Source organism: Nelusetta ayraudi, unplaced genomic scaffold (genome assembly GCF_046127955.1).
Source record: "Nelusetta ayraudi isolate G7.1 ecotype Tasmania unplaced genomic scaffold, CSIRO-AGI_Nayr_v1 ptg000033l, whole genome shotgun sequence".
NCBI classification, from domain to species: domain Eukaryota; kingdom Metazoa; phylum Chordata; class Actinopteri; order Tetraodontiformes; family Monacanthidae; genus Nelusetta; species Nelusetta ayraudi.
Window position 1 is genome coordinate 574,084 of NW_027466083.1, and position 139,010 is coordinate 713,093.

The 139,010-nt window shown below is 42.9% G+C and overlaps 9 protein-coding genes and 2 long non-coding RNA genes across 26 annotated transcripts in view; 5 read left to right on the forward strand and 6 right to left on the reverse strand.

Moving 5' to 3' along the window:
* LOC142891654 (myosin-7-like) overlaps window positions 1-3,687 on the forward strand; it is an 11,893-nt gene extending 8,206 nt beyond the window's left edge. Inside the window, exons 27-39 of the mRNA XM_076031340.1 lie at window positions 47-173; window positions 253-371; window positions 450-646; window positions 814-997; window positions 1,168-1,333; window positions 1,419-1,543; window positions 1,660-1,968; window positions 2,043-2,246; window positions 2,350-2,646; window positions 2,738-2,842; window positions 2,931-3,026; window positions 3,112-3,246; window positions 3,547-3,687. Coding sequence (XP_075887455.1) covers window positions 47-173; window positions 253-371; window positions 450-646; window positions 814-997; window positions 1,168-1,333; window positions 1,419-1,543; window positions 1,660-1,968; window positions 2,043-2,246; window positions 2,350-2,646; window positions 2,738-2,842; window positions 2,931-3,026; window positions 3,112-3,246; window positions 3,547-3,567 — 2,085 coding nt within the window. The 3' untranslated portion in view covers window positions 3,568-3,687. The remainder of the gene's footprint in view (window positions 1-46; window positions 174-252; window positions 372-449; window positions 647-813; window positions 998-1,167; window positions 1,334-1,418; window positions 1,544-1,659; window positions 1,969-2,042; window positions 2,247-2,349; window positions 2,647-2,737; window positions 2,843-2,930; window positions 3,027-3,111; window positions 3,247-3,546) is intronic.
* Window positions 3,688-7,512: 3,825 nt separating this feature from the next.
* Window positions 7,513-19,478, forward strand: LOC142891655 (myosin-7-like). Its single transcript, XM_076031341.1, has 38 exons — window positions 7,513-7,551; window positions 7,710-7,920; window positions 8,088-8,231; window positions 8,332-8,488; window positions 8,581-8,608; window positions 9,019-9,124; window positions 9,226-9,318; window positions 9,396-9,459; window positions 9,568-9,666; window positions 9,768-9,871; window positions 10,079-10,217; window positions 10,350-10,468; window positions 10,580-10,729; window positions 10,925-11,095; window positions 11,177-11,486; window positions 11,573-11,643; window positions 11,737-11,942; window positions 12,005-12,128; window positions 12,422-12,558; window positions 12,636-12,891; window positions 12,993-13,235; window positions 13,342-13,518; window positions 13,620-13,765; window positions 13,842-13,932; window positions 14,015-14,404; window positions 14,490-14,616; window positions 14,902-15,020; window positions 15,114-15,310; window positions 15,545-15,728; window positions 15,926-16,091; window positions 16,185-16,309; window positions 16,391-16,699; window positions 16,776-16,979; window positions 17,074-17,370; window positions 18,211-18,315; window positions 18,457-18,552; window positions 18,674-18,808; window positions 19,358-19,478. The coding sequence occupies exons 2-38, from the start codon at window positions 7,720-7,722 to the stop codon at window positions 19,376-19,378; spliced, it is 5,811 nt and encodes a 1,936-aa protein (XP_075887456.1). The 5' UTR covers window positions 7,513-7,551; window positions 7,710-7,719; the 3' UTR covers window positions 19,379-19,478.
* Window positions 19,317-37,044, reverse strand: LOC142891658 (uncharacterized). The gene is made up of 6 exons (XR_012927306.1): window positions 36,983-37,044; window positions 36,725-36,880; window positions 22,526-22,582; window positions 21,830-21,914; window positions 21,363-21,518; window positions 19,317-19,453 (listed from the first exon to the last, which is right to left on the reverse strand). It is a non-coding gene; the product is annotated as an uncharacterized LOC142891658 (long non-coding RNA).
* Window positions 24,237-34,459, forward strand: LOC142891656 (myosin-7-like). The gene is made up of 37 exons (XM_076031342.1): window positions 24,237-24,452; window positions 24,529-24,672; window positions 24,789-24,945; window positions 25,029-25,056; window positions 25,142-25,250; window positions 25,355-25,447; window positions 25,524-25,587; window positions 25,686-25,784; window positions 25,867-25,970; window positions 26,048-26,186; window positions 26,297-26,415; window positions 26,534-26,683; window positions 26,898-27,068; window positions 27,154-27,473; window positions 27,571-27,643; window positions 27,722-27,927; window positions 28,041-28,164; window positions 28,478-28,614; window positions 28,858-29,113; window positions 29,204-29,446; window positions 29,529-29,705; window positions 29,781-29,926; window positions 30,030-30,120; window positions 30,200-30,589; window positions 30,715-30,841; window positions 30,939-31,057; window positions 31,150-31,346; window positions 31,438-31,621; window positions 31,732-31,897; window positions 31,975-32,099; window positions 32,217-32,525; window positions 32,594-32,797; window positions 32,893-33,189; window positions 33,293-33,397; window positions 33,507-33,602; window positions 33,904-34,038; window positions 34,339-34,459. Exons 1-37 carry the CDS (start codon window positions 24,252-24,254, stop codon window positions 34,357-34,359), a joined length of 5,826 nt encoding a protein of 1,941 aa, XP_075887457.1. The 5' UTR covers window positions 24,237-24,251; the 3' UTR covers window positions 34,360-34,459.
* Window positions 37,045-39,047: 2,003 nt separating the features above from the next.
* Window positions 39,048-51,015, forward strand: LOC142891657 (myosin-7-like). The gene is made up of 37 exons (XM_076031344.1): window positions 39,048-39,193; window positions 39,581-39,791; window positions 39,868-40,011; window positions 40,129-40,285; window positions 40,369-40,396; window positions 40,482-40,590; window positions 40,700-40,792; window positions 40,869-40,932; window positions 41,030-41,128; window positions 41,211-41,314; window positions 41,392-41,530; window positions 42,585-42,703; window positions 42,793-42,942; window positions 43,039-43,209; window positions 43,337-43,646; window positions 43,767-43,837; window positions 43,911-44,116; window positions 44,974-45,097; window positions 45,192-45,328; window positions 45,560-45,815; window positions 45,906-46,148; window positions 46,231-46,407; window positions 46,483-46,628; window positions 46,732-46,822; window positions 46,902-47,291; window positions 47,417-47,543; window positions 47,641-47,759; window positions 47,852-48,048; window positions 48,140-48,323; window positions 48,434-48,599; window positions 48,677-48,801; window positions 48,890-49,198; window positions 49,289-49,492; window positions 49,588-49,884; window positions 49,979-50,278; window positions 50,482-50,616; window positions 50,893-51,015. The coding sequence occupies exons 2-37, from the start codon at window positions 39,591-39,593 to the stop codon at window positions 50,908-50,910; spliced, it is 5,910 nt and encodes a 1,969-aa protein (XP_075887459.1). The 5' UTR covers window positions 39,048-39,193; window positions 39,581-39,590; the 3' UTR covers window positions 50,911-51,015.
* LOC142891659 (uncharacterized) lies at window positions 43,761-53,221 on the reverse strand. 2 transcript variants are annotated; one of them, XR_012927308.1, is made up of 4 exons: window positions 52,704-53,221; window positions 52,463-52,517; window positions 43,953-44,095; window positions 43,761-43,846 (listed from the first exon to the last, which is right to left on the reverse strand). It is a non-coding gene; the product is annotated as an uncharacterized LOC142891659 (long non-coding RNA). The 2 variants fall into 2 exon arrangements; XR_012927307.1 differs by having other exon boundaries at window positions 52,463-53,214.
* A 3,175-nt stretch (window positions 53,222-56,396) lies between these two features.
* LOC142891660 (alpha-(1,3)-fucosyltransferase 7-like) lies at window positions 56,397-62,948 on the forward strand. Of its 2 annotated transcripts, none has more exons than XM_076031345.1 (2): window positions 56,397-56,507; window positions 61,033-62,948. In XM_076031345.1, exons 1-2 carry the CDS (start codon window positions 56,502-56,504, stop codon window positions 62,119-62,121), a joined length of 1,095 nt encoding a protein of 364 aa, XP_075887460.1. In that variant the 5' UTR covers window positions 56,397-56,501; the 3' UTR covers window positions 62,122-62,948. The 2 variants fall into 2 exon arrangements, with proteins under 2 accessions (XP_075887460.1, XP_075887461.1); XM_076031346.1 differs by having other exon boundaries at window positions 56,422-56,507; window positions 61,156-62,948.
* Window positions 62,949-66,703: 3,755 nt separating this feature from the next.
* Window positions 66,704-72,751, reverse strand: LOC142892099 (alpha-tectorin-like). The gene is made up of 12 exons (XM_076032153.1): window positions 72,715-72,751; window positions 72,477-72,582; window positions 69,735-70,004; window positions 69,452-69,597; window positions 69,266-69,371; window positions 69,108-69,170; window positions 68,783-68,982; window positions 68,169-68,297; window positions 67,732-67,919; window positions 67,481-67,635; window positions 67,063-67,308; window positions 66,704-66,973 (listed from the first exon to the last, which is right to left on the reverse strand). Exons 1-12 carry the CDS (start codon window positions 72,749-72,751, stop codon window positions 66,733-66,735), a joined length of 1,887 nt encoding a protein of 628 aa, XP_075888268.1. The 3' UTR covers window positions 66,704-66,732.
* Window positions 72,752-76,495: 3,744 nt separating this feature from the next.
* LOC142891663 (NACHT, LRR and PYD domains-containing protein 12-like) lies at window positions 76,496-121,335 on the reverse strand. 14 transcript variants are annotated; one of them, XM_076031353.1, is made up of 20 exons: window positions 121,167-121,335; window positions 120,875-121,016; window positions 120,535-120,654; window positions 120,199-120,318; window positions 119,513-119,619; window positions 117,440-119,228; window positions 117,117-117,287; window positions 114,907-115,083; window positions 114,400-114,576; window positions 112,943-113,119; window positions 111,518-111,691; window positions 101,451-101,624; window positions 100,010-100,183; window positions 99,519-99,695; window positions 98,563-98,736; window positions 88,855-89,031; window positions 87,251-87,424; window positions 77,653-77,826; window positions 77,123-77,296; window positions 76,496-76,777 (listed from the first exon to the last, which is right to left on the reverse strand). In XM_076031353.1, exons 2-20 carry the CDS (start codon window positions 120,994-120,996, stop codon window positions 76,696-76,698), a joined length of 4,614 nt encoding a protein of 1,537 aa, XP_075887468.1. In that variant the 5' UTR covers window positions 120,997-121,016; window positions 121,167-121,335; the 3' UTR covers window positions 76,496-76,695. The 14 variants fall into 14 exon arrangements, with proteins under 14 accessions (XP_075887468.1, XP_075887466.1, XP_075887467.1 ...); XM_076031358.1 differs by lacking the exons at window positions 76,496-76,777; window positions 77,123-77,296; window positions 77,653-77,826 and adding exons at window positions 83,395-85,892; window positions 86,799-86,972; XM_076031351.1 differs by lacking the exons at window positions 76,496-76,777; window positions 111,518-111,691 and having other exon boundaries at window positions 76,786-77,296.
* A 211-nt stretch (window positions 121,336-121,546) lies between these two features.
* Window positions 121,547-136,252, reverse strand: ltn1 (listerin E3 ubiquitin protein ligase 1). The gene is made up of 32 exons (XM_076031347.1): window positions 136,093-136,252; window positions 135,631-135,837; window positions 135,154-135,252; window positions 134,508-134,738; window positions 134,366-134,418; window positions 134,094-134,274; window positions 133,440-133,613; window positions 133,071-133,261; window positions 132,824-132,971; window positions 132,467-132,721; window positions 131,758-132,069; window positions 131,369-131,584; window positions 131,252-131,293; window positions 130,967-131,156; window positions 130,621-130,860; window positions 130,210-130,363; window positions 129,951-130,101; window positions 129,646-129,856; window positions 129,008-129,164; window positions 128,688-128,801; window positions 128,474-128,601; window positions 128,242-128,377; window positions 127,495-127,639; window positions 127,087-127,300; window positions 125,830-126,067; window positions 125,668-125,739; window positions 124,908-125,094; window positions 124,327-124,492; window positions 124,015-124,235; window positions 123,089-123,283; window positions 122,727-122,894; window positions 121,547-122,240 (listed from the first exon to the last, which is right to left on the reverse strand). The coding sequence occupies exons 1-32, from the start codon at window positions 136,132-136,134 to the stop codon at window positions 122,178-122,180; spliced, it is 5,301 nt and encodes a 1,766-aa protein (XP_075887462.1). The 5' UTR covers window positions 136,135-136,252; the 3' UTR covers window positions 121,547-122,177.
* A 1,038-nt stretch (window positions 136,253-137,290) lies between these two features.
* The window catches only part of tmem135 (transmembrane protein 135), a 5,233-nt gene continuing 3,513 nt past the window's right edge, over window positions 137,291-139,010 (reverse strand). Inside the window, exons 14-15 of the mRNA XM_076031348.1 lie at window positions 138,835-138,902; window positions 137,291-138,702 (exon numbers count right to left, since the gene is read on the reverse strand). Of these exons, the coding sequence (XP_075887463.1) occupies window positions 138,567-138,702; window positions 138,835-138,902 (204 nt within the window). The 3' untranslated portion in view covers window positions 137,291-138,566. The remainder of the gene's footprint in view (window positions 138,703-138,834; window positions 138,903-139,010) is intronic.

Genomic DNA, 139,010 nt, shown 5'->3' on the forward strand with positions numbered 1-139,010 from the left:
ATGAATAGATGAATGAATGAATGGCTGTTTTATATTTCTTTTGCAGGTCATGTTGGAGAAAACTTGCAGAACATTGGAGGATCAAATGAATGAATACAGGAACAAGTGCAACGAAAACCAGAGGACAATAAATGACTTCACAACCCAGAAGGCGAAGCTTCAAGCTGAAAATGGTCAGTGGGCCTCTGCTCTCAAAGATGCTCTCTGACTTGAGAGTGTGACTGTGAACCACAAACAACTATATCATTTCAGATGAACTGGTTAGACAGGCAGAGGAGAAAGAGTCGCTTGTTTCTCAGCTGACGAGAGGAAAAAATTCCTACAACCAGCAACTTGAGGATCTCAAAAGACAACTTGAGGAGGAAGTCAAGGTATAAGGAATAGCAAAATGGTTATTTGGTGAAGTTATTTTCCCAGGTTCCCAACACCCATTCTTGATTTGAATGCAGGCAAAGAATGCATTGGCCCATGCGGTGCAGTCTGCTCGCCATGACTGCGACATGCTGAGGGAGCAGTATGAAGAGGAGCAGGAGGCCAAGGCCGAACTGCAGCGCGGCATGTCCAAGGCCAACTCTGAGGTGGCTCAGTGGAGAACCAAGTATGAAACTGATGCCATCCAGAGAACTGAGGAACTGGAAGAAGCCAAGTGAGTAATAGAGAGGAAGTAGATTTTTTTTTGGACTGGATTGGAGTATTTCCAGTGTTTCTCTCATTACTACTACTACTACTACGTTGATCAGAGCTAATGAGTTCATAATAATGAACAAGAATAATGCAATTATGAGTAAGAAATAATTTTTATTTATTTTCCAGGAAGAAGCTGGCTCAGCGTCTCCAGGATGCCGAGGAGGCTGTTGAAGCAGTGAACGCCAAGTGTTCCTCTCTGGAGAAGACCAAACACAGGCTGCAGAATGAGATTGAAGATCTCATGGTAGATGTGGAGAGGTCGAATGCTGCTGCTGCTGCTCTGGACAAGAAGCAAAGGAACTTTGACAAGGTTTGTGTGATGAAAGTCTCATCTTATCAGAATGAATCATTACTATTTTTTTTGCCATGATGAATCACCACATGTAGAAGTTACAAAGAGTTCCCACAGTCAATCTGTAAATAATATAACATTCACATTCCCATAAATACATTTTATTGAACCTGAATTTGAAATTGTAGGTCTTGTCTGAGTGGAAGCAAAAGTATGAAGAGTGTCAGTGTGAGTTGGAGAGCTCCCAGAAGGAGGCCAGGTCTCTGAGCACCGAGCTCTTCAAGCTGAAGAACTCCTATGAAGAAACTTTGGACCAGCTGGAGACCGTGAAGCGGGAGAACAAGAATCTTCAGGGTAATATATCGGTTGGAAACTATTTATGGTATATACATATTGCACTGGACGGAAGGTCAATAAACACACCCACTTTTGAACACAGAGGAGATTTCTGACCTTACTGAGCAACTTGGTGAGGGAGGAAAGACCATCCATGAGTTGGAAAAGGTCCGTAAGCAAATAGAGCAGGAAAAGAGTGAGATCCAGGCTGCTCTGGAGGAAGCGGAGGTAAATACAATAAAACATTTCTGCACAGAGTTGTTTCAGAAAAAAAGAATTGTAGGTAATCGTTAATTGATGTAATCAGCAGAGACATACATGGTTTGACAATGCATTCATTCTAGGGCTCTCTGGAGCACGAGGAAGGGAAGATTCTGAGAGCCCAGCTGGAGTTTGCCCAGCTTAAGGCAGAAATGGAACGCAAACTCACTGAGAAAGACGAGGAGATGGAGCAGAGCAAGAGGAACCTGCAGAGGACAATCGACACCCTGCAGAGCTCTCTTGAAACCGAGACCCGCAGTAGGAATGAGGCCCTGCGTCTGAAGAAGAAGATGGAGGGTGACCTCAATGAGATGGAGATCCAACTCAGCCAGGCCAACAGGCAGGCGGCTGAGGCTCAGAAACAACTCAAATCAATTCATGCACATCTGAAGGTAAGAAAGAGACTCAGGTCTTCTGAATCTGAATCTGAATCTGCAGCCTCCAATTGGGCTCATGTTTTCTCCAGGATGCTCAGCTGCAGCTGGATGAGTCTCTCAGGGCCAACGAAGACATGAAGGAAAACGTTGCCATTGTTGAGAGACGCAACAACCTGCTGCAAGCTGAGGTGGAGGAACTGAGAGCTGCTTTGGAGCAAACTGAAAGAGGTCGTAAACTGGCTGAGCAAGAGTTGCTGGATGTTAGTGAGAGGGTGCAACTACTGCACTCACAGGTATGGCCAAGACTAAGACTTTGAACTTGTTTCACCATCTTCTCAAATTTAGCTGTGTAAAATTCACCCATTTGAATGAACCACCTTCTGTGTTGGAAAAAAGAACACGAGCCTGATCAACAACAAGAAGAAGCTCGAGGCTGATGCTTCCCAACTTCAGACTGAAGTGGAGGAAGCAGTGCAGGAGTGCAGAAATGCTGAGGAGAAGGCCAAGAAGGCCATCACTGATGCTGCCATGATGGCAGAGGAGCTGAAGAAGGAGCAGGACACCAGCGCTCACCTGGAGCGCATGAAGAGGAACATGGAGCAAACTATCAAAGATCTGCAGCATCGCCTGGATGAAGCTGAGCAGATCGCCATGAAGGGAGGAAAGAAGCAGGTGCAGAAGCTGGAGGCCAGGGTAAGTGTGTCTTTTGCATTTGCGGTGACGGTATCCCAGCCTACCAAGCGTGTCGAAAACATAACAAAGTAATAATCTAAAAAACAATCAGGTGAGGGAACTTGAAAGCGAGGTGGAGATGGAACAGAAGAAGAGCAGTGAGGCTGTGAAGGGTGTTCGTAAATATGAGCGCCGCATCAAAGAGCTCACCTATCAGGTTTGTCTGACTTTAAATTCATTCAAATGTGTGATAGTAGGTTTTTAACACAAAGTTGACTTTGACGCGGCGTTTTGAAATGCACCAGACTGAGGAGGACCGCAAGAACATCGCCAGGCTCCAGGATCTGGTTGATAAACTTCAGCTGAAAGTGAAGGCCTACAAAAGATCTACTGAGGAAGCGGTAAGTGCGGCAGTGTGGCCTCTGCATTAGGCTTCTTTTGCTCCGTCGCCACTCAACTCTCTTCGTCCGTCCATGGCATCGACAGGAGGAGCATGCAAACGCCCACCTCGGGAAGTTCCGCAAGCTGCAGCATGAGCTGGACGAGGCCGAGGAGAGAGCCGACATCGCTGAGAGTCAGGTCAACAAGCTGCGCATCAAGAGCCGCGATGTGGGGTCGAAGGTCAGTAGCACTCAACACTCTGTGGCAGGCCACACCGCCCTTTGCGTGAACTCGGGTGCTCTGCTCCGTGGTTACAGAGGTTCTGACCCGAGTGGCCTCAGCTTCTGTGTGGTGGAAATGCATCCACCCAGTTCTCGTGCAGGAACGCTGGTGCACGACAACTGGAATGGAATTCCACAGGATTTAGTTGCAGTCCGTCATAAATTGCAAAACCAATTTGTTGTAAAGAGCGACACTAACCGGAGGCTCACAGCTTTTTCTCTTCCTCTCTCTTTCCTCCAACTCCTCTGGCTGCTGCAGAAAGGCTTTGATGAGGAGTGAAACTGTGGAGCCCACAGAAATCCCCCTGGTTGCTGTGTACTGTAGAGCCCCCCCCCCCGCTACCCCTATTCACAACCTGTAGTGATTAATAAAATCTGATTGTGCTGCTGCACTACGTTATTGTTGCGTTGTTCTTTTGGTGCCGTGTTCCTCTTCATTTGGGGGTCTTGTTGCTCTTTCTCAATATTGAACATTGAACATTCATAATGATTAACAACAGTTCCCATTTTACATACATGACGTACATATAAGAAGGTTTAATGGGTTCAACTATGGAAGCCCGTTCTAGTCAGGTGAAACAGTAGAAACACACTATCACTGTATTTTCCCTTTAGGCAACAACAGCTGTGTTTCCATGACAGTTTTTCGCAAAATAAAAGCAATATTTCTCAAATTTCGAAAAAGTACAATTGCGATTTGCAGGTGTTTAATTCTTGTAATTCTCGGCCAGCGAGACCCCACTGTGAGGAAGCCCTTCTCCCTCATTTCCATTTCTAACTCCTTGTATAAAACTGTATTTCAATGTCGTTTGCTGTCATATGATGCTCATTAATTGTACTTTAAATTGTATTTTAAACAAAAACAACAACAACAATAACAACATATAAGACCCAGGTCTATTTGACTAAACCTGGGCTGACTTGATCATGTTGTGTCAGTGCAGTCTGGTAACAGTGGCTGGGGAGATTTAAAAAGAAAAACCAAAAGCAACTGTGGCTAAAATATGTTAATAGTATTCAGTTCTTGAAATAGATTTAAAGGCAGCCTCAGCACCAGGGCCCCAAGGTCAACAATAAAGTGATGCTCAATCTCTGCCCTGCTATAATAACAGGCATAATCACTAGCAGCTGCTCAGTAAAGCCCTGTTTAAGTCTTCCCTGTTCCTCCTAAAGGCAACGGAGAAAAAAACAATCAACGTTTACAGATTCCATGCCTTTATATGTTTTATGTATTTGCACTACAATCTACAATCTACAATACAAGTATTTCTCAATGGTTTATATACAGTATGTTCAGGCAGTGCGGCTGAGTTGAATTTCTTCATTAGCACTGTAAAATATTTTTGACACAATTTATTATTTTTACGCATATTTTCACAGGGGTGTCTTCTCAAATGAGTGAATTGAACAGCATTGTATTTTAGATCAAATGAATCAAAAAACACAGTTGTGAACTAAAAACTAAATGCTTAGCTGTTTGTCTAGAGCTTTGACTTGCTCATGGTGCCAAGTCTAGTCATTGTTCTTGCTGCCAGGAAGAGAAGCCCCCTGTTCCCTTTAAATATAAATTCAAGTCTCTGACTCTCAGAGAAAACAGCAAGTTTTTCCTCACATCATGGAAGCATTTTTACAAATCTGGTCACACCTCTACGCCTAAGCAGGATTGTCGTCACGACCGACAGCATGTCTGATGGAACATGGAACAATTCCGTCCTTCTATATATAGATCACACATACTGTATATAACAGAAGCCAATGGCCTTATCGCGCGAGCTGAAAGGTTTTCACACACGTCAATTGTAAAGCGGTTTTAGATGTAAAAAGAGAGATCAATAAAAGAGGTGTGACGCCTTCATAGACTGATCCAAAATAAGAGATGTTTCATAGCCAGCAGTAGTGTTAACTCCTAAGTGTGCAAGGAACCATATCTGGTCATATCCAGAAGCATGCTATTATGCTTCAGCTTCAGCTTCAAGTCACTTGCATGTGGAAATTCAAGACACATTTTAAAATAGCTCACTGTTTCACTCAATGCAGTGCAAAGCGATAAATATAGTTCCATGAAAGACGGAGATCATTTTAATCAAAATAAAATGTCACATCAAATAGAGTAGGACCATATCTTAGTATATGAATGACAAAATCCAGTTAATGTCATGAATAACTTAATCATTTTGTGAATATTACGGCTTGTGCCAATGGAGGCCCTCTGATGGACACGGCTCCTCTGGGATCAAAACCCACAGAGCAGCTGACAAATACTTCATCATATTTGTTGTGTTTACATGCTGTGACATAAGCAAAGAATTCATATCATATTGAGTTAAGACCACAGCCTTGGCCTGTAAGGTCAGCCCTATCTGCACTTGGTCTTTGCTGGGGCTGGCTGGGCAACATGGAATCTCTCACTTCCAGTGGGCAACTTGACAGTGGCTGTCAGTAACAGTTATCAGGCTGGAAATAATCTCAGCACTTGTCAGCAGTTGTTGACCCCCCCCTGTTATCTTTTAACCTTTGAAGGGGCTGTAAGGGCCTCAGTGAGTAAGTGGCTTTCCATTAGAGGTGCTAATGGAAACATAGAAATAACAGTATGTCATCAGGGAATGCGTCCAATTCTCCGTTATTAAAGAAAACCTTTCTTTCACATTTATTCAACTTGATAAGAGTTGAAGTGAAATGAGGTTTGGCTCAGTACAAAGGCTCCCCGGGCCGTCTTACTGCTGGCTTTACATTTCTGCCCACTGACAGGGGAGCTGTTCTTCTACGATAAGTACAGCGCTGGACTGGCGCAGAGCGAGTCTGTCACTCTGGGTGTATTTATGTGAGCCACAGCCCAGTGAAAGGCCATTCATCTGATGGTTGATCCTCGCCACAGTCACAGGCAGCACCCTGGAAGCCTCGCTGCCTGTTCTTCTCCATCAGTGCAGGCTTCTCAAGCAGGAATTTCACACAGTTATCTTTGTCCCCAAAGACATAATACCGCATCAACTGGGCAGTTACCGAGGAGCCAGGTTTCACCAGAGGCCGTCTGACAATGGGAGAGGGCTTCCGAGCTGACCTCGTGCTGCAGTCTTCTATTGTGTGTCACCATCACTGCCCCCTGGCGAATCTCAGGCCCGTCACCTGTGGCCGATCTCGTCTCCGTGGTTGATGCTTGTCGTCGCTAGTGTTCTTTTTTTAGACGTCTGTTTATGTTGCTGCAGTGTCCATTCTATGACCACTGAGCACAATATGTTGCCAAAGCCTCCAGTTAATCCCTCGGGGTAATTGAGACCCATTCATGACAATGGCTCTCTAAAATATCTCCCCCACCGGCAGCTTCTTCATCTTCCTTTGCTATAGAACAGCACCAGAGGTTTCGATCAACACTGCTCTCTGCATTAGCAACCAATGAATTTCCAACGTGCAAGAGGATTGCATGTAGTATTGGGAATAACCCAAAGAATGTGAATTATTGTTTCCTTTTTGCTTACATCTTTTGACATTTTGCAATGTCTCTTCTTAGACGGCACGAGACATCTTTCTGAGGCAAGTTTGTGTGTGTGTGTGTGTGTGTGTGTGTGTGTGTGTGTGTGTGTGTGTGTGTGTGTGTGTGTGTGTTCAGGTTTTGTTGGCTTGCCCACAAATGCAGAATTTTTGACCTCTCGTGACAACTTGAAGTCGAGCGTCTGTGCGGATTTGCTGTGCGCCTCCTGAAAGCAGGCGCCCGTCGGTGCCAAGTGTTGGCTGAGTGTGAGCAGCGGGGTACAGTAACAGCAGCAGCCTTCCTGCGAGGGATGGGATGATGAGCATGAGATTTATCTCCCTGTCTATTTTAAGGGTTAGTCGCGGTCCCTCCGCTGCTTGAGGATACCTATGATGAATCACCACGCCGCATGAGGCGCCTAATATGGCCTCGTCAGAAGACTCCATCACTGATAAGACACTGAACCACTGTCTTCTATATTGCTCCCTGCCACTCATTAACCCCCGCCCTTCGCACTATGCCGACACCACTCAGACACAATAGCATTCCTGCACACTGGATGGCACACTCCATATTTGGAAAAGGGGCTTTGTTTAAAACGAGAACTGATGGCGAGACCCCCAACAGGTCACCATTCTATCTCAAGGTAAGTTGCGGGAGCATTGTCTTGCACAACAGGAACTGTGCAGGAATTGTATTGACGTGGTAACTGTGTTTCTCTGGACCTTGGATGACAACAATTCTTTTCTTTTGTTCTAGGACCACTGCACCTCAGTCACCTAAGCAGGGATTGATAAGGTAAGTATGCAAAAAAGGGAAATAAATGGAGGGTAGTATTCAGTTAACATACTGAATTGAATATATTACAAAAACACTTTTGGCATATATTGGCTTTGGTTTACCTTCATAAAATAACCCATTTTCTTCCTTTTTTTTAAAAAAAAAAAAATGCAGACACATTGAAAGATGGGCGATGCTGCCATGAGAGAGTTTGGGGCAGCGGCTCCTTACCTTAGGAAGTCAGATAGGGAGCGACTGGAGGCCCAGACTCGTATCTTTGACATGAAGAAGGAGTGCTTTGTTCCTGATGCTGACGAGGAGTATGTGAAAGCTTCCATTGTCAGCCGCGAGGGGGACAAAGTCACTGCTCAGACTGCGAAAGGGAAGGTAGGTGTGCTGGCTGGTGACCTCAGATTCAACTGTTTGCTAACTTAAGAGGAGCAGTAATGCAGCAAAGAAGTCAAACCCCCCTCAGGAACCTACGAGCGGATCATGCACAGAACATGAGATAATTCTGTTAACAGTAATCTCATAACACCATATACTGTTTTCAGACTGTGGTGGTGAAGGATTGTGACGTCCACCCTCAGAACCCGCCAAAGTTTGATAAAATTGAAGACATGGCCATGTTCACCTTCCTTCACGAGCCTGCTGTGCTGTTTAACCTCAAAGAGCGTTACGCAGCATGGATGATCTATGTGAGTAGAGACATCAAAAACCATGACAAGGAGACTTGAGCACATTGTTAGAATCCTGAAAAGGAATTATTTACTTTTTTCCCTTTTCTAATTGCTTCAGACCTACTCGGGGCTCTTCTGTGTGACTGTCAACCCCTACAAGGGGCTGCCCGTCTACAACCAGGAAGTGGTTGTTGCTTACAGGGGGAAGAAGAGGAGTGAAGCTCCTCCTCACATCTTCTCCATCTCTGACAATGCCTACCAGTACATGCTGACTGGTAATTATTTCCACAGAATGTTGGTTGGAGGTTAAGGGGACAGTTTGTTGAGAAGGCCTACTTTAATCACTTGAATCACTCTTGTTTTGCAGATAGAGAAAATCAGTCAATTCTCATCACGTAAGTTATGTTGGTGTTACTCAGCTCAGCTCTGCTTTAGCAACAACATTAGCGACGACGTGAACTCAGAAACATTTCGACCAACACCCGACAGTTAAATACTTACTCCGTGAGGACAATTCCATATTGCATGCCCGTGTTTTGCTTTACTAGAAAAACTACATACAAACAATAAAATGAACTCATAGGTTTAACATCTGACACAACGCAACAATATTAACTTTTTATTCTGCACACAGGTGAAATGCTTTTCATAACAAGATATTTATGCTGGTTGTTTATAGCAATGAAACATATGAGTTACAAAAGCAATAAGAGTAAGTTGTGTTGAGTGAGTTGGCTAAGTCAGTGTGTATTATGCACCATGTTTCTCTTCAGTCAGTCGATCCAAACACTATTTTGTTTTCCAGCGGAGAATCTGGGGCTGGGAAAACTGTCAACACCAAGAGAGTCATCCAGTACTTTGCCAGCATTGCAGCTGCAGGTGGAAAGAAGGATGCAAGCTCCGAGAAAAAGGTTGACAAGGCTCCATTTGCTTAAAAAGGCCCTCACAATAGACAAAACACTTGCTGTCACTGTTGAAGTGTAAGATGTTGAATCTTCTGCTTTGGGTTTAGGGAACCCTGGAGGATCAAATCATCCAGGCTAACCCTGCGCTGGAGGCCTTTGGAAATGCTAAGACAATCAGGAATGACAACTCCTCCAGATTTGTAAGTTTGTTTCTATACATTTGTCTCTTTTATGTATTATGCATATTTAGTTACTCTACTTTGTAATTTATAAATAGGGCAAATTCATCCGAATTCACTTTGCCGCAAGTGGAAAGCTGGCCTCAGCTGATATCGAGACATGTAAGCATTCTTCCTTTATAATTGTGTGTATTGATATATTCTTCACAGTCTCCCCTTTAATTGATTATGCATAATGGATGATTCATTTTATTTTATTTATTTCAACAGATCTACTGGAGAAGTCCCGTGTCACATTTCAGCTTAAAGCTGAGAGAGATTATCACATCTTCTATCAGATTCTGTCACAGAAAAAACCTGAGCTGCTTGGTAAATGACGATGACTGAACTTCGCTGTCCTTACAAATCATCGCCACAGCGTTTTCTATGCTTCTGATATATATTTTTTTACTTTATGCCTTGATTTCCAGAGATGTTGCTCATCACCAACAACCCCTACGACTACGCCTTCATCTCCCAAGGAGAGACGACAGTAGCTTCTATCAATGATGCTGAGGAGCTGATGGCAACTGACGTGAGTTGTGAACAATTCATCCATACATTATTAATAATTGTAATGTGTGCATGTATGTACGGTATGTATATAAGTATGTATGTGTGTAAAGCACAACAATTTTCTTTATTTATTGTACTTTGTGTATTCATATCTAGCTACACGTATCATTTTATGTACAGAAGGGAGATAACAAAAGATAACAAATGTAACTCCACACTTTTCCAGGATGCCTTTGATGTTCTGGGTTTTACTCAAGAGGAGAAGAACGGCATTTACAAGATGATCGGAGCCATCATGCATCACGGCAACATGAAGTTCAAGCAGAAGCAACGAGAAGAGCAGGCAGAAGCTGACGGAACCGAAGGTGAGAGCTGAATTTCAGGGGAAATAAAGGCCAGAACGGAAGTAGCTAGAATTCCAAAAAACAATAAAAACATTTAGAATCTTCGATGTCCTAAATATCTCTACATGTATACATGTACACTTTCGTCTACAGTTGTTGACAAAGTAGCTTATCTGATGGGCCTGAACTCTGCAGACCTTATTAAAGGTCTTTGTCACCCAAGAGTCAAAGTGGGAAATGAATGGGTCACCAAAGGACAAAATGTCCAGCAGGTGGGAATCATTTACATGCTCTTCAGAGTGCAAATGAGAGGCACATTTATGTAGACAGCACAATGATGACACAAGTAATATAAAATTGACCTTATAATTTTTTTTGATTAGGTATACTACGCTATCGGTGCACTTTCTAAGTCAGTGTACGAGAAGATGTTCCTTTGGATGGTGGTGAGAATCAACCACTCCCTGGACACAAAGCAGCCTCGTCAGTACTTCATCGGGGTGTTGGACATCGCTGGATTTGAGATCTTCGACGTGAGCTTCGACTTTGCCAAATCATTGCTATTCCTCAGAAGTCCATCTCAGTTACTTTGTGGTGCATCATAGAAAAAGCTGTTTACCGTAAACATGACCATAGTCAACTTGCAGTTGTGGATCTTGTTCAGCTAGACCTTGAACTTTGCTGCTCACATTTTTATTTTTTTTTTGCTGTTTCATTTCACATTCCAGTTCAACACCTTTGAGCAGATGTGCATCAACTTCACCAATGAAAAACTGCAACAGTTTTTCAACCACCACATGTTTGTGCTGGAGCAGGAAGAATACAAGAAAGAGGGTATTGAGTGGACCTTCATTGATTTTGGTATGGACCTGCAGGCCTGTATTGACCTAATTGAGAAGGTGAGCCAATAACATGTTCATTGATGAAATTGAAAACCAATGAATCAAACAAGAATGTGACACTTTTCTTGGTCTCATCAGCCAATGGGAATCATGTCCATCCTTGAAGAGGAGTGCATGTTCCCCAAAGCTTCTGATGCCACCTTCAAAGCCAAGCTGTATGACAACCATCTGGGCAAATCCAGCAATTTCCAGAAGCCAAGAATTGTCAAAGGGAAACCAGAGGCCCACTTTGCCCTGGTTCACTACGCTGGAACTGTTGATTATAACATCAACAACTGGCTGGTGAAGAACAAAGACCCTCTGAACGAGACGGTTGTTGGACTCTACCAGAAGTCTAACCTAAAGCTGTTATCATTTCTTTTTGCCAACTATGCTGGAGCGGATTCAGGTTTGTATTTTAAAACTATTAATAATGTCTGAAAAGTAATCAGATTAAACATGTACACTTACTCTAAATATTTGACTTATCTCTAGAATCTGGTGGAAAGGGAAAAGGTAGCAAGAAGAAAGGTTCATCCTTCCAAACTGTATCAGCTTTGCACAGGGTAAGACCTCTTGAATTCATATTGTAATAAGGTTGTGGTAGGTCTGACATTGGCCAGTGACAATCAACGGAGACATCTTCACCACATCAACAGGAGAACCTGAACAAACTGATGACCAACTTGAGGTCTACCCATCCTCACTTTGTACGCTGCATCATCCCCAATGAGACCAAGACTCCTGGGGCCATGGAGAATCCTCTGGTGATGCACCAGCTGCGTTGCAACGGTGTGCTGGAAGGTATCAGGATCTGCAGGAAGGGATTCCCCAACAGGATCCTCTATGGAGACTTCAAGCAGAGGTATGCCGTCAAACATTCAAAAATTGTATTGAATATTACTAAGGACATTGTGTCTTTTCCAGATACCGTATCCTGAATCCAAGTGCTATTCCAGAAGGCCAGTTTATTGACAGCAAGAAGGGAGCAGAAAAACTCCTCGGGTCTCTGGATATTGATCACAACCAGTACAAGTTTGGACATACAAAGGTTTGAATGTTGTTATTAATTTCTGCATGTGTTGAGCAGCAGGTAGTTCCAGTCATAGATCAACAACTCCATCTCTCCAAGGACAGGAATCCAGGATTCTATTATTGTTAGTGAATTGATGCTATTGTCTAAAAGAACACATCTTGATTGGCCAAAAGGGCAATTATTGCAAATGTGCCTCTTACATCTATTTAATGAAAGTGCTTTTATTTATATGAAAATTAAACTAAAAAAATAACAACAAGCACACAATTTTTAAGTTGAGAAAAACACTGGCCAAACTTTTTCATCAGGTGTTCTTCAAGGCTGGTCTTCTAGGACAACTGGAGGAAATGAGGGATGACCGTTTGTCACTGATCATCACTGGAATCCAGGCAAGATCCAGAGGTCTGCTGGCAAGAGTGGAATTCCAGAAGATTGTTGAGAGAAGGTTTGACTGAAATCCATCCCAAAAAAATGAAATGTTTTTTTTTGGTGTTGAATAATAGTTTGTTTGGCCTTTGACAGAGATGCACTACTGGTGATCCAGTGGAACATCCGTGCCTTCATGGGGGTCAAGAATTGGCCATGGATGAAGCTTTTCTTCAAGATCAAACCTCTGCTAAGGTCTGCAGAGGCAGAGAAGGAGATGGCCAACATGAAGGAAGAATTCCTAAAGCTGAAAGAGGCTTATGCAAAATCTGAAGCTCGCAGAAAGGAACTAGAGGAGAAAATGGTTTCTCTTCTCCAAGAGAAGAATGACCTGCAACTCCAAGTCCAGGCTGTGAGTAAAATTTTACTTGCAGCTTGAATACGAATGAAACATAATATAATATGCACTCAGGTTTTCGTCTTCAAACAAATTGACTTTTTGGTTTCATATAGGAACAAGATAATCTTGCAGACGCTGAGGAGAGATGTGAGGGGCTGATCAAACACAAAATTCAGACGGAGGCAAAAGCCAAAGAGTTGTCTGAGCGACTGGAAGACGAGGAGGAGATGAATGCTGAGCTAACAGCAAAGAAGAGGAAGCTGGAGGATGAGTGCTCTGAGCTGAAGAAAGACATCGATGACTTAGAGTTGACTCTGGCCAAGGTGGAGAAGGAGAAGCACGCCACTGAGAACAAGGTAGAAAAATGTCACTGCTGTCTCTCTCATTGTAATTTCTGCATGAATGTGTTATACATCCGTACTTGCATACTCACTATAAACAACTTTATTTCTTGCATCACAGGTGAAAAACCTGGTTGAAGAAATGGCTGCTCTTGATGAAATCATCGCCAAGCTGACCAAGGAGAAGAAAGCCTTACAGGAAGCTCATCAGCAAACCCTGGATGACCTGCAGAGTGAAGAGGACAAAGTCAACACTCTGACCAAGGCCAAAACTAAGCTGGAGCAGCAAGTGGACGATGTAAGGATACAAAAATGTTTTGGGTTCATATTAATATACATGCTTTTGCAACTTTTCACACAACTATTGGAAACAAATAATGAGTGTGGACTATTTCTCAGCTTGAAGGGTCACTGGAACAAGAGAAGAAGGTTCGCATGGATCTCGAGAGAGCAAAGAGGAAGCTGGAGGGAGACCTGAAACTGACACATGAGAGCATTATGGACCTGGAGAATGACAAGCAACAACTTGAGGAACATCTGAAAAAGTAAAAACGACACTTCAAAAGCGATACCAACAAATAAGAATTTACTTAACATCTAACAACACTTTTTTTTCCACAGGAAAGATTTTGAAGTCAGTCAGCTCAATAACAGAATAGAAGATGAGCAGGCTGTGACACTTCAGCTTCAAAAGAAACTGAAAGAGCTTCAGGTTGGTGGTTTATTCAGTAAATGGGAAAAGCATCAGTAAAATGTGTAGCCCTATAAACATTGAAATAATTTTGTGTGTCAAGGCTCGCATTGAGGAGCTTGAGGAAGAGCTGGAGGCCGAGCGAGCTGCCAGAGCCAAGGTGGAGAAGCAGAGAGCAGACCTGGCCAGAGAGTTGGAGGAGATCAGTGAGAGACTGGAGGAGGCCGGTGGAGCGACATCTGCCCAGATTGAGATGAACAAGAAAAGAGAGGCTGAGTTTCAAAAACTGCGCAGAGACCTTGAAGAGGCCACTCTGCAGCATGAAACCACTGCTGCCACACTCAGGAAGAAACAAGCCGACAGTGTGGCCGACCTGGGAGAGCAGATTGACAACCTGCAGAGAGTCAAGCAGAAACTGGAGAAGGAGAAGAGTGAGCTCAGACTGGAGCTGGATGATGTCGTCTCTAATATGGAACACATCGTGAAGACAAAGGTTGTTGAAAGGGTTTCCTTCAAATGTTGATGATACTCTGTTGATGCATCGATACTAAAGGCTGCCTTTCTCCCCCTAAATGCAGACAAACCTGGAGAAAACGTGTAGGATGGTGGAAGATCAGATGAATGAATATAAAGCCAAGTTTGAGGAGGCCCAGCGTTGCATCAATGACTTCAATATGCAAAAAGCAAAACTTCAAACAGAAAACGGTATGTGTATTGTTTTTAAAATGTCATCCCGTCAACACAGATAATTTACATGAAGAACATGTTACAGATAAATAGGATAACCATTAATTCATTATGCCACTATACAATTGAAACAATTAGCACTTTATACTTTGCACTTAATCTTATCATGATTAATGTGATAATGCTGACAACCCTACAATTAATAATACATAATATATGCCTCTTAATGGTTAATCCAGCACGATGAGATTGATAAACTTTTGCAAGATTGACAATATATTTCTGCATTGGTTCAAATATTAGGTGAGCTGTCAAGGCAGGTGGAAGAAAAGGATTCTTTAGTGTCCCAACTAACCAGAGGAAAAATGTCTTACACCCAACAAATTGAGGACCTGAAAAGACAATTAGAAGAGGAGACTAAGGTATATCAATCTTCTTTACATAGTTTTATTTCAAGAAATACGACAGTATTGATTTACCTACATAATTTTGTTTAAAAAAAAAAAAAAAAAAAGGCCAAGAGTGCCCTGGCCCATGCAGTGCAGTCTTCTCGCCATGACTGCGACCTGCTGAGGGAGCAGTATGAAGAGGAGCAGGAGGCCAAGGCCGAACTGCAGCGCGGCATGTCCAAGGCCAACTCTGAGGTGGCTCAGTGGAGAACCAAGTATGAAACTGATGCCATCCAGAGAACTGAGGAACTGGAAGAAGCCAAGTAAGATTGTGGATCCAATTCTTCTTTAGTTGAGATATCCTAAAGAAAGAGTTTTACTTCGTCTAGCAGATCAGCTTTTTGTTTGTGTTATGTTCCTGTTAAAATGTAAGACAAACAAAAAGTTTGTCTGTTAGTTGAAAGAGCAGCTAGTTTGCTTTTTGTTGACTTTGGACTATTATGTATAATTAACTCAACTTGAAATGACTGAATTTGCTAAATCATTGATTACTTTAGAAAGAAGCTGGCTCAGCGTCTCCAGGATGCCGAGGAGGCTGTTGAAGCAGTGAACGCCAAGTGTTCCTCTCTGGAGAAGACCAAACACAGGCTGCAGAATGAGATTGAAGATCTCATGGTAGATGTGGAGAGGTCGAATGCTGCTGCTGCTGCCCTGGACAAGAAGCAAAGGAACTTTGACAAGGTAATGCTCTATTAAAGTAACTGATGGAGAGTATTGTTGGTTTTGTAGTCTTACAAGCCTTTGCAATGACAGAAAAGTCATTTTGATTTAAACTTTTGATTAATGGCGCAAAATTGATGGTGGTTGACGGGTTATGTCTAATGCCTTAAACATATTTGTTTGCAATCAACAATATTATAAATGGTCTTTCTCTATAGGTCTTGTCTGAGTGGAAACAGAAGTTTGAGGAGTCTCAGTGTGAGCTGGAGAGCTCCCAGAAGGAGGCCAGGTCTCTGAGCACTGAGCTCTTCAAGCTGAAGAACTCCTATGAGGAGTCTTTGGATCACCTGGAAACAATGAAGAGAGAGAATAAGAACCTACAGGGTGAGAACTAGATTTGAGAACAAGATCTGAGATGTGATTTTACACGATTCAACGTGCACAGTTATCTCAAACAAATCCTTCAACATTTGGCAGAGGAGATTTCTGACCTGACTGAGCAACTCGGTGAGGGTGGAAAGAGCATCCACGAACTGGAGAAACTGAGGAAACAACTGGAGCAGGAAAAGACTGAGATCCAATCTGCCCTGGAGGAGGCTGAGGTATTAACCCTCTTTCAATCAATCTCTTTGAAGCACAGTTGCCCGATGTTGGGTTTACCGTTTCGACCTTCTTCCCTCTAGGCCTCTCTGGAGCACGAAGAGGGTAAAATTCTGAGAGCCCAGCTTGAGTTCAACCAGGTCAAGGCTGAAATTGAACGCAAACTGGCTGAGAAAGACGAGGAGATGGAGCAGAGCAAGAGGAACCTGCAGAGAACCATTGAAACCCTGCAGAGCTCCCTTGAGGCCGAGTGTCGCAGCAGGAATGAGGCCCTGCGTCTGAAGAAGAAGATGGAGGGTGACCTCAATGAGATGGAGATCCAGCTCAGCCAGGCCAACAGGCAGGCGGCTGAGGCTCAGAAACAACTCAAATCAATTCATGCACATCTGAAGGTAAATTAGGGGGTGAGGGGGGGATGATGAATTTTTAAATTCAAATGTAAAAATTTGTTTTGTTGGTTCTGTTCAGGACTGCCAAATTCAGCTGGATGAGTCTGTTCGGGCAAATGATGATCTCAAAGAGAACATCGCCATTGTTGAGAGACGCAACAACCTGCTTCAGGCTGAGCTGGAAGAGTTGAGAGCTGCTCTGGAACAAACTGAAAGAGGTCGTAAACTGGCTGAGCAAGAGTTGCTGGATGTTAGTGAGAGGGTGCAGCTACTGCACTCACAGGTAAGACCGAAACCCACATCAGCACCACTAATGGAGGAAAACTACCTTCGATACAATCACATGATGTCCAACATTATCTATTCTTACGTCACAGAATACCAGTCTGATCAACCACAAGAAGAAACTGGAAGGTGATGCTTCCCAACTTCAGACTGAAGTGGAGGAAGCAGTGCAGGAGTGCAGAAATGCTGAGGAGAAGGCCAAGAAGGCCATCACTGATGCTGCCATGATGGCAGAGGAGCTGAAGAAGGAGCAGGACACCAGCGCTCACCTGGAGCGCATGAAGAAGAACATGGAGCAAACTATCAAAGATCTGCAGCATCGCCTGGATGAAGCTGAGCAGATCGCCATGAAGGGAGGAAAGAAGCAGGTGCAGAAGCTGGAGGCCAGGGTAAGGGAAATCTACCAATGAGCAATTCATCCATGTTCAGTTATCTGCCTCACAGTGTAAGTTGGAGCTAAACAGAATCAATTGGGCTTGCTCCAGGGCTCCATATATATATCACAGTGTTTCCTCCACAGGTATTATGGCCGTGTGTTTTCAGAACAGGTTCAATTCGAGTCGCATCAAGTGATTTAAAGGTTAAGTGTGCAATATTTGGAGATTATGAAGAAGAAACAGCGAAATCAAGTGGTTACATTTCAGATTGCAGAGTATTTCACTCTCCCTCCCTCCACTGAGCTTGTTGGATACCTTGTCCACTTCCTTCTTCGTTTTTTTTTTTTTTTTTTAAAGAGGCGAGCAGTCACCCTAAATACGCGACCTGGATTGTCCGCTCCAGGCTTCCTTAGAAAAATGGCGGCGCTTGATGGCAGCTAACTGGGAGCAAGACCCTTTTCTATGTATATTCTTATATAGATATGAGAACCATTCTAAGGGTAGGAAAACCAATTGTACTGCGATTAGTAATACATTGGTAATACTTTTACTAATGTATTGATGGGCAGTATATTAAGCTTTTACAAATTTAAAAATAATAAGTCAAGCTAAACATTGCATACTGGACCCTTCACACACACTTGTTTCAGCTGAGTGTGACTGACTCACACAATGTAAACACCTAAGCTGGTTGGGTCTGAGTCAAGTGCTTTTGTCACTAGTTTGCTAGCTGTTAGCTATAATAGCACACATACAGTTAAGAGATTTTTAATTGTTTTAGAATACTGATAAACGCACCATTGCCTCATTGCATTTCTTATAAGTGGTTTTCCTGCTGTGGTCTGTTTTCAGGTGAGGGAGCTGGAGAATGAGGTGGAAATGGAGCAAAAGAAGGGCAGTGATGCAATAAAGGGCATTCGCAAATACGAGAGACGCATCAAGGAGCTCACCTACCAGGTAATTCTAACATATGGTAAAAATATGAAAATGTGTTTGTTTTGAAGGCCATGCAAATTCCAAGATTTTTTCCCTCAGCATTCATTGTATATGTTTTAATATATATTTTATTGATTGTCAAGACATTTCCTGTATTTTCAGACGGAGGAAGATCGAAAGAATACCCTGCGCCTGCAGGACCTGGTGGACAAACTGCAGCTGAAGGTCAAAGCCTACAAGAGAGCTGCTGAGGAGGCCGTACGTGTTTGTTTTTGTTCAAAATTTGCCTAATATGTGAAACACAAGAAAACAATACCTGCAATATCTGAAGCCAGATTTTAGGAGCTTTATTTTCTTGTGCTCTGTTTGAATTCTACAGGAAGAACAGGCCAATACTCATCTGGGCAAGTTCCGCAAGCTGCAGCATGAGCTGGATGAGGCTGAAGAGCGAGCCGACATTGCCGAGTCCCAGGTTAACAAGATGCGTGCCAAAAGCCGTGACGTGGGCTCCAAGGTAAGAAGCAACACGTCGACAAGAGTTTAGAAAGAATCACCCGTTGTGTTGACCGCATTGTACTGATCTACTGGAATTTGCTCATTGGAAATGCAAAATTAATAATGAATGAATGAAACAGACCAGTCTTTGTATTGGTAAATTCCTTTTTATCGTTTTAATGGGAATGTATGATGAAGTGTTATGAATGTTATTTTATTTTGAAGGAAAATGATTTGCATTTTCTTCCAAATGGTAAGCTGGCCTCAGGGAAACCATTGCACTTCTTAAATCTCTTATTTGAAATCTGTGAGACTTGCTGAACCATGCAAATACATTACAAGCTGTATGACTGAACATGGCTAATATATATATATATCAGCAACTTTTTAAAAAAAATGTTTTTATGTTACAACAATCACAAAGTTGTCTTAAATGATTCCACTTTGAACAGACGATTGAGTTCTTGATGATTGAGATGAATGGAATTTGTGAGATGTATGGAGTTTTGCTGGCCAAGTCAAGTAATGTGATTATTTTTGTTGACTCTCTCGACACTCTTCTTCACAGAAAGGGCTTGAAGAGGAGTGAAACTCTTAGAGGGACACAAGGACGCCTGGCACCTCCTGTGTCACCGTTCCCTCTGTCTTCAAAGTACTGCAAACTCTGTAGAATAAACCCAAAGTGCAATTGAATTAACGTGGTTGTTGCTGATTTATTGCATTTGTCACAGAATAATTAGTATCACTTTGCATTTACTAGAAAATAAAGAAAAAAAAAACAGAAAAGAATCTCAAAACAAAAGCAAACAATAAAAAAAAAGCTGCTGATCAACATTACACACATCAGCTATTTCATCATTTTTTCTTCGTCTTGTCCTTTGGGCTCTTCCCGTCAGAGGTGGCCAGAGCCAATCAGCTGCCTCAATCTAACCTCCTTCCTCTGACGTCACGTCCTCGCAACCACTTGCATGCCTTTCCTTTCATCCTCGCTGCCACTCTTTTATCACCCCTGTCACTTCTTCACCTCCACTCTGTTGCTGTGGTTTGTTGACGCCAACTACACGAAATCTGCCACCTGCTACATCTCTACTCTTCTCATATTGCTCGACTGGGGTAACTGCTTGATAGATCACTGCTGCCACCCAGTGGTGCTGTCCTCAATTTGAGAAATGGAACATTGAGGCGTCCGTACACACTGAGTTACTGACTGTCTGGGCGATTTTGGACAAGAATAAAATCCCTTTTTTCTCTCTGAAAACTCGACTTTCAATTATTAAAAAAAAAAAAAAAAACTATAATAAACAAGAACTTATAAGAGGGTTACGTGAGATTTCTCGTTAAATATTCTACAAAAACGGGACAAGTGCGTGTCGTACGCGATTTCGGAAAAAAAATAATTTACTAACAGGTTGATGAGGGCATACGGAATCACTTCCTGGTCTTTCGTCCCCAAGAACAAATCTCGCTTCCTTTAGCGAACCCTGACATGCTTACAGAGGGGGGAAGAGGACTACGGTAGCCTAGAGGCATAGATGCGGAAGCATGCGAGAGGAAAAAAAAAATCGATTTTCCGAAAATCATTTTTTGTTTTTTAAACATCGCCTTGACTTAAAACAAAACGATTTCGATTTAAAATCGATTAATCGTACAGCCATTACTGAGATCTGACATTAAGCCACCTGCTGGATGCCTGTAAAACTGCAACCATATCAGCACCCACTGACGGCTGGTTTACACCCTGGCTAAGTTTATCGCAGGGCCACACTGTTACGTTTGTTTTAGCAGCCACCCAACTGGTGTATGAGTGTGTGAGTAAATGGGTGAATGAGAGTCCATTGTACAGTGCTTTGGGATAGAAGGTGCTGGAAAGCACTATATAAGTGCAGTCCATTTACCATTTACTACTTGACAATCTTTGTAATGCATTCACTTTTGTTATTTTACAGAGATAGACACTTGTCTCTGTCTGAGCAGTAACACATTTCACACATGGACTAATAGATTGAATAATTTTAAGGTTTTGAAAAATTACAGAGCTGCTCATTTAAGAAAAGCAATATACAATAAGACAATAATTAAATAGTATTTTCTCACCGCAACGTTGTCTACTATTGATTCACACAAAGAGGTGGTATTAATAGCCTATTGCCAATGCGAATACTCACGACATGTGATAGGTTTGACATTGTGGTAAACTAACAATCTAAACATAATGTAAATTACAATTCAAACAAACTTGTTCAGAATTATTTCACACCTTATATAATGCTATAGAGCCCCCAAATTTACACAATAACTTCCTCAAACATTTTGATTTATTACAATTTGAAAGAGATTTTATCTGTCAAGACATACGATTACATTATTACATTTTAGATCTTGATTTTCTAATTATATCTACCGGTAGCTGATATTTTAAGTATTAGTTTAGACACACTGTTTTGACAGTATTGTCATGCATAACATAAAATGTTTAAAAACAAACAAACAAATTCCAAAGAAAAAGTCAATATTAAGATACTAGTTCTTAAATTCACATTTGGTTTAATCAGATAGCACTCAGCATGACTTACTGTGTAATATGTCTTTGAGATGAACGAGCTGTGAGGCTGCCATCACACAGAAGACACTACCTCTCATCAGTGGTAGAAGAAGCTGCGGGATGGGCAGTCATCGGCTTGGCACCATGTGCAGCATCACACGCTGACCTTGAAGCTGCGTGACACATCCTTTAAGGGTAGCGGATTAGCAGAGATTAGCAGATAAAAATAAACGCCACTGTGTTATTCTTTGTAATTTGAAATCAAACCCTAACAGAGCCACAGAAGCATCTTGGTTTATCTTTCTGCTGATCCATTTAGACTTTACAACCTAAAAACATAATTTGCTTTGTGCGATGACTTGCTCCAATATTAGACTGTGATGTCTGGAATCACCTCAGGATCTCAAAACATGTATGAGATGGCACCAACAATAGCAGATCAAAGGGCACCATTTGTTCTTTCCATCACAGGTTTGGGCCGCTGATAATTGGTCTTACCTAACTCTGGTTACGGCTCGGTCACGACACAGCAAGAAGGGCATCAAAGCCAGGAGGGACAGATGACAGACAGTTTCCACGGGGACTCAGACAGCTGACAATGAGAACACACCCAACACTTCAGCGGAAAGCTGTCTACAACTCTCGCAATGTCATCTACACCACCAGTCAAAAGTTTGGACACACCTCGTCATGCAATTTTTTATTATTTTTGTTTTTTAATCTTAACAAATTTCTACACAGTAGATAGAGACTGAAGACATCAAATACTGTATATGAGCAAGATATATGTAATTATGCAGCAAAGAAGAATTGAAATATAAAACATGTTTGAATTATTTGACACTTTTATTGTTTCCTACATAATTCCATGTGCGTTCATACGTAGTTTTGATGCCTTCAGTGAGAAACTGCAATGTCAATAGTCGTGAGAATGAAAGAAAAGACATTCAATTCACAGGATGTGTCCAAACTGTTGACTGCTGGTGGATACGGACATATATATCTATTGTGACTGCGTTTGTGTGTGTGCACATGCCAGTTAAGTCAATATATTGTGTGTAATATGTGAATGAAAAATAGTCCCTCATTGTATTTTATCACTGACACATACTATTATTAACGTATTAAAAAACAGCCAAAACCCTGAAAAGCGTCCAAGAATAAAGGTACATTCCAATGAAATATACCAGGCACTCCACCTGCTATTCCATATCCGTCATGACATCAAAGGCACAGCACTTCACTTCTTGCCTGGAAAAAAAATGGAGAGAAGAATTTCACAGGGTTATCTTTGTCCTCAAGGCCAAAGGAAAGGGACGGCCGCCATGACGACAACATGAGACAATGGCTGTTTGCCTTTCTGGGCAGAACAGTGGTGAGTGATAATTTGACGTCCCTGACCTTAGTTCTCAGTCAACGGCAGCAGCAACATGTCTTGCTGATGAAGTGCAACTTCTCGCCTTCCTATAATTGACCGGCATTTAACTTGAGCTTTTGATTAGAACAAGTCGAGATCTTATGCCACACAACAATATTTGCGCAACAAATTAGCTTGTAAGTTGACCCCATTGTGAACTGACTGCTGCCACTGCAAGACAATTTAGACTAATGAAACTTAAAATATATAATATATATATATATATACATATATATATATATATATATATATATACATATATATATATATTTTTTTTTTTTTGTAGTTTTTTACTATTTTTTAGTTTGTCAGTTATCCAACAGTTATGGGATGAACTTTTCAGAAAAGTCAGAGTGGATTTAGTAACTTTTCAGTTTTGTTGTTACCCAGTGTACCTATCAACAACAACCAAAGAGAACTTAGAAAATGTGTGAAATGTAGGAAGCGCTTGTCATAATTTCATTGTGTAACTAACATCAGGATATTTTCAGAAAAAAAAACCCACTGGACAGATATATTTCTCTGTTTTTTTTTTACTCACTTAAAAAAATCTAACTCTGTTCAATCAGACTGAACAAATTAAAAAAAAAATATGACTGCTTGTAGAAATTAATATGCATAAAACCTACGTCACTTGGTGTGAAGCCTGCCTCTGATCTCCACCTCTTACCCTCCCCTCTCTTTGCACCTATTGTCCTCGCTTTGCTTGTCACAAGGTGAAAGCAACAAATAGCAGCGCCACACTAAGTCCAATTTGGGGACAGCTTTTTTTAATGTACAACCTTTCTGCAATAAAATCAACACCATATTTGGTCAATAAACATCCTTTATTAAGGGAGGCGGGTGGCTGTCAGCGACAGGGCTCATTTCTTCTCTTATAAAGGTTTAGAGTCAAAGGTAAGTAAGGAATCATATTATTATTATTATTATTAATCATATATTTTCCATGGCTGAGTGAGGTAAAACATTTGTTTGACATTTGCTTTCTGAGCTATTGCTAATTTTTATGAATAACTGTAATGTATACTTGAAAGGAACTGTACTGTGTTTCGTGAAATATTTTTGTTTTTTTTCTGCGTAGGAAGAAGGTGACAGTCGAGTTTTCTTTTGACTCAAATCTCCGACTTCCCAGGTGACTTTAGAGTCTATCTGAAAACATAACAAAACTTGAGAACATTTAATCATTTGCTTTTTGAGTGTAATTCTTAATTCACTGCGATGTGATCATGAAGACAGAAAGAGTGTTCACGTGCTGAAACTGTGCACCATTATTATTTTTTGACATTTACATGTATCTATGCAATCCCTACATTGTCTATAATAATAATAATAATAATAATAATAATAATAATAATAATGATAATAATAACATGAAAGTTTATTTATGTTGCACCTTCCTCCGACAGCAGTTAGAAAGTGCTTTACATATTAATATTTGATAACGATGAAATTGTTCCAAGTAATTGTTCCAACTTTTTTTTTTTGCCATGGGACAGTTGAACAATGGGTGATGCTGCCATGGCAGAGTTTGGCCCTGCTGCTCCTTATCTAAGGAAGTCAGACAGGGAGCGCTTAGAGGCCCAAACTCGGATCTTTGACATGAAGAAGGAGTGCTTTGTTCCTGACCCAGAGGTTGAGTACGTCAAAGCATCCATTACCAGCCGAGATGGTGACAAAGTCACCGCCAATACTGAGTTTGGAAAGGTATGCACATTGAAGGCCATGATTTAGCAGAAACGTAGATATAGATCTATCTGACATGTCTTTTTGTTTTTAATAGACTGTGACAGTGAAGGAGTGCGACGTCCACCCTCAGAACCCGCCAAAGTTTGATAAAATTGAAGACATGGCCATGTTCACCTTCCTTCACGAGCCTGCTGTGCTGTTTAACCTCAAAGAGCGTTACGCAGCATGGATGATCTATGTGAGTAGAGACGTCAAAAACCATGATGAAGAGACGTGAGCGCAGAATAACAATTTTACATTGTTAGAATCATAAAAGGGGATTATTTAATTTCTTCCTTTTTCTAAATGTGTCAGACCTACTCAGGGCTCTTCTGTGTGACTGTCAACCCCTACAAGGGGCTGCCCGTCTACAACCAGGAAGTGGTTGTTGCTTACAGGGGGAAGAAGAGGAGTGAAGCTCCTCCTCACATCTTCTCCATCTCTGACAATGCCTACCAGTACATGCTGGCAGGTAGGTGGTTGTCATTTGCCTTCAGTTTGTTCTTTTAATCTTTGCATTTCGTGTTTAAAAGCTGCTTTTGTTCTTCTTGACAGACAGAGAAAACCAGTCAATCCTCATCACGTAAGACATACAAATCACAAATGTCTCTGTCAGACTCAAGGATGTTGCCATAAATTGTTTTCTCTCGTCTTCCTTCTGTTCTTAGTGGAGAATCTGGTGCTGGAAAGACTGTTAACACCAAACGTGTCATTCAGTACTTTGCCAGCATTGCTGCCGTTCCAGGTGGCAAGAAAGATGCCTCTGCTGAAAAGAAGGTATTTTTGTATACGTTTGCCAACAAGGATAAACGTTAAAATATTTTTTATACCCCCCCCAACACACAGAACAAGAGTAAGAACAAATGTGTTGTTTTTTTCAGGGGACCCTGGAGGATCAAATCATCCAGGCTAATCCTGCTCTTGAGGCCTTTGGAAATGCCAAGACCATCAGGAATGACAACTCCTCCAGATTTGTGAATATCTATTGGATTCTTCATTCTTTTTCTGAAACAAAGTGACACCTCATTCTGAAGACTATTTTTTTCTTAGGGTAAATTCATCCGCATTCATTTTGATAATCGAGGAAAGTTAGCCTCTGCTGACATAGAAACATGTAAGTCTACTGGATTCCCAACTGGTGATAAAAAAAAAACCCTCTCACTTTTAAGATCATTTATGCCTTGACACCATAGCTAATTTTCTTTGTTACAGACCTCTTGGAAAAGTCTCGAGTGACTTATCAGCTCAAAGCTGAGAGGGACTACCATATTTTCTACCAGATTTTGTCACAGGCAAAGCCTGAACTTCTGGGTAGATATCTACAGATCTCAATCCTTAGTATTAAAATATTTGAATGGCACAAAGCATATCACTTCTGTATTTTTTCCCCCAGAGATGTTGCTTATCACCAACAACCCCTATGACTACGCCTTCATCTCCCAAGGAGAGACAACAGTAACTTCTATTAACGATTCTGAAGAGCTGATGGCAACTGATGTAAGTTAAAGTGAAAAATAATATGTCTTGTCCAAGTGCAAAAATAAGTGAATACAATTTTTTAATGGAAAACACAGGATGCCTTCGATGTTCTGGGCTTCACTCAAGAAGAAAAGAACAGCATCTACAAACTGACTGGTGCCATCATGCATCATGGCAACATGAAGTTTAAGCAGAAGCAACGAGAAGAGCAGGCAGAGGCTGATGGAACTGAAGGTGAGAAGCAATTTTGAATTTGAACATACTTATTGTGTTAAACAATGCATAATTAAGAGGGAAAACATGATGATGACTGTGAGGAACTGATGTCACAATTACCTCAATAGATGCTGATAAAGTCGCTTATCTGATGGGCCTGAACTCAGCAGACCTAATAAAAGGTCTTTGTCACCCGAGAGTTAAAGTAGGAAATGAGTGGGTCACCAAAGGACAAAATGTTGCTCAGGTAAAAGATTATAACTTTAGTATTTACATTAAAAAAACAGCTAGTAATAAGATCTTTTTCATTAAAAAATGACAAATGACAAAAGTGTTTTTTTTTCCTTTGTGTATTTCCATTTTAGGTGAACTACGCAATTGGCGCACTGTCTAAGTCAGTGTATGAGAAGATGTTTTTGTGGATGGTGGTGAGAATCAACCAATCCCTGGAAACCAAGCAGCCTCGCCAGTATTTCATTGGTGTACTGGACATTGCTGGATTTGAGATCTTTGAGGTGACTATGAAAGATTCTAAAGTCAATAATATGAACCATAATTATCAACCATACACACACACACACACACACACACACACACACACACACACACACACACACACACACACACACACACACACACACACACACACACACGTGTAAACAAACAAACAAACATAGAAAAAAACAAAAACAATATTTGACCGGGTGGTACCAAACTATTTCATTCCAGTTCAACACCTTTGAGCAGCTGTGCATCAACTTCACCAATGAAAAACTGCAACAGTTTTTCAACCACCACATGTTTGTGCTGGAGCAGGAAGAATACAAGAAAGAGGGTATTGAGTGGACCTTCATTGATTTTGGTATGGACCTGCAGGCCTGTATTGACCTAATTGAGAAGGTGAGCCAATGGTGTGCGTGCTCCTGGATGACACTGAAAACCAATGAATCAAACAAGAATGTGACACTTTTCTTGGTCTCATCAGCCAATGGGAATCATGTCCATCCTTGAAGAGGAGTGCATGTTCCCCAAAGCTTCTGATGCCACCTTCAAAGCCAAGCTGTATGACAACCATCTGGGCAAATCCAGCAATTTCCAGAAGCCAAGAATTGTCAAAGGGAAACCAGAGGCCCACTTTGCCCTGGTTCACTACGCTGGCACTGTTGATTATAACATCAACAACTGGCTGGTGAAGAACAAAGACCCTCTGAATGAGACGGTTGTTGGACTCTACCAGAAGTCGACAGTTAAACTTCTTGCTATACTCTTTGCAAATTATGCTGGAGCGGATTCAGGTACCAATGAATATTCTGACTATTCTCATCGATTTAATGTAAGCTTTTTTGAAGTTTACTTTCTCCACATTTTATTTTTTTAATTTCTTTTGTCAAAATTTAGCTACGTCAGAGGAAGGCAAAAAAGAAAAGAAGAAGAAGAAGGGGTCATCTTTCCAGACAGTATCTGCCCTTCATAGGGTAATGCATTACTATGACATCATTTTCATTTGTATGTTGATTTGAATGATTCTAAATCTTTCAACATTGTCATTATAGGAGAATCTGAACAAACTGATGACCAACTTGAGGTCCACTCACCCGCACTTTGTACGCTGCATCATCCCCAATGAGACCAAGACTCCTGGGGCCATGGAGAATCCTCTGGTGATGCACCAGCTGCGTTGTAACGGTGTGCTGGAAGGTATCAGGATCTGCAGGAAGGGATTCCCCAACAGGATCCTCTATGGAGATTTTAAACAAAGGTTGGTTTTACCTAACAAAGCCAAGTTTATTTCCTTTGCAGCACAGATACAGTAGATTGAGTTCCGTATAAGGCAAAAATGCTAACTGCTGTTTTATCATCCTCATTATAAAGATACCGCATTTTAAATCCAAGTGCCATCCCTGAGGGACAGTTTATTGATAATAAAAAAGCTTCAGAGAAGCTTTTGGGATCCTTGGACATAGACCACAGCCAATACAGGCTTGGGCACACCAAGGTCAGTGACGGGTTGCATACATTTCCAAATGTTAGAAAGCACTGCTGGGGTAATAAACAGGCCTAAAACTAAATAAATGTCTTTACAATTGCAATAATAATTACAAATATTCTTAGTTATACCCTTCCACTACTGTTCACGGTATATCATGCTATATACCTGAGACAAATTTAGCAAATTACCATTTAAATGCATATCACACATTGATGTGAAAAAATGTTCTTCAAAAATAAATTAACAAAGGTAATTTAATCTCTCTCTTTTTTTTTTTTTTTTTTTTTTTTTTTTTTTTTTTTTCAATTTTTTAAAAAAGGTGTTCTTTAAAGCTGGTCTGCTTGGTCTACTGGAAGAGATGCGAGATGATCGTCTAGCTTTAATCATCACAAGGATCCAAGCAAGATCAAGAGGTGTACTAGCAAGAATTGAATTCCAAAAGATTGTAGAACGCAGGTAAATGCAGTAGTCTGAAGGATAGAAGCTGGTAACCAGCCAGATAGTGAACTTTACACTGAATTACAATGAATATGAAGGTCGTCATTGAGTCAAGCAATGTTATTTCTAACATTTATTGTCATTTAAATTACTGCTGAGTTTTAGAATTTTCACTTCTGATTGTTGTGCAGTCGTGCATTGTGCACTAATGTTGTGGAACTTAAAACCTACAGTGACATCCTTTTGCATTAACCTCCACAGGGATGCATTACTTGTCATCCAATGGAATATTCGTGCTTTCATGGGGGTCAAGAATTGGCCCTGGATGAAGATGTATTTCAAGATCAAACCTCTGCTAAAATCAGCTGAGACTGAAAAGGAGATGGCCAACATGAAGGAGGAATTCCTAAAGCTGAAAGAGGCTTATGCAAAATCTGAGGCTCGAAGAAAGGAACTGGAGGAAAAAACGGTCACTCTTCTCCAAGAGAAGAATGACCTGCAGCTCCAAGTTCAATCCGTATGTTTGAAACTCAGAACAAAAACAATGCCAATTCTATCTAAATTCAAAATAAACAAATAAAAACACCTGCCATTTGAATCCTTCTAGGAGCAAGACAATCTTTGTGATGCTGAAGAAAGATGTGAAGGGCTGATCAAGAGCAAGATCCAACTTGAAGCCAAAATCAAAGAGTTTACAGAACGACTGGAGGACGAGGAGGAGATGAATGCTGAGCTAACAGCAAAGAAGAGGAAGCTGGAGGATGAGTGCTCTGAGCTGAAGAAAGACATCGATGACTTAGAGTTGACTCTGGCCAAGGTGGAGAAGGAGAAGCACGCCACTGAGAACAAGGTACCACAGAGTGTTTTTGGATAATTATTTGTGACTACATGGCATCAGTGTCTAAACCATGAAATGCCTTAAACAACAACAGGTGAAAAACCTGACTGAGGAAATGGCAGCTCTTGATGAAATCATCGCCAAGCTGACCAAGGAGAAGAAAGCCTTACAGGAAGCTCATCAGCAAACCCTGGATGACCTGCAGTGTGAAGAAGACAAAGTCAACACTCTGACCAAGGCCAAAACTAAGCTGGAGCAGCAAGTGGACGATGTATGAACCAGTATGATCAAGTAAATCTATGAAGTGGAAGTAAAAACTAAAGATATTTATATTATATTTTTCCAGCTCGAAGGATCCCTTGAGCAGGAGAAGAAAGTGAGGATGGACCTGGAAAGAGCAAAGCGAAAGCTTGAGGGTGACCTCAAATTAGCTCAAGAAACTGTTATGGACTTGGAAAATGACAAACAGCAACTTGAAGAGAGGCTGAAAAAGTAAACCAATAACCGCACTTTTAGAAGGACAAATGCATTCATTAAAGATTGTGAACTTCATAATCGTTACCTTTATGATATTTTATCATATTTCCATTCACAGAAAAGATTTTGAAATCAGCCAACTCAATGGCAAAATCGAAGACGAACAGGCAATGTGTGCCCAGCTCCAAAAAAAATTGAAGGAGTTGCAAGTGAGTGCAAATGAGAAGAGCAAAGCAGGTTTTGCATGAATTCAGCAGCCATTGAAAATGTGGCTTGCTCTTGGTCTAGGCTCGCATTGAGGAGCTTGAGGAAGAGCTGGAGGCCGAGCGAGCTGCCAGAGCCAAGGTGGAGAAGCAGAGAGCAGACCTGGCCAGAGAGTTGGAGGAGATCAGTGAGAGACTGGAGGAGGCCGGTGGAGCGACAGCTGCCCAGATTGAGATGAACAAGAAAAGAGAAGCCGAGTTCCTGAAGCTACGCAGAGACCTTGAAGAGGCCACTCTGCAGCATGAAGCTACTGCTACCACACTCAGGAAGAAACAAGCCGACAGTGTGGCCGACCTGGGAGAGCAGATTGACAACCTGCAGAGAGTCAAGCAGAAACTGGAGAAGGAGAAGAGTGAGCTCAGACTGGAGCTGGATGATGTCGTCTCTAATATGGAACAAATTGTCAAGTCGAAGGTAAAAGATGTAGATTATTTTCTGACCGCTTGGTTGGCATTTTATGCAACTAAAAACATCTTCAGTTGTCATATTATTTTTTGAAGTTCTTGTTGCTTTTCAACATGTATGAATTCTGTGTACAGAACAATTTCGAAAAAATGTGCAGGTCACTGGAGGACCAAATGCATGAATATAAAACAAAGTCAGAGGAGGGACAGCGTGCCAACAATGACCTCAACATGCAGAAAGCAAAGCTTCAGACAGAAAATGGTCAGCACTAAACTTAACAGTCTGGGTGTATAGATGCTTTGTTTGAGACAAGACATTTAGACATTGTGTTGTAATTTGATTGTCTTTGAAACTTTAGGGGAACTTTCAAGACAAATTGAGGAAAAGGACTCCCTGGTGTCACAACTTACCAGAGGAAAACAATCCTACACCCAACAAATTGAAGATCTTAAAAGGCAACTCGAGGAAGAAGTTAAGGTGAAAAGCACAGATCATTTATATACAGTACATATACTGTATATGTTTAACTTCATTGAGTTCACGAGGCTCAAGACCTGCTCTCATTTCAGGCAAAGAATGCATTGGCCCATGCAGTGCAGTCTTCTCGCCATGACTGCGACCTGCTCAGAGAACAATTTGAAGAGGAGCAGGAGGCCAAGGCCGAACTGCAGCGCGGCATGTCCAAGGCCAACTCTGAGGTGGCTCAGTGGAGAACCAAGTATGAAACTGATGCCATCCAGAGAACTGAGGAACTGGAAGAGGCAAAGTCAGTCCAATGAGTGAATTGCACCAATTCATTTGTGGTTCTCATAATCAATAGAATTATAGGCTTACACAATTTACAAAATGATTTCCAGGAAGAAGCTGGCTCAGCGTCTCCAGGATGCCGAGGAGGCTGTTGAAGCAGTGAACGCCAAGTGTTCCTCTCTGGAGAAGACCAAACACAGGCTGCAGAATGAGATTGAAGATCTCATGGTAGATGTGGAGAGGTCGAATGCTGCTGCTGCTGCTCTGGACAAGAAGCAAAGGAACTTTGACAAGGTGGAATAAAAAGATGGCAGATTGAAAATGGCATTTTTAGACCAAACGATGATGGCTCTTAAATTGTTTCATTTAAATTCCTCAATGCAATTATCCAAACTGTCCCATAGATTTTGGCAGAGTGGAAGCAAAAGTATGAAGAGTGTCAGTGTGAGTTGGAGAGCTCCCAGAAGGAGGCCAGGTCTCTGAGCACTGAACTCTTCAAACTCAAGAACTCCTATGAGGAATCTCTGGAACATCTAGAGACCATGAAGAGAGAGAATAAGAATCTTCAGGGTGAGGAGTCTTTGTCAAGCCTTTGTCAAATCTCCAGCTACAGCAGGAAATCTTAAAATTCTGTACTTTCTTCCTAGAGGAAATATCTGACCTCACTGAGCAAATTGGTGAGGGTGGAAAGAGTATTCATGAGCTGGAGAAAATCCGGAAACAGCTGGAGCAAGAAAAATCTGACATACAGACAGCTTTAGAAGAAGCAGAGGTATGGTAAAGTTTTAATTTCTAGAAATCTCTAATCATTTTTTTCTAACATTTAAATCTATTGTTTTCCCTCAACATTTTCACCTCATTTTAACATTCAAAACCAACATCATTTTAGGCATCACTGGAGCACGAGGAAGGGAAAATTCTACGGGTCCAGCTTGAATTCAACCAGGTCAAGGCTGAAATTGAACGCAAACTGGCTGAGAAAGACGAGGAGATGGAGCAGAGCAAGAGGAACCTGCAGAGGACAATCGACACCCTGCAGAGCTCTCTTGAAACCGAGACCCGCAGCAGGAATGAGGCCCTGCGTCTGAAGAAGAAGATGGAGGGTGACCTCAATGAGATGGAGATCCAGCTCAGCCAGGCCAACAGGCAGGCGGCTGAGGCTCAGAAACAACTCAAATCAATTCATGCACATCTGAAGGTAAGAAAGAGACTCAGGTCTTCTGAATCTGAATCTGCAGCCTCCAATTGGGCTCATGTTTTCTCCAGGATGCTCAGCTGCAGCTGGATGAGTCTCTCAGGGCCAACGAAGACATGAAGGAAAACGTTGCCATTGTTGAGAGACGCAACAACCTGCTGCAAGCTGAGGTGGAGGAACTGAGAGCTGCTCTGGAGCAAACTGAAAGAGGTCGTAAACTGGCTGAGCAAGAGTTGCTGGATGTTAGTGAGAGGGTGCAGCTACTGCACTCACAGGTAAGACCGAAACCCACATCAGCACCACTAATGGAGGAAAACTACATTCCATAACAATCACATGATGTCCAACATTATCTATTCTTACATCCCAGAATACCAGTCTGATCAACCACAAGAAGAAACTGGAAGGTGATACTTCCCAACTTCAGACTGAAGTGGAGGAAGCAGTGCAGGAGTGCAGAAATGCTGAGGAGAAGGCCAAGAAGGCCATCACTGATGCTGCCATGATGGCAGAGGAGCTGAAGAAGGAGCAGGACACCAGCGCTCACCTGGAGCGCATGAAGAAGAACATGGAGCAAACTATCAAAGATCTGCAGCATCGCCTGGATGAAGCTGAGCAGATCGCCATGAAGGGAGGAAAGAAGCAGGTGCAGAAGATGGAAGCCAGGGTAAGCATAAAGATTTAAAACACTAAGCTGCTGTGTGTAAATTGGCGTTGTTGGATTGTTGATGTTATGCCTTTCACAGTCATCAAACCTTCTATTCTTGCAGATCAAGGAGCTTGAAAATGAGGTGGAAAGTGAACAAAAAAAGTCTAGTGAGGCTGTGAAAGGAGTGAGGAAATATGAAAGACGTATCAAGGAGCTGACCTATCAGGTACCTTTTAGTTACTAACATTTTTGATAGATTTACAATCTATGATCCTCAACTCAACAGAAATAAGTGAAATCCCTTGTGTGTGTGTGTTTTTTTTTAAATTAATTAGACTGAAGAAGACCGTAAAAATCTTGCTCGTCTTCAAGATTTGGTGGACAAACTTCAGTTAAAGGTCAAATCTTATAAGAGGACTGCTGAGGAGGCGGTAAGTGCCATACTACTACTACTACTACTACTACTACTACTACTACAACTAATAACAATAATGATAATGATAATGATAATGATAATAATAATAATAATAATGATAATGATAATGATAATGATAATAATAATAATAATAATAATAATAATAATAATAATGATAATGATAATGATAATAATAATAATAATAATTATAATAATAATAATAATCTTTCAAACCTTTGTTTTGTCAGAAAAACTCAACTTTATATGATGCTACATTCATTTCAATGTATCCCAACGTGTATGTGTGTGCTCTCTAGGAGGAACAGGCCAACAATAACCTTACAAAGTTCCGTAAACTCCAACATGAGCTCGATGAGGCTGAAGAGAGAGCTGATATTGCTGAGTCGCAAGTCAACAAGCTTCGAGCCAAGAGCCGAGACGTGGGGGTCAAAGTCAGTATAGATGTTCTGTAGATGCATTTATCATGATCTAATTTGAATCATATCTAAGAGTGCCACTCTTCTTAAATATAATCTGTGTATATTTGTCTCTATGTATAAAGATATGTAGAAAATGCAATTTCAGAGAAGTTAGTTCCAATAAACCTACATTTAAAAAAACTTGTTCAAGGAGCCATGAGTCCAACTTTGGTTTCCTCAAGAAAATGTATAATTTACACAAAATAACACAAATACAATTTACCTAACCTAATCATCCAAAGCCTCTTCATTTTTTTTTCTTTCTTTTTCCAGAAAGGACTAGATGGCCAGTGACGAGTCTCCAAAAGTGTTATTTCTGAGACATCAGCTCCCTCAGTAATGATGTCTCCCTAACCTTTAATCTTGTTCACTAGAATAAACATGTTGAACATTTCAGTTTGTTGACTTTTATTTTAAAATACTTGTTGTGTAATAAGTCTAAGTACAAGAAAAAATACTTTTTATGGTTAAAACTGTTGCAATAAGAGTATGAGTATACGTGCACCACATTTCAAGTGTCAATCACGCTACATAATACGTCATCAGAAAATATTACATAATTACGCTCAGTGTACAACGTGAACAAATACTATGAGTTCATGTCTCCTTGAGGTACCTCTGTAACTCAGTGCTGGACCTCACAGAGTGGTCCATTCAATCTGACTTGCTGTGACCTGCTAGGTAAAATCAACTATTCTATTATAATCAAGACTGACATTCATATCAGTAAGACTGCTGTAGAAAAAGCTGATGGTGGGCTTGATTAAATTTTGATCTCTATTCCTGGCAGTTGGCTAGTGTGATTCTTTGCTCCAGGGTTCTATCAAATAAAACCTTTGCATAAACTTCGGAGTCTTGCAGATGTTTGCTGATTAAATGGGACCCACTGATTACAGTGTCCTCGCTCAAAAGAACTCATTGACTGTTTTTTTTTTTTAAAGATGGATGAACTCATCATGATGTCACCCGTTGTTAAGCAAACTCCTGTTTTAAAGCTAGAGATTGGTTTCACAGTGAGCGCCATCTTGAGGCCTTGGGATTTTTTTTTTTTTTTTTAACTAAAATATTCCATTTTTAGATGTGTAGTTGGTACCACAGGTGAGCAGTTATTGAGATGTGAGCGTTGCAGTGTGTATCCAACACCCTTCCAGCTGCGGGTGATGCGACTGCACTTGGCTACGAAACTGTAGCCACAACCACGACTTTAAGCCCACTTTTAAGCAGGATTTAGGCCAAATTGGACAAAATCGACGATTACTTATTCAATTTTGTTTTTACTCACAATTTGAACCAACCACACTTGTAAAGGCCATGACCATTTATTGCTCCTTTCCATATTGACAGCCAGTCACTTTTGTTCTTTTTACAACCCCTCCTGGCCAAACACTATAATGCAGGTATTTTGGTAATGCTGCATTGGCTTCTCTCACTCACTCACTCACTCACTCACTCACTCACTCACTCACTCACTCACACACTCACTCACTCACTCACACACTCACTCACACACACACACACACACACACACACACACACACACACACACACACACACACACACACACACACTTCACTCTATGGGCAGTGTCTGGGTGAAAGTAATTGGTTGTAGCATCTGCACGACAGCTTGCCATTTCTTCGAAAGATACCTTATTTTCTTCTTTTTTTTTCCTTTTAGGATTGATACATGTTTCCAATGTATCACAGCAAAGGTGTCACATTATTTTGCTATGACAACTAATTTCAAATGTATGTATTTTTTCTATTACATCTTCATCTTTCATTTACAATCATCTAGATTTGTCAAATGCATCATCATCATTTCATGAATTTTTTCCACCTCATCAATATAATGCATTGTAAAATCTGCAGGGTTTTTCTTATACTATGTTTTAACTAAAAAGTCAGCAACAAGACATGTATAAAATATCATGTGTATCCTATATATATGTAGTTTCCCAATTTGGAATAAATAAAGTACATCTATCTATCTATCCCATTTGACAGAGGAGTGCAAACTACAGGATGTACATGACAACGACGTAGCAACATTAGAGGTATTGGGTATCAGCCACATTCCAGTAACCACAATAAAGCAGTCATATGATGACAGCAGGATTGATCAATTTATCCTGGTTATGCTGACCAAATTATTGCACCTGATGTATGTAACACTGACACTTTGTCCTCGCTTGTCCTACTATTCGCTTGTCATGTTGCTTTTAGTGACAATGTATTGACTCCATTATAAAGACTTGTTTGCTAAAAATCAACACAACTGTGCTGAAGAAATAAAGGCATTTTATTATTCAAAGGAAAATGCCTTGGTGTTTTCTTTTATATATTTTAAGTCAGACAATAAATCAAACGCATATGGGCATGTTTATGATGACAATTTAGTTGAAATTAGATTAGATTAGCCTTAAATAATCAATCTTTGGGAAATGTAATTGCTACTACAGCTCTCTACAGAGAGGATAAAATATGGATAAGACAAAATTTCAAATGAAGACAACGCACTATATACAAATAGGGACAGAAACCGAAGGAACATAGATACTGTATACAAAAAAAAATTACAGTAGCGTCCAATAATTGTATCCAGACATGTATTGTAGCAATCTCTAAAGGTCTCTGAGAGGAAATTCAAAACTACAAACCTTCAAATTGGCTGTAGTGTAGTGAGTATTGGGCGCCAGCAACCATGGATCTTCTTTTTGCCAGATGAGGGAGGGCTTGCTGAGGCAGAGAGGAGAGGCAGTCTTGACAAAGACATCCATCTGCCTGACAGGAGAAAGAAATTTCTCCAGGATACACTTAAAATGCAAGAAACACAATATCAAAAATCAAAAGGGGATGTGTAATAGAGCAAATAATAAAAGCTCAAAATGGTCAACAGTAGTTTTTGATTCATTTACCCTGTACTGGCCATGCTGTCATCAGGAGAAAGTGACATTAGTCCATCCAGACGTTCTCCCTCTGAACAAATGAGGAGAAGAAAAGCCAAGTGAGCCATAACTTCTCACGTCTAACTGAACTCAACACCCTCTTAAAAGTGACCTTGCACATAACAAAGCAAACAAACACCATCAATAGTTTTGGTAGGTCAAGTTTCCAACTTAAGTTATAGAAGGCCCCTCACACCTTCCCTTGTGAGTTCACGTGCTTGTAAAAGTCAAAGATACAAGGACCGGGACAGCTGGGAATGAGACCTTCAGTGGATGGCGGAATGCTCTGCTAGAGCTTGGAATAGATCGAGGGGTAAGTTAAAGAGAGGGAAATTTAGAACCAAGGCAAGCAAAACAATTCCCATGACAATAGGTTGTGATATAAAAAAGAAAAGGTCACAGTTCAGGTCACACTTTTTGTATGTGAATTTTTTTTCCCCGTCATTGTAGGAAAATAATACCAGAAGCTTTGACAATCTCACGGCTGTCGTCATTTATAACTGCTGCACGACAATATTTCCTAAATGCAAGACACAGCGGCTGCTTTAACTCACCTGCTGCTACGTGTCAAAAACAAAGAAAAGTCTGACCCATGTCACAAGCTGTCTCATATGAACAGCCAAGCGTGCAAAGGCTGCCAGTAGGAATTTCACAAGTTATCTTTGTGCTCAAGGATAAAAAGAAGAAAGCAATGCCATGTTAACGGAAGGCAGCCAAGGGCAACTTTTGGAAAGAAGCCCAAACAGTTGGTTACAAGAACACAACTTGTTCAAGCGCTCACGTATTGATGTTGTACAGATGCAGAAAATGATTGATTTTTTTACTCGATTTGATACTCTGCCCTTTTTGAAACACACATTGGTAAGACAAACGCTAGGTCAATATAGTGCATTGGACTAAATGAATGAATTGTTTTTTATAATGATAATATAGCAGCAATGGTCGATGCACAACTGACAGTTCTGAAGTTGACATACTGCAACATAAATTCTAAGACTACTGTTGTCTAATGTCTTTTGATAATTAAACTGAGCTAAACCTACTAATCAATCAAAGCTTAGCGAAAAATAAATACATAAATCAATGAATTTGAATGAGTTTGCATGATGTATGATGGTCCATTGTCTTGGAACCTTTTTAAGGTTTGCAAATGAGGAAAACAATGCCAGGTGACCAGGATTAATATAAGGGTACATGTTGAGAACAGTGACGAGTGACAGTGAAAGTACCTCACAGCTGTGACCTTGGTCTTGTCTTGCTTCTCTGTAGACAACAGCTGTGACTCTTTACTCTGTCCCTTAAAATGTATTTCACACCCTGTCGCCTGACTTCCTATTGTTGAACTGAAGATCAGAACATATTTGACGTAACTTAAATCCTGCTGGTATACGAGATCACTTTTTTTGGTTTGAGTAAAAGGATAATCATGATAAGGTATATATTTTTTGACTACAATAAAAAGACAAAACAGAAAACAGAGATTTTTTTCTTTAAGAGGTGACAGGAGGTTATACATGTTTTCAATCTAACACTGAAGTGAGCTCTATGCTGTTTATGAGCGATTGTTAAAAATGTTGTTCTCATGAAGAACAATAATGGATTCAATCAGCCCTGTGGTGCTGGGGAGTGTATTTACTGCTGAATTGTTTAAGTTTGTACTTGTACTTTTAATGTCACGATAAATCTTTTGATATTACCCTATAGATTGTAACTTAAGTGGTATATTTGATTAATTCCATCATTATTTGAATGAATAAAACCAATTCCTATAAGTGACAGACAATTGGATGGAGCGCAGCATGTTGCTGCACTCCACCTCCTGCTCTCCTCTTTCATTGTCCGGTGACCGCATCAAATAGAAGCACTTGCCCCAACCTAATTTGGAAAATGCTTTTTGGAATAGGCAACCTGGATGCCATATCTCTTGATATTCATTCCCATATTTGGGTCACTACCAACCTTTATTAATGGAGAGACAGCCTTGTCTCTGCAGCCACTGGATTTCACTTAACGAAGCTTCGCGGTCAAAGGTAAGTAAGAGACCCACTTCACTCAAGAAATGTTGAGTTTAGGTGGAGCTTTCCCTCCTATAACACCAAAAGATGACGTCTGGTTTCCCTCTGCTTACTTGTCATGTCAAAGTAGCACAGATTCAAATATCATCTGGAGTAAACACAACAGGTAAAATCCAACACTTTTTTAAACATGCAAACACACAACACAAAACTGACAAATTATTGAGTGCTAAACTCATTTCTACTGTTTTTTTGGATCATCCATAATTGTCGTAAATAATAAATGCATGGTGCTTGCATGCAACTAATTGAAATCTTTAACTGTTGTAAGTCAACGTATTGCATCTATATTTTGAATAAACTACAAGACATCTAAATAATTATAGATTTTTATATATTACATATTAAAAAACATTATTGACCCCTGTTTTTTATTGAAGGTTTTTCAAGTTAGCGATGCCCTAAGTATATTTGTTTTCCAACATTTTTTTTAGTGTTTCTTTTAAAGCAGTATAAAGGTATCGACCCAACACCATCGTCCTTTCATTTATAGAGGTTGAACAATGGGTGATGCCGCCATGGCAGAGTTTGGCCCTGCTGCTCCTTATCTAAGGAAGTCAGACAAGGAGCGCTTAGAGGCCCAAACTCGGATCTTTGACATGAAGAAGGAGTGCTTTGTTCCTGACCCAGAGGTTGAGTACGTCAAAGCATCCATTACCAGCCGAGATGGTGACAAAGTCACCGCCAATACTGAGTTTGGAAAGGTATGCAATTTGGGAAGGCTTGCAATTTAAATTTCTTAAACAGTAAAAATTTGACCCACATGTTTACCACTTACAGACTGTGACAGTGAAGGAGTGTGACGTCCACCCTCAGAACCCGCCAAAGTTTGATAAAATTGAAGACATGGCCATGTTCACCTTCCTTCACGAGCCTGCTGTGCTGTTTAACCTCAAAGAGCGTTACGCAGCATGGATGATCTATGTAAGACAACAAAAAATACAAGCCTGAGCCTTCGCTGGGATAATATTTGAAGAAAAATACTTCTTACACATATACATTTTTTTTTTTCTTTTCCTCCCTTTTCCTTTGCTATGTCAGACCTACTCAGGGCTCTTCTGTGTGACTGTCAACCCCTACAAGGGGCTGCCCGTCTACAACCAGGAAGTGGTTGTTGCTTACAGGGGGAAGAAGAGGAGTGAAGCTCCTCCTCACATCTTCTCCATCTCTGACAATGCCTACCAGTACATGCTGGCAGGTAGGTGGTTGTCATTTGCCTTCAGTTTGTTCTTTTAATCTTTGCATTTCGTGTTTAAAAGCTGCTTTTGTTCTTCTTGACAGACAGAGATAACCAGTCAATCCTCATCACGTAAGACATACAAATCACAAATGTCTCTGTCAGACTCAAGGATGTTGCCATAAATTGTTTTCTCTCGTCTTCCTTCTGTTCTTAGTGGAGAATCTGGTGCTGGAAAGACTGTTAACACCAAACGTGTCATTCAGTACTTTGCCAGCATTGCTGCCGTTCCAGGTGGCAAGAAAGATGCCTCTGCTGAAAAGAAGGTATTTTTGTATACGTTTGCCAACAAGGATAAACGTTAAAATATTTTTTTATACCCCCCCCCCCCAACACACAGAACAAGAGTAAGAACAAATGTGTTGTTTTTTTCAGGGGACCCTGGAGGATCAAATCATTCAGGCTAATCCTGCTCTTGAGGCCTTTGGAAATGCCAAGACCATCAGGAATGACAACTCCTCCAGATTTGTGAATATCTATTGGATTCTTCATTCTTTTTCTGAAACAAAGTGACACCTCATTCTGAAGACTATTTTCTTCTTAGGGTAAATTCATCCGCATTCATTTTGATAATCGAGGAAAGTTAGCCTCTGCTGACATAGAAACATGTAAGTCTACTGGATTCCCAACTGGTGATAAAAAAAAACCCTCTCACTTTTAAGATCATTTATGCCTTGACACCATAGCTAATTTTCTTTGTTACAGACCTCTTGGAAAAGTCTCGAGTGACTTATCAGCTCAAAGCTGAGAGGGACTACCATATTTTCTACCAGATTTTGTCACAGGCAAAGCCTGAACTTCTGGGTAGATATCTACAGATCTCAATCCTTAGTATTAAAATATTTGAATGGCACAAAGCATATCACTTCTGTATTTTTTCCCCCAGAGATGTTGCTTATCACCAACAACCCCTATGACTACGCCTTCATCTCCCAAGGAGAGACAACAGTAACTTCTATTAACGATTCTGAAGAGCTGATGGCAACTGATGTAAGTTAAAGTGAAAAATAATATGTCTTGTCCAAGTGCAAAAATAAGTGAATACAATTTTTTAATGGAAAACACAGGATGCCTTCGATGTTCTGGGCTTCACTCAAGAAGAAAAGAACAGCATCTACAAACTGACTGGTGCCATCATGCATCATGGCAACATGAAGTTTAAGCAGAAACAGCGAGAAGAGCAGGCAGAGGCTGATGGAACTGAAGGTAAGAAAAGATTCTTTGTGTAGAGATGAATAATTATACATTTGAATAACATTTGAATGTGCTGTAAATAAACGTGTTTTTGATTTGATTTTTGCTTCACAAAAAACAAAACAAAAAAAAAGAAGCTAAAACTACATGTCATGTCAGTCTTAGGTTAAGAAACATTCATTGTAGAGAGGTTTTAGTAGCAGGCAACTGGTTTTGCTAACTTGAAGACTCTGTCTTGTCTATGTCTCTCATCCGAAAGGCGTCCCATGTATTTAACCACCAGGTGGCGGTTGGAGGTGTCACTACAGGCTGTTGGTTCCTCCTATTGGCAAGGATGTTATATTATGCCAATAGGGGGAAACCCATGTGGGTTTACTCTGACGGCCCACTGGGGGTCCTCCTTCTCCAGCCCTACCAACATATGAGTTGTTGGGCTCCATAAGAGACGATGTGCAGAATGGTTATCTGGGGACAGTTCTCAAGGCTGCATTGTATGTGGTTGAGAGACAGTGTTGAAGACTTCCCCCTCTGTTAAGAGAGGGTCATTCTAGGTGAACATACTGTAGATGGCCTCTTTCATGCCTCTCACAAATCATCCGTATTCTCTGTCCAAAATGTGTACACATTTGAGTCCTCAATGGACACCTCAATTGTCCCGAGGTGCTGGCCCCCAACAATTTAGTTCTTTCTTTTGTTGTCTGGGTCTTCCATGGTGGCTGTTGGAACCTTTTCTTTGTTATCCTCCTTTAGGGAGACTCCTTTCCTTCTGTTGTTGGGGGGATATTTTTGGTGCAGTTGTGTAGGGTTCTGATCACTCCTAGTTTGTGCTCAACACGGTGGTGGGAGTCGAATCGTAGTCACTGGTCTATGTGTGGGTTTTTTTTTTTTGATAAGAATTTTCAAGACTGAAAACATCTTCAAGATAGTAAAACCAGTCCAGCTGCCACAACTTCTACACTGAGATGACTTGGACAACTGGGAACCTTTACAGACATATTTATATTTGATTCATATAATGCGATGTATGTTTAGTCATTTCTTTAATGGAATGTGTTTCTTTGTGCAGATGCTGACAAAGTCGCTTACCTGATGGGCCTAAATTCTGCAGATCTCATCAAAGGACTTTGTCACCCAAGGGTTAAAGTAGGAAATGAGTGGGTCACCAAAGGACAAAATGTTGCTCAGGTAACTACTTGATGAAACGTTTCAAACACAGTATGAGTTGATGAGAAGTTCAATTTCACTGACATTTCACTGACTATGTTGTTTACAAGGTGAACTATGCCATTGGTGCACTGTCTAAATCAGTGTATGAAAAGATGTTTTTATGGATGGTGGTGAGAATCAACCAGTCCCTGGACACCAAACAGCCACGTCAGTACTTTATTGGTGTACTGGATATCGCAGGATTTGAGATCTTTGATGTGAGTTTGAAATTCATTAAAATCTCTTACAGTAAATAATGTAATTTGCACATCTAGTTATTAAGGCACTTGCTGTGTTATTTTATGTTATTGCAGTTCAACACCTTTGAGCAGCTGTGCATCAACTTCACCAATGAAAAACTGCAACAGTTTTTCAACCACCACATGTTTGTACTGGAGCAGGAAGAATACAAGAAAGAGGGTATTGAGTGGACCTTCATTGATTTTGGCATGGACCTGCAGGCCTGTATTGATTTGATTGAAAAGGTAACATTTTCAGTTTCTTTTGGAAAAAAAAGGCTTGTTATTGAAGTATTTTCCCCTTAAAACATGAAACTTGTGTGGTTGGCTTATCAAAACATACTTTTAATAATATTATTCATACTTTTTCTAGCCAATGGGAATCATGTCCATCCTTGAAGAGGAATGCATGTTCCCTAAGGCCTCTGATGCCACCTTCAAAGCCAAACTGTATGACAACCATCTGGGCAAATCCAATAATTTCCAGAAGCCAAGAATTGTTAAGGGAAAACCAGAGGCCCACTTCTCCCTTGTTCACTATGCTGGAACTGTTGATTATAACATCAACAATTGGCTGGTGAAGAACAAAGACCCTCTGAACGAGACGGTTGTTGGACTCTACCAGAAGTCGACAGTTAAACTTCTTGCTATACTCTTTGCAAATTATGCTGGAGCGGATTCAGGTACGACTGCGAGATTAAAATAATGTTAGCAAATGTCAGCAAACCTGAGTATCAGCTGTTTATAATCTATAATATAGTGTATATGCATCTTCACATTATAAACATTCTACTCAGCCCAAGAGTCTGGTGGTAAAGGAAAAGGTAGCAAGAAGAAAGGTTCATCCTTCCAAACTGTATCAGCTTTGCACAGGGTAAGATCTCTACAAAGACAAGTATGTTAGGTTTAACAGATACAATGGTAAACTGAAATTCTTACATTTATAGGAGAACCTGAATAAGCTGATGACCAACTTGAGGTCCACTCACCCGCACTTTGTACGCTGCATCATCCCCAATGAGACCAAGACTCCTGGGGCCATGGAGAATCCTCTGGTGATGCACCAGCTGCGTTGTAACGGTGTGCTGGAAGGTATCAGGATCTGCAGGAAGGGATTCCCCAACAGGATCCTCTATGGAGACTTCAAGCAGAGGTTTGGAAAGGGTTACCTACTTACTTGTCTGTCTTCCTTTGTAAGACCAAACTAATGCAAGACCGAACAAAGGAAGCCAAAATCATTAACCCCAAAGAGAACTGGATTCAGAATCATACACAAAATTCAAGTGGAAAATGATGTCACATGCTGATCCAACTTCTCTGAATTTCCTTTTAAGAACTCATAATGCATAACTCATAATGGCTCTGCTGGGGGATCTCCTCCAAGACCTGTATTAGTTATTTCCTGGACAGCCTGTGCTGTGGCATGGCAACAATATCATAACTATGTTATGATACATGATGTCCCAGAGGTGCTTCATTGGATTCAAGTGTGGGAAATGCGCAGGGGAGTTAATGGCATCAATGCCTTCATCATCCAGGACCTGCTGACAAATTGCAGACACATGAGGCCGGTCACTGACATTCACCAGTGGCAACCTAGGGCATACAGTACCAGTATAAGGTCTGAGGATCTCATCCCGTTGTCTAACAGTCATCAAGGTACCACTGTCTAGCACATGGAGATCTTTGCAACCCTCCGAGGATATGATTGCCTAGTTCATCACTGATCCCGCTCCCAGTCAAATCCATCATGCACTGTGGCCACCACAAGCGAAACCATTCCTTACGAGGAGTTGTTTCTTTCTAATTGCCCCTCCATTATAACTGCTGCTGCCAATTTATACAAAAGCAGATGCAACTGGTTCAGAGTCGGCTTCCTGACTGAACATGTTGATATCCAGGAAGTGTGATTTTGATTTACATTGTGATAACCATGTGTTCCCTCTATTTCTTTCAGCAGCTTACGTTTTCTCACGTAGAAAACATTTTACTTTCATATTTGTGCCACAGATACCGCATTTTAAATCCCAATGCCATTCCTGAGGGACAGTTCATTGACAACAAAAAGGCTGCAGAGAAACTACTGGGTTCTCTGGATATTGACCATAACCAGTACAAGCTAGGTCACACGAAGGTCAATGTTTTTTTTTTTTGTATGACTGAAGCGCAAATGTTGTTTGCCTGTTGTGGTTGACAAAATGACAATGGATAGGTTTTCCCTATAAAAGGTGTTCTTCAAAGCTGGACTTCTGGGTCAATTGGAGGAGATGCGAGATGACCGACTAGCACTTATTATCACTGGTATACAAGCTCGGTCAAGAGGCCTTCTGGCAAGAATTGAATTCCAGAAGATCGTTGAACGCAGGTACAAAGTCAAAGCATGCAAGGTCTGTTAAGTTAATATTCTGATTCACACAATCACAAAACTATAATCTTACTTTCAAAAGGGTCATTGAGAAAATCAATAATGCACATGCAGTGGCCTGAAATGTGAGAAGATAAGACAATGATTGTGCCATGCTCAAACTAAATTACTTTCAAATAAACTAAGGCTATATTTTGATTGCTGGAGATAGTTATAATATTCTATCCACAGGGATGCATTACTTGTCATCCAATGGAATATTCGTGCTTTCATGGGGGTCAAGAATTGGCCCTGGATGAAGATGTATTTCAAGATCAAACCTCTGCTAAAATCAGCTGAGACTGAAAAGGAGATGGCCAACATGAAGGAGGAATTCCTAAAGCTGAAAGAGGCTTATGCAAAATCTGAGGCTCGAAGAAAGGAACTGGAGGAAAAAATGGTCACTCTTCTCCAAGAGAAGAATGACCTGCAGCTCCAAGTTCAATCCGTATGTTTGAAACTCAGAACAAAAACAATGCCAATTCTATCTAAATTCAAAATAAACAAATAAAAACACCTGCCATTTGAATCCTTCTAGGAGCAAGACAATCTTTGTGATGCTGAAGAAAGATGTGAAGGGCTGATCAAGAGCAAGATCCAACTTGAAGCCAAAATCAAAGAGTTTACAGAACGACTGGAGGACGAGGAGGAGATGAATGCTGAGCTAACAGCAAAGAAGAGGAAGCTGGAGGATGAGTGCTCTGAGCTGAAGAAAGACATCGATGACTTAGAGTTGACTCTGGCCAAGGTGGAGAAGGAGAAGCACGCCACTGAGAACAAGGTACCACAGAGTGTTTTTGGATAATTATTTGTGACTACATGGCATCAGTGTCTAAACCATGTAATGCCTTAAACAACAACAGGTGAAAAACCTGACTGAGGAAATGGCAGCTCTTGATGAAATCATCGCCAAGCTGACCAAGGAGAAGAAAGCCTTACAGGAAGCTCATCAGCAAACCCTGGATGACCTGCAGTGTGAAGAAGACAAAGTCAACACTCTGACCAAGGCCAAAACTAAGCTGGAGCAGCAAGTGGACGATGTATGAACCAGTATGATCAAGTAAATCTATGAAGTGGAAGTAAAAACTAAAGATATTTATATTATATTTTTCCAGCTCGAAGGATCCCTTGAGCAGGAGAAGAAAGTGAGGATGGACCTGGAAAGAGCAAAGCGAAAGCTTGAGGGTGACCTCAAATTAGCTCAAGAAACTGTTATGGACTTGGAAAATGACAAACAGCAACTTGAAGAGAGGCTGAAAAAGTAAACCAATAACCGCACTTTTAGAAGGACAAATGCATTCATTAAAGATTGTGAACTTCATAATCGTTACCTTTATGATATTTTATCATATTTCCATTCACAGAAAAGATTTTGAAATCAGCCAACTCAATGGCAAAATCGAAGACGAACAGGCAATGTGTGCCCAGCTCCAAAAAAAATTGAAGGAGTTGCAAGTGAGTGCAAATGAGAAGAGCAAAGCAGGTTTTGCATGAATTCAGCAGCCATTGAAAATGTGGCTTGCTCTTGGTCTAGGCTCGCATTGAGGAGCTTGAGGAAGAGCTGGAGGCCGAGCGAGCTGCCAGAGCCAAGGTGGAGAAGCAGAGAGCAGACCTGGCCAGAGAGTTGGAGGAGATCAGTGAGAGACTGGAGGAGGCCGGTGGAGCGACAGCTGCCCAGATTGAGATGAACAAGAAAAGAGAAGCCGAGTTCCTGAAGCTACGCAGAGACCTTGAAGAGGCCACTCTGCAGCATGAAGCTACTGCTACCACACTCAGGAAGAAACAAGCCGACAGTGTGGCCGACCTGGGAGAGCAGATTGACAACCTGCAGAGAGTCAAGCAGAAACTGGAGAAGGAGAAGAGTGAGCTCAGACTGGAGCTGGATGATGTCGTCTCTAATATGGAACAAATTGTCAAGTCGAAGGTAAAAGATGTAGATTATTTTCTGACCGCTTGGTTGGCATTTTATGCAACTAAAAACATCTTCAGTTGTCATATTATTTTTTGAAGTTCTTGTTGCTTTTCAACATGTATGAATTCTGTGTACAGAACAATTTGGAAAAAATGTGCAGGTCACTGGAGGACCAAATGCATGAATATAAAACAAAGTCAGAGGAGGGACAGCGTGCCAACAATGACCTCAACATGCAGAAAGCAAAGCTTCAGACAGAAAATGGTCAGCACTAAACTTAACAGTCTGGGTGTATAGATGCTTTGTTTGAGACAAGACATTTAGACATTGTGTTGTAATTTGATTGTCTTTGAAACTTTAGGGGAACTTTCAAGACAAATTGAGGAAAAGGACTCCCTGGTGTCACAACTTACCAGAGGAAAACAATCCTACACCCAACAAATTGAAGATCTTAAAAGGCAACTCGAGGAAGAAGTTAAGGTGAAAAGCACAGATCATTTATATACAGTACATATACTGTATATGTTTAACTTCATTGAGTTCACGAGGCTCAAGACCTGCTCTCATTTCAGGCAAAGAATGCATTGGCCCATGCAGTGCAGTCTTCTCGCCATGACTGCGACCTGCTCAGAGAACAATTTGAAGAGGAGCAGGAGGCCAAGGCCGAACTGCAGCGCGGCATGTCCAAGGCCAACTCTGAGGTGGCTCAGTGGAGAACCAAGTATGAAACTGATGCCATCCAGAGAACTGAGGAACTGGAAGAGGCAAAGTCAGTCCAATGAGTGAATTGCACCAATTCATTTGTGGTTCTCATAATCAATAGAATTATAGGCTTACACAATTTACAAAATGATTTCCAGGAAGAAGCTGGCTCAGCGTCTCCAGGATGCCGAGGAGGCTGTTGAAGCAGTGAACGCCAAGTGTTCCTCTCTGGAGAAGACCAAACACAGGCTGCAGAATGAGATTGAAGATCTCATGGTAGATGTGGAGAGGTCGAATGCTGCTGCTGCTGCTCTGGACAAGAAGCAAAGGAACTTTGACAAGGTGGAATAAAAAGATGGCAGATTGAAAATGGCATTTTTAGACCAAACGATGATGGCTCTTAAATTGTTTCATTTAAATTCCTCAATGCAATTATCCAAACTGTCTCATAGATTTTGGCAGAGTGGAAGCAAAAGTATGAAGAGTGTCAGTGTGAGTTGGAGAGCTCCCAGAAGGAGGCCAGGTCTCTGAGCACTGAACTCTTCAAACTCAAGAACTCCTATGAGGAATCTCTGGATCATCTAGAGACCATGAAGAGAGAGAATAAGAATCTTCAGGGTGAGGAGTCTTTGTCAAGCCTTTGTCAAATCTACAGCTACAGCAGGAAATCTTAAAATTCTGTACTTTCTTCCCAGAGGAAATATCTGACCTCACTGAGCAAATTGGTGAGGGTGGAAAGAGTATTCATGAGCTGGAGAAAATCCGGAAACAGATGGAGCAAGAAAAGTCTGACTTACAGACAGCTTTAGAAGAAGCAGAAGTAAGACTGAGTTTAACATCCATTTTCTTTGGTAATAACACATCCTATATCTATCTTGTACTTGATGTTTTATTTTACATTCTTTTAGGGCTCACTGGAGCATGAGGAAGGAAAAATCCTGAGAATCCAGCTTGAATTTAACCAAGTTAAAGCTGAAATTGAACGAAAGCTGGCTGAGAAAGATGAGGAAATGGAGCAAGCAAAGAGAAACCAACAACGCACGGTTGACACCCTGCAGAGCTCTCTTGAAGCAGAGACCCGCAGTAGGAATGAGGCCATGCGTCTGAAGAAGAAGATGGAGGGTGACCTCAATGAGATGGAGATCCAGCTCAGCCAGGCCAACAGGCAGGCGGCTGAGGCTCAGAAACAACTTAAGGCTGTCCATTCACATCTGAAGGTATAATCTTAAACAAACACACAAAGGTTCTCTCATAATCCAATTTAATCACTTGATTTATTTCTGTTCTCTTAATCTCAAACTTGGCAGGATGCTCAGCTCCAGCTGGATGAGTCTCTCAGAGCCAAGGATGAACTAAAGGAAAACGTTGCCATTGTTGAGAGACGCAACAACCTGCTGCAAGCTGAGGTGGAGGAACTGAGAGCTGCTTTGGAGCAAACTGAAAGAGGTCGTAAATTGGCTGAGCAAGAGTTGCTGGATGTTAGTGAGAGGGTGCAGCTACTGCACTCACAGGTAAGACCGAAACCCACATCAGAACCACTAATGGAGGAAAACTACATTCCAAAACAATCACATGATGTCCAACATTATCTATTCTTACATCCCAGAATACCAGTCTGATCAACCAGAAGAAGAAACTGGAAGGTGATACTTCCCAACTTCAGACTGAAGTGGAGGAAGCAGTGCAGGAGTGCAGAAATGCTGAGGAGAAGGCCAAGAAGGCCATCACTGATGCTGCCATGATGGCAGAGGAGCTGAAGAAGGAGCAGGACACCAGCGCTCACCTGGAGCGCATGAAGAAGAACATGGAGCAAACTATCAAAGATCTGCAGCATCGCCTGGATGAAGCTGAGCAGATCGCCATGAAGGGAGGAAAGAAGCAGGTGCAGAAGATGGAAGCCAGGGTAAGGAGCAAGATTATTTTTTGAACAAAAGCAAACAATAAAAATGTTTGGATAAATTTGCACAAGATTATCTTCACATTAATCCTTTTAACAGATCAGAGAACTAGAGAGTGAGGTAGAGGCTGAACAAAGGAAGTCCAGTGAGTCTGTGAAAGGAATACGGAAATATGAAAGACGAATCAAAGAGCTGACCTATCAGGCAAGTTCAAGGGTTGTTTTTTTTATGCGACATACAAAGCCCCCCCCCAAAAAAATTAAAAAAATAAAAATACAAAACCAACATTTCTTTGGTTTTCAGACAGAAGAAGATCGTAAGAATCTTACCCGCCTGCAAGATCTGGCAGACAAGTTGCAGTTAAAAGTGAAGTCGTACAAGAAGTGCGCTGAGGAAGCTGTAAGTATTTCTGGTTTGTAAAAGGTGATGGTGATGTCCAATAAATGAGAGGGTAAAACATCCTGAAAAGCAAGCTGCGATAACTCAATAATCAAAATAAAATGGAAAACAATAACAGACTATTTTCACATTAATTGCACTGAGCAATTTATCTGCTGGAACCATAGACATAACAAGGCATTGATCAAGTTGTTTGTCTACAGGAGGAACAGGCTAATAGTAATCTCACCAAGTTCAGGAAACTTCAACATGAGCTCGATGAGGCGGAAGAAAGAGCAGATATTTCTGAGTCACAGGTCAATAAGCTTCGTGCTAAGAGTCGTGATGTGGGGTCAAAGGTCAGTACAAATACACGGTAGACACATTTATTATTACCCAATATGAATTACATCTACAAGTCCTGACGTTGGGCCAAAGGTTGGTTTCGAAATCCTCATGTTTGTGTGGGACAAATACGAACCAACTTCATCAATAATATTTACAACAATAATGCATGAGCCAGTTTAATTGTTCATGCTAACATAAACATTGCAGTATGATAAATGTTAGACTATCTGCAATAGTCATCTTTTTGTAAATGTAACGCTAATGTAACTTATTTTCTCTCATTTTAGAAAGGACATGATGAGTAGAGAAGAAAGATGGCATGGATTTCCTGTCTGAGGCACCTCATGTCCATAAAGTGTCTCCCTATGCATGTCTGATGTTCAGTAGAATAAATTCCAGTTGCATCTGAACCTGAACTTTGTCGTTTGCATTCATTCATATACAACATACATAACATTTACAAAAAGAAAAGCCCTGACATTACAACACAGCAGAAATGTTTAAAATGAATTTTAGAAGCAGTCTACATCATGTCAAGTGGGACCGACTGTTGCGGCATAATTCACATAGACGGAGGCAACCGAACAATCCGGTCTGCATTATTAATGTCTTCTCCTGTCACACCAATATGAAAAATGGATGTTACATATTTTCAAATGTTTCTGCCATCGTGAAAAAACGGTTAAGGAAATCAAACCTTAAGTTGTCTAAAGAATATTAAGAGCTGAAACCAGATCACTTAATACGTCATTCAACATATTTTGAACTACAGCAACAAAAGTCATTTGGAGTTCTGGTACGGTTAAAGGTGACATCTGTTTCCTATGAAACCACCGAGACAATGAAACAACTCCTGATGCTCTACATCACATTTGACAACTGAACAGATCAACCACTAGGGGGCAACAAAGTGCAGAAGGTTGTTTTTTTTTCTGAACCACCCGGTGTGCAGCAGACAAGCTTGTCTCACAGATAGAGAGGATCATCAGTTCTCACCGTGTCAGTGTGGACTTTGCTAGCTCATTTGGGCATTTCTCAGTTCTCATCAGGCTCAATTCAAAGCAAGACTAAACGGGTTGATTACTGTGATTTACTCCCAAATGTAAGACAAACAGTGATATCGCTATATTTTTAGATGGAAGCCTTTTTTTTCCTAAATGATGCCAGGTTTGTAATTTGCTGGTCATGAAAATTTGGCCAAATCTTTTCTTTCAATGCCAAACATCTTAGCAGTTTAGCTGTATTTAGCTGTTTCTCTTTGTTTCTCTTTGTCGTCTGTTTGCTGATTGTAGATCTTTGTTAGTTTAGACAGTTTAGTCCACATTCTTCCCGTGGCAATTGAATCATAGGGTCTGAGTCACACAGATTAGCAGTTTGGCAAATTTACCATAAGTGTGATTTGCATACTTAGTTTTGCCACACATCTTACAAATGCATATTCCTTAACATCAGCCCCAAAAATCAATAAACATGTCATTAAGGTACCATACTTCAAGTCAATGACTTGTTGCTACAATAATATGATGTTGTGCCATTAAGAAGATACAGAGGTTGCAGATTTTTGGATGGATGGATGGACATTTGGGACACAACACAAGCAGAGGGATAATGTGTACAATAAATCATTTGAAAATCAGAAAATTAAGTAAGTGTATTACAATATTTCTCTGAAAATAAGTGCTCCTTCAGAAACTTTAAATTGTGATGATATTACCACATATTGAACAACATGAGCAAACATGACAACACCAACTTAAAATCATGGTAATGGTACAAAGGAAAACTTATTTGAAGTGGGGCTATGATTTCAAACCATACTAGATTTACTCAAACCAATGTAATTAAATGTAACCCTACCTTTTGTCCATATTATGCGAGATGTTCAGTCCTCAATGGGGCAGACACCAACTAACTTCATTGCAAAAATGGAGACAGAGAGAAAGGACAAGACTGAAAAGGGACGCATGAAGGCTGGCCCAATGTTCAACACCTCCTCAAGTGACCTCCAGCAAATATCAAGCATCCTAACAATAGCAACCTCAGCTGAAAACACAGTTGGATCAGATGTCAAACTTAAGAGAGACAAGGTGCCTCACACCTTCTTTTGTGCGGGCATGTGACTGCAGAAGTACACGGCCCAAGGACTCTGGACAGCTGGGAATGAAACCTTTGAAAGAGGGCAGACTACTTCCCCAAGGCCTGGAATAGATTAAGCTAAGTAAAGGAGTTCAAGGCAGACACAATGCCAACGGTATGATGTCCGTTGTGTGGAGGACAAAAGGAAGAGCAAGTTATGGTGAGGGTTTATTGAAACATTGTTATTTTCTGGTAAATTGATGTGACAGACAACGAACAATTTATTTAGTATAAACTGAAACCAAACAGTTGGAACACAAATTCCATTTTAGACTGGAATGCTAGCTGTTGTTGTACTCCCTATTCAAGCAATAGCAGAACACACCTGAATTGTTGCAATCACTACGTGGTTTGCCAAGAAGCCTTGTGAGAACTACAGATACAATAACTACAAGAACTGCATATGTTCGAAAGTAGCTTATTGCGTTTTTTTTTTTTTAATGTTTCAAATACATAGCATAGGACGTGAACCTCATTCACCTGGAGTCTCTTCCCCGTATTTGAACTGAAATACAAATGAAAACATTCTGCAATGTTGTTACGGCCACTGGCCGTCTCGCCTTCTCCCGCTGTGCCGTTCACTGTCCTTTTAATTCATGTTAATTTAGGTGTGCCGGTGCCAGAACACCTTTCGCGCCCGCTTGCCCCGTTGGCAGTCCCGTCGGCTTTTGATTGGTGCTCTCTGTTCCGCTTTCAGCCTTCGACTCCGCCTGCAGGCTACCATCCAACCAACCACACGCATCCAATCACGGGACAGCCAGCTACTTATGACACAACCTGTCGACACTTCGGCGCGACTGAACTCCCTACCAGTACGCCTCGGAAAAGTGCACCATAAACTTGGAAAAGGATCGTGAGAGAAAGCCACAGTCGAGAGGCCAAGGGCTAGAGTTTTGTTATCTTATTTATCTTTGAGCTTTAAGCTAACTTTGATTTTGAGTGCAATTTGTGTTAGAGTTGGTAAGGTTTAGATGTGCTGTTCTTGTATTTCGGTTTTGGTAAAATAGATAGCGAGGTTTTCTTTTCTCCTTTTTGCAACTTATGTTCTAAGTAGACCGCTCTTGGTTTTGAAGAGTCTCTTTTTGTTGTCTTTGTTTATTGATTTAACAGCACCATTTTGGTCTCCCTCAGTTGTGGTTTTGCCTCGTTCTTTTTGCTGAGGATAATAAAGCCTATTTTAACCTTTTACATCTACTGATCTCCAGAGGGTTTTTATGTTACGATCTTCTTCTTCTAACATCCCGAGCCGATTGTAACAAATGTTTTTTTTTTTAAATAAAAACAGTCCACATTGTTTAAGTTAAATGGAAAATTACTTTGGAGTCCAGAGCATTTGATAAATATAACCATTTAATTTATGTGTTTATTACATATTTTATTTTTTCCATGATAACAGGTGAGGCTGTGCCTTCAAGTCATCCCCTGACCGCACGTCACTAGTGATGAGCATTCCGGCTCTTTTTAGAGAACCGTCTCTTTTGGCTCGGCTCAATAAAAAGAGCCGGCTCTTTCGGCTCCCAAACGGCTCTTCAAATTTTTTGGTACCTAAAATAATTTATTACCAACAGTAATAAAAGATTATTGTAATATGAATTACTAATGTAAAAAAAGAAACATGGACTATATCCAATGTTTATAATATAAACACACCTTTATTTATACACTCTAGAGTGATAAAAAAAAAAAAAAAAAAAAAAACTGAGATAGTAAGTGCAAAAAACAAATGTTAAACTATTTACAAATGAACTTAAATAACTATTAACAATTTTAAACTTTTTATGTTTCTTTCTCTGTAATTATCTGCCCTGTTTTGGAGAAGATTCTCTCTGAGGGGACTGATGTTGCTACAATGCAGTCTCCATGCCATCACATGTGTAAGGCGTCGGTAAATTGAAGCCTGCAGTTTCGTGGAGGTGGAATCTGCTCACCGAGCCGCGCTGTTGCGCAACAAAACGGGTCAAACAACCCAGCAAGCGAGCCGGGTGATAATCGGCTCCGATCAGCTCCGCATCGATCGGCTTGCTAGAATTGGGACACCCGGGACAACACCACCTTTTTTTTTTTTTTACCTGCCGCACGGAATGACGTTGAGCGTGCGCTAAATCATAATATCGCGCCAGTCGCGGCAATCAAATGCGGCATGGGGGGAGAGAGAAAACGAAAAAAAAAAAAAAAAAAAAAAAAAAGTCCGACGGGAATCAGGAGCCGGCTCCCGTCGTTCACGTCAAAGAGCCGGCTCTTAGAGCCGTTTCGTTCGCGACCGACACATCACTACACGTCACTGTTAGTCACACAGTGAGCAACGTGACAGAATAAAAAGCAGTGTTCAATGACATATTGGTCTATTTAATGACAGTGGATTGTGGACTGAGGCGGTCAAATTATTGATAACTGCAGGACCCGCCTCGGCTGTTGTGTGGATCTACTTGCACAGCGTGCGGTTTGATAACGTTTTGTGACTGGCCGAAATGTATCGAAATACCGCCCTTTGTCATTGTGCAACGAACCGATCACGGCGTACCGTACATGTCATGCTGACGCAACTCCTCCCTCACGCTTCTCACTGTGGATGCAAAACCTGGCAGATTCTAACCATCTGGTCTACATGCGGCTTCTGGAATTCGACTGACTTTGCCTCATTATTTGTTTTCTCAATGACAAAATGATATAAATCCTTGATTTCTGGAGGCTGAATAGTGGTTTAATAAACAACTCCAGGCAACATGCAAAGCAAACACTCAGTCAGAAGCTGTATTTTACACTGTGTGAACACCATGCCTCTCTCGTTGTTTGCTTTGACCCGTTGAACCTGTACCACACCATTCTGTTCTGCGAATGACTTCTGTCTGTTTTAGATTAGATTGAATTGATTAGACGTCACAAGTACAGAGCAACAAAATGCAGTTAGCATCCTAGTATCCAACCAGAGTGCTTAGCAGTATATATATATATATATATATACACACATATATATATATATATACATATATATATATATATATATATATATATATATATATATATATATATATATACATATATATATCAAGTTTCGATGCAGTACATACATATATATACATTTTTTCCCTCTTGCATCACATTTCTTCTTTACACAGCTATGGATATATCCAGGATCCAGAATCTCAAGACAAACAAACAAAAGTAATCATTCTTACGAGGTCAAACGACAAAGCACATTAGCTGATGAAAGTACGAAAGAGGAAGAGGAAACACAGGAGTGTGAGTCAGTCAACCTGTTCCCTCAGGAACAGGATGGACAATAAACAGACGAGACAGAACTGAAACAAACTGACAAAAACATGACATGACGAATTCAGAGAGGACTCCAAATGCATGAAAGTTCACTTTGCCGCAGTATAGGTTTGTCATGCATACTTATCACCCATCATAATTGCAGTTTTCAGAATTCAAGTTCAACACATCTTTTTTTTTTTTTTTTTGCCCAAACACGATTTTTTTTTTCTTCCTCTGTGGCTACTTCATAAGGTTTATTATTACGTAAACAAACAAATTAATGTCCATCATCTTTTCAAGAAGATAACTTCTTTAGAAATAATTTGACAATGATCTAGCACTCCCCTGAACCAGAGCACAGGAGGTGTGGTTTGTGACAGTGTAGGAGTAAATATGATTATGTGGGCTTGGATGTCATCAGCGTTATTGTCAGTAGCGAACATCTCAGGCCACAGTATAAGTGAGTAACAGCGACAAGTCTTTCAACGTGGTTGCGCCGAAGAATATGATGGTGAGTTTTCACAACATTAATACGCTCTGGATATTAGATTTCTCTTAGATTATTTGATCTTATTATATGTTTAGATTTTTGATGCAAAGCTTGATTGGTTTTCCTTTTCTTGAGAAGTCCTGAGTGGTTTAAGGTGTTCGTATTGACGCACGGAAGTCACAAGTTAAACTCTTTTTCCCTGACATCTATAAACCATGTCTACCTTGTATAAATATACATGTTGCATACCCACAAGAAGCTCAGACACTCAGCTAAAAATTAATTTAAAGCATTCCTATAATAGACCTAGTTAAAACAGCAGGCAATCAAAGCAGCAGTGGTCAAACCATAACAACAGTGTAAACAGAAATAAACGTGTCCTGAAAAGCAGACTCGAAAAGTTCTAACAGAACAGAAGATTCACATATCTAGCTGTCAGAGAAGGAAACAAACCCAATGCATTTCTGAAATCATGACCAGAAAGGTTGCGTGAGCGTTGACACTTGTGAGTCTTTGTTCAGTTCTCAATGGTCACACCCTTCACTGGCTGGTTTGACAAGTTAGTTGTGCCAATTCTAATTATATATAAGAACTACATGGCTGGCAGTGTTGTGCCCAAACGCGTTCAATGAACAATCATTCATGAATTCTTTCATATTTGGGGCGAACGTGAACAGACCGTTCTTTATTCGGGACTGAGCCCCGACGATTAGGCCTGCTCTGAAGCAGAGCAGGTCATCGCAAGGCAAAGACCCGTTTGTTCTTTGTATGTTTATTCGGGACTAATGCAACTGACTAGAAAAAGATAAATGTTTAAAGTTTTGCACTTTGAATATTGCACTTCAAGGTACAACCTTAGTTTCCTCCTACAGTAGTTTGAACGAGTTCAGGTTAAAAGTGAACTTTCTCTTGCTGATGATATTTTGGCTCTCCGGACAGAACCTTTCCTAATTTGATGTTGATAATTGAAATCTATGGTAAATACTCAGGCTACTAATTAAACATAGCAAAAACTCAAAATTCTCACCCTGAATTAGGACTGGGCGATATATCGAGATTTTAATCGATATTGATATATTTTCAAACGCGATGTGGTATGAGACAATATTGTTTATATATCGATATAATTTATTCTGCATTGAAATTACTATATATATATTTTTTCCCTTGGGCCGCCAGTTCACAACTGTTTCTCCTCTCACTCGAGTTTACTGAGCCCCGCCTCTCTCGCTCTGTGAGTGGAACCCCTCCCCCGCAGCCCGTCTCACACTTGGCTCAGGTCCGGTCCACACGGGAACGTTTTTTGGTGGAAACGGTAAAGTATTTAACCGTTACGGTGTTTCGAACGGTATTTTTTGAAAACGGGTCCCAGAGTGGGAAAATCTGACAACGCCGTTTCGCCGTTTTCACATCGTTGCCGTCGGGACAGTGAAAACAGCTTTTCCGTGTAAAACGATGACGTCATCGCACCGTCACTGTCATGTGACCGGGAAAAAACACGGCATGCAGCGGCACGAACAACAACAATAGCGGCCAGCAGAGTTGTCTTTGTATCGCAGGCGCTTCAAGATTTGTTGGCAATATTACAACAAAACCTCACAAAACCTCAGGCTCACTTTTTTTCTGCTACTCGCCATTTTTGTTTTCTGTGTGTTTAATGTGTAGCGGAAATGCCCTCTTTCTAAATCGTGAATTCGGGGGCTGTGTCAGCGTCTGTTAACGGCGCCACGTTTCGGTGTGGCATATGCATTACATCGTTTTCACCCACCGTTCCGTTTCCATCTGTCAGCGTGTATGGCGTTATATTTGTGCATCTATTTTGAGCGAGCGATTATATTTTCTGAGCACACAATTATAGATTTTGAGCGCATAAAACATATTTTGCAAGCACAAATTGATTCTGAGCGCCTTATATGAGTTTGCATGTTATGTTTATCCAAATGTTCGCTCACAAACTCTTTCCATGGTGCTCAAGCAGCCCACTTCACTCGTTCGCTTCCCCCCTCCTCCTCTCACTCAAAACTCTCTACGCGCTCGGGTTGTCTTCTCCGCGCGCTCAACTAGCGATTGAGCCACAAAACTAACTAATCAGAGAGCTTACGGAAGTACACTCTGATTGGCTGTCTATCCACCAATGAAATCACTAGTTTACATTTACCAGAGGGGAAGAAAAAAAACAACCGAACAATTATTATTTACTGGTGGGCAATGCCATACAGCGTGTAGGTAATTATCTGGAACATTAACTGTGCAGTGTGAGCAGGTCTGAGAGGTGGTCATGCCCATCTGAAACATCCGCTGTCCAGTGTAGTGGATCCTGTGGAGTACTTTAAATTGTATTAATTGTAGATTAGGTTGTTTTATCAGTGAAAAGGTGTTCAGGCAAATTGTTCTCCAGAAATTAGAGTGAGGTTGGAGAGACAGGTCTCTTTCCCACTTAACAATTGGGATAGAAATGGTACGATCTGTGTTTGTAAGGATTTTATATATCTTGGAAAGTAGTTTAGGAGGTGAGAAATTAAGAACCGACTGCACAGCCGGGGAGTCCTCCATGTGTGTTTGTTCAAGTTTGAATCTTTTCTTAATTATGGACTTAATTTGCATGTATTCTAAGTAACAACTACTGTTAATTCCAAACTGTATCACAAGCTCTTGAAATGGTCTAAAATTATTATTCTCTCTTATGTGTTTTACGTGAGTTATACCTTTATCTGCCCAATGTGTGAAGTTAAGTACTTTTTTGTTTTGTAGTATATCAGGATTGTTCCAGATGGGCATACGACCGCACGGGAGAAGGGAAGAACCTGTGATTTTCAGAAATTCCATCCAAGCCGTCAGAGTGATTTATATTAACACTTTTCATGCAACTGTGGTGGTTTGGTGTGCTGATAAATGGCAAGTCGGCTAACTGAATATCACCACAATAGGCCTGTTCTATAACATGCCAAGATACATCATGTGGGCTAGGGTTGAACCACTTATGAATATATTTTATTCTGTTGGCAATATAGTAGTGATAAAAGTTTGGTAATTCTAGTCCCCCAGCATCTTTCGCTTTTTGAAGCGTCTTTAGACTGATACGGGGTGGTTTGTTTTTCCATAGAAACATTGTGACGTTTGAGTTCAGGGTTTTAAACCACTGAGCAGGGGGTTGATGTGGAATCATCGAGAAAAGGTAGTTTAATTTAAGTAAAACCATCATTGTTACTGTCACAACTTTCTCTAAAAGAGATATGGGTAGGTTTCTCCATCGAATTAGATCGTTTTCTATTTTCTTTAATAGCGGGATGAAATTGAGTTGTATTAAGTCTGATAGGTTGGGAGAGAAGTTGATACCTAAATATCGTATGTTACCGGCTTGCAGTGGTACTTGAGAGGTTTGTTAAAATTTACAATTAAGCGGTAGCACTGTGGATTTTGCCCAGTTTATTGAATAGTCCGAAATACAAGAGAAATTGTCAATAAGGGTGATAACTTCAGCAAGTGAAAATTGTGTATTACGAAGAAATAATAATACGTCATCGGCATATAGGCTTATTTTATGGTCGGATGTTGAAATTTGGACTCCTTTGATATTCTTATTTTGCTGAATTGCAGCTGCCAGAGGTTTAATGAACGTTGCAAATAGTGAAGGGGAGAGAGGGCAGCCCTGTCTGGTGCCTCGTTGCAGATTAAACCTTTGAGAGATCTGGCTGTTCGTTCTAACTGAGGCGCACGGAGTGTGTGTGTGTGTGTGTGTGTGTGTGTGTGTGTGTGTGTGTGTGTGTTGCGTGTGTGTTGCGTGCGCGTGCGTGCGCGTGCGTGTACAACTGCATATGTAAACAAACATCGTTGCAATCTGTCACGGTGAACATTGTTACCAGAGAGAGAAAAGAAGTGAGGAAAAGACATAAGTGCAGCTTGAGGGGAGGGATATTAGGGGGGAGAATCAGTTCGATGCAGAAAAGTCATAATTAAGCTGAAATGGCGCTTACGTGATTATCATTGACAACAATATTGGCATAAGCTGCGTTAATACGATACTACCTGTTGTCTTGAAGCATGTGGAGAGAACGGTTAGTCCAACCACGGAGTTGACTCGCTATCGCGGTAGAGCTGACCGTTGACAAACAGTTTGTCTACTGTGACAACCGCTCTAGAGCCTTCCTTCATCGAGGAACCTTTTCCGGATCGGATACAGTTGCATTTCTAAAGAACCCCCCACTTTTTTTAAAATCTGTTCTTCCTGTGTGTTCTTGTTAAAATGGAAAAAACGAAATAAAAAGTATCAAAAAAAAAAGTGAACTTTCAGAACACTAATAGCTGGAACTAAATCTAAGACATTGCTGAATGTACCTTTCATTGAATATCAAAATATCAAATTGAATATAATTTTGTCCATGTCAATAAGTGGCCACCTAATTACTTCAAATTCACCTTCTTCCGTCAATGACCACGACAAGCAACTACAAATCAGAAAATGTAGACCTGCCTCGAGGTTCTACAAATAAGCCTTGAATCCACATAATTCTCTCTCTCATCCCTGATCTTATTTTTGTTTGTTCAGTTGACCTGGAGGAGCATTAAAATGTCCACCCTGCGCTTGCTCAAGTTCCGCATTTCCTTCACCATCCTCTGTTTTTCACTGCTGCTCCTCGTGTACAAGTTTTTCAATCTAAACCTGGTCCAGAGATGTGACGAGAAGACCAGGCCAGACCAGAAGAGAAGCCCAAACCGGACCATCCTGCTGTGGTACCGGCCCTGGGATGACCCCTTTAGCCTGGAGGGCGATGTTTGCTGGGACCTGTTCAAGATTCCAGGATGCAAACTGGTGGACAACCGTGCCTACTACTCCACAGCTGACGTGGTGGTGTTCCACCATGAAGAATTGAGGACTGGCCAACAAACTCTGCCCTTAGACCGTCCTCGCCCAGAGGGCCAGAGGTGGGCCTGGCTGACAATGGAGAGCCCATATTGGAATGGGAACCTGAAGCAGTTTCCCAACATCTTCAACATGACCATTACTCACAGGAGGGATTCGGATGTCTATGCACCTTATGGTGAACTGCAAGCAAGAGAGGATGGAGGGCAGCCAGTTGAAGGCATTCCTTCAAACAAGACCTTCTTTGCCTGCTGGGTAGTCAGCAACTACAATAGCCAACACGCAAGAAGCAAGGTGTACGACGAGCTGAAAAAGTTCATCCCTATAAAGGTGTATGGCCGGTGGGTGGGAAACCGGCTCTCCAATGAAAACCTGATACCTACCATCCAAAAATGCCTCTTCTACTTGGCCTTCGAGAACTCAAACTACAAAGATTACATCACAGAGAAGCTATGGCGGAACTCCTTGATGACCGGTGTGATACCAGTCGTCTTCGGAGCATCTTTGAGCGACTACAAAGCTGTGGCTCCGCCTCATTCTTTCATCCACGTGAACGAGTTTGCAACGCTGAAAGATCTAGCTGGGTATCTGATGCAGCTTGCTCAGGACAAGAAGAGATACAACGAATATTTCGCCTGGAGACAGAAGTGGGAAATAAAGTTCTACCCTGACTGTAGGAACATCCTATGCAAGATCTGCACAGTGTATGACAGTTTACCTGCATACAGAGTTTACTCTGACCTGGACGCCTGGGCCTCAGAAAAGAGCACCTGATCTATCCATTTTTTTTTATGGCCCAAGGTCTCCCTGCGTGGTTGGTACAAGGGAGTCCCCTTGTACCAACCAAGAGCTTTGCTAAACTTTTTTTGGTGTTTGGGATTTTATTTTTGCTCATTACTTTAACTTTTTTTTTGGTAGTCTTCTCTTCTTGTTTGATATGTCTGAGATTTGACAGGACGTTGGCCATTCTTTTTATTGCGTTTGATTTTGGCATGTATCTTTTTGAAATATTTATTTGGGGGAAAAAAGCTGTTAGTCTCATCTTAAGAATGTGAAATAAAAAGAACAATCGCTGAAGAGATGTTTTTTTTTTCTCTTCCTTTAACGCCGCCAAATTTAATATGGTTTGTTATGTTCCTGTGTGTGATGGGCAGGTTCTGTATTCAGCATAGGAAGGCAGAAGGTCAAATGTTGGTGGACTAGATGGAAATTGCTGTGGTGAATTCAATTCCTTTTTTCCGGAAGGGGCAGGAACACAAGGAAACTCAACAAGTGTGACTGTGTGACCAAAAAGAAAGGACATATTTTGTCTGGATACAAATACCTGCTTAGGCTTGCATTAAAATCACTGTCAAGTGAGCTGAGAAAAGGCTCCATAAAAAGTAATGTTGAGATCAGTTTTAAAAAGGAGAACTGCCAGGAAAAAGGACTCTAAATACATCAGGGATCTGTTTTAACATCATGTAAAAGTGTTTCGCTAGTATATTCACAAAATGATTTGAAGCTACACATGAACACATAGATGATTTAATCAACAATGATGTGATCATGATGAAAAGAATCAATGGTTTGTATTAATGTGTGAAAGATCGATGTTTAAACTGTTATAATGGAAAAGTAGGGAAATCAGTGTATCCAAACAGGAAGTGAGACCAGGCCTCCAATGTGTGACTACAAGTGTGTGATATAATAAAAATAATGAGTGTTTAAGAGAAGTGCGTGTCTACTAATGTTACAAAATAATGAGTGTCTATGAGCGAGAGGAGGAGTAGGATGCAAAGGCCATAAAAAGGCCAGGATGGGATCTGCATCTTGTTTGCTAAAAAAGGTCAAATCTTCCAAAGTGTCAAAGGACTGGTAAAGAGATGAGTCAAAGGAGGAGAAAGCATGATGTATAGTATAAAGAAGGCTGCATTAAGCAGAACTGGGTTCTTCCTTCGAGGGACCGGCTGACGAGAGGGGTAAGCAGCAGATGAATTCGGGTGAGTAAAACATTTTGGATTTTTATCATCGGAGTCTGCCGGAGAAGAGGATTAACCATTTTCCAAAAACCAAGGAGTATAATTTGATTTTCTGAAGGTCCCCTTTTGCTCACTCTGTCGACTTGGAGGAAACGAGCAGACTGAGATCGCTCAACGGAGGAGAGGACAGCGCTGACAGGGGGAATCATGGCGACCATGTAGACTCCCTGGCATCCCGAACACTCATCCGGGCTGCTCCCCCCAGCATGTCCTCCCACAGCATGCTGGGGAGGACATGCTGCAGAATTCCTCCTCACTCTCTCTAGTTTTAAATGTATAAGTATTTTTAATGATTTTTTTTTTTTACTAAATTATGAATTCAGATTTTTGACTTTTTGGGATTTAAAAAAAAAACCTTGTTGTGTTTATCATCTACCAGTGCTGTAAATGTATTCTAATCCCTGTAATTAAACAGGTTCTTAATCCAAGCCATTAAATAATGTTGCCAATTCTGCCTGTGGCAAGAATAGGAGCGACACACGTTGAACGCTGTTATCATCCCCGAAGGAAGATTTATTCCTCTTACTCATACTTCAGGTATTAACAACAGACTGTCAATCAATGGCCTTCCATTTCAGTCATTTTTCTTTCTATCTTTTTCTTTCTCTCCCTTTTTTTTTTTTTTTTTTTTTTTTTTTACAAAACATGGCCGTAATACGAGTTACAAAAACATAATAAATCAATTAACATTAAATTAAACAAGACAATACCTATGAACAAGGTTGCTTTATAAACAACATTTGCATGAAATCTATTTGAAACATTTTTCCAATTTTAGTCTGTCTGTGGAACACAACCCATGAATTACATTCTTATCCCTTTTAACCATTAATGTCTTTTACAGTATCTCGACTTTAAGCTGTCTGAAAATGTCAGAAAATAAACATAGATGAGAAAATCTTCTCGTCATGTAAGTGAATTAAGTTCAACAGAAAGGTTAGTAGCCCTTCCGTTTCTCACTGTCCGCTTTTACACTCACTGACTGCTCCACAAGTTCCGAAACCCACTAGCATTAGCAAGTTAGCATTCAGACTTAAACTCATGTCAACACACTTGAATTCATAAAACGTTTCATTTAGCTCCTCGTGCAAACATTGTATACATGTACAAACCTTTTAAAACTGCTTTTCATGACATTTTGAGCAAATTTTACGAACCTGTGGCAATAATAGGGGAGACACACGTTGGGCAATGTTATCGTCCCCGAAGGGAGATTTCTTCTTCAGTGCTCAAGCGCTACTCTATGCCACTACTGCAACGGCGGCCAACGGCGTGGATGGATATGAAACAACTACATAGAAACGGAAACTTCATAGAAACCATAGAGCTGCAACTAGGGACTGCTTCACAAAGATTGTATTAAGCATTGCCAACAACAGATAGTGCTACTTTCGTGCTACATTATTGTGTCCATTGAAGCTGAAAACTGAACGGGAGCACAATTTCCAAGTCAAATGATTCAGTTCATTTCAATTAGAACTGAAATTGTGATGAAGATTGTTATGGAGTTTAAATAACAATGATATCAGAAAGAAAATTATAAAAATTTTAAAAAATGAAATAAATTTGACAGATAATGTATTTAATGGCAGCAGCAGATTTCACATAGTTTCAGTTGCAAAGAAAGTTTTGTCTCTGATGCTCATGTTTCTGCCAGCCTCAAAACCAAGGCAAGAGCTTGACGAGTTGGATTGGTATGTGCATGCATGCGTGTGCACTTGGAAGTCATTTACTCTGCCTGGGCAGACAAGTGTCGCCGCAAGGACAGAGGAATAAATAAATCAGCAGCGATATTTGCTTCTATGCAGGCCACTTTTCGGCTCATGTATCGCATGCAGTTTTTTTTTTTTTTCTTAATGAATCTGAAGCCAGTTGGACGTCCTGGATTGCATGTTTGAGTTGTTAAAGTGTGCTTGCAAACGAGACCAGTCCATGGGAGGTGGAGTTACATTTTTTGTTGTTCTTGTTGGGGCAGAGCATGACGAGAGCCTCTCCCCCCGGACATGAATCAAGTATCTAGCTAGCTGTCGAGTAGACACTAGCAGTGCTAAAAGCTGCCACATGCTGCCACCTGGTAGTAGTACATAACGTAATTGTAAAGGGTTCATATTAAATTTCATTCAATGCGATTGTTGTTTTAGTAGTATTAGCCGAGCCTAGTTTTTTCTTTTTTATCAGAACGCTGACCGTCATCTTCTGTCAGAGGCAATGTTTGATTGGCTGCAGGTACAATCCGTGAGGCAAAGCGATCAGTGTGTGTGTGTGTGTGTGTGCGTGTGTGTGTGTGTGTGTGCGTGTGTACGAATGTTTGATCTAAACATGTGGTGTGTCCAACTGAAAGACAAATAAATTAGACCAAGTTTGTTTTCTCTCCCTCCGTTTTTGTGTGTGTTTTTTATTATTATTATTATTATTATTATTATTATTATTATTATTATTATTATTATTATTATTATTTTATCTTTGCTCATAGAATAACATAGTGGAGAAAGAACAGAATGTCTCAGTACCAGGGCAGCCACTAGCTTTCATTAGCATCACTTCATTGCAATCTCTGTGTACATGTCAACAAGAAGAATCCTTTCCCCAACAGTAAAATTGTTTAACCTCAATAAGGACACAGGATTCAGGACGTATCATTCAACAGCTTTACTTGCACATGGCAGCATGATACACACACCAAACAAAGGAACTTCCTTTTATAGGCTACCTGCACAGGTGAACACAATGGGGAACCTAGAGCACCACCTAATGGTAATAAACCAGAACTACCAGTAAACGTGAAACTAAAGCAAAGATACTACAGATTCCATAATTCGTAATCAAAGAAAAACACTAATATTTGCAATTCTTTTGAACAATGACAAATACATCTTCTAATTCTATATAGACCTTATGCAGATATGAGCTCATTATGAACCCCAGTCAGTTAAAAAATATTTAGCTTTTTTTTTTTTTTGCTTTACACATCATAATCCATATCTTCAAACAATCTTTGTGAAGCAGTCCGATATCAGGTCCCACGTAGAAGATCAAGGTATGAACCTCTTGAGAAAACCAGGGGACAAACATAAGTCTGGAATCAGAGCCTAAACTTGATCTGCACACAAAATATCATATTAAGACTGTTGCACTTCTTGCTTTCAAGACAAGACTGATCTTGCTACTGTCGTACTTTCATTTTTCAATGACTCTTCAAAGTAACTCTGATCGGCCTCATTTAAAATGTGTGCAAAAGGTAAGCTGCCTCACCTAGTTAGTCCACACAATCGTGATGAGTGCGGGATTTTCCCCTGCCCGTCTGGACCTGGATCTGGACCTAGAGGATCTTCGCTTCGTGCCACCTTGACCGCAGCTCTGCAGGTCAGAGATGAAAGTTAGAGTTCGGTGTATGGATGTTGAGCATCTGGATTTTTCCTGATAGTCTTTCCATTTTGCTTACTGGAGCACAGGAGTTGCTCTGTTTGTAGCAGAGCTCCAACTTGCAGTGCAGGTAGACGTCACTGCTTCTCCTGGTGAACTTAAACATGTTGAAAGAGAACACGTTGGACAGTCCCAGTCCATTCCCCTGTGTCGTCACAGTCTCGTCCTTTGGATTGGGACATCTGCTCAGAAGTAGGTGTCATGAAATCTCTAGCAGAGAAAGCAGATTCTACAGACACTGGCTGAGTTCCAGTCTGCAGTTTGTCCTCACCCGTTAAGAATGAGGAGATACTGCAGAGAGGCATTTGGGGACGGCTGGTTGGTTGCCCAGCAGGAATCGGTCACCAGGGCCAGCAAGGTCCCATCTAGACCCTCTGCCTTCAGCTCCAGCCAGATCTTCTCACTCAGAAAGACCTCGGCGTTCGGTCCCACCACGTTAGTGAGTGCGGAGTTCTTGTAGGTGCTCATCACCAGAGTGTAATTCAAAACTCCCGATTGAATCTGCTGCACCACAGAACTGAGGAGCGTGCACATGCGTGCGCACACACACACACACACACACACACACACACACACACACACACGGGCACACACATCGGTGCACACACACACACACACGTCAGTCACATCAATCTTGACCTCCATCAAGCTCCACTCAGCACATTAACCGGAAACTGTCTCCCACGCACCCTTCTTTGATCCTGAAGGAGGCGCTCTGGGGCTGTGGAGCTGTGTCGAGGCAGGAGAAGTTGACAAAAACCTGGTTGTGGCGGGTGATGATCTCATTCACAGAGCTGTTCCTCATGGAGAGGGTGTTCTTGAAGATGGCTTGGCTGTTATTGGTCTACATGGCATGAGAGGGTCAGGTTAACTCACTGACAGCACTGGGATCCTCTGTTCACTGCCAGAAAACAAGACAAGAGTGGAGGAGAGAACCCACTGTGACCTCTGACCCGCAGCTGTTTGTACTATTGAAGCTGAACTCCACCATGTGACTCTCCTGGTTCAAGTGACCTGTGCAGTTTTGGTCGTTGAGGCTAAGAAGGGAGTAGTTGATGTTCATGTCCTCCAGCAGACAGGCAGCCAGACTCAGAGTGGCCGAGTCCTGCGTGCAGACTGCGGGCTCACCTGAACAACCGACCAGATTATCAGGTTAACTCATGGACTCTTCAGTGTGGATCAATTTCAGTTAGAAAGACCAGTGACATTCAGTTGTGCAGGCTGCCACCACCCATTCAACCTAATTTTCTGCTTCACATTCACACAACGGCTCAGTTGACACTTTCAGGTAGCACTTATCAAAGCAAAACATAGAAAAAGTTCAGATCAATCATTAGCACATTGATGTATTTTATATATAATGTTTGTTGTCAGTACCCAAAGTATTTGATGACTTGTACTTGGAGGCAAATCCGGCCCGGCAGTAGCAGCTGGGTCCAGTGGAGCTCTCTCCACAGAACTCGTGGGTGTTGCAGTACTGTGTCAGACACGCGGAGGGAGCCACCGCTGTCGGCAGAGAGACGGCTATTATTATCAAGTGTTAAAGATTGTTTCTGGTGGTACAGACGGATTGGTCACTAGTTAAGTCCACACAGTCCACTGGTCCGGGACTTGGAAAACATTTTGTGCCCTCAGATCTTCGCCAGCGGTCTGTCAGCATAATAACAATTATCGCTGTTGATGACACTCAATTAACCCCAGGGTGTTCCGGATTTCTTCCAGCTTAATGAAACTAAGTCTGAGGTCTTCTTCCTTGATGCCACCAACTTGACAAGAAATTTTATTTTTATCTAAGGAACCTGTCTGCCAACATTCAGCGCTGCGTAGCCCATGTTAGGGGGATCTTTAAATCTGTTTGTTGGTGACTGAAGGACCACAGGAGTGCAGCTTTGTTTCAAATTATGAACATTGCAAAGATCCAACCAGGATGTCTGCAGAATTATTTTCTGTGTCAGTGTCTTTGGAGCTTTATTTGACTGCTAAGATCTTACGACAGTTGGTGGTTGACCTCCAGTTCCCCGGAGAGACATTTGACAGGCTGCAGGCCTCAGCGTAAGACTCCAAAAACTGGCACTGGAGACCATTCACCGCCGGATAGTTACACAGGGTGTCTGTGCAGGCAGTTATGTAGGATTGTGGGTCAATGATGTTGTGGCAACCAGCAAAAGAGGTATGGTTCATCAGGTTGCAGCTGTTCCAGAGGGGGAAAGGGGCAAATTAGTACCCTGTTCACTCCCTTAACCCTCCTTGTGGTCATTTGAACATCGGAATGTGTCTACATAGTCATTGAATGTGTTTTAATGAATCACTTCTTACTGGGCAGTGGCTGTGTCGCAGTTGATGGTTGGGTTGGCAGTGTCGTTGTACTGAATTCCACAGCTAGGGAGTGACAGACAGCACTTAACGTTAGAACAGGCACAGTGTAGCAATGCCCCTGGTATGAATCACCAAATCAGTTTGGCTCTGTTACCCACCCAGCAGCATTGTCAGAGGAGGTGTTCACTGCACTCAGGGCGGCTGTTTGGCTGGGGTCAACTGGGTTGCCACACAGGCCCTCGTGTGGTGCTGCTAGTCCCATCCCTGCTTGATTTCAGGAGACCATTCAGAACGAACCAGAGAACAGGGACTGTTGCGCTGAGACAAGAAGCAGCGCTTCATACCTGACACGTGAGCCGTGGTGCCGTCAAAAGAGAGCGTGACGTTGGCGAATAAGAGTTTGGCTGTCACTGCACGCTGGTCCATGGAGAGCTCCACACCGTTAAACACCTGAGACGCACTGTTCAGGCTGACTGCGCTGCCATTGAAACTACATTGACACAGAATCAGGACGGACCCTCAGTGATAAAGCGCAGCAGCTTTGGCGTCGTGATGCCTCAAAACAAACCCTGCGCTCCTTTGATCAACCCGGAACATTGCCTGTAATTGGAAGGGCCGTCCCATCACCAACACACCTTCAAGGACAGTTTCTTCCTTACCTGAACTCTTCCGCCTTGTTCCAGATAGATTGTCACAGTAGTGTCCTGCAGCGAGAGTTTCAGGTAGTCCAGAAATGGCACATTCAGACTGCGTCGTTCCTGGAACCCAGCCAAGACTTCAAAGCTGGAGCTTCCCTGAGGCTTCACCAGACTGTAGACACAGCGATCAGGGATGGAGTGGACTTTGCCATTGAAGTCAACAACAGAGGAGCCGGTCACCGAGCACACTGGGATACACCTGGTGAAGGGGAAAGGAAAGTTGTTTGGTCTAGAAATGCCATCTCATTCAAGTAAGTTCATATGAATTAATATTAGTTTGGAGATGAAGCGCTGCAATGTTTTTAAACCAGAGAGACACATACTGTAGGAGACGTGTTAAGATCACAGTTGATATTGTTGATAGGGAGTGGTGACAGGATGAAAGGAGATTAATGAGCAAAGGTCAAATTGTGCTGGAACGGTCTGGTGGTGGGGAGTTCCAGTGATGGTCTGCATTCAAAGAAGAATGAAAAGTGCACTGAAAATATCTTTACATGTTGTTGCAAAACTCTCCATTTCCACAGGCGCTGACATATGTGTGTTGTCCAGACACAGCATCACAGGTACCATTGAAACAGGTTCCCATTACTGGTCCTTCATAGCCATAGGTGACTCCATAAGGGGGTTCTAGGAGGTGAAGAAAGGATCATAAAACGAGTTTCATCCGTCGCTCAAACTGAATACAGACTGAATGAAATGCAACACATTAACAACAATATTTTTTTGCTGTGCTGATCCATTTAGATCCATTTTACCTGAGATTCTGCACCCACTTAAGTCATAAAAAACGTTGGAAAGTGCCCTTGTCTTATTAGATTCAACTGCCAGCACATTGGATCCTTGGACTGTCACATTAAAGCGCTGGAAAGCAATCGAGCAAGAGGAGTGTGAATGATGAGATTCTAGAGTGAGTGAATTTCTTTCATGTCTGCGGAATATCTTTAGCCATCGATCAGTAAATAAAAAGGCTGTTGTCACTTCCATGATATCACACTTTAAAGGTAATTTACACTGAGTAAGCCACAAGCACAGCACGCACAAAATAATCAAGCAACAGTTCACTGATGTCACTTACAACATGAGATTCCACGAAAATATAAAAAGGAACGTATTTCACAACAGTCTGAGAACCATAGCTTTCAAGTGTGTATTTGATCTGAAAAGACAAAGAAACAAAAAGGTTAAAATGTGTTAAGAAATAAGTGCCATTTGGTGATGCATTGTTAAAGTAATCCAGTCTAAAATGAGAAAGGTTTTGACAACTCACAAAAGCATTAATGGTTTCATATTGCTCAATAAAAATACGACATGTTCCATTCTGTGTCACATTTGGCAGAGATGCAGGAGGACTGTCAGAAAAAGTTCCCGTGTCCAGCTCTAAATGGTCGGCCTCATTGTATCGCTCCATGAACAGACAGTCTTGTGTGGGCCCAGAGTCGTCTTTGAAACAAACCGCTGCAATCGAAGTGTTGAAGAAAACCTATAAAACAGAACAAACAGACCAGAGTGCCAAATGAAGGAATTTTTTCCCAACACATTGTTGGTTTTCCGTCCAGCTGGACCCATGGGGGGGATGGCACAACAACCTGATAACATGGAAATACATTACGGTCGTTTTCTAGAAGAGAGCATTTATTTTTCAAACCAATCATTTTCTGAAACACATTTGAAAAAAATGACATTCCACCAAACTGCCTTCAAACATATTTGCATGTACACAGAACGGAGGCGGAGCCAGAGGTGTGTCCAGGGTGGCACTGGCTACCCCTGAAATCTGATTGGATATTCCGAGCACCACCCCTAAAATTTAGCTCGCTCGGGGTGGTAGTTTGATGTTAAAGACTTAAGTGAGCTAAGTTTTTTTGTGAGATACTGTATATATAATATATTTTATTTAATTGTTTCAGGGTCAAATTCATTTTGCAGCTCCAATTGAATGTTTTTTGATAGAGAGTGGTCAAGGTGGCTCTTTTGATAGTGAAGGTTGCAGACCCCTAGGTTAGAGCAACAGTGAATTGACTGGACCTCAGAAGTTAATCCTGGATTGTCTCAGTAATGTGTACGTTGGTAGAGGGAAACGAGCAAAAGCCGGCCAAATTTTTAACATTACAATTTTACTCCCTGGCATTTCCCCTATTTTGCTTCTGGGTGATCACGTACAACTTGAACTATGGCCAAACTTTAATTCCGGAGAAAACATGCAATTTTTTGTCTCGGTACAGTAGGGCTCACCAACCTCACTCTGTCTTTGACCAAGTGGTTTTTGTGCCATTAAGTTGTACGATCTGCAGAAGTGTTCGTAGTGAAAGGGTTCAGTACATATGACATTGTCTTCTAACATGAATGGGACTTTCCAGTCTTCCCTAAGCACCAATCAGGAGCGGCAGGTCTGGCTTGTTGGTGTTGGTGTGTTCTGAAGGAGTTCACAGCGGACCTTGGACAAGAATGTCTGGAATAGACAGACATGTCCTTGGAAGTAGAAGGTCCTTGCCAGAGAACAGTTATATAGTCCTTTCCTATCCAGCTGGGGGTGCTGTTCCAATAGTAGTCTGTTTGCCTCCCCAGTCTTTGGCACCATTATGTGGGGGTATTGCGGCCTAAAAGGTCTGGGAGCATCTAGGTTGTAGAACTACAGAAGAGGGACGAGCCTCCGGTTTCACTTACGTCCAACATTGTGTAGCGACGACCATAGAAGTTGATGGGACAGTCAGAGATGAACTCTCCAGTAGAGTTAAAGGAAGTCCTGAGCTGAGAAAGATCCACCTGGCTGACAGCAGCTACCGGTGGAAGGAAACAAACTTCATCTCTGTGGCTTTGTGCACTGCCATGTGTTTTACCATGTCTCATATGTATCACAAACATTTCATCATCAAATGCCTTCAAAATGAACTATTTCAGTGGCGGCTCACCTGCCAACAGGAGCAGCAGCGGAGTCGTCTTGAGCATGACGGAGCTGCAACAGCAAACTATGACAGACAGAAGGAGAGAAAGTCACTTGCACTGCCTTCACATCCCCAGTAGAGTCCAGAGGGTCTCCACTTCACTACTTTAACTTTCAAGTACTGATGTCAGGTACGTCTTACCTTCAGATAATGAAGCAGCAGCAGGTGAAGCCTTCTGAATCGTCTACTGGATCTTTCCAGATGCTCTGCATTGGACTCTGACTCTCTGCCACCTTTTATGTCAATTTTGACTTGTGTGTGCATGTTTAAGTATATGTTCCCTCACCTTGGTGAGGTGCAGGTGTGGTCCCGTAAACAATGGAAATATGTGACATGTTTCTGTACCAAAGTGTTGTTGCAATGCATAGTAAAAAATAAAGAAATGGCTTTAGGCTATTAATGATCATTATTCATCAAATATTAATTGCCAGTGTTTCCCCTACGTTGGCTTTATTTGACCTGCTCACCCAAGATGATTGACATCCATCCGAGAAGATGAAATTAACTAAACAAATGAACAAATACGTACGTTAGCAACTAAACAGCCAACAACTAGTGTGGCGCCATAAGCGCTAATAACGTCAGTTTAAGTCGCTGGATGTAAGAGAGAGAGAGCTTTGAGCGGTTGGTTAAAACCAACTGTAAATTTAACAGCAACAACATACAATACTATGTCATAACAAAAGCAGACATTCAATTACATAATCATTCGTTACGTAACAAATGCAATAAAAAAAAGAAGAAAAAAGAGATAAATGCCGAAATAAATAAAGACAACCATAAATAACTAAATAAAGAATTGTGTATATGTGTGCGTGCGCTGCAAGTGTACAAATGTGTGTGTAAGTGTGTGTGTGTCTGCGTGTATGTATGTGTTGGTATATGCGTGTGTCACTGGAAGTGAGACAAGGGAACATTCATTAATTGTAGTGACATAATCTTGAGTTTCTGCTGTGTGAAGTGTTCATGAGTTTGCAGTCAGTTGTGTTGCAGGTGAAGCCTTCTGAGGTGTTCCTGCACTGGAATCTCGCTCTCTGACACTTTTGGGGCCAATTTTCACACCCTGAAGAGTCACATCACTCACATTCTCTGAACGTTTGGATTCCACAAAGTGGTCTAGTTCAGCACTTTTTTAATTAGTGCAAGTACACACCTTTTGGCATCAACCTGTGGACAGTTTTTGCTCTCCATGTTGTAATTATGTGGTTATGTTGAACTATATGTTCCCTCACCTCAACTGTACTTGGTGCAGTGACGTGCAGTCAGGGGAGGCAGGTGAGGCTGGACCTCACCTGACAAACTTGGAAAGAAAAAACTGTGAAATGAAAAAACTGTGAAATGAAAAAAAAAAAGATTAAATACTAATATTTATCCATTTATCCAGATTTGCAGTGTAAAGGTATTTTTCGGTTAACTTCACCAGTTTTCGCTGGATTTTCACGTTGACTGCTGAATTACAGAGAAGAGACGTGCGTTGAGGCCGCAGCCTGCTGTGCCTCTACAATGATTGCGCAATTACTTATTAAACTGTGCTTGCGCCCTCTGCAGTGAGACAGTATTTCTGTCTCCATGTCGCCATTAAAACGTTTAAACATTTTTGCTACATGAACTAAATTTCCAATATACAGTGTTTTTTGCCACTAATATTCTAATGTAACTAATATAATCTATAATTAGTGGCTAATCTGATCGAGTAAGTGCAGATTTCAAGTGTAAGTGAAATTGTAACTTTGCTTTCTTAATTTATTTTATTTATGATAAGGTGTGTGTGTGTGTGTGTATAATGTTTTATATACACACACATTTATTATCAGCTCTTCAGAGAGGAGAGAGTCGCTCTTAAGCCAGAAACACTTTGACAGACGGAAACTGTGCCTGGTTTTGCCTGGCGGTGTTTCCGTCTGTCAAACTGCGTGAGTGCAAAGTCTTTGTGGATAAGGCGCTGTTTCCAATGAGGCATATTTGCATAGAAGAGGGTCTCATTTCCGACAAATCAAATGTGAGTTCCACTGGGCCGACATGACTCTGCGCCCCGCAGAGGTAGCACGCCACCCACTGTGAGAAATTCTGCTCTATAGTGATGCTGTCTGTGTAGAATCCTGTGTAGATTTCTGTCTGTGTCGTCCTCACATGCGTTTCCGTTCACAGTGTGTACTGTTTTCTTGTGAGGGCTGGACTGTACAGGGAGCTTGGATCTGCATGCTTTGGCAAAATGATTCAACTTCCTGCATGTCCATACTGCTGTGCTGCCCGGTGCAAGCAGCTGCAGCTTTTCTGTGGAATTCTATTCTATTCTATTCTATTTGTCGACTTTTGATGCCTGCATGGCCTCCTGCTAACGGTGTGTACGGAGTAATGATCTCAGCTCAGTGATTCTCCATGCACTTCAGCTTTGCTTTGCTAGCTTGTTGGACCTTGCTATATGAATGGCTTCTCCAGTGTGAGCTCCACCCTTTGGCTTAGTGAGTTCTCACGCACATGCAGCCAGTTGGTTGGGTTGATGCGGTCTATGATCATTTTCTCACCGTTTTGGTGACCGCAGTCTTTAACAAGCAACTTCAGCTCTGTCACCAACTTCTTTATGGATTGCCGTAGTGGTTGGTCAACTTCTTGGCCTTGTCGTCTCTGAGCGTGCAAGGGTTTGTATACCCGTCACGTCCCTTCTCCCCGAGTCACAGAGGAAGATAGCTGCATTTGTCCACCTGGTCTTTCTCCCAAAGGGGAGCGCTAAGTATGAGCAACATTGACATGCTAATGGAAGCGCAGCCATGCTTCAGGCAGGTTGGTGGAATCCCAGTCCACTCTGGGAGCCGGAACACCGTCAGGCTCGATTTCTTGCAGAGATGGCTTTGTTTCTGACCCCATGTAATACTTACCCTTTGTGATGACGCCAACTTAGTGCATTCAATAAGGAGAACTGTAGGATGTCACACATCAATGCAAGTCTATTTACAGTGCCCCCCCTAGATTTTCTGCTTGTGCCCCTCACATTAGGGGGCACCACTGTGCTTCTAGTAAAAACAACTGCGTGATCAAGAGCGGCTGCTGGTAGCTGCAGGAGCTCCAGTTGGGCACTAGGGGGCGGCCTAGAGTCATGCAGCAGACATCCTAATGTCCCAATATCTTCATTTCCATCCTCTGAGCCATCTTTCTTTTTTGTGTCATATTTATTGTCTGTAATACACAATAAGCATAAAGAACATGATACAATTTTAACACAACAAAAGAAGAAAATGTACAGGCAGAAATGAAACGTCAGTTGACGTCAAGGTCACACAGGTATCAAATCATTGAAATATAATGTTTGAGCTCAGTTTTAAAACAAAGAAAGAATTGCTGAATACATTTTTCTAGTAAGAGAATTAGGTTCATGACGTTACTCTGCTCTGATTTGGTAGCAGGATGTGAGAAACAAAGATAACATTTTTACATAGGTGGGAGAAAATTCTTTGAAGTGTAGTGAAGAAAATGTTTTACAAATGAAACAAAGTCTTGCCAGACAACACCTGAGACGGAGGAGAGCAAAATAAGTGACCTGGTTTCCTTGTGATTTATTGATGTCCTTCTTAACTCTCCACAGAATCATCTTGTAATGGTAAAGAAAATAAAGTCCCATAAAAAGTATTTTTCACCCCAAAAATAAAGGTGTGATATCAACTACACAACCTTCACAAAGCTGTCAGACTTTTACAAATTCATCTTTGTGCTTCACGTGTGAAATCAGGTTCAGTTCGATGGAGAACTCTGAAGTGAGAGCAGATCAGTGTGTTGTTGATGTGTTGAGATGTTCCAGCCGTGGATAATGAGAGCAGTGTGTGTGTGTGTGTGTGTGTGTGTGTGTGTGTGTGTGTGTGGCTTGCAGGTGGAGGAGGTGCGGAGCCTCGGTGTGTCATTCATCTCCACTTGTAGTTCTGTCAGCCACCTCTAGATGAAGCTCTCCTCTTAACTCTACTTCTCCTCCTCCCTGAACATCAACACATTACCTCCACCTGTAGAGAGAAGAAAGGGAGGAGGATGGGCAGTCTTCCACCTGTGGAGAGAAAAGGAGACAACAGGAGTCACGACTCATAGTCCTGATTGACTGACTGGTGAGAAGAAGCAGACTCTCAGTCGCATGTCAAGTGTGGAACATATGAAGGTCATGTGACCATGGAGTGTTGGACTGATACTGAGGCCTGATGAAGATGAACTGATCAATAATTGAGTGGTGAACTGAGAGAAGAAGCAGTTTGGCAGCAGATGTTGGATGAATGAGGAGCAGCTGGACGTCACCATCCTCCTCTCACACTGTGACTGGGAACACTGGACCTCTGCTGTGGGATCAACTGGCTTTGGTGCTGGAACCATCATCCACTGCTTCCAAACCAGTACTGACCTCACACTCTCCAGTTGATAGTCTCTGCTGTGGACAAGATCCATCAGTGGCTTCACTGCTGAATCCTTCAGGTGGTTCCTGCCCAGGTCCAGTTCTCTGAGGTGGGAGGGGTTGGACTTCAGAGCTGAGACCAGCCAATCACAGCTGATCTCTGACAACCTGCAGCTCCTCAATCTGAACACAGAATAAATAAGAATAAATGATGGAGAGTTTATAATGATGGAGAGTTTTTCCAGGGTGTCATCACTCTGAAAATCAAAGTGAAATGTGGACTTCAGAATCTGCAATAAAAGAAAATGTCATCTTGAAATTAAATCCTCAGTCCAAAATTAATGTGTCTTTAGATGATGTTTGGTCACATGACCACTGATTTACTTTTTCTTTCTTACTTCAGACACTGAATGAAATTTTCATATTTCTGGATGTCATGTTTATATGAATAAACCTTCAGTCCAATGTTTATCCAACATGTGTGATGAACTGTGTTTGGTGCTGAAACCATCATCCACTGGTTCCAAACCAGTACTGACCTCAGAAACTCCAGTTTACAGTCTGGACTCTGCAGAAAACCACTCAGCTCCTTCACTCCTGAATCCTGCAGCTGGTTCTCACTCAGGTCCAGCTCTCTGAAGTGGGAGGGGTTGGACTTCAGAGCTGAGAGCAGCCAATCACAGCTGAGCTCTGACAACCTGCAGTTCTCCAATCTTAAGAATACAATAACAATAACAACAGCAGTGTGTCAGTCAGTGTGCAGCCAATCATTAGTGATGATGGAAAATAATCAGTCTCGTTACAAGTCAAACATTCAAAGGAAGTATTGAAGAAATACTGCTGCACTGTTAATATGCCTCTAATATTTGTTCACAGGATCTTCTGCTCAGTCATGTGACCTTCACCACGAATCAACAACTTCCACTGAGCTCAAAAGATACTGGAGACATTTTCTGGCTGCAGATCGACATGAGTTTGGATCTTAAATATCTACATCTTGGCATCGGCTGTGGCAGAACCAGTTTTTCTTTTTCTTTCAACAAACTCTTCAGTCAGCGCTCTTATTTTACTTCTTCCTTTGAGTCCTTCTGCAATGGGTTCTTCTGTCTTTTGGATGATTCTCCGACGGAAAGACTCGTCCCTGTAATCTTTTGGTTCCCAAAGACAGGTGTTTAATATCTGGTTCACAGCGTTCACACTGAGCAGCTTTGCACACCAGCTGTCATCTAGTGTCAGAAAGTCACAACAACTAGACACAATGCTGTGAGTCTGTGTTGGATGTTCATCTGCTGACACACACTGTCCAGCAGTAGAAAACAAGAACTGACCTGAGAACTTCCAGTCTGCAGTGTGGACTCTGCAGTCCAGCACAGAGCAGCTTCACTCCAGGCTCCTTCAGGATGTTGCCACTCAGGTCCAGGTGTCTGAGTTGGGAGGGGCTGGACTTCAGAGCTGAGGACACCACTGCACAGTGAACCTCTGAGAGTTCACTGACTTGAAAGTCTGTACTTGAGGTTAAACTGATTGAAGGTCTGCAATGAAGGAGAGCAGAGTGTCAGGTTGTTGTCGACATGTGACACTGCTGATTGTGACAGTGATTCAAGGCTCATTCACATCTGATCAGCTGTATCATCATCATCATAATCATCATCATCATCACCACCACCACCACCAGGTTCTCAGTGTCTCCACTACTTTGTTGTTTAAAGTGTTGATTGTGTTGATTTACTGTCTGCATGAATCCTTCACACAGATCAAAGCTCCTCATTCTGCCACTGTCACATCTTCATCTCCATCCTGGACTCCAGTGGAGCAGCTTCACTCCACTCACCATCCAACACAAAGCAGCTGAGTTAGCCCTGTGTTGAGACCTGCAGCCACAAGTGGACCGCAACCACCATGTTGAGCCACCCTGTGACTGGAGGAGCTGCTGATATAGCAGGGGTGGCTACACACACACACACACACACACACACACACACACACACACACACACACACACACACACACACACACACACACACACACACACACTCTAGTTTCACGGATTGTGAACAAACCTTTTTAAATCTTCGAAACGTATCACGGCCTTCCTGCAGTTCCTCACAGCTGGAATCAGTCTCCATCTTCCCTCCATGGTTGTCTTGTACGTCCTGAGGTCCAACTCCTCCAGAACCTCCTCAGACATCAGCAGCACGTAGGCCAGAGCAGAACACTGGATATCTGAGAGTTCTTCCTCTGATCTGTTCTCTGACTGCAGGAACTCTTGGACCTCCTGATGCACTGACTGATCCTTCACCTCCAGCAGACAGTGGAAGATGTTGATGCTTCTGTCAGGAGAGATTCTACCAGTGTTCATCTTCTTCAGGTTTTTGATGACCTTCTGTAAGGTTCCTGGATGGTTGTCAGTGAGACCCAGCAGGCCTCCTAAGAGTCTCTGGTTGGATTCCAGACTGAGTCCATGGAGAAAGCGAACAAACAAGTCCAGGTGACCGTTTAGACTCTGCAGGGATTTCACCATCATCCTCTTCAGAAAGTTGTACAAGGGTTGGTCACCTTCTTCTTTTTGATTTGCAAATTTCAAAGACATAATTTGTGATGTCTCTGCTTTTGAGTCTTTGAGGAAATCCTGAAGAATCCCCTTCTTCCTGTTGGTGTAACAGTGGAAGCTGTAGACTGCAGCCAGAAACTCCTGGACGCTCAGATGAACGAAGCAGTAGACGGTTTTGTGGAAGATCACACTCTCTCTTCTGAAGATCTCTGTACAAACTCCTGAGTACAGAGAGGCGTCAGGCACACTGAGACCACACTTCTCCAGGTCTTCACTGTAGAACATGATGTTTCCACTCTCCAGATGTTCAAATGCCAGCTGGCCCAGCTTCAGAAGAAGCTCCCTGTCAGCCTTCGTCAGCTCCTGTGGACCTCCTCCATACTTGTGCTGCTTCCTCTTGGTCTGGACCAGCAGGAAGTGTGAGTACATGTCAGTCAGGGTCTTGGGCAGCTCTCCTCTCTGCTCTGAGCTCAACATGCTCTCCAGAACTGTGGCAGTGATCCAGCAGAAGACCGGGATCTGACACATGATGTGGAGGCTCCTGGTTTCCTTGATGTGGGAGATGATCCTGCTGGACATATCTTCTCTATCTCGGAACCTCCTCCTGAAATACTCCTCCTTCTGGTCATCGGTGAAGCCTCGTACTTCTGTCAGCCTGTCCACACATGACGGAGGGATCTGATTGGCTGCTGCAGGTCTGGAAGTTATCCACAGCAGAGCCGAGGGAAGCAGATCTCCTCTGATCAGGTTTGTCAGCAGGACGCTGACTGACTTCTTCTGAGTGACGTCAGTCACCACCTGCTTCTTCTTAAAGTCCAGAGCCAGTCTGCTTTCATCCAGGCCGTCCAAGATGAAGAGAAGTTTGCAGACATGCAGCTGCTCTGCTGTGAGCTTCTCTAACGTTGGATGGAAAACACGGAGCAGCTCCAGAAGACTGTAGTGCTGCTCTTTGACCAAGTTGAGCTCCCTGAATGAGAGAGGAAGCACCAGATGAAGGTCCTGGTTCTCCAGGCCCTGGGCCCAGTCCAGAGTGAACTTCTGCACTGAGAAGGTTTTTCCAACCCCAGCGACGCCGTTGGTCAGCACCACTCTGACTCTGAGTCCCTGCTGCTCAGGTGAAGCTTCAAAGATCTGGCTGCACCTGATTGGACAGTCATGGAAGCTCTTCTTCATTTCCTCTGTCTTCTTGGGCTTCTTGGTCTCCAGCTGCCTGAACTCATGCTGTCTGTTGACCTCCTCACTCAGTCCCTCAGTGATGTAGAGGTCAGTGTAGATGCTGTTGAGGAGGGTTTGACTTCCTGCTTCTTCACCTTCAGTCACACGTTCACATCTCCTCTCCAGACTGATCTTCTGCTGCTGTAGAAGCTCCTGCAGACCATCAGCCACTGGAGCAGAGAAAAGGTTGGAGAAGAAAACCTCATCATTTTCTGTCGACAACTTGAAGCTAAAACCACCCAAACCCCATTTTTCAGATGAAGCTGCTGCTGCACCTATGTGATTTGTCTTGGTGGAACTGTATCCTGGGTCTTCACTGAAGGTCAGAAGTAAACCTTTGGACTGGGCACTCTTCATGGACAGACAGCTGGACACTGAAGACTCTGCTCTCTGTCTGTGTTGAAAACAGGAATATTTAAGTTCACATTCAAAAGTTCAATCCTGTATATGAGTTTGTCCAGGATGAGGGCAAGGTGAACAGAGAAGACAAGATTTCTGCTTCCAAAAAAAACATTTATTTTCTTGAATCTAGAAGACAGAAAAAAATGCATACAAAAAATGGCTCACATATATATATATACACACACACTCAACGCAAGAAAACTTGGGTCAGCTTTACTTAAAGCCCACAAATCTCTTTTACTCTCATTTACCTGGGAAAACATTTCCTGGAAGAAAAATACATAAAATAATTCTGCCATAAGAGGTCAATATTCTTCCTTTTGTCCATCTATCTGTCCATTTAAAATGAAAGAAATAATAGTTTACATGCAACTGAAAATCCCCCTGTCCATGTCCTCATCACATCCTCGCCCTATAAATGGTCGTCTGTACACCTGCGTCCCTCTTTTGCCTGTGGATTCAAGTGACCGGTTATGGTAAGTAAACGTCTTTGCAGCTATATAGCTGTATGTGACCCTGTGCTGAAATAAATGTATGTTCAAACCCAAAATGTGTCATGTCCTTTCTGCGATGTTCTATGTGTTGAATGCATAAATTAAACAGAAATAAATTAACACAATGTGGAACTAAAGAAAATATCGACAGACGTAAAGGTTGGGTTGGGAAGGCAAGCCTTGTCTTCACCACAAATCCTCCTTTCATTTTATGTTTGCTTCTCCATGAAAACTGACAGGAAGCTGTCACCCTCGTTCCTTCAGAAACCATTCAGTCACTGTTCTTTCGTCTCTTTTCAAATTAATGCAGTTTCATGTTTGAAGACTTTCTGTATTTTCCTCCAAGGAAGTGACGGCTGAGTCACGTTGGAGGGAATTCTGAATTAAATCATTTAAATGCGAAGGTGCTGCAGTTCAAGACATGAAGCACAAAAAAGCTGTCACATGATCAAGTTTATCAAGCTTTTATTTTGAAATGTTCAGTTGTTCTTGTGTAACATGAGCCTCATCGTTAAAACCACAAACATTCTTTAACTGTTCAGCACAGACAACAGTTTCCAGCAATCACTTCCTCCACTTCACACACGTTGTTGCTTTGTGGTGATTTTAATGTGATAAAAAATTGTGAAAGAAGATGAATGAAAGAAGTGCGTTTCTCCAAGCAAACACTAATTCTAAAACTTTCAATGGATAGTGAATTATTTTCAGAGAAAACATCGCAGCAGAGACTGAGGAAAGATTTTCTTACTGAGTCTCAGAGGTTCCAGGTTCCTTACTGAAGACTGGAGGCTGACATCTGGAGTGGTCACTCTTTAGAGACAAACAGCTGGACACTCCAGACTCTGCTCTGCCCTCCTCTTCCTCCACACAAACACTCATCTCCTGAAGTGGAGTCAGTCTGAGGTCAAACAGGAAGTGTGACAGTGAGAACACAGTGAGATCCGCCTCAGACAGAGAGAAGAGGAAGAAACATGTCAGAAGAAGACAGAAGTCCACCGCTCACTCTGATCCTGTGGACTGACATCAGATTTAATGTGGATTATTTAGTGAGTGAGGACTCACCCTGCTTCGCTGCTCAGTCCGACCGCTGCTGCTGCTGCTCAACTCAATGGAGGCTCACAGACAACATTCACTTTCAAGCTAGAAAAAAAACCTGCTTTACCTGTTTCTTAAACACTGCAGATCCTCTCAACATTCCTGCGTTCTTTGCCTCCCATTTCCTGGAAATCACATGACTTAGGGCCGCACCTTCATCCATCTGAGCATTTGAGTGAGATCAGAATCAGCAAAGTCCGGTTCCACATCAACATTTAAAGAAATGCTTCAGGCAGGTTGGTGGAATCCCAGTCCACTCTGGGAGCCGGAACACCGTAAGGCTCGATTTCTTGCAGAGATAGCTTTGTTTCTGACCCCATGTAATATTTGCAGCCTAGAGGCGCCTCTGTGTGGCACTATCTAATTGGATAGCTAATTGGATCCTAATGTCCCATTATCTTTATTTCCTCCCTCCGATGTCTCTTTGTTGTTTGTTTCATATTTATTTTATGTACTGTAATACACAATACACAATAAGCATTAAGAACATGACACTATTTTAACACAACAAGAACATGAACAGAAGAAATTGTACAGGCACAGATGAAACGTCAGTTAACGTCAAGGTCACACAGGTCAGTGGTGATAGGTGTTTATTTTGGGAATATAATGTCTGAGCTCAGTTTTAAAAAACAACAGAAGAATTACTGAATACATTTTGTTAGTCAGACAATTAGGTTGATGACGTAACAATGCTCTCATTTGGTAGCAGGACAAGAAAAAGTACAGACAATTTTACAAAAGTGGGAGAAAAATTTGTATCAAAATCAAAAATTTGAATCAGTGTTTTGACAAATTAAACAAAGTCTTACTGGAAAACACCTGAGAGGGAGAAGAGCGAAATAAATGATCTGGTTTCCTTCTGATTCCTTGACGTCCTTATTTCTCCACGGAAAGAAACATCTTGCAAGGATAAAAAACATGAATTCTTTTGAGGGAAACTTCTTTTGTCTCATTTATAATTCAATAAACATTTGAGTTCCAAACACGGTTGGTTGTGAATGAATTTGTCTGTTTCAGATGAGACAACACGTTTTATCTGATTTATTTATTTAGGGCAGTGGTGTCAAACATATGGCCTGCGGGCCGGATCAGGCCTGCGAACTGGGTTTTTCCGGCCCGCGAGGTGAGTTTGCAAAGTATTAAAAACTACAATTTTTCAATGAAAGAAACTGCTGGTCTAAATCTGTCCACTTGATGTCCCAATATTGTTTCTGCTTCGCAAACAAACTTAATGTTGGGACTGAGCAAGTCAGCACAAGTACAGCCACTCACGTCTCCTATTGGCTACCCTCATTGCCCCAGCATGTCTCCTATTGACTGCCCTCATCGCCCCAGGATGTCTCTGTCGAAACAGACAAAGTTGATGCAGAGCAGTGTTGCCAACTTGGCAACTTTTTTTTTTTTTTTTTCAAGAGCGACGAGTGACAAATCTAGCAACCTTTCCTGGTGTTATTGGAGACTTTTCTGGTATTTGGGAGTCTGACATGAAAGCAAGTATCGTTCCTCCGCAGTTCTTGTTGTCAGTGAGCAGCGGGTGTTGCCGCGAGCTCCTGCCCGGCCCCAAAGTAGTCGCGGCAGTCAGGAGACCCTCAGAGAGGAGACCCTCAGAGAGGAGACCCTCACCACTCCTCGCCCAGGCAGCAAATGAGTCGCCGAACGCGCCCTTTCTTACAGAGTGGGATGTAAGTGTAAATGTTTATTCATTGTTACATTCAAATAAATCACTGCATTTGACTCACACAGCCTCAGTCACTTACTCACCCTTAATTCTATAAACTTATAGTCCCACAACAATCTTCTTAAATGACGTGGTTAAAACTAAAAGCTAAATATATGTGACACTCATCAAAGCAGTTGTGAGGCTCTGACCAGCCAAATCTTCTCACTAATTAACAAGCCAACGATACTATGCATTAAAACACAACTGAACTTCTCTTAGACACAATTTCAGAAAATGTTAAACAATGCTATGTTTATTAAAAAAATAATATAGGGCAGATTGAAGTAAATATATTTAATACAATTTAAAATGTATTTATAAAATATAAAACAATTAACCTAAAATATATTTAGGGTGGGTTTTTTTTACTCTCTTTTTGTCTCTCCCAAGACATTATTCCTCTCCTACAGCATCCATTGCCATCAAGTGCAAATTGTCTATGCAAATTAGACAATGACGTCATTTGGCAATAGACTCAAAGAACACAAACAAAGTAAAACAAAGAAAATAATTGGAAGTTGTTATTTGTTATTACCATGCCATGATTTTACTGGTCCAGCCCACTTGGGAATAGATTTTCCCCTATGTGGCCCGTGAACTAAAATGAGTTTAACACCCCTGATTTAGGGTCATAAACCAGAAAATAAGTCTCATAAAAAGTATTTTTCACCCCAAAAATAAAGTTGTGATATCAACTACACAACCTTCACAACGCTGTCAGACTTTTACAAATTCAACTTTGTGCTTCACACGAGAAATCAGGTTCAATTAAATGGACCTTCATGCTGAGATGTTCCAGTTGTGAATAATGAGAGCAAAACCAGCGGTTGTGTTTCGCCAGCCACCAGGCTCAACTGGGGTCAAAGGTCGTGCCATGGCCTTGTCTCAATTCAGGGTCTGCACCCTTCGAACGGAGTGTCCTCCGTCTGAAGGAAGCGTTCTTCGAGTTCCCAGCCTAGAAGGACGGACCAAACTCCGCCTCCCCAGTAACATACCCGGGACGATCTAGCCTTCGGTGTATTTCTTTGTTGCATCACCGCCGTTCCCCCCTGCTGGCCAACCCCGGAAGTGACGTTTTTCTAGTATCAAGCTAACCATTGGTTCGCCATCTAATGATGCCGTTGGATGAACAAATAAATAAAATCCTACCTGTGTGTGTGTGTGTGTGTGTGGCTTGCAGGTGCAGGAGGGGCAGTGCCTCGGTGTGTGACTCATGCCCACTTTTTGTAGTTCTGTCAGCCGCCACTAGATGGAGCGCTCCTCTTCACTCTCCTTCTCATCCTCCCTCAGTTCTCCCAGCTGTAGAGAGAAGGGACAGCAGGAGTCACGAATCATAGTACATATATATATATATATATATATATATATATGTATATATATATATATATATACTCAGACATTTTCAAGACTTCACTTTACCACGCTATCGTCCCCCCCGTGCTTCAAAGGCAGCTACAATTCCAGTACCAAAGCAATCAACCATCACTTAACTGTCCCCCTTTTGCACTCACATCCACCGTCATGAAGTGCTTCGGGAGAGTGGTGAAGGACCACATCATCTCCATACCCCCCCTCATCATTCAACTGTTCTAGTTGCATACGAACCCAACTAACCCAACTACTCCACTGAGGATGCCATCTCCACTGCTCTTCACCTGAGCCTGGAGCACCTGGAGGAGAAGGACACCCATGTACGGATGTTGTTCTTGGACATTCAATACCATCATCCCCCAGGACCTGGTGTGCAAACTGCGACCCACGGGCCTCAAGATAACCCTGTGTAACTGGTTCCTTGACTTCCTCACCAACAGAACCCAGTCTGTCCAGGGGTGTAAAAACAACTCTGTTGTCATCTTCCTGAACACCGGCAACCCCGAGGGCTGCGTTCTGAGCCCCCCGCTGTTCACCCTGATGACCCATAACTGTACAATACATTAATGTGTAATATTTCTATTTTTGTTTAATTCTGTCTATTGTTTTTTCCCCCACCACCATTCTACCTCCAGATGATTGGCATTTTTATTTTTTAAATTACACAGTGTAGCAAAGATTCCTGTACTCCAGAGCCGATGCAAATATATATTTCGTTGTATTAGAATTCACTGCTGTGTTTCCCTTTGTGATGACAATACAGAAAGTCTAAGTCATGGTCTAACTGGATTTGGTGCTGGAACCATCATCCACTGGTTCCAAACCAGTACTGACCTCACAGTCTCCAGTTGATAGTCTCTGCTGTCAACAAGATCCATCAGTGGCTTCACTCCTGAATCCTGTAGCTGGTTCTGACTCAGGTCCAGGTGTCTGAGGTGGGAGGGGTTGGACTTCAGAGCTGAGAGCAGCCAATCACAGCTGAGCTCTGACAAACTGCACCAATTCAACCTGAATAAAAAATAAATGGAGTGTTTTACCAGGGGGTGACTCTCAAACTATAATGTTGTTCGGAATCTGCAACTAAAAAAAAACAAGAGAGGGAGGGCGATCAAATCAGTGCGTAAATATAGAATCTGACCACTAGATGGCAATATTTTACACACGATACCTTTAAAATCAGTTTCAGACATTTCAAACACAAACAAATTGAATTTCCAGCTCAAGTGAAGTGAAAAACAACAACAACAAGAGTGAGAGAAATTGTAGAGTGAAGACGGTGAACTGACCTCAGAGTCTCCAGTTTACAGTCTGGACTCTGCAGAAAACCACTCAGCACCTTCACTCCTGAATCCTTCAGCTGGTTCTGACTCAGGTCCAGGAGACTGAGGTGGGAGGGGTTGGACTTCAGAGCTGAGACCAGCCAATCACAGCTGAGCTCTGACAAACTGCAGCTCTCCAACCTGAATAAAGAATAAATGATTGTGTGTGTTTTGATCACTATCTTAATTGCAAATTTCCCCACTGGGGGATTAATAAAGGCTTTCTATTATGTTATTTTCTATTCTATTCTTAAATTAACAAATCGTAATGTCTGTACACTGTAATGTCCATTAAACCAAACAGAGAAACAACATAATTAAAATAATTAATCACCACAATAAAATATTTTTATATCAACCTGTTCAGTCATGTGACCATTGATCATCTTTTAAAAATGTTTGAATTCATTTATTAATTTTTCCTCAAAGGTGCAGTGTGTAAAATTAGTCAAGATTTATTGGTGAAAGCTTCATATACAACCATCAATATATTTTTCCAAGTGTTTGATTAGTATAAAATAAAGGTCCTTTGGTTTTCCTGCCCATATAATGGTTCTAAATATATAAACATACATAGGATCAAAGGTCGTGGCCATCTTGCGCCGCCATGTTTGTAGGCGGCTGGTTGGGAAGATGAGTTTGAGAGACCGTTTCATATTGATGGTTGGAGGCTGGAATCCTCTAATAAAGCAAATGCTGAGAACAAATGGTTATTAAGTGACTGAAATGCAGTGGAATCTTTTCTGCATCTTGCTCATCATCAATACTGAACTGACTGAGATGATAGAACCTGCATTGACCCTTGACCTTCTGCTGAGTCCAGCTGGATCTAGCTACAGTATCTAAGTGCTCATACAGGTGGCTAATGGTAGCACTAGCTAGAGTCACCAACTGTCCCTTAAAATACAGAATTGTTGTGGTCCTGATTTAGAACTTTTATGTAACCAGCGAAAGGTAAATATGTTGTCTCTTTCTGTGTTCTGCGCTTTATCTAACTGTTGTAGCATGAAACAGACTGGATGTTTCATGCAACTCTACACAGTGTATAGAGTTGCCAACCATCCATTAAAATACAGAATTGTCACGTATTTGACAATTAAATGGCGCGTCCCGTTTTAAATTGATTTCTGAGTTTTCAGAGAGTTTTCGCTCAGAACCGTGACCTACGTAGCTGCAGGCAATACCATTGCACAACCCATTCACAACATCTGCGTACTGGCTGCGTAGCTTGCGTAGAGTAGCAATAACTTGGGATCACTTGTTCTTTTCACCCAGCCATCCACTTTCAATACCCAATTATTCCTGAGCTCAGGGTCACAGTGGTCTGCTGGAGCCTCTCCCAGCTGTCAGAGGGTGAAGGCAGTGGGACACTCTGGACCAGTCGCCAGTTCATCGCAGGGCCACATAGAGACAAACCCTTCATTCCATTCGCACTCACATACACACCAATGGACAATTTAGAGTTTCCAATTCACCTCACATGCATCTGCAAATTGAATTTCCAAAACAAAGTGACCATGACAACAAAAACAAGAGTGAGAGAAGTCGTAGAGTGAAGAGGGTGAACTGACCTCAGAGTCTCCAGTTTACAGTCTGGACTCTGCAGAAAACCACTCAGCACCTTCACTCCTGAATCCTGCAGCTGGTTGTTCTGACTCAGGTCCAGCTCTCTGAGGTGGGAGGGGTTGGACATCAGAGCTGAGACCAGCCAATCACAGTTGAGCTCTGACAACCTGCAGCTCTCCAGCCTGAATAGAATAGAAAAATAATAAATATTTGATTTCTTCCATGTTGTAAATGTCATATTAAGAGTCAATTCTCATGTTGATGATCCAGATGTGCAGCGGTCTGTATCATTGAGTCATTCCCTCAAACAGGTCTTGGTGCCAGTGTGGATCATCATCATGTTGTCAACACAATAAATCCACTCCACATGTCAACACAATAACAAAAACAGTGTGTCGGTCAGTCAGCAGTGAAGCTGGAAAATAATATGCGAGTTGATATATCCTCACAAGAGCCCTAGGTGTGGACAGTTCATTGTTTTTTGGTGAATTTTTAATTTTTGGGAAGAACAACGGAGGAAGAAGCTCGCCAGCCACAGGAGCCACGCGTTCTCAAACTAAGCCACGGTGCGTCTCCAGACATGAAAATATCAACAACATCCAATTTGTCTCGATACAGTAAGTGTTGAATATTTGGTTCAAAGTGTTCACACTGAGCAGCGTTACACACCAGTTGCCATCTACTGTCACACAGTCACAACAGCTAGACACAGTGTTGTCAGGTTGCGTTGGATGTTCATCTGCTGACACGCACTGTCCACCAGTAGAAACCAAGAACTGACCTGAGAACTTCCAGTCTGCAGTGTGGACTCTGCAGTCCAGCACAGAGCAGCTTCACTCCAGGATTCTCCAGGATGTTCTCACTCAGGTCCAGCAGTGTGAGGTGGGAGGGGCTTGACTTCAGAGCTGAGGACACCACTTCATAGTGAACCTCTGAGAGAAAACTGAATGAAGGAGAGCAGAGTGAGAAGTTGTTGTCGACATGTGACAAGCTGATCAGCTGATCTATCATCATCAACCACTCAGTGTTGTTTTCTTGGAGACCTGCTGATGTTGATCCACCCTGTGACTGCAGGAGGTGGCGAACACACACACACACACACACACACACACACACACACACACACACACACACACACACACACACACACACACACACACACACACACACACACACACACACACACACACACACACACACGAGATAGACAGAGAGATTGTTTACGTACCTTTCTAAACGTATCACAGCCTTCCTGCAGTTCCTCACAGCTGGGATCAGTCTCAATCTTCCCTCATATGATGTCTTGTACTTAAGCAGGTCCAACTCCTCCAGAACCTCCTCAGACATCTGCAGCATGTAGGCCAGAGCTGAACACTCGATCTGTGAGAGTTTCTTCCCAGATCCGTTCTGTGACTTCAAGAACTGTTGGACCTCCTGATGCACTGACTGATCCTTCACCTCCAGCAGACAGTGGAAGATGTTGATGCTTCTGTCAGGAGAAACATCATCAGCGTTCATCTCCTTCAGGTTGTTGATGACCTTCTCTAAGGTTCCTGGGTGGTTGTCAGTGTGACCCAGCAGGCCTCCTAATAGTCTCTGGTTGAATTCCAGACTGAGTCCATGGAGAAAACGAACAAACAAGTCCAGGTGACCGTTTGGACTCTTCAGGGATTTCTCCATTATCCTCTTCAGGAACTCATCCAGGGATTGGTGAGGGAGATCAAATTCTTTTATCTGAGGGTTGATGCCAAACGCCTCAATTAATAAATGGTCTGATATAAAAAAATTCAAGAAGCCCTCCAAAACCTTTCCCTTGGTGTAACAGTGGAAGCTGTAGACTGCAGCCAGAAACTCCTGGACGCTCAGATGAACGAAGCAGTAGACGGTCTTGTGGAAGATCACACTCTCTCTTCTGAAGATCTCTGTACAAACTCCTGAGTACACAGAGGCGTCAGTCACACTGAGACCACACTTCTCCAGGTCTTCACTGTAGAACATGATGTTTCCACTCTCCAGATGTTCAAATGCCAGCTGGCCCAGCTTCAGAAGAAGCTCCGTGTCAGCCTCCGTCAGCTCCTGTGGACCTCCTCCATACTTGTGCTGCTTCCTCTTGGTCTGGACCAGCAGGAAGTGTGAGTACATGTCAGTCAGGGTCTTGGGCAGCTCTCCTCTCTGCTCTGAGCTCAACATGCTCTCCAGAACTGTGGCAGTGATCCAGCAGAAGACCGGGATCTGACACATGATGTGGAGGCTCCTGGAGGCCTTGATGTGGGAGATGATCCTGCTGGACACATCTTCTTTGTCTCTGAACCTCCTCCTGAAATACTCCTCCTTCTGGTCATCGGTGAAGCCTCGTACTTCTGTCAGCCTGTCCACACATGACAGAGGGATGTGATTGGCTGCTGCAGGTCTGGAAGTTATCCACAGCAGAGCCGAGGGAAGCAGATCTCCTCTGATCAGGTTTGTCAGCAGGACGCTGACTGACTTCTTCTGAGTGACGTCAGTCACCACCTGCTTCTTCTCAAAGTCCAGAGCCAGTCTGCTTTCATCCAGGCCGTCCAAGATGAAGAGAAGTTTGCAGACATGCAGCTGCTCTGCTGTGAGCTTCTCTAACGTTGGATGGAAAACACAGAGCAGCTCCAGAAGACTGTAGTGCTGCTCTTTGACCAAGTTGAGCTCCCTGAATGAGAGAGGAAGCACCAGATGAAGGTCCTGGTTCTCCAGGCCCTGGGCCCAGTCCAGAGTGAACTTCTGCACTGAGAAGGTTTTTCCAACCCCAGCGACGCCGTTGGTCAGCACCACTCTGACTCTGAGTCCCTGCTGCTCAGGTGAGGCTTCAAAGATCTGGCTGCACCTGATTGGACGGTCATGGAGGCTCTTCTTGGTCTTCTTGGGCTTCTTGGTCTCCAGCTGCCTGACCTCATGCTGTCTGTTGACCTCCTCACTCAGTCCCTCAGTGATGTAGAGGTCAGTGTAGATGCTGTTGAGGAGGGTTTGACTTCCTGCTTCTTCACCTTCAGTCACACGTTCACATCTCCTCTCCAGACTGATCTTCTGCTGCTGTAGAAGCTCCTGCAGACCATCAGCCACTGGAGCAGAGAAAAGGTTGGAGAAGAAAACAGTGTGACAGTGTGAGCATCATTTTCTGTCCAAAACTAAAGTTGAAACCATCCAAACTCCATTTTTTTTTATGCTGCTGCTCCACCTATGTGACTTGTCTTGGTGTAACTGTGTCCTGGGTCTTCACTGAAGGTCAGAGGTAAACCTTTGGACTGGACACTCTTCATGGACGGACAGCTGGACACTGAAGACTCTGCTCTCTGTCTGTGTTGAAAACAGGAGTATTTTAGTTCACAAGTTCAATCCTCCTTTCATTTGATGTTTGGTTCTCCATGAAAAAACAGGACGTTGTCACCTTTGTTTCTTCAGAAACCATTCAGTCACTGTTCTTTGGTCTCTTTTCAAATTAATGCAGTTTCATGTTTGAAGACTTTCTGTATTTTCCTCCAAGGAAGTGACGGCTGAGTCACGTTGGAGGGAATTCTGAATGAAATCATTTAAATGCGAAAATGCTGCAGTTCAAGACATGAAGCACAAAAAAAGCTGTCACATGATCAAGTTTTTTTTTTAGATGTTCAGTTGTTCTTGTGTAACATGAGTGTTACGTGTCAAGCAGATAGCGTGCGTTTTTGTGTCTTCCCTCTGCCCCTTTGTGTTTTTCCTTTTCTTTCAGGTGCTTGCCTGCAGCAGCAGGCCACGCCTCCTATTGGCCGCCTGTCTTTCAAGCTGGCCTATCAAGACGGAGGCTACCTTATAAAATGGAGGAGGTCTGCGGCCTTCAAGCTCTCTTGCTCCTGCTGTTTGATTTGTTTGGACGGACACATGATTTTTATTTGTCTGATTCGTGGTGGGAGGTTTGAGGGAGTAGGTAAGTTGGGGTACCTTATACACTTTGCACGCACGTAGTTGATTTGTTGTTATCCCACTTGGTTTATTGGTCGTGCCACACTTGTACGTTTTTAGAGACCTTTTTTTAGATAAGCCAGTGAGGCATCTTGTTTATTTGTTTTTCTTTAGAGTTCAGCCAGGCAGGCCTACTTTTGTTATATTGATTTCATTTATTTAGGCACAGTCACCCTGCCCCATCCTCCCCCACCTTGTGTTGATTTATCACAATAAATCCTTTGTTCACTTTCATTGAGACTCGTTTGATTTTCTGATTGTCTCTTGTTTGTCCACCAACTGGGCTCACCAGGTGGACTTAACAATGAGCCTGATCGTTTAAACCACAAACATTATTGAATTGTTCAGCATAGACAACAGTTTCCAGCAATCACTTCCTCCACTTCACACACATTGTTGCTTTGTGGCGATTTTGATGCAATAAAAATCACCACAAAGATTTTCTTACCGAGTCGCAGAGGTTTTTGGTTCTTCACTGAAGAATGGAGGTTCATCTTTGGACCAGCTGGACACTCCACACTCTGCTGATTGTCTGTGTTGAAAACAGGAATATTTAAGTACACATTGAAACGTTCAAACTGGTTCTTTCAAATTAGATTCCAGCTTTTCTGGATGAACAGCAGTTTGTACAGATTGAGACAAACATGGATCAATAGATCTGATCAGTGTGACAGTTTCCAGCGAACAGCAGTCAGCGATCGTGTCTGTGACCTGAGTCAGTCCATTTTTTCTTACTGAGTCTCAGAGGTTCCTGGTTCTTTACTGAAGACTGGAGGCTGACGTATGGAGTGGTCACTCTTTAGAGACAAACAGCTGGACACTCCAGACTCTGCTCTGCCCTCCTCTTCCTCCACACAAACACTCATCTCCTGAAGTGGAGTCAGTCTGAGGTCAAACAGGAAGTGTGACAGTGAGAACACAGTGAGATCCACCTCAGACAGAGAGAAGAGGAAGAAACATGTCAGAAGAAGACAGAAGTCCACCGCTCACTCTGATCCTGTGGACTGACATCAGATTTAATGTGGATTATTTAGTGAGTGAGGACTCACCCTGCTTCGCTGCTCAGTCCGACCGCTGCTGCTGCTGCTCAACTCAATGGAGGCTCACAGACAACAACATTCACTTTCAAGCAGTGGCGGATCTAGGGTGTGGCTATTTGGCCTCAACCCCAGGATGTTTTCTCAAGAGACCCGGATCTCGCTTCTGAGTGCAGTATTGGAAGTCACCAAAGTAGCAGGCAGCATGCGCAGGAAAGCAGCCTAGACCACAGACGGAAATCAAATGAGGTTTTGTAATTTTCCCTAAAAAACGGGACAAATTGTGTCCCGGGAGAGATTTTATTTTTCCTGGGACAGGTGGTGAAAAAAAGAGAACAATTCTGGGAAAAAGACCCGGCCGCACGGGTAAAGGGAAGATGCATATATTTTTTGTCTTTGTGCGCCACGCATTGGGCGAACTGACATCTGCACCATCAGGGCTAAGCCCCTGATCTCCAAGAAAAAAACCTGCTTTACCTGTTTCTCAAACACTGCAGATCCTCTCAACACTCCTGCGTTCTTTGCCCCCATCACATGACTTAGGGCCGCACCTTCAGCCATCTGAGCATGTGAGTGAGATCAGAATCAGCAAAGACAGGTTCCACATCAACAAATTCCCCCTGAATAAAAGTGAACTGAGAAATGCACCAGAAGAGAAAACTTAGTTGGTCATTTAAAGAAATATCAATCAATCAATCCATCAACTTTTATTTGTACAGCACTAAATCAAAACCCAAAGGTCATCTGACCTTTGACCTTTAGGTTGGGGTGAAAAGGAAATCCAAAAATGTAAAGCGAGAGAGACAAACACAATCAAGCAGAGGCTCCCACACACTGTTCAGCTCTCTCTCTTTATAACTGATACGTTTCAGTGAACAGACCAAAACCGGTGAGGTTTTTCTGCACCAGTGACACCTGACAAAGGTCTGTCGACCGAAACATTGTATCAGTTATAAAGAGAAAGAGAGCTGAACAGATGCAGATCGCACCGGTGATGCACCAGTGACATCTGACAAAGGTCTGTCGACCGAAACGTTGTATCAGATAAAGAGAAAGAGAGCTGAACAGATGCAGATCTCTCCCCAGCTGCAGTTGAAACCTCCTTCCAGCCAATCAGCTCCATCGCTGAGGAATTTTCCAGGTCACTTGCTTCCTTTTGTTTTTAACTCAGGTGAGTTCAGTGGCTTTAGGACATTGCAGTGCTGCATCGTTGAAAAAGAAATAGGGCATTTTACTCTGAGAGTTTAAAAGTTTTTTTGTCTTGAATCCAAACTGAGTTTAAACATTTTGTATTATGTGGTTCTTGTCTGGAGACTCCCGTAGCGCCTCCCACAGGGCAGCATGGCAAAGGGTATGTGTTCTGTGTGGTAGGGGTCCTTTGTGATGTTTCTGTAAATGTCATCGATAGCAGGAAGTGAAGCTCCAGCAATGCGGTGGGCGGTTTTCACCACCTTCTGAAATGCTCTTCGGTCAGAGACAGAGAAGTTCCTGAACCAGACTGTGATACAGTTGGTCAGGATGCTCTTGATGGTGCAGTGGTAGAAGTTCACCAGGATGTCTGAAGAGAGGTGGCTTTTCTTCAGGGCTCTCAAGAAGAAGAGGTGCTGGTGATGTGCCTCTTCCTAAAAAGTCTGGAGCAGTTAGTGGTAGTGGAAGTGTTGAGTGTCACGTTGTTGTTCCGCACATCATGCAGCCACACGATGTTGAATGCTGAACTGAAGTCAATGAACAGCATTCTGGCATATGTGTTACAGTTGTCCAGGTGTGAGAGGACAGAGTGCAGCGCTGTGGAGACTGTTTCCTCTCTACTACTGTTCTCCAGGTAGGAAGATTGGTGGGGATCCAGGGTCGGGTCCAGGGTCGGGGGCAGGCAGGATTTTGAGGTGTGCCAGAACCAGCTGCTCCAGGCACTTGGAGATGATAGGCGTGTGTGCCACTGGGTGTTAGTCAGTGACTAGTCAATCACTGAGACACGCTGGGGCTCTTTGAGGAAGTCCAATTGGACGATCAATGGATCAGAGGTCAGAATGATCATGTGTTGTTGTATGAGTGAGGCTAAACCTCATGGAAAGACTAGGCTAAGTTCAAGGTCCTGATGCCTTGGACCACCACATCCTGCGTACTGTCCTAGTAGACCCAGGAGGGCCGCACACTGACCACCATTCCAGTATGACCCAGTTGTTGTCACCAAAAGGTTAAACTGGTTCGGCCGGGCCGGCCTGAGAGATCTGCTCCAGGAGTAAATCTTTGGTTTGGACAATGTCAGGGTCCAACAGCAAGGAGGTGCTCCAGCATCAGAACCACTCCAGTCACAAAGACAAAGCAATCATCCATCCAGAGGGGGGCCAGAGTAGAAGATTAAACTTTCATGAAACCCCCATACACCCTGTGACCTCCACTTCCTGTGTTCCCTTCAATGCACAGCCTCGGGATGGGAAAGGAGAACGCCAGTTCCTGAGCCCCCAAACACCACAGAGACGAACCACAACATCCAGTGTGAATAAGCATCACTGTCCAGTCCAGTGGGTGAGGTGGTGAGTGAGTCAATGAGTACTTCTTACAAATTAGAAAAATCAGATTCAACATACATCAATTAATAACAATAAACAGCTACTTTTAATTAAAAAAAAAAAAAAAAAAAAAAAAAGTTTAAAGTTCATATAAAAGTCATCACTAAAAATAAACATTATTAAAATTCCTATCGTGTCATTAAATTGACGAAATTGGTTAGAACTGGTTAAAGTTTTTAAAGTAACAAAACAGAAGCTGCGCCAGCAGCGCAAATTAGCGTTCACGTAAGTCAGGTGTGCAGGTGTCAATAAGCTGTGGCAGGATATAACGCTACAAATACAATAACAGCACACGAGTGCAATTGTTGACAACAACAAAAATTAGCACGGCAGAAAAGAACGGTATGTACCATGTGCGCCCTTGACCAATGATTGATTTCTGCGCCGTCTCTACTTCGCTGTCTGTCTCTCGTGCGCGCTGCCTCTTCTTTACTCCATTTAAGTGTTTAGCGTTCTACACTGCTTCCGCTAAGCAGACATCGACATCCGGGTGTCAAAATAAAGGTCACCGGAAAAACAAATGCAATCGTTTATCCCCCCCCCAAATTACCCTTTGATTTACAGCCTACGTATGCACTGGCATGACAATCCTTAACTCCATAAATCAAAGGAATTTCATTGTTATCCCTAGGCTTTGGTTCCAATCACAGCTGTTGTGAATCACTCTGTAAAACATGTTTTATCTGATTTATTTATCCACGGACATTAACCAGAAATAAAATCGAATAAAAAAACAATATTTTTCACCCCAAAAATAAACCTGTTATATCAACTACACAACCTTCACAATGTTGTCAGACTTTTACAAATTCATCTTTGTGCTTCACGTCAGAAATCAAGTTCAGTTCGATGGAGAACTCTGAAGTGAGAGCAGATCAGTGTGTTGTTGATGTGTAAAACCATCATGTTGAGATGTTCCAGCCGTGGATGATGAGAGCAGAAGCAGTGGTTGTGTTGCTGCTGTCTTCACAGACCAGCTGCTCCGGCCTCCATCTCCAAGTCCTGCTTCTTCCACTGAAGATTCAGCTCCACCAGTGGCTTCTGGGACGTCTCCCCCAGTAACCACAGCAGCTTGAAGGAAGAACCAGTCCGCCAGCCACCAGGCTCACCTGGGGTAAAATGTTGTGCCACGGCCACAGACAGACTGATGTGTGTGTGCTTGCGCAGCTTGCAGATGGATGAGGGGCGGAGCCTCGGTGTGTCAAATATCTCCACTTGTAGTTCTGTCAGCCACCTCTAGATGAAGCTCTCCTCTTCACTCTCACCCTCCTCAATAGGTCTTCCACCTGTATAGAGAAGAAACAACAGCAGTCACAACTCACAGTCCTTGAACGCATCATCTCAGAGATGTTGACTGGTGAGTAGAAGCAGGCTCTCAGTCACATGTGAAGTGTGGAACATATGAAGGTCATGTGACCATGGAGTGTTGGACTGATACTGAGGCCTGATGAAGATGAACTGATCAATAATTGAGTGGTGAACTGAGAGAAGAAGCAGTTTGGCAGCAGATGTTGGATGAATGAGGAGCAGCTGGACGTCACCATCCTCCTCTCACACTGTGACTGGGAACACTGGACCTCTGCTGTGGGATCAACTGGCTTTGGTGCTGGAACCATCATCCACTGCTTCCAAACCAGTACTGACCTCACACTCTCCAGTTGATAGTCTCTGCTGTGGACAAGATCCATCAGTGGCTTCACTGCTGAATCCTTCAGCTGGTTCCCTCTCAGGTCCAGGTGTCTGAGGTGGGAGGGGTTGGACTTCAGAGCTGAGAGCAGCCAATCACAGCTGATCTCTGACAACAAGCACATCTCCATTCTGAATAAAGAATAAATGATGGAGAGTTTATAATGATGGAGAGTTTTTCCAGGGTGTCATCACTCTGAAAATCAAAGTACAATGTCGACTTCAGAATCTGCAACTAAAGACAAAAATTGGAGCGAATGAGTGTTCTATCTGGAATCTGACCACTCGATTGTAGAATTTTAATTACTGTACTTTTGACCTCTGTTTCATACATTGTCACACACATTGTCAGTTACATACAATGTCTGCAAACTGAATTTCCAACATGAGTGAAGTGAAAAACATGACAACAATAACCCCAGTGATAGAAGTTGTAGAGTGAAGAGGGTGAACTGACCTCAGAGTCTCCAGTTTACAGTCTGGACTCTGCAGAAAACCACTCAGCTCCTTCACTCCTGAATCCTGCAGCTGGTTGTAACAAAGATCCAGGTGTCTGAGGTGGGAGGGGTTGGACTTCAGAGCTGAGACCAGCCAATCACAACTGATCTCTGATAAACAGCAGCTCCAAAACCTGAATAGAGAATAAAAGATGGAGAGTTTATAATGATGGGGAGTTCTTCCAGGGTGTCATCACTAAAACTGAAATGTCGACTTCAGAATCTGCAACAGAAGAAAGAAAAGGGACAAACTAAAGTGCAATATACAATTCCTGTACAGTATAATGGGGAAAAAAACATACATAGGAGGGAACCTTTCTCACCTGCCTTTAACAAATGCTGCAATAACCTGGCTCACACCTTTTCTTGTTCTTACAAGATTAAAGCTTATTTGTGCATTTTCCCTCCCTGTCAAAGTTTCTATTCTGATTGAGAAGGACACCATAATAAAAGTAATTCTTGATGCAAACATTGATTATTTCTACTAGGCAGCATCATGATAACAATCTCCCTCTCTCTCTCTCTCTCTCTCTCTCTCTCTCTCTCTCTCTCATTTGTTTGTATTTCCTGTTCAGTCCAACCACTCAAAGTAGATGAGCGCCCTCTGGAGTTTGGATCTGCTCTGCGTGTCTTGCCACAGGGGAGTTTTTCCTGGCGGCCACTATCGCCCCCTGCTGGTCTTACAGGTTCAGTTGGTTTTCTTCCGATTGCACAAAGGGGCTTTGAGACGCCTTTGGGTGAGATTTATTACCTTACAAGTAAAAGTTGATTCAAAGTCAAACCCAGTTACATACATTTCAAACACAAACAAGTGTCTGAAAATTGAATTTCCAAAACCAGTGAACTGAAAAACATGACGACAATAACAAGAGTGAAGTTGTAGAGAGAAGTTGTAGAGTGAAGAGGGTGAACTGACCTCAGACTCTCCAGTTTACAGTTTGGACTCTGCAGAAAACCACTCAGCACCTTCACTGCTGAATCCTCCAGCTCGTGGTTCTCACCCAGGTCCAGCTCTCTGAGGTGGGAGGGGTTGGACTTCAGAGCTGAGACCAGCCAATCATAGGTGATCTCTGACAAACTGCAGGCCGCCAACCTGAATAAAGAATAAATAAAAGATGGAGAGTTTTTTTCCAGGGTGTCATCACTCTGAAAATCAAACTAAAATGTTGACTTCAGAATCTGCAACTACAGTAAATTTGACCTTTAATATAAATCCTCAGTCCAAAACTAATGTGTGTTTAATTGATGTTTGGTCACATGACCACTGACGACCTTTCTTCACGTCAAACAAGGACAGAATGAAGTTTTCAGGTTTATTGTCATTTTGATATGTATATACCTTCAGTCCAATGTTTATTCAACATCTATGTTGAAACCATCATCCACTGGTTCCAAACCAGTACTGACCTCAGAACCTCCAGTTTACAGTCTGGACTCTGCAGAAAACCACTCAGCGCCTTCACTCCTGAATCCTGCAAGTGGTTCCGACCCACGTCCAGGTGTCTGAGGTGGGAGGGGTTGGACTTCAGAGCTGAGAGCAGCCAATCACAGCTGATCTCCGGCAACCAGCAGCAATCTAACCTGAATAAAGAATAAATAGTGGAGAGTTTTTCCAGTGTAAACCAGGTTATTTTCTGTTCCGGTCCAATTCCCCACGGTCCTTAAACACCGCACCCCGGATGTTCGTGTCATGTATTTTAGGATGCTATTGTTTCAATGCAGCTCGTCCATGTGCGCTAGCTGTCAGCCACGTGCTGTACACTCAGAGAAATGATTTGTGGCCATTTCATGGTTGAGCCGTACGGACGGTCGGTCATTAAATAATGATGAGATTGTAGTGATGGGAGATAACATATTTTTCAAATTCAATATGATAATCCATATTTTTGGGGTCGATTTTGCAATATTGATATCAAAAAACACTTTTTGGTTTGTAATTTTTTCAATAAATAAAAACCTGACGCACTTCACTGTTAATATAGCGCTCCGAGCTAATAGTGCTGCCTTCTTCGTACATGATCTATTTGATCAATTACAGACAACTTATCGCAGACAACAAAAACAATTCAAAGTTTCTGTTTTTCTTTTCAATCTTTTCACTAATAATAATTTTTATAAAATCCCCAGAGACACCATCTGATGCTCTCTGCAAGAACTTTGCAGACCACTTCAGAAGTAAAATCGATGGCATGAGGTCCAGTCTTTTATCGCATCAGAATGTATCTTTTAATACATCTAGACTGTCATTTTTATCCGAGGAAACACTGGAGAGTTTTGCCCTGGTTGATGCGAGGACACTTGGTCGAGTTTTCTCCCAGGTAAACCCAACAACCTGCTTTTTAGATCCAATTCCCACATCACTTTTACAGACATTTTATGGATTGGTCTCTTCAGACAGGTGTCTTCCCTGCTGCCTTTAAAACGGCAGTGTGAGGCCCCTTCTGAAGTAAAACAATTTAGACCCAACCGTTGACAATTACAGACCTGTATCCAACTTAAAATAAAGAATAAATGATGGAGAGTTTATAATGATAGAGTATTTTTCCAGGGTATAGTCACTCTGAAAATCAAACTAAAATCTTGACTTCAGAATATGTAAAAAAAAAAAAAAAGAAAGAAAAAGAAAGAAAGAAAGAGATAAAAATGGGAAAGAGAGCGAGCAACTGAGTGCTGCAATCTGAAATCTGACCACTAGGTGACAGAATTTTACACACTGTACCTTGGAAACCAGTTTCACTCATTTCAAACACAAACCAGTGACTGCAAATTGAATTTCCAACACCAGTGAACTGAAAAACATGACAACAATAACAAAAGTGAGGCTGTAGAGTAAAGAGGGTGAACTGACCTCAGAGTCTCCAGTTTACAGTCTGGACTCTGCAGAAAACCACTCAGCACCTTCACTGCTGAATCCTGCAGGTTGTTCCCACTCAGCTCCAGCTCTCTGAGGTGGGAGGGGTTGGACTTCAGAGCTGAGGCCAGCCTATCACAGCTGAGCTCTGACAAACGGCAGTTCCTCAATCTGAATAAAGAACAAATATTTGATTTCTTCCATGTTGTAAATGTCATATTAAGAGTCATTTCTCCCTGTTGATACAGCTGTTCAGATCACCAAGTCATTCCCTAAAACAAATCTTTTCGTAATGTGGATCATCATCATGTTGTCAACACAATAAATCCACTCCACATGTCAACACAATTACAACATCAGGGGCAGGTAGAAATGAGGGAAATGAAGGGAAAGATTGAGGCTCCACTTCGAGCAAACAACCTGGGCTCTGCCTGGGATTGTATGAAAACCATCACAGGGTTGAAAGAGAGCAGCAGGAAGTTGGTTCAGTTACCTGAGTATAACTGCCATCAGCAACTGTCTCAGAGCCTCAAGGAGTTTTATGTTAGATTTGATGTACATGACTTCAGTGAAAATCACTCTGTGACCAGAAACAGACTTCTGTCCGCCCCCATCGACGTCTCTGATAATGAAGCAGTTGGAGAAGCTACTCACGTCAGAACTTGTGGCTAAAACTGAGAGCCCACGATACCCGTTTTCATTTGCGTAAAGGGAAAGTCGGGGCGTTCAGGACACAACTGGCACTCTCTTCAATTTGCTTTATAAACATCTAGACAGTAGAAAAGAAATCATGCGAGGCTGCTTTTTATAGACTTTTCGTCAGCGTTCAATACTCAATAATCAGGCCCATGTTCTGGAAGAGAATGTAATTTACACTTCGGTCTAGATCCACGTCTGGTTGGCTTGACTTTCTCACTATTAGATCCCAATGTGTAAGGGTAATGGGACACTCCAGCCTTCTGTCCACATCCAGTGGTTCGCCTCAGGGCTGTGCTCTTTTCACTTTCTTGTGTATAGTTTATACTAATGACTGGCACAGCCACCATGACAACAGATTCATTGTCACCTACGCTGATGACACAGTCATCATCAGTCTGCTTGTTAATGATGAGGATGGACATGCGACACGGTCTGGTTTTAGAGGACTTCCTGTCTTGGTTTTTTCTTTGAGGTCAACATCTCTAAAACAAAAGAGCTCTGTAGTGATTTTAGATGTAACCCCTGTTCTATTCAGAACAGTCTCGTCCATGGCCAGCGAGTGGAAATTGTACCAAATTATAAATATCTAGGTACGATTATCAATAATAATTTGAAATTTGATATAAATACTGACATGCTGTGCAAGAGGGCCCAACGACGCCTTTGCTGCTTAAGTAAATTATCCAAGATCACTCTCTCGAAAAAAAAAACTGATGAAATTGTTCTACAATGCCTGTGTGCATTCTGTTATTTCCTTCTCCCTTATCTGTTGGTACAGTAATCTTGCTATCAAAGATAAAAAAAATTATCTTGGGAGAATCGTGAAAACTGCTTCTAAACTTACTGGCATCCAGTCTATCAGCTTGGATAATGCCCACCCAGTATATGCTGTTGTCATCTGGCTTTCGTGTTAGCCAAAAAACACATTTAAACGCATTCAAAGGACAAGGTGAAGAAATACTGCTGAACTATTAATCTGCCTCTAATATTTGTTCACAGGATCTTCTGCTCAGTCATGTGACCTTCATCACCAATCAACAAATCAATCATCACTTCCATTGAGTGAATGTCTCAAAAGTGACTGGATACATTTTCTACACTTTCTTCCACCATCAAAAGTCTTTTCTGGCTGCTGATTGTTGACAGGAAAATATCAACATACAGTTTGTTTAGATTGGTGTTTAATATCTGCTTCAAAGTGTTCACACTGAACAGCGTTACACACCAGACGTCATCTACTTTCACATAACCACAACAACTAGACACAATATTGTGAGTCTGTGTTGGATGTTCATCTGGTGACACACACTGTCCACCAGTAGAAACCAAGAACTGACCTGAGAACTTCCAGTCTGCAGTTTGGACTCTGCAGTCCAGCACAGAGCAGCTTCACTCCAGGATCCTCCAGGGTGTTGCGACTCAGGTCCAGCAGTGTGAGGTGGGAGGGGCTGGACTGCAGAGCTGAGGACACCGCTTTATAGTGAACCTCTGAGAGTTCAAAATCTACGAATCTGCATTGAAGGAGAGCAGAGTGTGAAGTTGTGGTCAACATGTGAGACTCTGCTGATTGTGAAAGGGATTCAAGACTCATTAAAATCTGATCAGCTGCTTCCATCATCATCATCATCATCATCATCATCATCATCATCATCATCATCATCATCATCACCCCCATCACTACCATCATCATCATAATCATCAACGCTACCATAACCATCATAATCATCATCATTATCACCATCATGTCTGAAAAGCTGATGCACGCTCAGCTGCGACAGCAGACAGTACCGTCTGAGAAGTGTTATGTATTATCAGTGAAGAAAAATTTCCCTATGGGACAGATCAATCAATCAATCAATCAATCAATCAATCAATCATCATCACCATTATCACCATCATTACCATCATAATCATCATCATAATCATCATCATAATTATCATCACTATCTTCTTGAGAAGTTGTGGTAGACATGTGAAAAGCTGATCAGTTGCTTCCATCACCATCATCATCATCACCATCACCATCACCATCACCATCATCGTCAACTCCTCAACTCCTCAACTCAGGGAACTCAGTGCAGCTTCACACTCCAGTGTGTTCCAGCCACTGAGTGTCAACACACCCTGTTATGACTGACAGTGTTGCTCTGATCTGCAGCTTCAACTCAACATGATGCTCAGTTGTGTGGAAAGTCACACACACACAGCTTACGTACCTTTCCAAACGTATCACAGCCTTCCTGCAGTTCCTCACAGCTGGAATCAGTCTCAATCTTCCCTCCCTGGTTGTGTTGTACTTCATCAGGTCCAACTCCTCCAGAACCTCCTCAGACATCTGCAGCATGTAGGCCAGAGCAGAACACTGGATGGTTGAGAGTTTCTTCTCTGATCTGTTCTCTGACTGCAGGAACTCTTGGACCTCCTGATGCACTGACTGATCCTGCAACTCCAGCAGACAGTGGAAGATGTTGATGCTTCTGTCAGGAGAAACACCACCAGTGTTCATCTCCTTAAGGTTGTTGATGACCTTCTGTAAGGTTCCTGGATGGTTGTCAGTGAGACCCAGCAGGCCTCCTAAGAGTCTCTGGTTTGATTCCAGACTGAGTCCATGGAGAAAGCGAACAAACAAGTCTCGGCGACCGTTTGGACTCTGCCGGGATTTCTCCATCATTCTCTTTAGGAACATATCCAGGGATTCTCCAGGAGGAACATCTCCTGTTGTCTTACTGTTGGTGTGACAGTGGAGGCTGTAGACTGCAGCCAGAAACTCCTGGACGCTCAGATGAACGAAGCAGTAGACGGTCTTGTGGAAGATCACACTCTCTCTTCTGAAGATCTCTGTACAAACTCCTGAGTACACAGAGGCGTCAGTCACACTGAGACCACACTTCTCCAGGTCTTCACTGTAGAACATGATGTTTCCACTCTCCAGATGTTCAAATGCCAGCTGGCCCAGCTTCAGAAGAAGCTCCCTGTCAGCCTCCGTCAGCTCCTGTGGACCTCCTCCATACTTGTGCTGCTTCCTCATGGTCTGGACCAGCAGGAAGTGTGAGTACATGTCAGTCAGGGTCTTGGGCAGCTCTCCTCTCTGCTCTGAGCTCAACATGCTCTCCAGAACTGTGGCAGCCATCCAGCAGAAGACCGGGATCTGACACATGATGTGGAGGCTCCTGGAGGCCTTGATGTGGGAGATGATCCTGCTGGACATATCTTCTTTGTCTCTGAACCTCCTCCTGAAATACTCCTCCTTCTGGTCATCGGTGAAGCCTCGTACTTCTGTCAGCCTATCCACACATGACCGAGCGATCCGATTGGCTGCTGCAGGTCTGGAAGTTATCCACAGCAGAGCCGAGGGAAGCAGATTTCCTTTGATCAGGTTTGCCAGTAGGACGTTGACTGACTCCTTCTCAGTGACATCATGCAGAACCCTCTTCTTCCGAAGCCCCAGAGCCAGTCTGCTTTCATCCAGGCCGTCCAAGATGAAGAGAAGTTTGCAGACATGCAGCTGCTCTGCTGTGAGCTTCTCTAACGTTGGATGGAAAACATGGAGCAGCTCCAGAAGACTGTAGTGCTTCTCTTTGACCAAGTTGAGCTCCCTGAATGAGAGAGGAAGCACCAGATGAAGGTCCTGGTTCTCCAGGCCCTGGGCCCAGTCCAGAGTGAACTTCTGCACTGAGAAGGTTTTTCCAACCCCAGCGACGCCGTTGGTCAGCACCACTCTGACTCCGAGTCCCTGCTGCTCAGGTGAGGCTTCAAAGATCTGGCTGCACCTGATTGGACAGTCATGGAGGCTCTTCTTGATCTTCTTATTTGCCAACTGACTGACCTTATGCTTTTTGTTGACCTCCTCACTCAGTCCCTCAGTGATGTAGAGCTCAGTGTAGATGCTGTTGAGGAGGGTTTGACTTCCTGCTTCTTCACCTTCAGTCACATGTTCACATCTCCTCTCCAGACTGATCTTATGCTGCTGTAGAAGCTCCTGCAGACCATCATCAGCCTCTGGAGCAGAGAAAAGGTTGGAGAAGAAAACGTCAATGTGACAGTGTGAGCATCATTTTCTCTCCACAACTTGAAGCTCAAACCATCAAAACTCAATTTTTCAGCTGATGTAATGAAGCTGCTGCTGCACCTGTGTGACTTGTCTTGATGCAACTGGCAGCTTCTGGGTCCTCACTGAAGTTCAGAGGTTCACCTTTGGACCAGTCACTCTTCATGGGCAGACAGCTCGGCACTGGAGACTCTGCTCTCCATCTGTGTTGAAAACAGGAGTATTTAAGATCATTTTGAAATGTTCAATCCTCCTTTGATTATTTATTGTTTGGTTCTCCATGAACACTGACAAGAAGTTGTCCTTCTCGTTGTTCCTTCACAAATCACTTTTTGTTCTTTGGTCTCATTTCAAATTCATGCAGCTTCACAATGAATGACTTTCTCTATTTTACACCTGGCAGTGACGGCTGAGTCACTTTGGACTTAGCTTTGGATTCAGAGAAAGAGAGTTTTCTTACTGTGTCTCAGAATTTCCAGGTTCTTTACTGAAGTCTGTAATTCGACCTTTGGACCAGTCACTCTCCAGAGACACACAGCTGAACTCTGAAGACTCTGCTGCTCCGTCCTCCTCTTCCTCCACTCGATCACTCATCTTGTGAGCTGGAGGTCAATCAGGAAGTGAGGCAGTGAGCTCAGAACACTCTCACTTCCACTTGGGAGCGAGAGAACAGGAAGAAATCAAACAGGAAGACGTTAGATTGTGTTGACTGATGTCATATTTAATGTGGTATTCAGTCAGTGAGGACTCACCTGCTGCTGCTGCTGCTCTCACTGTTGTTGCTGCTGCTTCCTCAAAATAAAGTCGGACAGAAAACACTTCCTGCTGTCACTGCTCCTCCTGCTGCTGCTGCTGATCACTGCTCCCCCTCTCACCACTCCTGCTGCTCTGTCCACTTCCTGGAATTCACAAGGTGAGTCACAGTGGATGTGGGCGTGGCCAAAAGTGTTTGTGTGACTTGACAGTCTCTCTCTCTCTCTCTGTCTCTCTCTTTGTTTTTTTTTAAGAAGTAGCAGTATTTTGGCCTAAAACTGGCAAATGTGTATATAATAATAATAATATACAGAAGTGTTCAAATCCTATGAGAAGGAATCTTGAAGGAATCAACTCACTGTTGAACCTTTATGTGTCAGTTGGTTGGTTATTAAAAAAAAACCTGAATCTTATTGTTGATAGAATCATTTAAATCAGGTAAACAAGTTTTTTCTCTTTAAAAAAAACAACAACAATATACAGTACTAATATTGTGTACCTGACTTTGGCCAAACAGAATAAGATGGTATTGATATACTTACTTTTGTTTCTTTCAATATTCCTTTTATTGTTTTTAATGTTCTTTTTGAAGTGAATAACCAGCTCCTCCTACCACTGCTCAGCTGCTCTGCCCATTGATTGGAAATAACACTTACCAGAACCAAAGGTCAGGCTGCAGTTCCTCCCAGTGGCCACCAGAGCGTGCCATCGACTGCTCCAGCTTCATCTGTCCTCAGACTGCTGGCTGACAGAGACACAACCATGATTCACCGTGTCACTGATGATGTGTTGTGTCTGTGACTGCTTCTGACAACCGATACAACAAAAATCATTCCAAAAAAATGTTTAGGGACTTTGAAATAAAATCTGAAATATTATTATAATATTTCGTCAGTGCGGGAGGAGGAGCCTCTAAACATCACGAATAGAAATAATAATATTAATGATTTCAACTTTAATTTGTAGATGAAACTGATGCCATAATGTTTCAAACTCATGGTCCACGGGCCGAATGTGGCCCGCCAGGTAATTTTATGTGAGAGACTGAAATCCTCTGAATGTTTTTATTTTTAAGTCAGGATCGTGTATTGACGAAAGCCCACATTTCCCACAATGCATGCTGATTATGTTACCCGCAAAGTGACAGCATCCCGCCACTAAGCTGCAGTGTCATTGCGGTTTTCCCAAAAAGTGGAAGTGAGACTATACAATGCTCCCAAAATGTCCAGGATGGGAAGAACTGCTGCAGATGGAAGAGAGCTTCAGGAAAGATGGGAAATCCAAGACATGTTTGTGCTTTAAGGACCAAAAGATCAGGGAGGCTGTTCCTCCCACTCAAGCCCTTCCAGATCTCACTGTCATTGGCCAGATGGGCGTTGAAGATCCCAAGGAGAATAACAGTAACAGCATAAGAGTTCCCAGTCAGAGCACCATCCAGCACCCCTCCCAAGGACTCCAAGAAGGCCAAGTACTCTGTTGTGGCTGTTTTTTACACAGTTGTTAGTTTGTGTGTTGTGGAAGGAAAACCAAATGGAACTGGAAGTTCAAACCAAAAACAAAAGTTGAATCAAAACAAAAAGTCTTTTGGTGTTGTCATGGCAACAAGCAGCAGCGGTTGGTTGTGTCACACTCTTCTGTGGGAACGATCAAATTCACGGCCAGCTCCTCACCAGACTATGTTGACACATATTCATCTGAAGCTACTGGTTTTAAGGTCCGAGCTCACCATGACCCTTGACATCATTGTTCTATTAGATTAATCGACTTGTTGATTTCTTAGTGTTGTAACTTGGCAAAAAAAAAAGAACGAGAAACACCACCTAATTCTAAAAAGAAACCTTGATTGAAATTTGTCTTTGATCGTGTGTTGCAATTCCTCAGTGATTTCATTCAGTCGACTCGGTTGAAAGAGTGTCTGTGGTCTTGTGAAAGATGGCAGGAAGTGACAAAGCAGGAAGTTTACAGTGTCTGTCGAAATTCAGGTATTTTTGTCATCTTTTTATTGTCAGATGATACTCTGTGTTCATGAACAATCGTCACGACTGATCCAGCAAAAAACTGTCCAAGCAAAAAACAACATACAAGGTATATAGTATGTTGTTTTTTCCAGTTTTTTGGGACAAGTTGAGATTTTGCTTTTCCCCCCACTCCATCTCATACTGAAGTATGATTGGACAGTCGTTTTGTAGATTTTTTCGGTTCATTTTTACTGAGGGGGCCTGCTGGAAACTAAAGGGAGTGAAATACAAACAAGGAATATGTTTCTCAAAAACTTTATTCAGAAAATTGTACAACCAACCAGGTACAACCAACAAGCTCAGAAGCAACATTGACCGCTGGACACTGGAGGCTCTGCTCTGTCTTCCTCTTCCTCCACACAAACACTCATCTTCTGAAGTGGAGTCAGTCTGAGGTCAAACAGGAAGTGTGACAGTGAGCGGAGAACACAGTGAGTTCCACATCAGACAGAGAGAAGAGGAAGAAACACAGTCACTGTGTCACACCGATTCTCCAGTGGAATGAAGCAGACACGAGCACACCTCTCACTGACCCTGTGGACTGACATCAGATTTAATGTGGATAATTTAGTCAGTGAGGAGTCACCCTGCTGCACCGCTCACACAGACTGCTGCTGCTGCCTCCACTCACCATGAAGCCTGATGGAAAACAACTTGGACTTTAAGCTGCTCTTGGTATATTTTATATCCTTGGATTCCCTGATAAGATCAGTGTTACCTGAAATCACATGACACTCTGTAAAAAAAAATAGAAACTAAGTAAACATGGTACATAAATTGTGTGTATAGAATAAAATAATCCATCACCAATAAATCAATTGAATGAACTGAGTTTTTTCTTTCACGTACAACAGAGATAAAAACAGTCCACAGCTCTTCACTGAAGAATGTGGACGCACAATCTTCAGTACTTTATTACATTTTATCCTTGCAGAAAAAAAATACACAAAGCATTTTACAACCAGAAAAACAATGATGATGTACATCCATCCCTGTGACCCATGTCTGTATCTGTAATCGCCCACTTGTGCCTGATGTAGAGGAGGATGATTGATTAATATTTAATCAATCAATTTTACAAAGAGAAGGAAACGCGACATTGAATATGTGTACATGGGTTCTGAATGCAATTCTTGCTTTTGCCACCAGGCGGAGTCTGAGGGTGGTAGAAAGGGCATGTGATGTTGTTCCTACCTTCACCACTAGACGGCGGCAAGGGCAGGTAAAAAGACATGCAGTACTAGCGGGATTGGTTAGTGACGTCGGTAAGAAACGCCAGAATCGGTCTCAATACTGTTTCATTAGCGGGGAGTTCTTGGTGATACGCAGGGATTTGAACCACACTTCAACATCCCAGTCAAACAATGACGTCAGACTCAATGTACATTTATTTTGGTCAAAGTATATGGTTCACATGGAGCAGTATGACATGAAAGTGACCATGACCGAAGCAAAAGTAACAAAATAATAAAAAAAAAATAAAAAATAAAAAATAAAAAATAAGTTTCAGGCGTGTCATTCATCTCCACTGGTTGTAGTTCTGTCAGCCAATGCTAGATGGAGCTCTCCTCTTCACTGTCCTTCTAATCCTTCCTCAACACCTGTAGAGAGAAGAAGAGACAGCAGGAGTCACGACTCACGGTCCTTGAACGCATCATCACAGAGACGTTGACTGTTCATCCATCATCCACTGGTTCCAAACCAGTACTCACCTCACAGTCTCCAGTTTATAGTCGCTGCTGTGGACGAGATCCACCAGTGGTTTCACTGATGATTCCTGCAGCTCATTGTCGCTCAGGTCCAGGTCTCTGAGGTGGGAGGGGTTGGACTTCAGAGCTGAGAGCAGCCAATCGCAGCTGAGCTCTGACAAACTGCACTTCTCCAATCTGAACAGAGAGTAAATGATACAGAGTTCATAATGATGGAGAGTTTTTCCAGGGTGTCATCACTCTGGAAATCAAACTGAAATGTCAACTTCAGAATCTGAAACTAAATGAGTGTGTTTAAATCATGTTTGGTCACATGACCAATGATGACCTTTTTTTAATCAATTATGAACATGAACGCAGTGAAGTTTTCAGATTGCTGGATGTCACTTTGACACGAATGAACCTTCAGTCCAATATTTGTCCAACATGTGTGATGGACTGCGTCTGGTGCTGAAACCATCATGCATCCATCCAGCCATTTCCAACACCCGCTTCCTACTGAGCTCAGGGTCACAGGGGTCTGCTGGAGCCCATCCCAGCTGCTATATGGCAAAGGCAGGGTGCACCCTGGGTAAGTGGCCAGTTTATTAAGTGGCTACACAGAGACACACAACCATTCACATACACATCCACACTTTAGGGTTTCCAATTCACCTCGCATACATGTATTTGGACTGTGGGAGGAAGCCGGAGACACAGGGACAATGGGAGAACATACCAACTCCACACAGGTCTCAGGCCCGGAATTGAACCTACGACCTTCTTGCTGTGAGGTGGCAGTGCTAACCACTGCGCCACCGTGTTGCCCCAAAACCATAATCCAGTACCAGTACTGACCCCAGAACTTCCAGTTTACAGTCTGGACTCTGCAGAAAACCACTCAGCAGCTTCACTCCTGAATCCTGCGGCTGGTTCCCCCCCAGCTCCAGCCGTCTGAGGTGGGAGTGGTTGGACTCCAGGGCTGAGAGCAGCAAATCACAGCTGAGCTCTGACAACCTGCAGTTCTCCAATCTGAATGAAGAATAAATGATGGAGAGTGTATAATGATGGAGTGTTTTTCCAGTGTAACCAGATTATTTTCTGTTAGCCCAATTCCCCATGGTCCCTCAACACCGCCCCCTGGTGCTCGTGCCATGTACTTTGGGACGCTGAAGTTTCCTGTAGTCCTTGAACACACCGCGTTCATGTGTGCTAGCTGCCAGCCCCATGCTGTTACACAGTGTAGATCAGGGGTGGGCAAACTGTATGACTGGTGCGGCCACAGTGAGTTCTAAAATTATGGCAGCGTGGCGCAGACAGATGGAGAGTTTTTGTAGCCCAATTTATAGAAAAAAAAAGACTTTTTTTTTTTTTTTTGGACTACTCTGAAAACATTGAAAAAAAATGAATGAAATACAGCTCTTTCGTTACTTATTTACTATTAATATAATCTCTTTAAATTCGGCGGGCTGGACTAAAAAGCTTCACTGGCCACAGGGCTAAGACAGTTTATTAGCGTTGACATTAAAGAAGCTGTTCCTTCTGCACCAGACTCTTTGTCTTGCTGGACATGTGAAAGCTGCGCTGTGTCACAGGCCAGCAAAGATCACTTGAAAGAAACTCCCTGAAGAATTTAGATTCTTTTTTTCTTTTCTTTTTTTTTTGTCTATTTCCCCCCCAGAAATCTCTCGTAGTTCTGTTTTGAGCTCAATATAGTCAAATGAAAAAGCTGATAGAAATGACATCATAAATGACACATTGCTGATAGCTAACAACCCAAAAGAGTAGGAATTCAAATAAAAGGGAACTGAGAGACGAAAACTTCAACATCTTCAAAAGTGTTGTGGGGCCAAGAAGAGAAACTTTTAATGTTGGTTTACACTGAAGGGGAACCTGTGATAATTTTGTTTATACAGTGAATTTGTGTGTTGCATTATTTTATTTGGGACATATTTGAGCTCAGGTTGCATAGAGCAATATTTTGTTTTTTAGTGGTTTTCATCAGAGGGAAAACACAGAATTTCAAAATGATGTGTGAATAAATAATTTCTTCATTTTCTTCTGAATGTCTGTGTGTGTGTGTGTGTGTGTGTGTGTGTGTGTGTGTGTGTGTGTGTGTGTGTGTGTGTGTGTAAACGCAGGTTTCGATGCAGATTATACTCTGAACCTTTTAACTCAGTTTCATACATTTCAAATTTAATTTTCAACGCAAGTGAAGTGAAAAACATGATGACAACAATAACAAGAGTGATAGAAGTTGTCGAGTGAAGAGGGTGAACTGACCTCAGAGTCTTCAGTTTACAGTCTGGACTCTGCAGAAAACCACTCAGCTCCTTCACTCCTGAATCCTTCAGCTGGTCGTTCTCACCCAGGTCCAGCTCTTTGAGGTGGGAGGGGTTTGACTTCAGAGCTGAGAGCAGCCAATCACAGCTGCTCTCTGACAACCTGCAGCTGCTCAATCTGAATAAAGAAGAAATTATGGTGTGTGTCGAGTTTTAATGAGAATTTTAGATGAAACAAATAATAATAATGTCACTGAGAATGGTTATGAAGAGTGACGGAATCTTTTCTGCATCTTGGTCCTAAATACTGAACTGTTGTTATGACCTGCATTTACATTTGACCTTTTGTTAAGTCCCGCTAGATGTATTTGCAGCAGGGGTGCACGCACATTTTCAGCCTGTGAGCTATTTATAAAATGTCAAATTGACAATTCTTTATATGTACAATATATGTTGGTGTACCTTACATAACTACATGAACCCATATTTCACAATACCACAATATTACCTTCCTCTGATGACTTGCTCTGGCATGGAATCAGCCACGGATGCATAGTCGGGACAGTGTCTGCTGATAGCCAGCCTCAAGCACACTTCCAAATGAACATCAGTATGGTGGAACGGTACTTGGACTGAATGATCTTCATGTGGGAAAAGACTGACTCACAAAAATAAGTGGAGCCAAATAATGCAGTCAAGGAGGCAACACATTTACATGTTTCCTTGTGTTGGGGTTCCTCTGTGAGTAAGTTCCAGAACTGTCCATGAGCTCTTGACTTCAGCTCAATGTCGGCTCGGACTTTCAAAATCTCATCTTCCCCACCAGAAGAGTTCAGGTGAAACAGTGTCGCAGTTTTTTATGGGAGTGAAACAACTTCAGCATCTTCCTTAAAGGGGTAGCATATGGAGTGAAGCAGAGTCTTGAAAGCCTTTCAGAAGACATTAAACCTGGTGAGGAGAGTGGTCCACATTAATTGCTCAGAAGCAATAAGTGTACACTCATGCACAGTTGACTTCATTGTGCAGCGTCATGATGATGTCTTCAAAGGATTGGTATGGCTGCCATTAATACAGTATATAAAATTCAACTAAAACACAATGCAGAACCTTTAATTCATGCACCATGCATGCAGAGTTCCAGCTGCACTTCAAGAGCCTCTAAAAAAAGAAACTGACCAGGATGTGACACCTTTGTTGTCGACCACATCATTTTTGATGATCGAAGGCCACTGTAGTTTACTGGCAAGCTTGGGAAAGGGAGGGAAAGCAAACGAGCAGTGCAATCTAAAATCTGATCACTAGATGGCAGGATTTTACACACTACCTTTAAAGCCAGTGTCAGACATTTCGAACACAGACAACTGTCTGCAAATTGAGTTTCCAACAAGAGTGAAGTGGAAAAACATGACAACAATAACAAGAGTGGTAGAAGTTGTAGAGTGAAGAAGGTGAACCGACCTCAGAGTCTCCAGTTTACAGTCTGGACTCTGCAGAAAACCACTCAGCAGTTCCACTGCTGAATCCTGCAGTTGGTCATTCTCACTCAGCTCCAGCTTTCTGAGGTGGGAGGGGTTGGACTTCAGAGCTGAGGCCAGCCAATCACAGCTGCTCTCTGACAAACTGCAGTTCCTCAATCTGAATACAGAAGAAATGATGGAGAGTTTATAATGATGGAGAGTTTTTCCAAGGTGTCATTGCTCAGAAAATCAAACAAAAATGTTGACTTCAGAATCTGCAACAAAAGACAGATAATGGGACACAGAGGGCGAGCACATGAGTGCTGCAATCTTTGATCTGACCACTAGTTGTAAGAATTTTACACACTGTAACTTTAAACCCAGTGTCAGACATTTCGAACACAGACAAGTGTCTGCAAATTGAATTTCCGACAAGTGTGAAGTGAAAGAAAAGGCAATAATAATAACAAGAGTGATAGAGGTTGTAGATTGAAGAAGGTTAACTGACCTTAGAACCTCCAGTTTACAGTCTGGATTCTGTATAAAATCACTCAGCAGCTTCACTGCTGAATCCTGCAGCTCGTCGTTTTCACTCAGGTCCAGCTTTCTGAGGTGGGAGGGGTTGGACTTCAGAGCTGAGGCCAGCCAATCACAGCTGCTCTCTGACAAACTGCAGTTCCTCAATCTGAATATAGAAGAAATTATGTGTTTAAACTTTTAATCAATCATGTGACCTTCATCAACAATCAGCAACTTCCATTGACCTCCAAAGGTACTCGTGACATTTTCTACACTTTCTTCCACACTTTCTGCCTCAGCTGCTGCAGAACCAGTCTCTCAAAGTCCTTCTTGACATGTAAGGCCAAGGTGACTGGCCTATAGTCATTGAGAGACTTGGAATGTTTCACCTTTGGCACTGGAATAATGCAGGAGGGGAATGCTCCTCAGTTTCAAAGAGAGGCTGAAGATGTAGTGGAACACCTCAACCAGCTGCTCAGCACCTGCCTTAAGCAGTCTGGGGTGAATGTGGTCTGGGCCCATTGCCTTCCTGGCTTTGAGCTTTGATAGCTCCTGTCTCACCTGGCTCGATGTAAAAAGTGGCCTGGGGAAGTGGGGGCGTGAGGGTGGTAGTGGGAGAGGGGGGGGGGGGGGTATGGCTTGGGCTGTTAGTTAGGGGAGACCTGTTTCACCAAACTCTGGACCAGACGAATTAAGCCCCTTCATTCCACTCCACAACTCCTTGGCATTGCCCTGCTGAAGCTCCAGCCTCCCTTTGTAGCTGTTCTTGGCCCGTCTCAGCTCCCTCTTCAGCTCCTTTTGGACGACTCTCACGTCCTCCCTGTCTCCAGACATGAATGCCACCCTTTTCCTGTTGAGGTGGATGTTAATGTCCTTGTTAATCCAGGCCTTGTTATTCAGGAAACAACATTGTCCACACCAAACGCAGGCTATATGCAGGTTGGCCAAAGTTGAGGTTATTGCCAAGTGTGACGCCGAGGTACTTAAAGCTGTCAATGATCTGAACAGATTGATGGTTGATGGATATGGGGTGCTGGGGTGAAGGGGGACTGATGACGAGTTCTTTAGTTTTGGTGACGTTGAGGTGGAGGTAGTTATCCTCACACCACTGGGTGAAGTGTGTGATGGTGTTGTAATAGTCCTGAGTGGAATTGTTGTCTGTGAGGAGAGCGAGAATAGCTGTGTTGTGTGAATATTTGAGGTAGGTGATGGCGGGTGATGGGCTGGTGCAGTCATTGGTGGTCGGGGAGGGGGCTCAGTACAAAGCCTTGCGGTGCTCCGGTGTTGGTGGTGAGTGTGGGTGATGTAGTTGAGCCCACCCGTACCGCTTGAGGTCTGTTGCTGAGGAAGTTGTGTATGAGGTGAATGAGCCGGGGGGGTATATTCAGGTGGAGGAGCTTCTGGATCATCAGGTGCCACGGTATGGTGTTAAAAGCAGAAGTTGAAATCAACGAAGAGGATTCTGGTAAAGTGTCCTGGTGAATTAAGGTGTTGGAGCAAGGTGTGGAGCAGGTAGCTGACGGCATCCTCCGCTCCCCTCCTGGCCTTGTAGGCGAATTGGAGAGGGTCCAGTTGCGGACTGACAGATGACACGATGGCTTTGAGGATCAGCTTCTCCAGACACTTCATCAGGATGCATGTTAGGGCGATGGGGCGGTAGTGGTTGAGTTCTGTGGGGCGGGGCTTCTTAGGTATGGGGATGATGGTTTCCCAAAGAGTGGGGATTGTAGTGATGTGAAAGGATTCAAGGAATAATCTGTGAATGATGGGTGACAGTTCCTGAGCGCAGGACTTCAGCACCCTACCAGAGATGTTGTCTGGCCGCAGAGCCTTGCCCAGTTTGCAACGGCTGAGCAGCCGCCACACGTCCTCCTCAGTGAAGGGGCCTGGGTCATCTGAGCAGAGTAGCTGGAGTGTTTACAGACATCTCTCACAGTCGGTTGAGAAGTCCAGGGTAGTCGGGTGAGAAGTCAAGGGTTCGGTAGATTCAGTTAACACACACAGAACAACATGATAACTGCAGCACAGAGCTGGATTAGTACTTAAAATAAGAAGAAAGGTTAGAACAGGCTGCCACTCACCAAGTGCAATCTTCCTAATTTCTGTCACAATCACAACAACTAGACACAATGTTGTGAGACTGTGTTTGATTTTCTTCTGCTGACAGACATTGTCCACCAGTAGAAACCAGTAACTGACCTGAGAACTTCCAGTCTGCAGTTTGGACTCTCTAGTCCAGTACAGAGCTGCTTCACTGATGGATCATCCAGTTCGTTTTGACTGTGGTCCAGCAGTGTGAGGTGGGAGGGGCTGGACTTCAGAGCTGAGGACACCACTTCACAGTGAACCTCTGAGAGTTCACCATAACATCTGCAATGAAGGAGAGTGTGAAGCCGTGGTCGACATGTGAGAGAGACTCTGCTGACTGTGAAAGTTATTCAAGGCTCATTTGATCTGCTTCCATCATCATCATCATCATCATCATCATCATCATCATCATCATCATCACATTGTTTACGTACCCTAAATGTATCACAGCCTTCCTGCAGTTCCTCACAGCTGGAATCAATCTCAATTTTCCTTCATCTGATGTGTTGTACGTCCTGAGGTCCAACTCCTCCAGAACCTCCTCTGACATCAGCAGCACGTAGGCCAGAGCTGAACACTGGATCTCTGAGAGTTCCTTCTCTGATCTGTACTCTGACTGCAGGAACTCTTGGACCTCCTGATGCACAGACCGATCCTGCAACTCCAGCAGACAGTAGAAGATGTTGATGCTTCTGTCAGGAGAAACACCCTCAGTGTCCAATATATCAATGTTCATCCCCTTAAGGTTCTTGATGACCTGCTTAATGGTTCTTGGATGGTTGTCAGTGTGACCCAGCAGGCCTCTAAAGAGTCTCTGGTTTGATTCCAGACTGAGTCCATGGAGAAAACGGACAAACAAGTCTCGGTGACCGTTTGGACTTTGCATTGATTCATTCATCATCCTCCACAGGAACTCATCCAGGGATTCTCCAGATTCATCATCTTCTGTCATCTTCCTGTTGGTGTGACAGTGGAGGCTGTAGATTGCAGCCAGAAACTCCTGGACGCTCAGATGAACGAAGCAGTAGACGGTCTTGTGGAAGATCACAGTCTCTCTTCTGAAGATCTCTGTACAAACTCCTGAGTACACAGAGGCGTCAGTCACACTGAGACCACACTTCTCCAGGTCTTCACTGCAGAACATGATGTTTCCACTCTCCAGATGTTCAAATGCCAGCTGGCCCAGCTTCAGAAGAAGCTCCCTGTCAGCCTCCGTCAGCTCCTGTGGACCTCCTCCATACTTCTGTTGCTTCCTCATGGTCTGAACCAGCAGGAAGTGTGAGTACATGTCAGTCAGGGTCTTGGGCAGCTCTCCTCTCTGCTCTGAGCTCAACATGCTCTCCAGAACTGTGGCAGCGATCCAGCAGAAGACCGGGACATGACACATGATGTGGAGGCTCCTGGAGGCCTTGATGTGGGAGATGATCCTGCTAGACACATCTTCTTTGTCTCTGAACCTCCTCCTGAAATACTCCTCCTTCTGGTCATCGGTGAAGCCTCGTACTTCTGTCAGCCTGTCCACACATGGCGGAGGGATCTGATTGGCTGCTGCAGGTCTGGAAGTTATCCACAGCAGAGCCGAGGGAAGCAGATCTCCTCTGATCAGGTTTGTTAGCAGGACTCTGACTGACTTCTTCTGAGTGACGTCAGTCACCACCTGCTTCTTCTCAAAGTCCAGAGCCAGTCTGCTTTCATCCAGGCCGTCCAAGATGAAGAGAAGTTTGCAGACATGCAGCTGCTCTGCTGTGAGCTTCTCTAACGTTGGATGGAAAACATGGAGCAGCTCCAGAAGACTGTAGTGCTGCTCTTTGACCAAGTTGAGCTCCCTGAATGAGAGAGGAACCACCAGATGAAGGTCCTGGTTCTTCAGGCCCTGGGCCCAGTCCAGAGTGAACTTCTGCACTGAGAAGGTTTTTCCAACCCCAGCGACGCCGTGGGTCAGCACCACTCTGAGTACCTGCTGCTCAGGTGAGGCTTCAAAGATCTGGCTGCACCTGATTGGACGGTCATAGAGGCTCTTCTTGGTCTCCAGCTGCCTGACCTCATGCTGTCTGTTGACCTCTCCACTCAGTCCCTCAGTGATGTAGACCTCAGTGTAGATGCTTTCAAAGAGGGTTTGACTTTCTTGATTTCTTGCTTCATTTGTTCCTTCAGTCACACGTTCATATCTCCTCTCCTGACTGATCTTATGCTGCTGTAGAAGCACCTGCAGACCATCAGCCACTGGAGCAGGGAAAGGTTTGGAGAGGAAAACATCAGTGAGAGAGTGTGAGCATCATTCTCTGTACACAACTTTTTCAGCTGCTTTGGTTAAGCTGCTGCTGCAGCTGTGTGACTATCTGACTGTTTGCTCTAAACGTCCCTCAGTGAATCTTCTGGATGTCCTGACATGATATCAGGAGGGAGAAGCTAAAGAGGTGCAGGTGGACGGTCTTATCGTAAACAGTCTGGGTGTGACGGGCAGGTTGCAGTGTTTCTCCACATTTCCACAGGAAATGAGGACTCACCTGATGGAGCAGACTGGTGCCAGTCTGTGACCAACTGGTGTCCGTCATCAGTCAGAATGTCCCCACACAGCTGCATCTCCTCACAACCACCACTCGTCTTCCTCCTCCTGTGAATGAAGGCACTTTGATCATTTCACCACTTTTAATCTTTGCTTATTGAAATTCTTCAATCTTTTGTCTGTGTTCAGTTTTGTTTTTCCCCTTGTCCTGTCTGGCCAACAAGCAGACATGTGTCTGAATAAACTGAGGGAGGGATAGAGAGTGATAAAGACAAAAGAAAGGGATGTGGGTGAAGGGCAAGGGAGAGGAGAGAGGAGACAGAGAGGGATAGAAAGAGCAACTGGCAACAATGTACATGTATTGTGTAAAAAAACAGATATTAATTTAGTTAATGCACTAATTCAAATAATATACAGATTCATTTTGTCTTTGACATGAACTTTATTTTAATTGTTGGTTCTAAATCAACTCTAATTCCCATGGTGCTCTCCTCTGCAGTCTGCCCAGTAGAAATTATTTCATCAGCTCAGGTCAGTTTTTAATGTCAACACTGGGTTGTGTTTCTCTCCAGTGATGCTTGTTTGACTTTGGACTGAACCGGATTTACACGTTTTCTGCAGTGTGAACACTGACGTCACTGGATCCAATTCCAACTACGCACACGCACGCACACACAGTTTTCTTACTGTGTCTCAGGAGGCCTTGGTTCATTACTGAAGTCTGGAGGAAGAAATATGGAGTGGTGACTCTTCAGATCGTCACAGATGAACCCTGGAGACTCTGCTCTCTTTCTCTTGTATTGATCCCTGTAACACAAACATGTCTGTGTTTAAAACATGACTCCTTCACAAATCATCTTCTGAGGGTCATTATTAAATCTCTGCAAACGGCTGTTTCCAGTCAGGAAGAAGTAAAAAGCATTGCTCCTAGCACATCAGGTTCCAGTTCTTCCAGACGACCAGCAGTTTGAACAGTGAGTCAAAAAGCAGTAGCAGTTACTGAGTCAGTCCAAGTTTTCTTACTGTGTCTCAGGAGGCCTTGGTTCATTACTGAAGTCTGGAGGAAGAAATATGGAGTGGTGACTCTTCAGATCGTCACAGCTGAACTCTGAAGACTCTGCTTCCTTTCTCTTGTATTGATCTCTGCAACGCAAACATGTCTGTGTTTAAAACATGATTCCTTCACAAATCATCTTCTGAAAGTCATTATTCAATCTCTGCAAACGGCTGTTTCCAGTGAGTGGGAATAAATAAGAAACGGTTGTTCCTAACACATCAGGTTCCAGTTCTTCCCGACGACCAGCAGTTTGAACAGTGAGTCAAAAAGCAGTAGCAGTTACTGAGCCAGTCCAAGTTTTCTTACTGTGTCTCAGGAGGCCTTGGTTCATTACTGAAGTCTGGAGGAAGAAATATGGAGTGGTGACTCTTCAGATCGTCACAGCTGAACCCTGGAGACTCTGCTGCTCCCTCCTCCTCAACCTCCATTCCAACGCTAATCGTCTGAGCTGGAGGTCAAACAGGAAGTGAGGCAATGAGCTCAGAACACTCTGACTTCCACTTGGGATGGCGAGAAGAGGAAGAAATCAAACAGAGTGAAGTCACATTGTTTTGACTGGCGTTACATTTAATCAGTTATTAAGTCAGTGAGGAGTCACCTGCTGCTGCTGCTCTGTCTGTTGCTGCTGCTGCTGCTGCTGCTGCTGCTGCTCTGACTGTTGCTGCTGCCTCAAAATGGAGTCGGACTGAAAGCGCTTTGACTTTGAGCGTCTTTTCCTGCTGCTGCTGTGCCCACCATCTGGAAATGACGTGGTGAGTCAAAGTGCATGTGGGTGTGGCCAAGAGTGTTTGTGTGACTCCAAAGTCTGTGAAGTAGGTTTTATATTATTGTATAAACAAGTCATTAGTTAGAGCAGAAAACCAATCCATTATTTCTACATAAATACAATCCCAGTCTGGACACAGACTGTTACTTCACCGTGATCGACAACCTCATTGTAAAAAAAAAAAATAATAATAATTACAAGCAACGTGCACGTTTGGTGATTTCAATCCACTTGAGGTTTATTTATTCATGTATCATGAACATCTGAACACAGGCACACGGGAAGAGATTTACATTGGTGTTTTCTTGTTGTCTGCTAGCATGGACAAAGATAAATGAAAAAGAAAGCACAGAGCTAAAAGACCCCCTGGTACCCATGTATGATCTCACAATGCATTGATGATTTACCAGCAAAGGGAATGTCAAAGATCACATTCTAACTTCTTACACTCCTAAATATTAGGAAATATTTTTTTAAAAGCGTCTTTTGGGTCTTCTGACTATGGACTCATTTCACTTGGTGCTACAGCAGCTTCTGGCTCACCCACATTTGTGATTCAGCCTCTTTTATGCCATCTTTAATGTATATATACATTTGTGTAAAAAAAAAGAAAAAAAAAAAAGATTAAAACCATCTAATTATTAACATCAGCGGGTTGCAGGAGATGCTCTGCAAACAGAGGAAGTCATGAAGAATTCTCTCCAGACAAGAAAATAGATTCTTTGAAGGCAAAGGAAAGAAAATGTGATCCAATGAAATAGATTTTCTTTTATTTTGGAGTTGCTGTCTGGAGTTCTTTGTGAACTTGGGGGCGACTGAGGAAGCGTCGGCAGCCAGGCAGAGTTAAAAGAAGGTTTCTCTGCACAGCGGACAGGTGGACTTGTTGCTGGAGGTAAACCACTTGTACTGTAGGGAGACCACAAGAAGCAGAAATGAATGGAAGGATGACAAAAGGAAATTATTGATGTTTTTTTTTTTTTTAAGTGAATATGTGTATACAGGTAAATATTTTCAGCAGTCCATTCATGTTGCAAGAGATGTGCTTGAATTGTGGACTGAAAGTGTGTCATTTTAAAATAGCTTCCCCTCTTTTATCAGAGGCTAAGAAGCACTTTTGCAGCTCGAATTTGAGTTTAGATTTTGTATTTTTCCTCCACACATACACATTGTTTATCACTTGATGAAATCCCTATGGTGATATTCACTTTATGGCGCCAACAACAAAATAAAGATCTCATTTTGGAACACATGCAAAGCTTTCATTTCTCACGACACACAAAGTCAAACCGACGCTGTGAGCGTGAAGTGTGTTTTGAACCCTGGGGCCGATCGTACCGACACTTTGCTTTCAAACTCTTGTTTGAGGCATCTTGAAAGCCGGTCGGCTCTTACCAGACAGGCCGAGTGGAACTTCTTCTTGCAGGTGCGGCAGCCCTTCTTGGGCAGCGAGTAGTTGGAGCCGTGGATGACGGAGAAGCAGATCATGCAGTCCTCTATTCCCTCGAATCGTTTATCCACGTTGTTCTTCCACAGCGCCAGGCCCTCCATGATGCTGCCGTTCTGCACACACACACACACACACACACACACACACACACACACACACACACACACACACACACACACACACACACACACACACACACACACACACACACACACACACCGCAGTGAGTCTGGGGCAGCGGCTCATTGCCGTTGGCTGGATTTTTTTTTTTGTTGTTGCTTTGTTTCCTTTTGTTCCTCTTTCCTACCTGATGTGTGAGGTAGGTGCTCAGCTGCAGCATCCAGTTCCGCCACTGCTGCACGGCCACGCCCACTCGCCTCCCGCTCTCCACGGAGATGGAGCCCAGAGGGCAGTTCTGAGGCAGCTGAATCACCAGCTCGATGAAGATGTCGTCCACGGAGTAGGTGGCGATCACCTCTCGCGCGGCCGAGCGAGCCTTCACCTGGGGCAGAGAGAGAGAGCGAGAGAGAGAGAGAGAGAGGAAAATTCCATCACTGTGTTTGGCAAAATAAAAGCGATATTTCTAAAATTTCAACTGGGATTTGCAGGTGTTTCCATTGAATGGTTCCAAGCGCAGAAGCCGTAATTCTGGTCCCACGAGACTTGACGAGAATCACGTTTGCTTTTGTTTGTTTGCTGTCAAGAACGGCTGCTATATTTCCCTCCTCTGTCCAATCAAAACGCACCATTCTCACTGGTCAGTGTACTGGTCACGTGACCCTGTACGTCACGTCCGCCGATGCGTCAATGTGAAAAAAGTATTGCCACGACACTTTAGCAATATTCCTCTACATGGATACGCGTGAAAAACCACCTGATGACAGCATCAAAAGCTTTCAGCCGTGTTCCAGAGGTTTTTCCAAGTGGAGCTGCTTCCATCACCAGGTTTTATTATGGCCATATTCAGGTTTTGCACAATTCTAGGGCGAATGGAAACGCAGCTACGGTCTCCTGGATGTCTCAGGGAAATAATGTGTATCAAACATTAACACAAGCATTTTTTTTATAGCTGCAGAATTTTTCCAATTCAAAGGTTTTCTGGTTGATACACTTTGTATAACATCCCCAAAAAATAAGCCAGAAGCTTAAGATGCAAAGGTATGTTAGGGTTTGTCAAGAAGGCTGTGATAAAAGCCATCGTAGGAGATACAGATTGTTTTTTTGCCAACTCACCGTCATGTTCTCAAAGATCTGGGGGCTGGAGTGGACAGACGAGATCTCCTGCGCAGACAGCACAGGGCTGACGTATTTCGTGGTGAACTTCTCCACCGTGGCGCTCACCCTCTTCTCCTGGCTGTTCCACCACAGCCGCACCATGGCGGGCAGGTCCTGCACCGTGTTGTAGTACACGCTGCAGGCCAGGTGGGGGAGCTCCCACTCAACGCTCTCGCTTTCTGAGGGAATAAAACAACAGGGAAGTTGGTGTGTGTGTGTGTGTGTGTGTGTGTGTGTGTGTGTGTGTGTGTGTGTGTGTGTGATACTGACTGTCGACAGCCAGAGAAATGCTCTCGGTGAAGAAGGTCTTGGGCTCCCTCAGCTCTGGACCCTGACCCGGGCAGGTGGGATTCTCAGGCATCAGTTTGAAGAGGTGGAGGAGAAGCTTGTTGAGGGCACCGCTTCTCTTGATGAACTGGGCGTAGTGGACCCGCAGCTGGAAGGAGGGAAGACAGAAGAATGGATTTATGGAACCTTGATGTCCTAACTGGATTTCAAAGCTTCCCTTTTTTTCCTTCTATTTTCTCTCTTCTTTTTTTAAAGACTGGACCCCCGAGCAGGAAGGAGTTTTGCTTTGGCGTTATGGATCTCCTGGAAACTATGCATTAACCTTCTAATTCACAGCTTCACTTCTATCTGTTAAGGCTGATACTTAGTTGGACATTGTACACATTTGGGGAGCTAACACTATACTTGGTAGAGGACGGTTTTTACTAACCTGGGAAAAGAGGGAAATTTTGATATATTCCTCGAATATGCCTCAAACATTTCATGACATCGTACCTTTAGCTACCAGGCAAATCTAGTCATCAACAAGCAATATGACACCGCAGCTCAAATGAATGGCTCACGTGGGCGGGCGCAGATTTGAAGAAGGTGAGGAGGAGCTTCCAGGCCAGCAGGTATCCCAGAATGCAGGAGTACTCCACGCTGAGGGGTTGGACCACTGCAAACTCGCCGACTTGGACCGCCGCCAGGATGCTTTCACACAGCTCCTCGCAGGTGGACAGGACGGCCATCAGAGCAGCAGGAGGAGACCTGAACAAAAGCAAACAAAAATCAATGTGCGTGTTTGAAATTATAACTGGAACATGTGTGTCACTTTGACTGTCTAACTGTACGGAAGCGCACTGCATTCACTGGATAAAAATTCAGGCACCTTATCTCGTAATTATGAAAGGTCTCGCAAAAACGTCTGTAAATCTTTTCTAATCAGTGGCCAATGATGGCGCTATCGCAGTTAAACTGCTATTATACCTTCTCAGTTTGAGACACTGGGAAATATTTGTATTTCTTAAAACTAAGCACGGTATTAATATTAGCATGTCAACACTGCGCAGGTACGGAAGCACATTGCGAGAGAAGGTGCCTAACGTTTGTCTTTTCTCCAGTGAGTGCAATGCGCTTCCATATCACTGGATAGCTAGTACAATAAAATAACACTCTATTGTACTGATCAATGAACGATACGGAGGGCTAGTGCCCCCTGGTGGCTATGCGTATAATGACATTCTCAATAAATCACAATGACCACTGAAAATGTTGGTGTCATACAAGCACTGATGTACAATGTTTGAACAAACAGAACAGTGAACTCTTCGCTGTACTTACAGACAGGGTTCATCTTTATCATCATCAGGCTTGTTGCCATCTGTGTCGCACTCTGGCAGCTGTGGCATCACCCTGCAGGGGAAAAATAAGCATGTTTGTTTCATCCAGTGTTGTGTTTGATTCAGAGATAATTGAACAGGTTACAAAGGCAAAACGTGTTACTTTTCCAGCAGGCGGTAGACGGTGATTTGCAGCGGCCTGGCCTTGAAGAGCAGCAGAGGGCAGAAGATGTTGAGGAGCGTCTGCAGCGGCTCCGGCAGGTTGCTGCTCTGCTCGGCGCTGAAGCGTGGAGGCAGGCGGTTGTTGGTTAGCTGCTGCACGGGCACGTAGGTCAGAGCCGCGCCAACAGACTGCAGCACGGCCAGAGGGAACGCAGGCTCGTCCGGTTCAGTGAAGGCATCTGGAGACAAACACAACACAACACAACAGGGGTCAAACTGGAGAGTTGAGGGATCGCTCAATACTCAAAGGTTGATCCTGTTTTAATATATCAGTCAAGCACTTCCATGTTCCTCTTTTACATGTTGCCATATAATATCAATAAATTAGAGGGTGAGTGGTTTAAGGTCCAGTGTGTAAGATTTTTAAGGAAGCCCAGTACTGAAGGCCAACCTGCATTTCGTATTTAGTTCACTGTCAGGTGGGCTTCCTTATAGAATAGAATAGAACAGAATAGAAGACCTTTAGTGATCCCACAGCGGGGACATTTGCATAATTACAACAGCAACTGGACAGTGCAAAAAGATGGAAAAGGCAATAAAAAATAAATGTAAAGTAAAATATTTGAAAGGTATAAACAGACAAAGAAAACAAGATCTTTACATTCGTATGGACAAATAAATAAATCGGTCTTCATTGCAACTTTGAGAAAAATGTAAAGCTGTTAAGAGGACGTATTAAATACAATGACTTCCTTAAAAAATGGAGGTACAGATGGCAGCTAAACTAGGAGCAAGAGCCTTATTGCTCCAAGTACATTCTTCTATATATGAGAACCGTTGTAAGGGAAGGAAAACAAATGACTTTTGTTGTACTGCGAGTATACACTTTGATGAATGTATTTATGGGCAGCATGTTAAGCTTTTACCAATGTAAAAATCATAAATCAAGCCAAATCTTTCACTCTGGACCTTTGGGTTCCACACTTGAGTATTATAGAGACTAGGAGTCCTATAGGGAGTCGCTACTAGCTGCTAGTGGGAACAATAAGCCTTTTATTACAATGAACACAAATCATACAGAAATCAAACCCGAGCACAGACGGAGACAGTCGACAACAGTTTGGCTCCTCCCCCTTCAGCACGACATGCAATAATTAACTCCAACTTTAAAGCGTCAGCCATCACCACATCATGCTGCACTGCCCTCTAGTGGCTCAGAGGAAAACATAAAAAAAAGGTATAGATTTTCCCCACATACCTGTGATACTGATGGGCAAAGGCAGCATCAGGTTGTAGATTCCCTCCAGGAAGAAGTCGCTCCACTCGGCAGTCAGCTCTGACGGCAGCTTTTCTGCAACTCCAGGCGGAGGCGACGAGAAGAACCGATTCAGATTCACGATCAACGCGGCGTTCTGGCACACAAACAGCTGCACCCAGGGGTTCCACAGACTGCCCACGTTCTCGCTGGCAACCTGACGTGGAGAGAAATCCAAAATATATCCTTTTTAGAAATGTGTGTGACACTTCAGTGAAAGCAAACAGTCAGAATTTTATTTTTGTTTTAACCTGTGAAGCACTTTGGGTTGCTTTTTTCATGCATGAAAAGTGCGATATAACTAAAGTTTGAATTGAATTGAATTGAATAAAAGTGTGACTTCCACCTTACCTCCAACCACGCCATCATGGAGCAGAGCAGGAAGTCCCAGTGGCCGCCCCCCAGAACCGTCGGCTGATGAGTCACCAGCCAGGAGAGGAAGCGCATCATCTCCACCACCAGGTTCAACTGAGCCGAAGGTGTGCTGGACAGATTGCTGGAATACAAACAACATCAACACGATCAGCTGTTTTCCTGACCTATAAATCCAAACTTTTCTGTCACTGTTTATTCTGCAAAAAAGGTCAAAGGTGGATCCAACCTGCATGAACTGCCAGCTGATAACTAGTGCAGACACATGGGGGGCGGGGGGAGGGGGGAGTAATTCCCACTGACAGTGAGTCACACCTACAGGTTCATTTAGATTGGCCAGTTCATCTGACTAACACGTCATTGCACTGTAGAGAAGGTGTGGGCAAACCATGGCCCGGGGGCCATATGCGGCCTGTTAAGCTTTTTAATCCGGCCTGGAGAACTTAAAGAAATTATATTTTTCAGTGTTTTAAGAGTCATTTCAATAAAGAGCAAAACACCGTGGGGCTGCAAAAAGACACTGATTTTGTTGATGCTTTGGTTCATTTTCAATCGACATTAAGCCAGGTTTTTCTACATATCCCATGATAGATTTCTCCTCCTATGAGGTGGCTCACCAAAACACTCCATCCATCTGCTGCTGCTCTGGCCCCTCGGTCCAATTTTAGAACACCCACCAGTCAAACATTTGCCCACCCCTGCGCTATTACAGAGAGAGTGAATCACCTGCCAAAGAGGAACCAGTCCTCCTTTCTGTTCCTCCACTCCATGATGGTGGCCAGCACGGCCAGTGCCACCTCCTCCTCCACCTGGGTGTCTGCTTCCAGGCAGCACATCAGCACCGCCAGATTCCCGTACACATCTGTGACACATGCAAACCCACCACCACAAAAAAAAAACTCTCTTAATCCAGGATGAACCATCTTTTTTAGGGGGCAAAGTCGGTGTCTTTTCTCACCCGCATTTCCCTCCCAGTTGATGAGTCCGGCAGTGGCCAGAGCCACCAGATTCACTCTGTCTTGCCTGGTCATGGCAGGGCAGAGCAGCTGGAGCGTGCTCAGTTTGCTCTCAGACACTGGCAACAGGCTGAACAAACACACACACAAAAAAAAAAATCTATCAAGAGGCTGTGAGAAGGTACCAGAGGAGGAGGTGATTGTATAACTACTCACCTGTCTGCACGGCCATACAGGCCCCTGATGGTTGAGGAGTGAGTGGCCGCCAGCTTGTTGGCGCTGATGTAATTTCCCAGAGTCAGAGACCACAAACCTCCATCCTCCAAAGACCTGTGGCGCAGCAGCAACAACGACAACAACAACAACAACAAGCTTTTCATCCAGCGGTTACAATTATCATCGACTGGGTAATAAGTCGGTAATTGTGGGCTAACTGGTTGTTGGTGAATGTAGAGCGAGTGTAATGAATCAGCCACCCTGACGTCTTCAGAAGACGCTGGAGGCGCTCGGGCCAGCGCTGGTGTGAACAGACTGACCTGGTGTAAAGCGTCTCCAGCAGGTCTCGCAGTGGAACGAGGCTGTGGAGTCCATCTGACAAGCCCCAGTCAGCCAGCAGGCTGTGAAAGGAGGCCACAGCGCTGGAGCTGTGCTCCACCTCCTCACACCACTGCAGTGCATACAGCAGCTCTGAAACTGCAGAGAAAAACAGTTCCATTCAAATCTGTTAATATGCACTGAAGCTTGATGTACACTAGCAGTCAACCGTTTGGACACCCTGTGAATTCGATGTCTTCTCTTTCATTCTCATGACTGTTGACACTGAAGGCATCAACACTACGTATGAACACACATGGAATTATGGAGGAAACGTAAGGAAAAAAGGAAAGGAAAAAAAAGTGTCAAATAACTCAAACACTTTTTATATTGAAATTCTTCAAAATAGCCACCTTTCATAAAAAGCACATTTAGAGTTACTGAACGTGTTTTTCTTTGCTGCATTATTACATATATCTTGCCTAGCTCATATATTCAATGTCTGCAGTGTCTATCTGCAGTGGAGAAAGTTGTAAAAAAAAATTGCATGAGCAGGTGTCCAAACCTTTGACTGCTCGTGTGGATACAAGAAAATGAAATGACAGCTATAGACGTGTGTACAGATGTGCAACATTTGAACCTGTCGTCTCGAGGATCTGCAGGTGTGGAATGTTTTCCGCCGTCTTTTGCTCACAAGGCCTGAAGGCAGCAAGCCGGGCGACCTTCCCCAACAGGGCGCAGGCACAGAGGTGAGCAGGCAGCCTGGCCGACGCCTGAGACTTCCACACATCCACCGAGGACTGCTCACAAAGTCCTCGATAGCAGCTGGAGAGCAGCGGCATTTTGACCCACTGTGGACACGACAGGAAACAATCCACCCTGAAACTATCTTTTACATTTACTTTGTAATAATCTGTGCAAGAAAGAGGGGAACGGTCTGCTTACCTGGGGGGGTAGGGCTTGCCTTATTCTCGTCCACTCTGCCTGCCTCGGAGTCAAGTGTGTGAAGAAGCTGACGAGGAGCGGAGACTCTTCATCGCTCACGGAGACGATGGTCTTGACGATGGTCTGCACGGCTTGAGTCAGCACCTGCAAGCTAAAACATCAGGTGCAGAGTCGTCAAGCAGACAGCCGGCAGGCCTTCGACGTGCGGTGAAGACGTGTGTGCCGCCCAGCAGGAACAAACGCCAGGCTTTCCTTTCACCTTTTAATGTCCAGAGGGAGTGTGAGGACTTGGTTCTTCACCCACGTGGCAGATTTGTGCAGGAAGCCGCCTTCCTTGATTTGGTGGTCAGAGTGTCGGACCAACGACTGGACCCCGGCAACGCACACCCTCCTCAGCTTAGCCAGCAGCGAGTCTGTCAAAGCCACAGCAGCTCCAGTAGTTATTGAGCTCACAGCAAGGGGAAGGGCGGGGCATGGATGTATTATAAGAACTGGATACCGCACTGGAGATTTTTTTCCCCCAGTGGCCACTCAAGGTACTGCAGCAAAAAATCCCATTAGCCCAAAATAGCCCGCAATACAAGAATAAAGGCCTTTAAACAGCTGACAGGACGACTGTGACCTAAAACGCGATTCAAAGCAAATCTTTCTATTGTAGATTTTTGCCTACCGGACAGCCGACTGTGCGTCTGAGTGACGGCGGTGAGCTGGAAGACGGTGAGCAGGAGCTCCTCGGCCGACAGCAGCAGCAGGCAGTCCTGCACGGAGGAGAAGAACGTGGAGGCCACGTCGCAGATGAAGGAGATGAGCGGCTCCAGGTTGCCTGCGTCTGACAGACTCTTGGTCTCGGACAGCGTTGTGTGAAGCTTCTCGATGATCTTCTCCAAGTACACCTCGCCGATCAGCGCCTCTGGAGCAAAAAGAGTTCGGAGAAAAGGACACAAAGTTTGGGGAGTGATGACAAACAGATGGCGAGGAGGCGGAGTCGGGCTTCGAGCTGCTTCTACTTGGCTCACCGCCATTGTGGTGTTGGGACAGAACCAGGCTGATGAGTGCCCAACTGTGCTGGCATTTCGAAGAGGCCGGCGTGGGAGTGCTGCCTTCCACCCTGCACAGCTCCTCCGTCAGGCCCAGGAGCCGTTGGCCCAGAATGGAACCTCTCAGCCATTCACCGCAGCTTTTCAGCGCCTCCGGATCGGCGCACGCCTGCAGAGACGCACGGCAGAACTTTGGTATCAGTCCGAGTGCGACACTTGAGGTTGATGACGCTCTTTGATGCAAGCCTGCACGATGACACATACCCTTTTGATAATTTGCAAGATGATTCTCCAGTGGAACTCCATCTGAAAGGAAAGTGTAGACGTCAGTGAAGACGCTCTGCGAGTTCTGGTGCCGCTGCTCCAGCTCCGTCTCAGTACCGTGGTCACATGGTTGAGGATGCGGGTGGTCTCCTGGCTGCTGCAGCAGCACAGTGAGCTGAAGAGCATCTCCACGAGGTGCTCGGTGTCTTCGCGGCCCTGTTCAGACAGCCACACCACCACCTGCTCCAGCAGGAACTGCATTGCCGGATTCTTCTTATTCATCTCGGCCTGCTGCTCGTCTTTTGCCTTTTCACCGTCCACTTCCACCAATGACTGAGATGGGCACATAGAGAGGAAAACGTGGTGTGACATGGATCAACGAGCACGCCAGCCGGCGCAATGTTTCGTTTTTGTCAGTTTATACATTCGTATAAACTGAAAAGTTTATCCGAAGAGTGGGAGATGAAAATAGAGTTTTTTTGAAGAAATAAATCAATGCAACTTACACTGAAGACTCTGGGTGTGTGGAAAGAGCGCAGGAGGAGTGAAAGGAAAACAAGATGTCTCTCAGACTTTCCCTCATTTACATGCACCAGGCACAGTTGGGCCAGCTGGCACACGACGTCTTCGAAATGGTGCGTCTTCGGGGACCCAAACGCCGCCTTGCTGGCGAGCGTCGCCTCCGTCTGTGCAGCTTTTTTGACAACGTTCCCCTCGGCTGCACTTCCCTCGCTACTTTCTTGCTTGGGCAAAGTGATCCTGACAGATCTCTTCTTCTGGATTTGATTTGTTTTCACTTTGTCTGGGTGACGCATTACCTGTGGACAAAACAAAAGCAGGTGAGGATGGATTTGTTTAGTTTAGTCAGTGGTTATTCCTTTTCTGATAGAAGTTAGAATAGAATAGTTTCATCGTCATTATGTCAGGTAAACACAACACAATTTGTGAGGCTTATCCGTGTATCACAAATACATAAAAAAAAAAACTTAAGTAATCAATAAAATAAAAACAAGCTAAGAACAACAATCAGCACTCAGCACTACACCAAACAATAAATTCACAGAATCAGTAATTGTAGTGAGATTGTCCGTGAGGTAGTTGTGTGTATTTAGGCAAGACATTACAAACATTGGCAGCAATATGTTTTTAATGTGCACACAGATTAGACTAAACAACAGTGTACAATAGAAATGACAAAGAAAAACAAAAGTATACCTGAAGCATGGTGGCAACCCCTTCCAGAACTTTTGGATCTGCATCCTTGTCGTCTCCATGGCTCACAAACAAGAGGCCGAGTCCCTCCCAGAAGTCTGACAGAAGCTCCTTAAAGACAGCGTTGTCTTTCGCTCCTTCACCGCCGTCGAGTCCTGCCTTGTTCTCCCAGGAAACAAGCATCTCAGTGACGAGGAAGAAAAGTGGGCCGTTCTGGAGAGATGAACTTCCCAGAGCTTTCTCCAGCAGAGGGAGGAGCTACAAAAAGCAAACAAGGCAAACAACAAATTTAAATAAATAACAGTTTGTTTTTCTTCAGATTAGACATTCAAACATGTCAGTGCATCTCCATCATCTCACCTGCTGTGTTATGAGCATTGTTCGGATTTTCCTCTGACCTTCCTCCTCCTCTATGTGATGCGCGATGCAGTACCTGAAGCACTCAACGATGGAGGTCACGATTACTGCACTTTCTGACGGGCTTGTCGACGCCCTCTCACTAGAAAGACTGAGACCAAAAAAAAAAAAATTACAATACAGTTAAATTAAAGGGAAGTAAAATAAATGACGTGATCATCCACTGCATGCGGGGGGGGGGGGGGATCACCCTTGTATGAGAGATGTGAAGAAGGTGGTGTTGAAGTCCAAGGGAGGATCGGTGACCTCTTGTGGAAGCTTGCTGAGGAGTGGCATTAAATTAGGGTGCAGGGCTCTAGCCATGCCTGCACCACCTTCGTTCAGAAGAGCCCAAAGTTTGGGCAGGAAGCCTTTCTTGGCATTCACATGGGTCCAGCAATCCTGATAGAGGCACAAAAAAATGTAGGATGAGACACACGCATCTGACGTTTCACCTCCGTGAACGTGTCCAGGGTGACAACGCAGGCGGAAGGTGGAAAATATTACTGATCATCTGCCGATGTAATGACATTATTTTCACTGTAGAGTCATCGGTTTAAAGAAAAAAAGGGAGGCTTACAGGGATTGTAGACACAACACGAAGCACAGCCTCCCACACTGGCGGCAGCACTGCAGGATCCGTGTCGTCGATGCTGAGCAGAACAGCCGGGCAGAGTCGAGCCGCCTCGGCCTGGACCAGGTCTGGCGTGAACTCGCACAGAGCGCACACCATGGTGAAGAATGCACCACGTACCTGCGGAGGAGCTCGCATTAGTGAGACACCGTTGTTGTAGTGCACACACTCAACAGAACAGACAACAGGAAAAGTCCATTAAATACTGAAAAAGGGTTTGTGACCATTAGAGGGTGAATTTAATTCCCAATAATCCTGCACAAGTAAATCAAACTGCAGCAGTAAAAGCAAAGTTTGCTGATGATGAGGATCATTGTAACCTTGCTTACTGTAAGTGTTATATGACCTGACAATTGTTTAAGATTAAACAAGATAAGATCGGATATTCCTTTATTAGTTCCACATTGGGGAAATTTCAGTAAAAACAGACAATAAATAGCAAACAAGCAATACAGACAAACATGAAAAAAAATTGGAACACACGGTATGAGTGAACACTGCTGAAATGCATTATAGTGCAGTTTGTGCAGTCTACTAGGAGCACTGCTGGTCGCTGGTTATGTGCTTTACTAGCAAAGTAGTGCATTGTGGCGGCAGTACCTGCGGTGTCTTGTGTTTGCTGTATTTCCAAAACCTCCCAGAGCTGAGGAGATGTGCCAGTCTCTGCTCCAGAGCCGTCCTGTCACTCTGCTGCAGCAAGGACAGCAGCCTCTTCACGCCCAACAGAGAGCTGGTTAGCATGCGTAAATACTTTGCCTCTCTCTCCTCCTTGGTCACACTTCTGAATAATTGGTGGAAGCAAAGAAAGTTCGTTCATCACGTCAAGCCGATGATAGAAGTACAGAGAAACGGCATCGCGATCTTTGTCTTACTGTGAATCGCTCAGCGTGTCCGCCGTCTCCTTTAGCAAAATGTCTTGCAGTACCTGAAACGGAAGCGTTCCAATAAGACGTGAGCTCATCTCGACTGTGCTGCAAAGGCGAGCTGCTAAAAACCCTCAGCACCGCGACTCACAGTGAGGATCTCATCCCTGCAGAAGCTGAGAGCCTCAGGCTGTTTGGTGGGCGAGAACGCAGCCTGGAAGGCCTGGCACGCAGCTGAGGCGGCGGGTGTATAAGTATCACACTGAGACAGGATCCAGTGGCCCATCAGGCTCTTCAGAAAAGGGGCCAAGTTGCGACGCACTTTCAGCACCAGCTGCTCAAAGGCCTGTTGTGTTGCCTCCCTGATCCTGCGATCATGGTCCTGGAAGCAATAAATAGGCATGAAGAGCCACACACACAGTTATATATTGTGGCCATGCAATCAACCACATGAGTACATCAGCAGTAACAGCGCATGTTAGATGTTTGGGATGGTTTGAACATGTACAGAAGGACAGTGAATGTATCAGGAGGAGGATGCTGGTGTTGGAAGTGGCAGGCAGGAGGCCTGGAGGAAGAGCAGTGAGGAGAATCATGATGGATGTAGTGAAAGTGGGCTTGAAGTCTGGTAGTGTGAGCGTAGAAGGACGCAGAGGGTAAGAGGGTGAGACGGAGGCGCGTGATTGGCTGTGGCATACCTTGAAGTGAACAGCCGTAAGGAAAAGAAGATCATAGACAAGACACTCACAATAAAGGCTACCGTCGTGTAAATATGAAGGGCTCGGGTGTCGGCTCACCACTGATATCTTGCAGTAAATTCTTGGCCAGTATGGCAGCACCCCCTTCACCTCTTCAGCATCCCGCTCCTGGCACATGGACGCAAAGTCCTGCACCGCCTGAAGAGAGGACGCAACTTTAAATACACATCATTCCCATCAGACATCCGTGACATAGACGCTTTAAATGATGCTACTTCACCTAACTGTGTTGGTTCAATTTACTTTAGCTTTTATTTGTATTTATTACTTACTATTCTGTGTGTAGCTTTTAACTGTTGCCTTATTGCACTGTGTTTCCTGTAAAGTGTCCTTGGTTGCGCAGAAAGGCGCTAACAAATAAAATGTATTATTATTATTATTATTATTATTATTATTATTATTATTATTGTTATTATTAGAGTGTGTGTGTGTGTGTGTGTGTGTGTGTGTGTGTGTGTGTGTGTGTGTGTGTGTGTTACGTTACTCGTAATAGTGTCCACGCTCAGACTGACTTACTTTCAGTCTGGTGACAACATCCCGCTTTGAGAGTTTCCTGAGCACCAAGCGGAAGTCGGCGTCGACCAGGTTGTCGATCTCCTCCGCGCCGTGGACAGCAGGGACGTAACTCAGCTCCGAATTGGCCGTTGTGTCGAAGCCGACGAACCCGGGGATGACGCCACCCTCCCGGGCCAGCACCTCCGCTGCTCGGCCGCTGCTGGACGGCTAGGAGGAGCGGCAAAGTGCGGGCAAGAGGACGTTAGACAGATTCTATCATATTATCTGTGACACTGATAATATGAGTATGTATATAATGGAAGGCAAGTCAAAGTTGAATCGTATTGCCGTAGCGTGTCAATAAAGTTCCCTCGCCTTGCGAAACAGTTGGGACAATCGTCCTGCGAATGTTAGCAAACATTGAGGTGATTCTGGCTTCTTATTCTCTGAAAACGTCACGCTAGGGAGGAAACGCGCTCTTACCCGAACATTTCCTTTAGTCCGCTGCTTATTCTTGCCCCCCATGGATACACATTAATCTTCAAAGTACAAGTTCTTTCTGGGCAAACCGCAGTGTTTGGTGTGCGTGGACACAAGACAGCGCTGACCGAGCGACTGTCGCGGATTGTGATGACGTCACGTTTGGAAGGATTTCCGTTTTGACACTTCCAAAATAAAAACGATCTATTTATTTTCATTCTGTTTATTGTTGCAGATCGTAAACAGGCCAGTATAAAAATTGACGTTCGCATAAGACGACTTGTTTCTTCTTTTTGTAAATACTTATATCGTTGAATTGAAAATACAAATCTATTTTTTGTAACAAAACCATTGTTTTAACCGTTTAGAAGTATAAAATCCTTACTGAATAAAAATCTTTATCCTCTCAGTTTGAGGTCATTCTTGAAAAACAAAAACGAAAAAGAATTAATGTATGGCTTGATGCTTTTTTATTCACATACTTATGATTACAGACTTCTTGCTCTCTTTGAGCAAACGCCAAACAGCTTAGTAAACTGATTTCAAAGTCCTGTGGATTCAAACCCATTAGTCAGAGGGCAAACAAGGTGTAATTAGAACCACGTTAAATGAAAGAAAATGAATTAGGTGTATCATATATTAATATGAATCTAAGATATAGTCTAAATGTCTCAACAGAATGTCAAAGAAATCATGGACCTGGTTGCTGTTTCAGGTTTTTGATTTGAAGGGCATGAATCACACCTGAAGAAAGCTTTTCTCAGTGCATATACACGGTTTGGCATTGACATGCTTAACCAGAGGTAGAGCCAATAGACACTCCCATCTCCCAGCTAATCTCTTCAGAACACTTCAAATAAAACATGTTGTGGATTTATTTTAATCACACTTTAAATATGAAGTTAGATCCTTTCTGCAAAAATATACTGTATTATCGGAGCAATGTCATTAGTGAAAAACTATAGGTGTCAATTTCAAAGTGATAAAAGTTCTTTACATGAGGCACCGTTGCTTTTGACACTTCATGTCAAGAACTTGGTTTATTGTAAAAGTAAACAGCAATGTCAATGTTAACGAAGTAAACAATTGGATTCAATGTATATTTTCAGTTGAATAAATGGGTGTATTTTTGGGTTACTGAGCTACTGTATGTATGAAACACAATTCACTGCACGTTTTGAAACCCCCCCTTATTTTCATAAAAATCAATTGCAAGTCAGCTGATGAGGAATTGACTACTCATTTATGAGGCAAGCGATTCCTAATGACTTAGCTCAGTGACGAAGTAAAAAAAAAAAAAAAAAAAAAAAAGAGTTGATTTTATTTAAATAATTATGGTCCACTTAGAGTACAACTCATAAATACCGAACTGTTCTATGTTTTTGGTGAGACACGACCGCATGTTGTCCAAAGACTCTAAAACTCATGACCAAAAATACCTGTTCATGACCTATTGGAGTCAAAACGATGGCGGAGGCCAGAGTGTGAAACCTAAGGCTTTAAAAGGAGCCATGTACAAAAAAAAAAACTTTTCACTGCTATATGAGGCTATGCACTAGACGCACACCCAAACAAACCAGCTACCTGCAAGGTGTATCAACAACTGAACACACAATGACATAGCAGGACTATTGCCGATTTGCAAACAATGTCAAGTGATCAACAAGATGGAATTTTGTAAACAGCTCTTTAGAGCTGGCGAATGCTACGCTGACTTCTTGCATAAAGTCTAGGGTGTTTATTTTTGTATAAATGTACTATGCGTATCTGTGCACTGGAGGACAAATATTTTTTGGAGAAAAAAAAAACATATTTGTAAGTCAAATATGAGATATTAAAAAAAAAAATCAGCAGCGGTAACATGTTCAAGAGAGTAGCTCCATACTAAATTCTTCTTCCATCTAACACAAAATAAAATACTTGATGAGGCTTTTTAAAAATAGATCATCATTCATCAGCTGCATTAAGGAATAAATCACTTCAAAATGATCAGAAAGTGGAAGAAAAAAAAAATCACATTTAGTTAAAACTTACTCTAAAAGGATTAATTCCACCTCTCAATCAATGTTGTAAAAGCTGAGCGTTATCAGGCATCAGTACAACACACCTGCAAATTAAACACATCGCAAATCCAATAGTGACTGGAACGTTGTCACCTATGATGACCTATGATTTTTTTTTTCTGGTTTGCAGAGAACCAAATTTTTCAGGTTTCTTAAATTTTAGGAAATTACACAGCTTGTTTATTTTAACCCAATGATCACCACCTGTACAATCTCAGTCACTGAACACACACGTGCGGCACAGCATTGACTCTCCACACTGCTCCCCGGGGGCCCTCTGCAGGCTTCCGCCAAGAGGTCGCCTGGTCTGATGACGCGAACGCTTCTTACCACCTCTGGGATGTTCTTTAAAAAACATTGTTAAATAAATTACAGGAAATTAGAGAGTTGAGGTGCCACCCAAACCCTTCCACGTCAACCCAGCTGGATGTCGCCACCTGGTGGAAGCACGGTGGTGAATTTAGGGTCCAGTTTGAGCGCAAAGTCTTTGAAATTTCTGGAGGCCTGAGTGCCGAACACATCCAACACCTGTCTGTTCATCAGACCAAACCTAGAAGGACGGAGGGAAAAAACATCCAGAAGCAGATTATAGAAACTCCAAATGTGGACACTTTAAAAAGACACAATTTGGTTTTATTTTTTAATATCTCTATTATGTGATGTGTTGAGCACACAAACATACCTGCCCTTCGTCAAACGCAAGAGGAACTTCCAGTAAGCAGGTCTCAGGTTCTGGACTTCCATCACAGCCTGCAAAACATTTCCGTGGCCACGTTTCAATGTTGCTTTCTTCCGATTAAAAAACGGTTCAAGAAAACAATGACGCAATGTTTGCAATGGGGCAGATTTGAGGTAGTT

Excerpts from the sequence above, each read along its gene's own strand:
- LOC142891655 (XM_076031341.1), top strand. The coding sequence starts at position 7,720 with ATGGGCGATGCTGCCATGAGAGAGTTTGGGGCAGCGGCTCCTTACCTT. Across the intron at positions 9,125-9,225 it reads ATGCAAGCTCCGAGAAAAAG|GGAACCCTGGAGGATCAAAT; the intron begins GTTGACAAGGCT and ends CTTTGGGTTTAG. Across the intron at positions 14,617-14,901 it reads AAAACTTCAAACAGAAAACG|GTGAGCTGTCAAGGCAGGTG; the intron begins GTATGTGTATTG and ends TTCAAATATTAG.
- LOC142891656 (XM_076031342.1), top strand. The coding sequence starts at position 24,252 with ATGGGTGATGCTGCCATGGCAGAGTTTGGCCCTGCTGCTCCTTATCTA. Across the intron at positions 29,706-29,780 it reads TGGAGCAGCAAGTGGACGAT|CTCGAAGGATCCCTTGAGCA; the intron begins GTATGAACCAGT and ends ATATTTTTCCAG. Across the intron at positions 29,927-30,029 it reads CTTGAAGAGAGGCTGAAAAA|AAAAGATTTTGAAATCAGCC; the intron begins GTAAACCAATAA and ends TTCCATTCACAG.
- LOC142891657 (XM_076031344.1), top strand. The coding sequence starts at position 39,591 with ATGGGTGATGCCGCCATGGCAGAGTTTGGCCCTGCTGCTCCTTATCTA. Across the intron at positions 48,324-48,433 it reads AGCAAAGGAACTTTGACAAG|ATTTTGGCAGAGTGGAAGCA; the intron begins GTGGAATAAAAA and ends ACTGTCTCATAG. Across the intron at positions 49,493-49,587 it reads TGCAGCTACTGCACTCACAG|AATACCAGTCTGATCAACCA; the intron begins GTAAGACCGAAA and ends CTTACATCCCAG.
- LOC142892099 (XM_076032153.1), bottom strand. The coding sequence starts at position 72,751 with ATGCTCAAGACGACTCCGCTGCTGCTCCTGTTGGCAG. Across the intron at positions 70,005-72,476 it reads TATGGTCGTCGCTACACAAT|GTGTATCCCAGTGTGCTCGG; the intron begins GTTGGACGTAAG and ends CCCCTTCACCAG. Across the intron at positions 69,171-69,265 it reads TCCTCTGACAATGCTGCTGG|CTGTGGAATTCAGTACAACG; the intron begins GTGGGTAACAGA and ends GTCACTCCCTAG.
- LOC142891663 (XM_076031351.1), bottom strand. The coding sequence starts at position 120,996 with ATGGAGGTTGAGGAGGAGGGAGCAGCAGAGTCTCCAGGGTTCAGCTGT. Across the intron at positions 113,120-114,399 it reads TGTAAACTGGAGACTCTGAG|ATTGAGCAGCTGCAGGTTGT; the intron begins GTCGGTTCACCT and ends TTCTTTATTCAG. Across the intron at positions 98,737-99,518 it reads TGTAAACTGGAGAGTCTGAG|GTTTTGGAGCTGCTGTTTAT; the intron begins GTCAGTTCACCC and ends TTCTCTATTCAG.
- ltn1 (XM_076031347.1), bottom strand. The coding sequence starts at position 136,134 with ATGGGGGGCAAGAATAAGCAGCGGACTAAAGGAAATGTTCGG. Across the intron at positions 129,857-129,950 it reads GGCAAGCCCTACCCCCCCAG|TGGGTCAAAATGCCGCTGCT; the intron begins GTAAGCAGACCG and ends TCGTGTCCACAG. Across the intron at positions 127,640-128,241 it reads GACTGGTTCCTCTTTGGCAG|CAATCTGTCCAGCACACCTT; the intron begins GTGATTCACTCT and ends TTTGTATTCCAG.